At 42.2% G+C, this 121,581-nt stretch overlaps 5 protein-coding genes across 8 annotated transcripts; 4 read left to right on the plus strand and 1 right to left on the minus strand.

Annotated features, from left to right (window-relative positions):
- The first annotated feature begins 335 nt into the window (after positions 1 to 335).
- Positions 336 to 20,539, plus strand: spega (striated muscle enriched protein kinase a). Of its 2 annotated transcripts, none has more exons than XM_029519185.1 (38): positions 336 to 1,329; positions 1,517 to 1,935; positions 2,414 to 2,560; positions 2,786 to 2,968; positions 4,916 to 5,076; positions 5,318 to 5,406; positions 5,535 to 5,710; positions 5,791 to 5,977; positions 6,117 to 6,190; positions 6,315 to 6,473; positions 6,579 to 6,768; positions 6,861 to 7,090; positions 7,183 to 7,302; positions 7,395 to 7,499; positions 7,714 to 7,920; positions 8,014 to 8,137; positions 8,560 to 8,732; positions 9,146 to 9,258; positions 9,357 to 9,525; positions 9,836 to 9,935; positions 10,688 to 10,888; positions 11,256 to 11,313; positions 11,395 to 11,472; positions 11,561 to 11,733; positions 11,876 to 11,902; positions 11,998 to 12,150; positions 12,267 to 12,309; positions 12,410 to 12,475; positions 12,753 to 15,390; positions 15,468 to 15,635; positions 16,799 to 16,921; positions 17,599 to 17,763; positions 17,854 to 18,541; positions 18,686 to 18,925; positions 19,032 to 19,255; positions 19,359 to 19,434; positions 19,574 to 19,723; positions 19,805 to 20,539. In XM_029519185.1, exons 1-38 carry the CDS (start codon positions 635 to 637, stop codon positions 20,040 to 20,042), a joined length of 9,330 nt encoding a protein of 3,109 aa, XP_029375045.1. In that variant the 5' UTR covers positions 336 to 634; the 3' UTR covers positions 20,043 to 20,539. The 2 variants fall into 2 exon arrangements, with proteins under 2 accessions (XP_029375045.1, XP_029375054.1); XM_029519194.1 differs by having other exon boundaries at positions 5,794 to 5,977.
- Positions 20,540 to 21,776: 1,237 nt separating this feature from the next.
- On the plus strand, positions 21,777 to 32,781 carry LOC115054683 (carboxy-terminal domain RNA polymerase II polypeptide A small phosphatase 1). Of its 2 annotated transcripts, none has more exons than XM_029520013.1 (7): positions 21,777 to 22,740; positions 27,054 to 27,202; positions 27,377 to 27,478; positions 27,812 to 27,868; positions 28,430 to 28,522; positions 28,678 to 28,863; positions 29,041 to 32,781. In XM_029520013.1, exons 1-7 carry the CDS (start codon positions 22,662 to 22,664, stop codon positions 29,167 to 29,169), a joined length of 795 nt encoding a protein of 264 aa, XP_029375873.1. In that variant the 5' UTR covers positions 21,777 to 22,661; the 3' UTR covers positions 29,170 to 32,781. The 2 variants fall into 2 exon arrangements, with proteins under 2 accessions (XP_029375873.1, XP_029375865.1); XM_029520005.1 differs by having other exon boundaries at positions 21,777 to 22,734.
- A 6-nt stretch (positions 32,782 to 32,787) lies between these two features.
- Positions 32,788 to 35,052, minus strand: obsl1a (obscurin like cytoskeletal adaptor 1a). The gene is made up of 6 exons (XM_029519997.1): positions 34,829 to 35,052; positions 34,564 to 34,717; positions 34,187 to 34,348; positions 33,779 to 33,883; positions 33,424 to 33,690; positions 32,788 to 33,250 (listed from the first exon to the last, which is right to left on the minus strand). The coding sequence occupies exons 2-6, from the start codon at positions 34,670 to 34,672 to the stop codon at positions 32,973 to 32,975; spliced, it is 921 nt and encodes a 306-aa protein (XP_029375857.1). The 5' UTR covers positions 34,673 to 34,717; positions 34,829 to 35,052; the 3' UTR covers positions 32,788 to 32,972.
- Positions 35,053 to 35,101: 49 nt separating this feature from the next.
- On the plus strand, positions 35,102 to 78,630 carry LOC115054656 (sodium/potassium-transporting ATPase subunit alpha-1-like). The gene is given in 28 exon segments (XM_029519963.1): positions 35,102 to 35,152; positions 41,559 to 41,615; positions 41,865 to 42,107; positions 47,184 to 47,249; positions 51,253 to 51,330; positions 66,284 to 66,394; positions 69,226 to 69,285; positions 70,386 to 70,487; positions 70,591 to 70,692; positions 70,777 to 70,890; positions 71,240 to 71,374; positions 71,620 to 71,737; positions 71,989 to 72,257; positions 72,339 to 72,647; positions 73,340 to 73,474; positions 73,935 to 74,127; positions 74,229 to 74,404; positions 74,551 to 74,687; positions 75,142 to 75,292; positions 75,369 to 75,537; positions 75,643 to 75,797; positions 75,925 to 76,048; positions 76,153 to 76,298; positions 76,395 to 76,525; positions 76,772 to 76,808; positions 76,810 to 76,873; positions 77,471 to 77,562; positions 78,430 to 78,630. Coding segments are annotated over 28 exon segments (3,666 nt in total). The 5' UTR covers positions 35,102 to 35,116; the 3' UTR covers positions 78,586 to 78,630.
- A 3,515-nt stretch (positions 78,631 to 82,145) lies between these two features.
- LOC115054663 (sodium/potassium-transporting ATPase subunit alpha-1-like) lies at positions 82,146 to 103,412 on the plus strand. 2 transcript variants are annotated; one of them, XM_029519985.1, is made up of 23 exons: positions 82,148 to 82,223; positions 92,495 to 92,608; positions 93,144 to 93,203; positions 94,380 to 94,481; positions 94,633 to 94,734; positions 94,945 to 95,058; positions 95,324 to 95,458; positions 95,822 to 95,939; positions 96,055 to 96,323; positions 96,406 to 96,714; positions 97,861 to 97,995; positions 98,116 to 98,311; positions 98,441 to 98,616; positions 98,736 to 98,872; positions 98,994 to 99,144; positions 100,387 to 100,555; positions 100,638 to 100,792; positions 100,945 to 101,068; positions 101,826 to 101,971; positions 102,102 to 102,232; positions 102,457 to 102,558; positions 102,704 to 102,795; positions 103,040 to 103,412. In XM_029519985.1, the coding sequence occupies exons 1-23, from the start codon at positions 82,212 to 82,214 to the stop codon at positions 103,066 to 103,068; spliced, it is 3,078 nt and encodes a 1,025-aa protein (XP_029375845.1). In that variant the 5' UTR covers positions 82,148 to 82,211; the 3' UTR covers positions 103,069 to 103,412. The 2 variants fall into 2 exon arrangements, with proteins under 2 accessions (XP_029375836.1, XP_029375845.1); XM_029519976.1 differs by lacking the exon at positions 103,040 to 103,412 and having other exon boundaries at positions 82,146 to 82,223; positions 102,704 to 102,962.
- Positions 103,413 to 121,581: the final 18,169 nt, after the last annotated feature.

Here is a 121,581-nt window from a genome sequence, read left to right on the forward strand (position 1 = left end):
AAATTAATGATCATGTAATGCACAGGTTCTTTTTGGCATGATATTTTTGAATTTGAAGTTGAAGCAGGGGAATGTATCCTTAGATTTTGGGCAAGTTCGTTTTGTAAATCTGCAGTTGTGTTGCTGGAACATGCCTGAAATTTCCAGCAATAAGTATGTTTGAGTTTCTTTCACTTCAGCATATTTAGATTAAGTTTGTGAGAATTTATGAAGAGATCTTTTCTGTTAGCTGTTATACCTCTTCATTTCAATTTGTTGTTCTCTGAAAATGATACACAAAAGAGCACAGAAGATACACAAGGGACTCACTGGTAAATATCAAAACATAAGACAAAAAGACACAAAGGAACATTCATCAGCTTTCTTATATCTCCTCCAACATCTATGGATACTGCATCAGAGCTCTAACTTCACACCTCCATGTCCCCCTCCATCCAATCCTCATCCCTCCAGGACTCGCACTGCTGAGGAGTCACAGGGGCGCCCCTCCTGTGTCCCCTCGTCTTCTCCCCAGCCACCTCCCACTTCATACAGAAACAGTACAAATGCCCCAAGTCAAGACCTGGATCAAACCAAACCTTCAGATCCCTGCTCCTCTAAAGCAGACCAGCCATCTGGTGTTAACAGTTTAAACATGACACCCAAACTGGCTCGTGCAGGGCCCAAGATCTTTGACAGGGTCCGTGCTTTTGAGGAGCGAAGGGCAAGCGTGGATCTGCCAGGAGTTGGATCAGTTTCGGGATTTGGAGGGGCAGCATCCTTCGACTCAGACGACAGCAGAAAGAAGACAGGAGGCCCCAGAAAAGAGGAGGGCCGAAATCTGGAAGGGGCAGCCCAGAAGCGAGCAGCGTTCAAGCAACGCGCCTCCTCTCTCGAGGACAAGATGAGCTACTCCCAGAAGGTCCAGAACTACCAGAGCAAGTTTGCCGAAGAGCTGCAGAGGATCAAGAAACTTGTGTGCAAACCGAGCTTGAAGAAGGCATATTCCACTGAGCAGCTGTCACAGAAAGAGAGGCTGACCACAGAAAAAGTAGAGCCTATTCCTCCCCAAGTGGTTAAAAAGTTGGAGGCTCTGGAGGAGAGAAAAGTTGGAGAGAGGGAAGAGGACTGCAGAATGCAGAGTTCTCTTCAGCGCCAAGACAAAGGTCTGAAGAATCAGAGTAACAACCCTGGGAAGGATAAGATGACACAGCCAGATCCACTGGGGAGAGCAGCAGACAGCTCATCACAGGCAGGAACAGGGAAAATCTCTGTTACCATGGAGACGGCACCAGTTCACCAGTTACCAGGGCAACCATTGCCAACAGCCACAGGGACAAGTCCCACCAGGTTCGGAGATGATCTCTACCCATGAATTTGTGTGCTTTTAGAAATTGTATGTCTGTTTTCTGCATATTTTCTGTGTTATGTTAATAATTTCATCCCAAACACAATTCAGTCACATGACTTAAATATATTATTTATTCCACACATGTTGTCAGTATTATGTAACAGTCTTCTTGCCTTTTGCACACAGGAATACACTGAAAAGCTCTCCTGCATCTGACAAAGTTGCCACATCCCACAAATCAACATCCTCCCACAGAGACTTGGGGACGGACTCAAAGAGAGACACCAAGATTGACTGCACAACAGACCACAGAGCCCCCAGTCCAACTGGAAAGAGAGCACCGGGGTCCCAGTACCCGCCCAAGCCCCCTCGGCTCACTGTTTCACCTGCTCCTTCCATCAGCCCTCTCCTGAAAAGAAGGAAGGCGGAAGTGGGGCGGACTTCTCCGGCCTTGCAAGTGAACGTCCCCACTCTTCTATTAGAGGACGAGCCCATGGAGACAGAGTGTGTTGGAGACACGAGCAACAAGGAGAGCAAGACCGGGAGGAAAATTGGGAGCGGGAGCAAGAGAGGTCGTTCTGCTCAAGCCACGTCTCCGGGGGAAGGTAGGACATATTTCATGATGAGCAGCGTGTCTGTGAAAGTTTAAATTACCAGCAGCCACCACAGATGAATAATGAAGGCAGAGCAGAAATGCCTGAAGATGCAGCTGCTGGCTGAAAAGACTTCAGATTAACTGAAAAAGTTTTTCAGTAAATCTTACAGACCTAAGTTTATCCTAATATAAATCCAAATAGACTTTTTTATAAAGACGCATCAGACTGGACAAATTGCACAGACTTATAAAGACGAAGAACAGAGACTGATTATGAGCCTGAACAAAAAAGCACAGCATGTTCTTGCTGTGTTGTCCACCCTGGAGAATTAATCAAATATAGTCTAAAGGGTCAGCGATAAAACTCATTTGATGTGAGGACTGGAAAGGGAAACGAGCACATGCAACATTTGGAGTCTGACCTATATATGAATCCAGGTAAGACAGCAGAGGCAGATGTTCAACCAAACCTGACCTGTCATCTCCAGGGGGCTCATCCGATGGCTCCTCCCCATCTGCTGATGAGGACCCAGCTGAGGCCCCGAGGTTTCAGAAGCCTCTTGAGGATACAACGATAACCAGCGGCTCAGAGGTCACACTGACATGCATCATCACTGGGAGCCCACCCCCGACAGGTACAACTCAGAGCATCCTGTTTTGTTTTTTTTTTTTTATGTGTGTGTGTGTGCATGTAATTTTAAATGGGTACAAGACATTCTGTTCCTCTGCTTCAATTTTCTATCGGAACATATCATATCGAAAACAATGAGTCTTATTCATTTCACATCTTTCAAAGGTGGATTGTGCTGTTTTTCCTGTGGGAGGGTTTTACTGGCTCTTTGTCATCTGTGCTTTCTCAGTGACATGGAGGAAGAACAACATGAAGATCCAGGCCAACGCCTTCCATGTGGTGAAGGCTGAGGGTGAGAGGCACAGTCTGTCGATGAAACACATGAGGCCGAGCAACGCCGGGTCATACTGTGTCACAGCTGTCAACACCGCAGGCAGAGCGTCCTGCAGCGCCATGCTCTACATCCAGTCAGGTGAGATCCTGAAATAGGAGACTACCCCAACAGGAAGAGGGATCTGCTGTCAGATTTGGTGTTCCAGTGGCACATTTTAGAGACACAAATTTAAATGAGGACAAAGGCATCGATTCACATTAAAGTGATGCTCTACTTGAAATACATGAACGCGTTGAGTCACACAAACTTGCTTTAATCCACTGCCAGCCCTCCTCCGCCTGACATTCTCTCTTAATGACTACAAAGGCCTGCTGGAGCTCAGCATCCCGGCCACGTCTCCTCGCTGTGATAGTTGCCATAGCAACCCATTAATTCTTAAAAGCACCAAGCTCCCCTTGGTGCAGATTCAAAAACACGGGCCAGGCCCCTTCACACAAAGGTCCCCGGGGTATAAAAAGGGCTTTCAAACTCAGGAGAAACTAAATGAATGTTCCCTCTTTAAAAGGTTTTTATTAAAAACGCAGTTCCAGCTGACGTGCATTTACGTTGTGTGGTGTTTGTAAAAAGTTTGTGCCTCTCTGAGAGTGCGTAAATGCAACCTGCTCTTCCCTGTCCCTGTCTCACCAGCAGCACAGAGCCTGTGTTGCCATATTAGGTGTTCGGAGCCTAAGGAGTATTTTTAGCCGCCCTCTTGTTCTCTTTGGTAATTGCAGTCTGCTTTATGCCCCACTGAAAGATTACCGCTGCAAGTTATGCTTCTTTTTTTTTATTTTAATCAGTCTTGCTTGCAGTTGGAGTTGTCAAAGTGTGGTCGGAGATGATGAGTCATTTTAGCTGGAAACAGTCACTTTCTATTCTGGTGAGAATTTGATTTACAGACCATAAAGTATGTCAGTTCAATATGAAGGCGATTGATACTGCATTATTGTAATTTTTTTTACACAAAATCTAATATTTATGATTTCACCAAATCCTTTAGAAATTACTTTGAGCTTCAGAGTGTCAGCTGTGTTGGGGAATACGGACATGAAAGTGACGGGAAGCAGATGAGAGAGTAGAGGACGAGGCTGAAAGGGAAGGTTACTGGACTGTGCAGCAGTTGTGTAAGAGTTGGCAGGTTTACATAAATATTCCCAGGAGTTATCCCCTGGTGCGTGGACACTGCGCAGAGATGGGACTCTCGGTAGGTTATTTTGTTATTTCCTCCTTTTTCGAAACAGTGCAATGACAGTTCAACTGCACTTTTGGTAAATGTTTTATTGTTGTGCATTGGGACAAGTATGCTTTTTTATTTCTTTCACCTATAGGTCACAGCAGATGGCCCCTTTTTTCCCTGTCAGTCCTTTGGGTTAGTTAATAAGCAGTTTGAATATACTTTATACCATTCACTCTGCTGCTGTCATTTCATAAAGAAGGACACGTCTTAATTCTCTTCTGCTGATGGATTTTATTTATTTTTCATGTCAGTTTCCACACTGATATCTGCTCGTGCCAGATGTGTGAGTCTGAAAGAGAAGCACTGTGGTAGTGTTTTATATTTATCCACCCAGCTGTGAATTCAATCTGAGTCCAGACACAGTGTCTGCTCTGAGACTCCATGGGAATATTGGAATGATTGGGTCAGGGATTAAGGGATTAATTCATTATCTGTTCAGTTACGGTCACTTCAGAGATGTCCCCCTGGGCTCTTTGTGTATGTCAGTGCTTGTGTGTATGCGTGGGTGCATCTGGCCCACTCATCTCTAACTCACCGCTTTCTCTTGCCAACTGCTCATCTTGGCAAAGATGTTCATCTCCAGAAAAGCAAGCAAAGACTGTAAACACCAGAGCTCTGACAGATTGTTCCCATCTAAAGGTTCAACAAGCCATCGCGTCGCTGCAGTGACCATATTTCAAAGGGATTTGCACTTAATTATTCAAATTAAGATGCGTGCAAATCAGAATTGACATTTTCATGAACCCAAGAAAAAGTCAATTAGAAATGGCCGCAGTGTGCTTGAAATGCTGTTCTACCTGTTTTATCAGAGCCGACCCACACACGATGTGGAAAACCAGCCGTTCCAGTCGAAGTCAGTAGTCTGAGGCTATCAGATGAGTATCTGAGGCATCACGACGAGGCAATGGAGCCTGGGGACTCGTCTGCCCCCAGCAAGAGTGTCCACTTCAAAGAGCTTCCCTCATTTCAGGTAGAAAAAGACAAATCTATCACATCTTTTTCAAATACATTTTTCCAAAAGCAACCTTAAACAGCAATGTTCAGGCTAGAGGAAGAGTGAGGGTCAAATCAGAGGAGGATATTTCTGGTGATGGTAAATCTGAGGAGCTCTTACTTGCAAATATTTATCATTTTTGCTGGTAGGAGCAGTGAAGTGAAATGATAAATTGATTGAAGAGAATGTACAGTAACTATGTTGTCATTTTATTCAGGTGGCACCATGTGACCAAGGGATTACTGAGGGTCAAGATGTGATCATCTCAGCGAAGATCAGGGGGCAGCCCAAACCCATGGTTCATTGGTAAGAATCATATTCAGGAAGCTTTCAGGAGTCATTTCAAGTTGTACATTAGCCAAGGTCACACACAGCACCCTCTATTAAACATTGTGAGCATAAAGGCCTGTGACAGCCACTTTGTATTGACCCAGGTTGAAGGACGGAGTCACCGTAAAGACGGCGGGGCGCTTCACTGTGCGAGAGACAGATGATGGCACCAGTGAAATGAGAATCAGCTCAGCACAGAGATCAGACACCGGGCTTTACATCTGCAATATCACCAACAAGTATGGATCGGAGCAGGCGGAGTTCATGGTGGAGGTTGTATGTGAGTACAGAAAGACTGAGTTTCATCCCGCTGCGACCATTAGGCTGTAATGTTTCTGTTGACATTTTATTCCTGGTCAGCAGCTGCAGCACACGCCACGCTGAAGATCACCAGGGAGGTAGAAGACATGGCGGTGAGGGCCGGGGAGTCGGCCATGTTCGAGTGTCTCATTATCGGGCCACCAAATGTGGATGTGGACTGGCTCTCCAATGGGAAACTGATCCAACCAGCTCTGCTCAACTGTAAGATGCACTTTGATGGAAAGAGGTAGGTTAATTAGTGTTGTAAAAAGTATCCTAGCCATGCCCCTGTGTTGGTTTCTGTCTTGAATTCCTGGTTAACTTAAATGAATTGTCTTGTCTTCCATAAATTTTTCTTCACCAAAATTAAAATTGCTTTATCTCAGGTGCCGTCTGCTGTTAAATTCAGTCCATGAGGATGACAGTGGGACGTACACCTGCAAGCTGAGCACTGCCAAAGGTGCAAACTACAAACATTGTTGCTTCTGTTGTTTGAGAGAAGAGGGAGATGCTGATGGTTGTGATGGATCCCTTCAAAAAAGAACTAATTAAGAATAAATAATAATGTGTCATAATTTCTACAGAGGAGCTGACCTCAAGCGCGGAGCTAAGAGTCACTCCATCTAAGGAGCCTCTGTTCACCCGCAAACTGGACATCCTGGAGGTCATTGAAGGTCGCACCGCCCGGTTTGACTGTAAGGTGAGCGGATCACCTGCTCCACGAATCACATGGATGCATTTTGGTAAGGATCTCAGTGTGGTGTTTTTTTTTTTTTTAGATAGCTATCTTTTCAAAGAAAATGCGCTCTTCTCTTGTCATCTTTTGTCATCATCAACACTTCTTTCAGAGACTCGAGTTGAGGAGAGCGATAATGTTCGTATCCTTCAAGAGGGGGGTCGTCACTCACTTGTCATCACCCATGTTAGCAGCGAAACAGAGGGCTTCTTCACAGCAATCGCTGAAAATATTCATGGGAAGTCTGAATGTACTGCTGAGCTGTACATGCAAGAGCCCCGAGCTGCCATCTCTTCCCAATTGTAAGAGAAGTCACTTATATTAACTGCTCCAAAAGTAAATCTAAGCTCTAAAGATGTCATAGCACCCATCATTCTTTCCATTCTTCCTCCAGGGCGAAGCTGGAAAAGATGCCATCCATCCCTGAGGAGCCTGAAGTGCTCGAGAGTGAGGTGGAGAAGAGGACCATGCCAGACTTTGTCAAGCCTCTGGCTGATGTGGAAGTCAATGAAGGGAAAGAGGTGGTGCTGAAGTGCAAAGTGTCGGGGCTGCCCTACCCCACCATCACCTGGTACCACAAGAGCAAGTGCATTGAGAGCAGCGAAGACCGCAAAATGATCCAGCGTAAGCAAACGGCCTGACAAACAAAGCTGAGCTCGCTTTTTTTTTTTTTTGTGGTGAAGAGGGTAAATAAGGAACTCGTGTCTGTTCTTCAGACAGGGATGTCCACAGTCTGGTCATTCACAGCGCTTGTCATGCTCATGGGGGAGTCTACAAGGCCGTCATCTCCAACAAAGTGGGCAAAGCAGCCTGCTATGCACATCTGTATGTCACAGGTGAGGATGGATTCTTAGTGTTTGATGCCACAGGAACCAAAGACAAGAACTGCCAAATTCACATGCTTATTTATCTATTTATTTAAAAACAGACATTGTCCCTGACCCTCCTGATGGTCCTCCAGTGATCGAGGCCATTACAGGGAAAACTATAAGCCTGAGCTGGAAGAGGCCAAAGAGGCTGGACCCTTCATTTGGTACATTCATAATTATTTTATCCTTTGGCCTGAAAATCGTGCCTTTTATTACAGTTTCATTAAAAAGAATACAAACTTAAAAACTTCATTTCTAGCATGCAAATATTGGTGTTTATCTGCTTTCTTTTCATTCTGAAGTGTTGTGTAAATCCATAAGAAGTTAAATATCTCATCAGCACATTGAAAACCCTATATTTTGACCACATTTCTGCAGATGCCAGCAGCTTGCTGTATGTGGTTCAGCAGCAGCCTCTGGGCTCTATACAGTGGTCCGTCGTGGCCTCTAACCTGAAGGAGACCAGCTACACCATCACCTCCCTGTCAAAGGGAGTGCGCTACGCTTTCAGGGTCCTGGCATTCACTGGCAAGACATTGAGCAAACCATCACCCTCCACTGACCTGGTCCAGCTGCTGGACAGAGGTACTAAGACAGGAGAAGGCTTTGAGTCAGCGTCACTCATTTAAAAATGCCCTTTTAAACAGATAATAGATATCTGTGACTTCTCCTCTGTAGGACCCTATTTGAGGAAAGCACCGGTCATTTTGGACAAACCAGACATTGTGTATGTTGTCGAGAACCAATCTGCAAGCATCACAATCACGCTCAACCACGTGCATGCAGTTGTCACCTGGAAAAGGTTTGTTCCCTCCCCAGATGCAAGTTAATTCAATTTGATTTCAAAAAAGAAAACTCCTGCCAGGAGACTTCTCCCCGGCGCCTAGCGCTGCTGGAGTTCTGTTCTCAGCAGGGGCAGGTTTATACATTTGGATAAAACACGCTTATTTAATCTCAGAACACGAAGGAGTGTGGCGCGTGAGGAGCTGGACTGGAAGCACTGCTGTGCTGTGGTTCACATTGCTTTGATTTAATTTACATTCTATTCACATTTTTATTATCCTTTGCCCAAAAAATTGACTTGAACTTGGTATATTTCTAAGATTATGTTTATATCGTTCATTGTTTGTAGCTTTGACATCTTAAGACAAAAAATTATCCCTGCCCCATATTTAGACCTTGATCTGTGGTGTGTATCTGAGACATATTGGCTGTCTTCCTCAGGAGGGGGGTTGTGCTGGTCAACAAGCCCGGGGTGTGTGAAATGAGCATGCCAGACGACGATCAGCACACTCTCAAGCTTCAGCGGCTCAGAAGCACAGACATCGGCCAGTTGGTGGTCACGGCCAGCAATCAGTTTGGCAGTGACCTCTGCATGCTTCAGCTGGCAATGGCAGGTCAGTTTGGTTCATGCAGAGGACCGGTTGATACATTTTGCATCTTAATAAGAATCCAAACAATTTACTGCGTATTCCTGGCAGGAGTAAATTCCAACAAGGGAAAGCGGCTCGTAATTTAAGTTTAGCCAAAGCTGTTTTTAAAATACAGATCATGATTTTTTTGTAAGTAACTTTTTGAAAAATGAATTCCTTTCTTGTGCTTGTTGTTTCAACTCTCGTTTCAAAATATCCTCATAGGATCAAAAGAATTGAGAATATATTTAAGATTAGTTAAATACAGGTATGTAACCTGGATTTTATTATAATGCTACATTAATCATAGTCAATCCATAGTGTTCAATTGATCAGTAAAATTGTGGCAGCCTCCAATTTTTAGAGGTATATAATTTTTTTTTCTTAATCTTCTATAGTGCCTCCTAAGTTTGAAACCATCATGGAGGATGTGGATGTTCATGTTGGGGAGACGTGCCGTTTGGCTGTTGTGGTTGAAGGGAAACCAGACCCAGATATTCTCTGGTATAAGGTACAATTTTTTAGCTATATCTATTTTTGATAGAACAGGAATTCAAAGCATCATAGGGTAATCTAAAACCATTTTATTAATTCATTGGTCTGTTGCAGGATGATGTCCTTTTGGCTGAGAGCAGCCACTTCACATTTGTTTATGACGACCCAGAATACTCCCTCGTTGTCCTCAACGCGCGCCCTGAAGACTCCGGTGTGTACACCTGCACTGCAAAGAATCTGGCCAGCTCCAACTCCTGCAAGGCTGAGCTCACAGTTCACACAGGTGTGCCATGGAGGTGTACACACAAACATCCTTCTCATTCACCAAAAAGGCAAAAAGGGATACTACAATGTGATTTTTAAAATTGGTTTCCTGGTTTAGTTGAGAGAATATCCAGTTGCTCATGCAGTGTGCACCACAGTAACATAGATGTTATTGAAAACTGAAACTCTGAATCTGCACCATATGGGTGGGAAACAAGGTGTTTTGAGTCTATAAGATGAAACCATCTGTCACTTTGCTGGCACACATGCACAGCTCAACAAACACACACAGCCCAAATAAATAATGCCTGGGTCTGTTTTCTCTGCAGAACAAAAGGAAGCTGAGGAGCCAATGGAGGACGAGGGAACCATTCTGAGGAAGATGAGACGTTTGACAGATTATTATGATATCCACAAAGAGATAGGGAGGTAAGTGAGTGCGTGTAACCCCCACATTCATGTTGTCTTACATCCCGTCACACACAGCGAGGACATTAATGGCTGTTTGAGAACTGAGGGTGGGGCTGTGGGGGCGAGGAGTGCGGCAGGGGGTCGACTGCTGACAACCGGAGACGGTAACGACACGAGTCACTAGCCAGAGTGGAGTGAGTGTATCTGCAGACAGATGATTTGTTTTGCTGTGATTTGGCTGAGACAGGCGTTCATTGTGAATTGTGGAGCAATCATAACAACAAAACAGGAGGACAGGGAAATGTGTTTTCCAACATTTAATAAGAGTCAGTCATAAAAGAGAGTGGAAAAGCATTCCATTTATATCCTATCACATTTCATTTTCATTCTGAGTAAATGCTAATAAATTAATAAGAGGGTTGAGGGGTTTTATCTAAAAATTAAAGATTAATTGTTACCAAAATTACAAAATAAACAAAATAAAAATTGGTGAGCAATTATGCCAACACAGTTTAAATTCAGCGTCACTTCGTTGTGTTTCTTTTTCTTATGACCATTCTGGACCACAACCAAAATATGTGCATAAACAATGGATGCTGAAGGCTGGAAGTTCTGAAGCACTTTGAGCTGAAGTTATTATTCCGCGCATGTGACAATATTGAACTTTTGAGCTGCACAGCCAGATGACTCAAACTGGTATAATCATGAAGGCAAGACGAACGAACATGAATCACCAAAACCAATAATGCCATTATTTCGTGACTCCGCAGGGGTGCGTTCTCATATGTGAAAAGAGTCACTCAGAAGAAGGGAAAGGCTGAGTTTGTTGCCAAGTTTATTTCTGCACGAGGAAAGAGGAAATCCCTGGCCCTCAGAGAGATGGAGCTGCTGTCGGAGCTGGACAATGAGAAGATTCTTTATTTCCATGATGCCTTTGAGAAGAAGGACATGGTGGTGCTCATCACAGAGTTGTATCCTTTATTTTCAAATACTCTCACAGGGTATTTATGAGCAACCTGCATCAAGATATTTTTTCAAGGAAAGCTGTAGTTTTCCTGCAATACTGTTTCAACTCTAATTTGCCTCACTATCGGCCAGAACTACACTTGATTGTATCTCAAGGACACTAAAGATCCAAAGCAGCCATCGTAATGTCTTCTGCAGTTCCCCGAGGGCATGAAGGAAGCAAAGTACAGCTTTTTCTCTCCGACTCATTGCCGATGAGCTTGAATTAGCAAGAGACGTGATGTGCGGGAGTTTTACTCATTTATAATTACTTTTCTTGCACCTAAGGCTTGGTCTCTGCAGCCGCCTTTTTTCCTCAACTATTGTGTGAAGGTGTCACGAAGAGTTTCTGGAAAGAATAGCCAAGAAAACAACAGTCATGGAGCTGGAGGTTTGTGTGTTTCTGCAGACTGCACTGCGCCATCATTATGTAAGATGAATTTTAAGTGTGTTCCCTTATGTTTCTCTATAGATTCGCTGTAGCGTTCAGCAGGTTCTGGAGGGTCTTCGTTACCTTCACCAAAAAAACATAGCCCACCTTGATATAAAGGTATTTGTCCCACCACTGCTGTGGCAAGACGGTTTACAAGACTGCTATAAGTCATTAAAACAGCTTTTTCTCCATAACCTTCTTCTAGCCAGAAAATATTTTAATGGCGGCTCCGGGGAGTGACCAGATCCGCATCTGTGACTTTGGAAATGCCATAAAATTGGAGACTTCGGAGGAATATTACTGTAAATACGGCACGCCAGAATATGTTGCACCAGAGATTGTTAATCAAACTCCCATCTCAACGGCAACAGACATATGGTGAGCCACCTGTTCTCTACCATCGAGATGTGACTACACACTGCAGGCACTACATTGTTATCTGCAACTAAATCAAATCAGACAATGCTGTTCACTTGTTTTGTAATTTTTTTTTTTTTTCATCCATCCTGCTTGCACACAGGCCTGTTGGTGTCATCACTTACCTCTGGTATGTTTTACAGATTTGTGAGCAGAATATTTCATTTTTGGTTTCAGCATAATGGAATTTGCGCCAAACTCTTTGCTTTTGTTCGCTCATTACAGCCTGACCGGTGTGTCTCCCTTTGCGGGTGAGAATGACAGAGCCACCGCCTTAAACATCCGTAACTACAATGTGGCGTTTGAGGAGAGCATGTTTTCCGACCTCTGCAAAGAAGCAAAGGGATTTGTCATTAAGCTTTTGGTGGTAGACAGACTGTAAGCATCTTAATGACTTTATCGAATTCAGTTTACATGTATTTGACCAACAATACTCGAGTTCTGTTCAAAAGTTTCTCAACTGTCCCTCATCTGATTATTTTTGTCTGTCCCAGGAGGCCCAGTGCCATTGAGTGCCTTCGTCATCCGTGGTTCAAGGTGAGCTATCGTTCAGAAAATACGACTCCCAGACTTTCGGTATGTTTAATTTTATATCTCCAGTAAGTTTAATGGCGATTCTGGTGTTTATACCTCACAGTCAGCAACAAACAAGAGCATCAGCACGGCCATGCTAAAGCAAGTCTTGGCGAGAAGGCGATGGCAGGTAAAGCCCTGTGGATGAATGGACATGCATTAATCTGTGAAAATGGGGTGTGTTAAGTCTCTAAGGGCTTATTCCCAGACAGGGATGAACCTAGATCTTGATTTTATACACAAATATATACAAATCACCATGGACTTGTTGATAGTCTGACAGTCCTCCTTTCCTCCTTTCACCATTCGCAAGAATTACATCAACAGATTTCCAAAAGTAATAAGGAAAAATCTTTTAATTAATAGGAAAATTAACCTAATTGCTGTTGCCGCTTGTCTCTTTTTAGCGTTCCCTTATCAGCTACAAAGCCAAGATGATAATGCGGTCCATCCCAGAGCTCCTGAATGACTCATCCAGCCACGTCTCTATTGCTGTGGCCCGGAATTTAAAAGAAGGCTCTCCACCTCTTTCCTCTTCCTCTGACTCGGATGCAGATGTTGATGAGCTTCCCTTCATTCCAATGCCACTCTCCATGGTCTTCTCTGGGTCCAGGGTCTCCCTCAATGAGATCCCAGGGGATGAAGATGTCACTGGGTGGCCCGGCATTCCTGCTGATGGGACAAAGACAAATTCAGAGGCCACAAGCACAAGAGAAGGGGCTGGTCAAATGTTGAAAGATAAAGAGGAAAGCCAAAATGGAGAGAAAGTAGAAAAGACAAAGCGAGTTCCACTGAAGAAAGGATCAAGTGTGGAGTCAGACGAATCAGACACAAAAGCGAGGAGGGCTACCATGAGGAGAGGGAGTTCTGCTGATTCAGCTCTGCTTCTCCACATAGACACAGAAGAGGGGAATACCAATGAGGATTCAGAGGCAAGAAACAAAAGTCTGAAAAAGGCTGTTTCTATGGAATTACCCAATCGAAGTCCAAGCCCTGGGGCAGCAAAATTAAACCAGGAGGATTATGCCCTAAAACTGGAACTGATGAGACAGCGGCTGCTCAGGGGAGGAAGCATGGACAAAAAGATGAGCGGGCTGCGAGGGCCTTTATTTGAAACACTGGGCATGGAAAATGGGAGGCAAGCAGGGTCTTTGGATCGAAATTTGAGGAGATCCAGAGCAGGGCCATCAGCAATCACCAGAGCGGCGTCTTCCGATTGTGCTTTAGAGGACACGCCAAAGACCAAAGTATTTTGTAAAAGCTCCTCCTTCACTCATGGGGATTCTGAACCCATGCCGCTCCACCGCAGGTTTGGAGCGCCCCTGGAGATCCCGTCTGTGGGCAGCGATACCACAGAGGGGAAAAAGCTCCAGGAGGCAACATCAATGTCAGCGCTAACAGAACAAACAGCATCGGAGTTGACATCTACCTCCCCCACAAAGAAGACTTCCTTTGTACTCCCAACACCAGGAGTGGACCAACAGCGAAAACAGAACAATGTGAAAGCACACGAGGACATGGATGTTATAACTGAGAAAAGGACCAAAACAGAAGATAAAGCAGAAGCGGAGTCTCGATCACCCTCTGTAATCACTCCTATAATTGTGATTGAGGAGGACGATGATGAAGAAGAAGAGAGGAAAGAAAATGAGCCATTGCCTATTGAGGAAAAGGATGTGAAGGGAGAAATGCCACAACATACAAAACAGGCATCTGCATATGCAGGTTTTATCCAAGCTGCTGCAGTCCCAACATCCGACAAGGCCCGACCCAAAGAGCCTTCAGCTGCAGCCGAGACAAATGGTATAAATACTCCATCATCTGAACATCCAGCAGTGTTTGCCAAAGTAGCAGCTACTGACAGGTCCCTCAGTCCTGTCGCATCATCAAACCCTGATCTTTCCGCCTCCCCACGGCAGCCTGTGCTCAGGACAGACATCAAAGACATAGACTCAGAAGAGGTTTTTGAAGCCAGGTTTAAGAAACGGGAGTCATCTTTGACTCGTGGACTTCGAAAACTGACCAAAAACAAATCAGAGGAGAAATCCCCTGGACTCAGCCCCAAGGCAGTTGAGGAAGGCGAAGAGGTTTACAGACCAGGCCCAAGAGGGGCACCCTTAGAAATGGTGTCCAAAGGACTACAGGAGAAATCCAAGTCTGTTCAAGATTTAAGAGAAGCAAATAAGGAAACAGGCCTTGGCATAATTGGGAGGTTTTCCATGCGAGCAAGGAGGTCAACATCCGTTGATAAGAAGAATGAGAAACAAAAGGAGGAAAAGCACCAGAATGTGCAGGAATCTGCTGTAAGCAAGAGAGTTTCCTGGGCTATTGGTCGCAGCAAGTCCCTGGACGACAAAGAGCAAAGAAAAGCTGAGGAATCATCGGTTTCTGCTATGAGACGTAAGTTTGAGTCCAAAGTGGCAGGAATCTCTGCCAAAATCAGGACGCATTCAGAGGAGAGGAAAGGAGCACAGGGAAGTCAGAAAGAGCTGGCGCAAAAGGATTTAAAGACAGTCACAGATTCTCCTGTCCTCGCAATGCGTCACAAGTTTGAGAGCAAAGTGGCAGAAATATCTACAATCCGCAGTCAGTCCGAAGATAGAAAGGGGGAAACAGAAGGAAAGAGGACACCCCTGTTTACTCGCCATCGTCATTCCCACTCTGAGGGACGTGGCCTCAAAGGAATGGGCATCCCTGAGAATCAACTGGCAAAACAGGCCGGTGCTGGAGCATCCAAAGACTCGCTGGAATCCACATCCAGCATTCATTCTGAAAAAGCGTCAGAAAGTGACAGGCGATCACGGTGGGACAGGTGGGGGCTGACAAGGGGCAAGAGAGACAAAACTCCCTCCCAAACTGATCTGCCGTCATCCGTCCCCAAAGACGAGGGGATGCCAAAAAGCCAGCAATTCATCCGTTCTGCTTCAGATTTCGCTCCAGTGTTCCACATCAAACTGAGAGATCACGTCTTACTGGAGGGGGAGTCCGCCACTCTCAGCTGCCTTCCAGCTGGAAGTCCACACCCACAAATCACATGGATGAAAGGTGTCACACTTCGATCGTCTCTGCGGTTGTATGTAGCAGATGCTGCACAGTTGCTTCATTTCATTTCTGTATTTCAGATCGGAAACCGCTGGAGGTAAATGACAGGTTCAACCTGATCTCCCACCCGGATGGCAGGCAGCTCCTCACCATTATGAAGTCCACCCGGAGGGATGCTGGAATTTACGAATGTGTAGCTGTGAACCCCATAGCTACCATCACCACATCCTGTACATTATCCATAGCTTGTAAGTTTGGTTTATAGTTATTTAAAGAGTGTTGTTTTGCTGTTAGATATTTATTTTCTGAAATGACTTATTCATTAATGCCAATGCTATAGTTACAAGATGGAACGAGTTCTTCTCTTAGTAGAGATACATCTGCTCAATGGACATTCAGTAATTATCTTCATAATGTGATGTATTTTACATAATTGAATTTTAATTGCGGGGAAAATGATATGAATATTAATTCAACCAGAATGAATATTAATGTCAGCAGATTATAGTTCAGGAGATTAATGTTTTTTCTACTTTCCTCCCATTCATTGTGCAAGAGGAACAAATGATACTTTCTGCAAATAGCTGGATTTCGCACATTTAAAATTGGCTCAGTCATGCCTTTGCACAATTAGCATGTAATGAGAAATAACAGGACTCAGACGCTGCCAATGCTGTGACAAAAATATCCAGACTTTTAAGGCCTCAGTAAAAAGTTCTTTTCTTGAATCTCATGTTCGGTTGCAATTGAGCTTTCTTTCCTGTTTGGGCACCTAGTATTTCTTATCTGAACCGCTGATGTTGTTGTCTTCACTCGATTATTTGTTTCCAGGGTGAAAAATGGTCCAGACATTTAATCTCACCAGCAGCGCTGGTTCAGTCGGTCGTCGCATTGCAAAGACCTAATGGGAAATGCATGGTGAAATAAAGCAATGACACCAGTTGTGTCACTTTTGGATTATGTTAACAACAAAACTTCAACCACTGTCTGGCTCCTTTTTCTATCCCGGGTTTGTGAAAATGAACAGCTGTTCAGATTTTCCGGACATTTTCAAATAAACAGACAAGCGTGCTCTCTCGCTGATTGCCATAATAGAGTTTTAATGTAAATTATACATAATTCATGTTATTCTGAAAAGAATATGTTTAAGAAGTCATCAACTTCTGGCAGAAAATGGAGAAGAAATCAACATTAAGCATCAGCTGCTCTTATTAACCAGATGCATTAAGACATTATAATATATTCATCTTTTAAAAACTTCATTCATCCATTGTGGGTGTCTGGGCACAAACACTGGAACTCTTGCACACAAACACCTTGTCTGAGTCTTATCTGCTGGTCACTGAAAAGCGTCACCAGTCACGTCTTTGTACTCTGACATTTTCCACCTCTCTGTATTTCCTGATTAAAGGTGTCCCAAAACGGCCGGGGACCCCTGAAATTCCCCAGACTTACAACAACACAGCCCTGGTGCTCTGGAAGCCAGCAGACACCAAATCCCCCTGCACGTACACACTGGAGAGGAAAACAGAAGGTGAGGGAGTAGTCACATAGGTGACACTGACGTTATATCCCGATTTCATCTCCAAGGAGGTTGTAGTGTTTGGGAAGATTAGCCTATATTTGGCTTTGGCTATGAAAAAAGTTTCCAAATTCATGGTCGCTGCTTAGACGGAGAAAAGGAATCATTCCATCAGGGAATAGTGACTGTACCAGCACTGCTGTCAAAGCTTTCTGTCATTTTGCTCGATGAATCATCGTTATCTCATAATGTGCTGGATGAAAAACAACACAAAGATAGAGCAGCAGACTCGGCGTTTGTGATTATTTCTTTCTTTTTTTTTTTTCTTTTTTTTGGTCTGATAGATTTATTCTGGTGTGTGCACAGTCTGATCAAAGGCAGCACTGATGTAGGTCTGTACCTGATTTACATTACATGACTGCTTCACCCCACCTGCATAATGAGATGCTCTGACAAATCTTTTCTCAGCAGGGAAATTGAGCATTCGCACTTCGACATTGTTTTTTCCAACTGCTGGCAAGAGCACCATCTAGTGTTCATTCACCAGTAAATAAGAAAACAGATAATCAGGGTTTATTTTCAAGCTTCTGCTAACTATTTATTGTGACTCCACTAAGTGGACCTAAATGTATGCATGTGTGTACTGAACTCACCTACCAACAGTTCTTTTTTCCCGTTGTGCTCTTCAGGGAAATCGAACTGGCTGACTGTTGCGACCGGAGTTGTTGATTGCTACTACAATGTCACAGACCTGCCAACAGATGGCACCTTTAGATTCCGTGTGTGCTGTGTCAATAAGGCTGGACAGGGGCCGTACAGCAACTCCTCTGCTCCAGTCCACCTCGACTCAACAGGTGTTTTGCACACTCTTTAACAGTCGATTTTAAATATGTAGGTTGAGCAGTGTTTCCATTTTTGTTTCTCTGAATGTCTGTTTTTAACAGTTGAAGGTGCAGCCCCTCCTGTTGCTGTTGTCAAGACCATCCCAACTCCACCTGAGCCACCGGTCGCCTCAGCAGCTGTTCCTCTGTTCAGAGCAGTCCAGGGCGGCGCTCCGAGGACCACTGCCTCCACCATCACCTCCTCCACCTCTTCAAAAGCCTCAGCCACCGCTGCTGCTTCATCACTTCCAGCCCATTCCAAAACAGCAGTCACACCCACCCCTTCATCCTCTCTGCCTTCCAGCCATTACACAAATCCCCCATCACTGTCTGAAGGCACAGCCCCCGAGGAGGCACAAAAAAGCTCCACTCTTCCCTCTTCACCCGCTGTCAAAGCACCTCCACCCTTTGTCCTCCCCAAACCCCAGAGTCCAGTGAACGTGGTCACCCCTATGACTCAGACACCCTCCATATCACTCTCACCTCCTCTTGTAACGCCACCTTCAGACCCCACAAAGCCAACAGTTGCATCTGTGCCCGTATATGTCCCCACATCAACCGTCACAGCTCGTGTGGCCCCAAATCCTGTTTCCTTTACTCCACAAGTGCTTCAGGTGTCCAGCCTGAGCCCCATTGGTGAAGGGGCCAGTACGCCCGCCAGAGGCACCCCATCAGGACGTAGTGCAGCCTCCACCGTTCTACGACAGGGCGTCCCGCAGAAGCCCTACACTTTCCAAGATGAGAAAGCCAGGTAAGATCCATAATGGCCTTTTAAGTCTTTTTTTTTTTTTTTCTTCTTCTTCTTCTTTTTATTGAAGGCATATAATGTCATATTCATGTACTGATTAATTGCCCAGTGGCCAAAATGTATTTTCAATATTTGTGTTTGTGTCAGGGGCCGTTTTGGTGTAATCCGGGAGTGCAGAGAGAACGCAACAGGCAAAACCTATATGGCAAAGATTATTCCCTACAGTGTGGAGAACAAACAGGAAGTCCTGAAAGAGTACGAGATCCTCAAATCACTTCACAGTGAAAAAGTCATGACTCTTCATGAAGCCTACATCACTCCTCGCTACCTGGTACTGGTGGCGGAGTATTGCACTGGCAAAGAGCTGCTGTACACCCTGGTAGAAAGGTAACATGGTGGATACGTTCAAATCAGCCTCATGTCTGTATAAATGAGCTCGAATTAGCCCTGAAAAGCTGCCAGTGTCAGTTCAAGCCCTATTTTTACTCTGAAGGTTTCGTTACTCTGAGGACGACGTGGTGGGCTACCTGGTTCAGATCCTCCAGGGGGTCGAGTACCTCCACAATCGGCGAGTCCTTCATCTCGACCTCAAACCCGACAACATCATGGTGACCAACCTCAACGCGATCAAGATTGTGGACTTTGGGAGCGCTCAGAGCTTCAATCCTCTCAGCCTCAAACACGGGAATGCAGGAGCAGGAACTCTGGAGTACATGGGTGAGGACCGGGGCTTATTTAAGCAAAGTGTGATGACTCTGATCTTTGCTCTTGTAACTTTTTGATCATTTCACTTTGCTGTATTGCACACACATGATCTCAGCTCCTGAGATGGTGAAGGGTGACGTGCTTGGCCCTCCTGCAGATATTTGGACTGTTGGAATTGTCACCTACATCATGTATGTGAATCAAATACACTTCTTGTGTTTTCTCTCGTTTACTCTCACTTTGAACACAATCATCAGTTTTTTGCTCAGTTTGTGTTCAACTAGGTAGCATAAGTGGAATTGTATTTGTTTTATTTGTCTTTACAACCAGGCTTAGCGGTCGACTACCCTTTGAAGATAAAGATCCTGTAAAAGTGGAATCTAAAATCTTAATGGCGAAGTTTGACCCAACAAAACTGTACCCAAATGTGTCCCAAAGTGCCTCTGCCTTCCTCAAGAAGATGTTGAGCAGTTACCCATGGTCAGTGCCAACAAATATTCATGAGTACAGGATTTCATAAAGAAAGAAAAAGTTCTATGTGTTTGTATGCATGTTTTTCAGGGCTCGCCCAACTACACGAGACTGCTTCACACAAGCCTGGCTGCAGGATTCCTACCTGATGAAGCTGAGGAGACAAACTCTCACCTTCACCTCCAGCCGACTCAAGGAGTTCCTCGTGGAACAACAAAGCTGCCGCACAGAGAGTGCCACAAAGCACAAAGTGCTGCTGCGTACCTACCAGAGCTCAGCCCAGTCCCCAGCATCTGGGACCGCGCCCCACGTTCCCAGCCCAAAGTGAGACAACGGTGGAAATGCCGCGCCAGACATGAGCCTGCAGACTCCGGTCTGCCCACAGCGGAGAACAACACCTTCTCCCATCTCAGCTCCTCTGTGAATTTACAGCTGCATGAAAAGATGTCAGCCTGCCAAGTGAGGCACAGATAAACACACAGGGGACAGGGAGACAGCTGGATATGGCTTAAATATCCACAGAAAGGACAGTCTGCCTGTTACTATGGGAGGATTTCACATTCAGCAGTCATGAGATTGAATACAAAGAGAAGCAGACCGCCTCACGTTTGAAGCGTAGAGGTGCGGAACTGCTCAAAGTTTTAATCCATTGAAAGGACACAGGCTGTTCTTTGTTTGTATTTTTTTTCTTTGAATGCACAATTTTTCAGTCATGTTGTGAATTCTGAAATTGCACATTAATATTTGGTTTAGTTAAACACTGGTCTCCACTCTGCACGATCATCCACTGATGTCACCAAGTTTAGTAGTAAATAACTCATGTGAATGTACCATGATTTAAGCTGCTATTTTTTTCTTTCATTCTTTCTTTTTTTTTTTTGCATTAACTTGCAGGTTTTAAAGGTCAAGTCGAAAATTATTATTTTGTTCCGGAAAATGTTTACTTTTTCATGTTAATTTATTTGCATGTGTGTGCGCGCAGGCAGTTTTGATTCACTTCTAAAATTGGCATTAAGGTAAAAAAAACAAAACAAAACAAAAATAAGGAGTGTCTTTGTGATTATAGTTAGGATTCATGCAGTAAAAAAATGAACTGTTTTAGGGCGAGCTAGGAATTTGTGGTTCAACTTCTTGTTCTGTGATGAAATTTGTAATTCGACTATGAAAAACAGTCTATAATGTAATTAACAGTTTAGTTTGAAAAGTCATGCACACTGGTAAATTCCTGTTGTTCTTCAGTATCGCCCATTGGTTGGTCAGGTTCCTCAAATCATGATCGCACACCCAGTCAGTGCCTGAATTGGATTAACATCCAAAATATTTATCTTCTTCGTGTCTCCAATCGTTCAAATATACAAGGAACAATCTGAACAGACATATGACGACAGTATTTGGACTCTAGATTCTTACACACATGCACACATTTCTACATGTATACATACAATACATGCAGTCCTTGTAATGATAGAGCGTCTTGTGAATTGCTCCATCGCAGTGTTCTTTTTGTATGAATTTGGACGGTTGAAGGTTTGTAAATGTACCAATTTGCGGTGTTTATATGTGGAAAAAAATGAAAATGTTTTTATGAGATAGTATGTAATAAACTATTGATACAACTGGGGAAATAAAGTTGTTTCTTCTTCTGAGTGGGACACTGTTTTTGGTCCTGTGTTGTGTTGGACATCAGTAGTACTAATAATAAAGTTATATTGTAGGCTTCCTTTGTTTATTAACTGCTCTACAATTGAGCAATCAATCTATCTGATTGAATTACATCACTCAAAGCTTCTGGTCATCAGAGTAATACAAATTCAAATGTGACTCTTAATTTGAGACATCGTCATGGTGAGAAGTTACATTTCATCATGATGTGGATATTTTAATCTGAAATATATTTTTTTTAAATGCACCAAACTGTGCAGCTGGTTAACCTGCAAAAAAAAACAAAAACAAAAACAAAACCAAAATTCAAACCAACTTCGGGAGAAAAAGGGAAAGAGGAAGAGAAAGACAGCACTTGTGCGACGGTCTCTGGCTTGCAGGCAGTTTCAAGGGACCCAAACTGGGCGTTTCTTTGCAGCGACTGCTCCGAAAGGTTTTAACTTCGGAGCGACTCTTTCGCCAACATTTCGGAGAAAGATCCGAGTCGAACGTCGCTTCTCAGCTCCAAAAACCAGAGAGAAGTCCTTTTTTAAACTTTCAGAGCAGCTACGGACTAACTTTCACTGTCGGACCTGGAAAAAAAAATCAAAAAACAAAAAAACAAAGCAAAACTGTGTCGTTTCTTCGCAAAACACTGTTTGCATGGTGTTAGCTGGTAAATCTGCACGCTCATCGCGCCGATTGTTGCGGAATGCGCGTGTTCAGGTGAACTCCACGAAATATCAGCTGCCGTGGTGAGCGCGCTAGCGTCACTTAGCTTAGCTTAGCTTAGCTTAGCTTAGCTCAGCTCGGCTAAGTTCGGAGGAACTTTTATTTGAGGCTCCGTTCAGGGACCGTCGTTAAAGTGGCAGTCGCGAGCGGAGCGGTCGTCCGGCGCCGCGCCGCTTTAAGTGAAATGGGAAGCCTTGAAACCTCCGTGTTTGTATCTTGAATTTGGGAGCGGAGTTGAGCACCATATTGAATCAAAGTTGCCAACTCCTTGTCAAACGTTTTAAAAGAAAGAGAAAAGAAAAGTTAAGGACGTCGAGCTCGAGTTGGAGAAACGTGTGTGTGTGTGTAATGGAGGAGCTGTAGGACGATTGTTGCGACAGTTGTTTTTTTTTTTTTTTTTTTTTGTTTGGATCGTTTTGTTTTGCTTTTTGTTTTCTTCTTCTTCTTCTTCTCACTCGGAGCGCTTCACTTCACGTTTCCGTGTGTGTGAAGAAGTTTTAATGCAGCACCGAGTCGGCCGGCAGTCCCCAACTTTAAAGAGTGAGGTCAGCACGGCGGACCAGACCTGGATGTGATGGACAATCCGTCCTCAGTGATCACCCAAGTCAGCCGGGATGAGGAGGGCAGCAGAGCCGCAGGAGAGCGGGGTGAGTGTCTTTTATTCCGCACGACAACAACAACAACAACAACAACAACAACACAAAAAGTTTGCAGCTGCGCGGGCATTACGGCGCCAAAGCTCACGAACCGCACATTTGTCTGCCCTGCAGCAGCAGCAGCAGCAGCAACAACAACAACAACAACAACAACACACAAACGAGGCACAGACACCCGTAAAAAAACAGGTCTGAGCACCAAAACTGTCACTTTGTGTGATCTGAGCAATGTGTGACCGCGGCCTGTGATGAGCGGGCAGGAAGTGACGTAACGACGCTTCAAAACAGCTGGGATATTTTAAGAAAAACAACATAATATAATTCGGTTTAAAGTATTATTCATTTTCCTTCAACATATATTGAAATTATATCTAAACTTCTTCCAACTCCTTTTCGGATTTCTGAATCAAAACAAGATGCTTGTTTTTCAAATTTCATGTTTCCTTTTGAAATCTGGTGTTTATCTCTGTTTACAACTGTATGATTATTTTTGTTTGTTACGGATAGTTGCAATAGCATTTTTCTACTGAGAATGTTAAAAAAAAAAAAAACAACTTGTTTAATCTCATTATATCTCTTCTATCTTTAATTTTCACTTATTAAAATGGCTCCCTGTGAACCAAACAAGCAGCCTGTGAACTTCTGATGTAGCACTAACTTAATCAGTCCTGGCACAAACCTCGGAGTGTAAACGCAGGTTACTGAGTAATCAGGAGCCCCCGTCAGTCATCATCCCCGAGAAAACACTGCCAGACGTCCATTTGAAGGCCGCAGCCCAAACATCATTGAGGTCCAGTGTCACTGGCACGTTGAGCACAAACAACGCTGATATTCAGGAGGAGGCTGCAGTTGAAGCCTTTGTTGGGGCAAACAGATGTGGTAGTTGATTCGACACGAGCAGGTGACCAGTAGCTGAAATGTGACACTGTAGCCTTCGTGTAAATGTGATCTATTACATAACTTTTTCCCCACACTTTGAAAATCTTTATGCACTGCAACGTACACTCGAAAGTGTGAGTCTCAAACAGCCTGTGTGCTCTGTTAAAGAAAGTCTGGCATTAATATCCTAAACTGAATTGAAGCCAAAGCTTTTTATTTCAGTTTCGTTTTGTTGCTGTGCTGGGAGCATCCCTCTGTGAAGGCTTGAAAATTGAATGTTTACTGGAGACTTTTATTTTGACCCATGAGAGTCTGAGAGCTGTTTTTGAGACAGTTAATTAAAACTTTCTTTAACTATTTAAATACTTCAATCCTTGTTCCTGATCAAGACAAATAAGAAAAATATGTTGGCGGCCTAATGAAACCCAGCATCAAAGATGGTGGGGTGAAAGCGTTTGTCTCAATAAAACAGGGATTTTCAACATTTGCAGCAGGGAAGCCTTATTTTTGTTGTGGGTTGGTTGCTTTATGCTTGAAGTAGTAGCAGCTGCTGAAATCAGCCCTAGCAGGAGGCAGACAACAGTTCTGCAGTGAGAGAACTGTAAATTATCGAGGAAAGGAGTGGAAAACACAGATTACAGGAAGCCTTCGACACTGTCAGGCTGTAAAATTGATTGCAAGCTGATAAAGTCACTGATATGATAAAACACAGTCTGAATTATTCATTTTAGGGTCAAGTCACAGGACAGGAGATAACATGTTAAGGGAAGGAATGTGTGGAATTGACAGGTGATGTTTAGGGAACAGATCTTGGTCTATTTGCAGCTAAAATTAATCTTCTGTGATTTGTAGTTTGACATATTTTCAGTTTAATCAGTGAGATGTCATGATTGCCACTTGTTAGTGGTAAATGTTGGGCTAGTCGAGCTGAAGCACAGCACCAGTATGTCCTCACCTCATGTTCAGGGATGATTTAAGGCAAAAAATTTGCTATTAGCTCAAGAAATGCCTAATTTTCCCATTTTAAATCTTCATCCCAGTCTCTCAAATGAAAAGCTCTTGTTCAATTGATTTGTCAATCAAATTAAAATTATAGAGCAAACAATAAACCCTGCAGACATAATCACTCCTCAAATGAGTAAACTTTGGAAGTCTGATTTTTCTGTGGGACTCCTCAGTCCGTCTGTCATCTGCATCAGACACCTATTTCAGGAAAAATGACACAATAGTCTGAACATTTTTTGCCTACGTACTTTCTTCGTATTTGGTATATGAGGAAAGTACCGACTTGATGTTTGGGGGGGTGAATGCAACATGAGCTTTTTAAAATCAAAACAGTCCTCCTGTCTCAGAACACTTTTGTGGAGACATTCAGCTGGTTAGTTGTTCTATTAGCTGAATGCCTGCAGTATGTTCCCTCCTTGTTGTCCTCATAATGCCCCTTTTTATGTCCAAAGCAGCACCCACTCCACACTTTGTTTTGGTGAAAGGCGTGTGATTAAAGGCACAAATATTTACACAAATAGACACAGAGGGAGCAATTAAGGACACAAGGGAATTATAAGGACTTATGAAAGTGAACGAGTAAAAGACATTATGAATGAAATAGGGTATCATAGGAAACCTGCTAAAATGCTCTTTATTTGGGTTTTATTTATGTTACTTTTTGTTTTAGCATATGCTGTCTGTCACAACAATGGATTATTTAAGATTTGAAATTATTCACATATTGGTACATTAAAAGTCTATTTAAAGTGGCCAAAAAAGGCCAGCACCTGATTTGACATGAATTCACCTCAGTTTAAAGAAGTTGCCACATAATACTATCAAAAGTTTACTCCACCTACACAACAGCATGATGGCAAGCAGCTTCCTCCAGTGATACCCGTCTGTTTCCTCTTCCTGTTTTGGCCTGAGCGTGCAAGAGGCCAACAGAGGGTCAGACGGGGTTTGAATCCACAAACGGAGTAGGAGGGAATGGCAGAGAGGGAATGAAAGAGGCGTGAGAGATGGACAACAGAAGTTTGTGTGTTGGTAAAACGGTCACGTCTGGACAGACAGAGAGGGAGGGAGTATGGTGGATAAAGAGACCTAAACGAAAAGCACAATGAGTGACAGAACAGAGATGTGTGGGACGTGTACAGGAGCTGATAGGTTGATTTAACCAGAAAAATATTTGAGAGAGCAGAAATAATCGGTGACCGAGATAAAACTTTGGCTGAAAGTTATGAAGAGGTCCTGCCCACTCAGAAGCTCTGAGGTCAGCCCTTCACCCTGCTGCCCTTTACGATGACATCATGAGTGGATAACTGCATATTTAATATGAGAGAAACCAAAACTTCTGTTTTTGTCCTTTACTTTTTTCCTAACTTTAGTGAATTTAATTGAAATGTGCATATATTATTATTATTATTTTTTTTGTTAGTTTTTTCCTAAAATGGTTCAAAGCAAACATTTAAATAGTTGACATCAGTTTTTTGGTGATCGACTCATCATTGTAGTTTCATATCAATAGTGTTGACTGGTTTTTCTTCTGACCGGCACTAAAGAATGAGGTTACCTGGCTGAGCTGTACAGGTGCTCACTTCCTCTTCCATCACATGGAGATGAAGCCTTCATTCACCGTTTGCCAAGTTTGCCTGGTTAATCATGGGTTTAGCAGCTGGAGCTTCATTTTTGTTGTAAAAGTGAACAGAGCCCCAAGGTAAAAAAAAAAAAAAAAAAAAAAAAAGCTGAGGTATGCTGCTTTGAATTCATTATGTTTTTAATGCAGCTGCTTTTAAATGTGACATCGAGGCTTGATGAAGCTGAAGGAAAAGCCAAGATCAAGTAATCGCAGTTCATTCAGAATTAAATCTGAATAAATTTATTACACTATAAAAAAAAAAAAAATTCAACTATTTGAATTTTGATTGCTTGTTATTATCAGACTTTGACAGATTTAAAACTTCAACAGTCAAAATATATATAGGATGCCTGCATTCCTCCTGTGTGATCGCATCAGAAAGCTTAGAGTACAAGACTGGCCCTGCGATATCTCCCCATCTACGCTGCATAATAAACTTAAGGGGTTGAGTTTATTACTCCTGTTCTGCCTGCACTGTTGCTTAATCGTCGTGTTAAAGAGCTGATTATTCATTGGTGGCGGTTTGGTGCTGACATCGGAGGGAGAGAGGCGATTGTGCAAGAGCTCCTGGCAGGCACATGTGTCTGCAGGCTGGTTTGTGCACATGCAGAAAGTATGAGGAAAACTGCTGGATCTACTATTTTTTTTTTTTACTAGCTTTAGACAATCATTGAAAACATGGAGTTATCTGTTAGATGGCACTGTGCCTTAACTATCGTATTCCAGCCTCAATTTTCTGTTGTGATTTGAAAAGCTTTGCTCCTGCGTCCAACTGCTTGCTGACCTTTCTATTCTTCCCCTGCAGGCTCTTCTCCCTCTCTATCCTCCAAGAAGCCCAGGAGCGGAGGCCTCTTCTCCAGCCTCTTCTGCTGCCTGTGTCGGGACCAGCCTGAACCCCCACCGGTCAACAACAACGCCCCTCTGCTTGTCGAGGAGAACGGAACCGTCTCCAAGGTGCGTTTGCCTTCGCCTCGCTCATTTCGGCATTTCATTCTCTTTGCTTTGACAGAGGGGAAAAAAAAAAACTTTTCAACTGACATTCAAGCTAATTCATTTATTTTTGATCGTGCTCAAAGCTTTCTTTTCTGCATGAATGTTGAGGTGAATTTCACTTTGCGGTCTTTTTAGATCCAAGTGAAGCCCCTGCTTCCTCCAGCGAAGTCAAAAGACTCTGGAAAGATTTGTGTGGTTATAGATCTGGATGAGACGTTAGTTCACAGCTCATTTAAGGTAAGATGGGTTACAAAACAATGTTGCTACATTAAATACAAGCAACTGTGTACAACTCCACTTTTTTTTTAAAGAATGGGTTAGTCCTCTGTGATCACATTGCATCATGAAATAGTTACGTGTAACAGTAAGACGCGCTGTAAGCTGGACTTTATCGGATTTGACAGTGACATCTCCATTAAATCTAAAACAGCCGGTTCTTAATTCAGGCTAGTTGCTCCTCCATGTGTAAACACACACACTTTACACAATGTCTCTAATAACCCTGCAGTGTTTTGTGTATGGCATGTGTTTCTTCTTGTTAAAATAATCTTTTCTGTGCGCTTCCGACAGCCTGTGAACAATGCAGATTTCATCATTCCTGTGGAAATAGACGGAACAGTTCACCAGGTAACGTCAACATGTTGTGTTCTGCCACCCCTGACATGGTAACATCTCACTGCGCGCTTGGCTGTGTGATGGCTGTGCACGCCGGTTCAAACTGCTGAGTGTAGAAGGTGCCGTCGGGGTTAAAAGGATTTGAAGATAAGGCTGTTTGGAGATGGATGACATACAAATGGTCTGGGCCTGATTCAAGTAATCCAGGATAGGTTTGTTCAGACAAGCACAGCCTATTCCGGATGACTTGGTTCAGGAACACTGCCCTCAGCCACCGACGCCACAGAACTTTAAAACCCGTATTTTGCTTTTGAAGCCCTACGTTTGTTTGTGTATCTCTCAGTTGCCAGAGATTGCCTGATTTTTGTATTGTATGGAAGTTTACTAAGTGTGTTTTGACCCATATTTAAAGACTGTCAACTAGATCCATATGGCACAGAAAAACATATGTTACATTGAATACTCAAAGAAAATGTCATATTTCCTCAGGCAGGAAAGATGTGTAGAAACTTGTATTTTGTAGCGTAGGCAGCGGAGAAACCTGGTTTTTCTTAAGGTTGCTGCATGTTCCAGGTGTATGTCCTGAAGCGGCCCCATGTTGATGAGTTCCTGAAGAGGATGGGAGAACTGTTTGAGTGCATCCTATTCACTGCCAGTTTAGCCAAGGTAAGAATTATTTACAGTTTATGACAATGGTGGCCCAAATATACCGCTCCACTGAAGATGTTGGATGTGGCAGTAAGCATAATTGTTATGGTTTCTCCATTAACTTTGAGGTGCATCAGGTACAATTCTTTTTTGTCTGTTTATTTTTTCTTCAGTATGCAGACCCAGTCTCTGACCTCCTGGACAAGTGGGGAGCTTTCCGCTGTCGCCTATTCCGGGAGTCCTGCGTCTTCCACCGAGGAAATTATGTCAAAGACCTGAGTCGCCTGGGTCGTGACCTCAACAAGGTCATCATCTTGGACAACTCCCCAGCCTCCTACATCTTCCACCCTGACAATGCAGTGAGTGTCACAATAATATCTCCTGAGGGTGAATTGTACGTAATTGCCGAAATATGACTCGGTTGCAACAAGGAAAACTCATGATCGCATGAGTGAAAAAAGTCCTGTGGAATGAGCTCAGTAAAAGACAGATGGAGTGTCATGATTTCTGTTTTGGTTTTTTTTTTTTCGTCCCAGGTGCCTGTGGCCTCATGGTTCGACGACATGTCTGACACCGAGTTGCTGGACCTCATCCCATTCTTCGAAAGGCTGAGCAACGTGGACAACGTCTACTCGGTCCTCAAGCAGCAAGGGGCCGCAAGCTAACAGCATTTTCACTTTTCATCTCAGCACCAAACAAAATGGCGTGCAAAACGTAAAGAAACACACCAGCCAGGCTCCATCACCAGCTCCAGCCGTCACTGCCCAACAGAACACAGACTGCTTCATAGCTGACAGAACCTTCACCTTCCCTTTATCAAACACAAGATGGTTTTTGGGAGTTTTTATTGGACTCTGACGTCTTCACTGCCACCCTCTGGTCAAACAGAAAACGCCTCAAATGATCCCGCAACTCTTCTCCCACCTTGAACCAGCTCATGTGAGTGAGTGAATGAAAGAATTGATGAATTTTTCAGGACTTTTCTGCTATGTCACTGAACTTGCAGTGGATTTGACAGAGAAGAGTCTGCAGCCATGAATCCAACAGCCACAGACTGGGTACTGTACACAGACTTCGCACATGGACTTGGCAGTCTGATCCTGTAAACCGAAGCAGGATTTGGTAAGCAGGAATCAAGCGGAGAGGAATTTTTTTGGAAAGGTTTACAAGTAAATAAACTTGATCGCCTTGTCAGTGAAAGATCAGATAGTGGAAATGTACTGTAGATGTCAATGAAACATTTTTTATACACCTTAATCTTGTTAATTATCACACTATTTGTCTGCAGTTGAAAGCATGTTTTTTTTTTTTTTTTTTTATAAAGGTTGAGAACAATGTGATCAGGTATTATTGAGTAATTGTCACAGTGTTATGGATGAATGTGATTTAAAAAAAAAAAAACAACAAAAAAACAAATCCCAGATGAGATTGACAAGTCAAATATAATCAGTTGTTAAATCTATGAATAACAAAATGATTGGACAGCACTTTAAATTATAGTCTATATTACAGTCATTGGTCTCACTGCATATTTGACATTGGTTGAACAGAATTTGGAAATTAAACCCATTATTTATGTTGGGGTTTTTTTTGGGGTTTTTTTGTATTTTTTTGGATAAAAAAAATAGATGGAGGTAACAACAATGTGGAAATGGCAGAAGGAAGCAGCACAATGTTTTTGATGTATAGGAAAAACATTCTAAACTAAATGTTTCGATACTGAACCAACGTGCTTGCAGTATTTATTTTACTTTCCCCCAAAATCCTGACACTAATATTAATATGAAACCAACAACGCACGAGGAGCGGCTGATAGGCTTGCTGTTTGTGGATTTCTCAATGTGGTGTGGAGCTTGATTGACAGCCAAAAAAAAGCATTGTACATCTGTACATCTGTGTGTCAAAAAGATGACGTGAATAGTCAATTCCAGAGATGAGAGGACTGAGATTGACCTCAAAAACCTTTTCTCTTTAATGCTGCAGCTGAGCAGAAGCACCGATTGGTCCTGTTACCTGTTTTAAAGCCACACTCAAAACTTGAATTTCTCAGAATATTTTCAGATTATTTTAATGGATTTTTGCTGACATGCAAAAAAAAAAAAAGAAGTTGGTTGATAAGCTTCAAAGTACAAATGATGATCTTTCTTTTTTTTAGATAAGCGGTACATATATACGCTGTAAACAGTTTCTGGATTTCATCATAAAAGGGGTGGGAGCTGCCATGTGGAGTGTGTGAGGTGTTGTACCGGGTGATCTGGCACAACTTTGCAAACAAAGCGGTTAAATTCAGTCCAGGTTTAAAGGAAAAAGCCACCTTAAAACGCCTCAACGCCGTATAATAATAAGGTGGTCACACTCTGTGCTCTGAACAGCCATGACGTAATGTTGATGGATTTAAAAGATGATGTGACGTAGTGTCATTTAAGGGTGGCGACATCCTTTTTAAAATCTCTATTCTAACAGATGTGGAGTTATACATCCAGTCTGTGCTGCTTCTTTTTCTTTCTTAGTTTCTGTTTTGTTTTTTTTCCTTTTTAAAGCTCCATGTGGCGATGATGGTTGGTCAGTTTTAAGAAGCAGCCTGATCTCCAGCAGGAGTCTCAGACTCTTATGTGCCTCATATGCGTTGACAATACCATGTGTTGACACTGTTGAATGAAAATGGTGGATTTGACTTTGGGCCTCAAAAGCAGCGAGGATGCTTTGACATGGCTTTAATTAAGTCCACCAGATTAAGAGCTTACCTTATTTTTCTATTTTTAACTAATTCTTGTCAATCAAATTAGCCTGTTTTTCTTTTCTATACGATTAATGATTTAAAATTTTCTCTCTTTGCCCAGCAGTGGTCTTATGATGCAATATATGCCGGTTGTTTTCCCAAGGGGAAACGATGTTGTTGCTGTTTTTTAATGCAAGACCTGTTTGGTTACCTCATATAGTAATAGATAAGGTATGTATCAGACACACCAGCAATTTACAAAAAGAAGAGTATCTCACTGTTGTAGGCACATAACAGGATGGTTTGTGTATTTCATGTAAGCTATCGTCAAATGTTTCAATTAGATTTAATGCTGATACTGTTGTTTTTGTTGGAATTCATTTGCAACGAGTATTTATAGAGACATTAAATCATTTGATTACATACAAAGCAAGTAGTGTGTCACTACGGGGCCCTTCGCTGATACTGTACTTCTTACACATTCAGTAGATATGTATATTTTGTTTTGCACAGTAATAAAGCAAACAAATATCATTAATATATGGAATATTCATGTTACTGTACTCATGATTCAATAGATGTAACCTAATTTTTGACCTTTTGTTGTTTTGTCACACCAAATTATATATGAACTATGTAATAATGCCGCCACCCCCCATAAATGCTAAATGAACGACAGTGCATGTACTGTTTTGTTGACAGTTTCATTTCTAAAACAAAATGATCAGATTGGCAAATATTTGGACATGGGAGTTGGATTTCTGTTAATAATTTAAAAATTGAGAAATATTAACTGAAACAAAGATAATTAGACTATATTTTGGTAACTGATAAATAGTTTGGAAAAAATTTAACATTATGTAAAAAAACATGTAACACTATTAGGTTAAAAAAGGTATATTTTTTTTTTTAAATAAATTATTTTTTATTAATTAATTTGAACCCTATCATCAATAGGCTGTTTTTATGTCTCAGCAACAAAATAATTTTTACTAACTACTTTTTTTTTTTTTATTTCCTTGAAGTAATCACATCAATATTAACAGTAATCGACACCGTGACGCGTCGTTAGCAAAGAGCAGACAGCTCGGAGTCGTTTTTGGCCTCCTGAAGGATGTAAGTCCACAGTTTCCTCTCATTTCAGCTGATTTTATTCAACGAGCACCACTTCTTTCTTAAAAGTTGTACTTTTATCTTTATATATGTTGTATCATTATAGTATCCTCTATTGGAAGCAATGAAGATGTGGGAGAATGGAAGAATGTGAGAAATTGACATAATTCGACAGGGTCCATCTTGAATTATTTATGTCTATTTATAATCTGATCAGCAATGCAAGATATTTAGTTTATAATGATAAAAAGAATGCATTTGTATGGACAAGAGTTTTGTGTGCCAGTGCTTTTCCATGGAATTACAAAACTTTTTAATAAATGTTTGTCGACAGAATTCATGCGCATTTATACTTTAATTTGGAGCACAAGAATGTTCAAGTAACTAGATAAATAAATATAATCCCTTCTGTTTAAAAAAAAAAAAAAAAAAAAAAAAAAAAAAAGGGGGAACAATTGAAGTGAATAAATTGAATAAAGACCCTTTAGTCCAGCTTTGCTGAATACCCACAAATATATCTGGATTTTCAGGACTTCTATAGGACAATGATCAAGAATAAAATTTTTCTTTCAGTTCCTTCACGTACTGTCTCTTTCTTAGTCACTTTTTATCTCTGCTTTTATCCCTTTTGTTCTTCTACTCTGCCAGAACAGTGAGCATTGCGCTGCTCTTTGCCTTGCCAATGGTAAATCTGACCATTCCGCTCATGTCCATGCTTGTGTTTTTCAGGGTGAGTTTGTAGACTGTCCCGTGGTTTTCCAGACGAACAGAGGGGCCCGGTTGAAGGGTCTCTCCATTCAAAGTCCAAATTGCAGGCTTACTTATGGCGACAGAAACCTCACACTGGAAAGTTGCTGGCTCAGGCTCCGTCACCTCCACGTCCTCAAGCTCTTTGACCATCATGAGAGCCTGGGCTGCACCAGGACAAAGGGAACACCAAACACATTGGAATAGCATTTGTTAAAGCTAATCACACCTAACCACAAATGGAAGGTTTTATGTTGGAGCAGTGAGATTGGTTAAAAATAAAATTAGTTTTGGCTCCTCTAAGGCACAAATTTCTCAAAAGTCATTCCATCCACCTTACCTTCCACCATCAGTTTAGCTTTGGATGTGTGCTCCCCAACCTCGATGCTGTAGGTGCCTTCATCCTCCACGCAGACCTGCTGGATCACCAGTTTATGAGAACACCCGTCGACCGAAATGTCCACTCGGTCTGAGGAAACCAGCTCCTCCCTTCCCTTGTACCAGGTGGCGCCGCATCGAGGTGAGGAGACGGTGCACTCGAGGATCACGCGGTGTTTCTCCAGGGCTGTTCGGTCTCGCAGAGGTTTAACGATAGAAACCGGAAGCTCTGAAGTGAAGGTGCATTTTTCAAATGTGAGAAACATTTCTAAGATGCCGGTAAGTCAAAGATGTTTTAGATGCAACGATTCCCTTACCTTCTACCTCAAGGTCAGCTGTTGATTCAACATCTCTGGCTACGAAGCGAATTTCTCCAGCATCTTCAGCTTGGACATTGCACATTAGCAGGAAGTGTTTGGTCCCTGAGGAGGGGGCACATTGAAGTTATCCTGCTCCTCAACATCTTCCAGGCACACTCCTTCATTTTAATAATAATTTAACAGCAACTTTTTTGATCACTTCACAGTTACTTTGCTCTCTAACCCACTCTACATAGAAGAGTTTATCACCGCTGGTTTGTTGTGTTACAGTCCTTGCATTGCACACACACCTATATGGTAAATGCCCTGATCCAGAAATATTAGTGGTATTTTCTGGTATTGGTATTTTCAGTCTTCTCAAAGTCATACAGTGTCATTGATAATTAACCCGTGTCCCTTTCTGACCTTCAGTGCGGATCTTGATGGTGCTGGTGGGCCGGATCTTTTGGCCGTCCTTGTACCACTCTCCGGCCACATCCTCAAGAGAAACCTCGCACATAAAGACAGCATTCTGGTCCTCCTGAATGTATAGATCCTCCAGATCCTGCACTATCTCCAGCTCATGTTCTGAGAGGTTCGTAAGGAGATATAGGGAGAGGATGTCAGATTGATGTTTGCCGTTTCTCCTTACAACCACTAGATGGAGACATAATACAAGCTAAACAGCAGTGAATTCAATATAAAACCTAGATGAGCTTTGAAATATCCTGAAATGTAGTCAAGCATATTTTTATTGTTCATGGATGTGTATGTAGATGTGATGGGAATATCTCTTCAGTTACCATACACCTCCAGTGAACAGGAAGTGTTAATGTCTCCTGTGTCACACGTGTAGGTCCCAGAATCAGCCCGGGAGCACTGCAGGATCTGGCAGAACCGCTTCCGACCCATGGAGTATATCCGGTAGTTCTTCCCTGGCTTCAGCTCCTTCCCGTTCTGATTTGAAACGAGAGGTAAAGACTTGCTGCCATGAAATCATAAACATTTTTTTTTTCCCACAAGCCATAACATCGACAAGCTCAATGACATCCATTTCTATTCTCTTACCTTGAGCCACCTGACTTCAACATTTTGCCTGGAGAACTCACACTCAAGAGTAGCTGGAAATTCCTCCTCCACGCGGACATCAGCCAACGCTCTCAAGATAGACACTGGTGTTTCTGTTGGTTCAGGGAAGTAACTCTCACTTTTTTTACAATTTACAACTGAAAGTCGAGAATGGGGACATGATTCTTCACCTAAATAAGCATCAGCTAATCCGCTGATCTTCACAGACGGTATTTACCTTTGATTGTGAGCCTGGCAGTGGTGCGCACCCCCTCAGCAGAGAAGACAATGGTACCTGTGTCCTCCAGGGTGAGGTTGGACAAGGTGAGGCTGTGAACATGCCCATTGGTGCTCACACGCCACTGGTTGTTTGGTTTCACTCGAATGCCGTCCTTCTGCCAAATTCCCTCCACGTCTGTGTGGGAAAGCTCCACCTCGAAAGAAGCGGTCTCTCGCTCATAGGTTTCTTGGTCAATTAGGCCTTTACGGATGGAGATCTTCCGGGCTGGATTGGAATAAATAAAGGAGAGAAAAGGCATCAGGATTTGGTATATTTTGGAGGGATGTAGCTGTTTTTTTTTTTTTGTTTTTTTTTTTTTTTAGATATACTCATGCAGCTTCAAAGTAGAGCTAACCCTTTTACTATTGTAGAGTCAAATAACATTGTGTTTCAAGGACGAGCAAAGGTGGTTCAAATATAGACTGAGCTCATTTTATCCCTTTACAACAGCAACACCTACAGGAGCTCCGTGGTCCATTGTATGACAGCATGGCTTTGTTTCAAAAATCAGTTCACAGTCCTGCTCTTCTTTGAATCGTTCGCACATGACATACTGTGAAAAACACCAACAATAGATACTGAACTTGTGTCAGATGAGATGTCAGTAGCGAAGTGGCCCCACTTAATTCCACTTTATGAGAGTGAAACATTTCGATTTGGATTGAGCTGTGTTGCTGTTGTTTGTTGGGTTGCATGCCTTCAGACATTTAATTGACAATGATTGATTCCACCTCACACAACTTACGTTCTACGTTGACCTTGACTTGTGTTCTGTCATGCAGCGTCTCGCAGCGGTACGTTCCCCGGTCAGACAGAGTGAGGTTGTGGATGACCAGACTGCGTTTACAGCCATCCTGAGCCAGCGTATATCGGGGGCCGGGCTGGATGACCACCCCCTGCCTCATCCACTGCACCTCACCTGTCTCCAGGCTGATCTCAGTTTCCAAGGTGGCGTCGCCAAATTCCTCTGCCATGATAGGCTCCATTTTCTTCGTGAACATGACCTGAGCCTCTGAACATCATACAGAGATGATGAAATGAAGGTTATCCTGGGGTTTTTGGTACGACAACCATTTCCTCTTGTCATTGATTCGCCTTACCCTGAACCTTGAGGCTGGCTTTGCTCAATTTTCCCTCCGCTTCTGCTGTTATCCTTGAACAGTCCAACATCTGGCACTTTTTAATTACCAAGGTGTGGCACAGGCCATTCTGAGTTGCTTGGAAACGATCGCCCAGCATGATGGCCTCATTGTCCATGAGCCAGACCAACCGGACATCCTCAGGAGAAACCACACACTTGAAAGTAGCATCTTCTCCTTCAAGCACAGTGGTGTTGTGCAGCTCTGTGAGGAACTCCACCACTCGAGGCACTGAAAAGATGAAAGGAATTTCATGAGGTTGCTGCCTTATGTATGAAAAGCAGAGAAAAAGAAAAAGTGTTTTGCTATACTTACTTTCTACCCTCAGAAAAGCCACAGTCTGGTCATCTCTCGACTCACAGGTGTACTCCCCAGCATCGTCTCTAGTCAAGCGATGGATGGTCAAACTTCGCTCCACTCCATCTGCCCGTATGGAGAACCTCCTGCTCGGAACCACCTCTACACCATTTTTTAGCCACTGGACGTCTGCTTTTGGCTTACACACCTCACAGTGAAGGGTCACCATACCGTCAGCATGTGCCACAGTGTCCTGGAGGGGCCTCACAAACTTGATTCTCATTTCTATGATAAAAAATAATAATAATAATAATTGTGCCTTTTTAGCACACACTGAAGTAGTCTATCATGTTTTTTGGAAAAATGGATTTGAAATTTTAACCTTTGACCAGCAGGCTGAAGTGGATCTGGTCTGTGCTGACATCACAGGTATACTCCCCAGCATCAGAGCGCCTCAAAGGCTCAATGGTGAGAGTGCGCTTATGGCCCTCCATGAGTGGTTGGAAGCGTTCGCCTTCAACAGATGTCCAGTCTTTCATCCAACGCACTATAGCACTTTCCTTGGACACATAACTGGTCAGGGAAACACTCTCGGCCTCGTAGCCAATCACAACAATGTCCTCCTCCTTGTTCACAAACGTGACCGGAGGTTCTTTGATTTAAAGGAAAAAAAGGAGCGAATATTAGGCACCTGCTTTATAAGCTTTTGGTCCCTGGAAACCTAAAAGTTGGGTCTTTACCTTGAATCCGTACAACAGTGATCATCTTATCATCCACAGCATTGCACATGTACTTCCCAGAATCTGAGGCCTGGACATTAGAGATGATAATTTTCCTCAGTGTACCGTAGCTCTCAATGTGGATGCGGGAGTCACTGGTGAGCAGCTTGTCATTGCAGTACCACTGGACTGGCGCATTGGCACGGGATACCTCACAGGCCAAGATTAGTTCGTCACCTGCCACCATCTCCTGGTAGTCAGGGTCGATTGAGTTTCCAACGATGGCCACTGGAGGCTCTAAAATAAACAGAACGCTAAAGTAAGAATCTTTGAAGAATTTGCTTTTGCAGAATTTGCAGTCAATTCAAGTAAATTGATTTTACCTTCCACTGTAACCTTGAAGCTGATATTGTCATCTACAACATCGAGGAAGTACTCTGCTGAGTCTGTGAGCTCAGCATTGAGGATGACCAGCGAGCGGAAAGTTCCTTCCTCCTCTTCACAGAACCTTTCATTTCCCTCAATACGGCAACCATCCTTGTACCACTTGGCGACGGCGTTGGCTCGGGAGAGCTCACACTCCAGCACAATGTCATCAGAGATGAGGGATTTGAGATTTGTCTTCACCTCTGACTTTCTTAAGATCTTCACTGGAGGCTCTGAGAATTTAGTATTGCACGGGGACAGTCACTACACTTTGTTGTTTGGTGAGGCGGAAATCATCCAGAAAACAAATATTCAGCATATTACCTGTAACTTTGACCTGGAAATCAATTTTCTCATCAACAGCATCACAGGTGTATTTTCCAGAATCTTCCGGGGTGGGAACGTGGATGGTCAGGCGACGGATGAGCCCATCTTCTGCGATGGTCATGTTACTGTTGTCCTCTATTTCTTTGCCATTCAAGCGCCACTTGACTTTTGCGCTTGATCGGGACACCTCAATCTCCATTACAATTGGCTCGCCAGCAAAGCTCTCAAGTTTGTCTGGTGTGTTCTTAGAATGAGTAAGTGTCACTGGTGGCTCTGAATTAAAGTCACGAAAGAGGAAAGTCAGATATTGTCGGCATGCCCATCTATCAGAATGCTGAATAATTATCCTTCTGTCCTCTTACCTATGATGGTAACCAGGAATGCCACAGAGTCATCTTCAGTGTCACATATATACTCCCCTGTGTCGTCCACAATAGCCATGGGTATAACAAGCCGGCGTTGGGCACCATCCGCCTCAAGGATCAAGTTCGGGCCCTCCTCGACCTTCAGTCCATCTCTGTACCATTGCACTGGGGCATCTGACCGGGAGATCTCACAGCTGAGCACCAGACTCTCAGAAGCCAAATGAGTCAGTTCCATCTCTGATTCACTGGGGGAAACAAAAAGGACCGGTGGCTCTGGAGTGGGAAGGGGGAAAAAAAAAAAAAAGTTTCATGAAAGCATTTTGATAATTTTCCACCTTTCTGATCAGAAAACAGCTGACTCAGACGTGAGTACAAACCTGTGACACTAAGCTGGAAGAAGACAGAGTCTCCGTCTGTTTTGCAGACGTACTCTCCACCGTCCTCCTCCGATCCACAGAGGATAGTCAGCCTCCTGTAAGGACCTTCAGATATCAGCTGGACTTTGTCGCTCTCCTCCACCTCCTGGCCATCCTTGAACCACTGCACTTTCCCGCTGGAGCGAGACAATTCACACTGCAGGTGGATCTCCTGTGAGATGTGGCTTTCCATCACCACGTCATCTTTAGGATCCACAATCATGACTGGAGGCTCTGTGGTTGTAGTTAGAGGTAGTCGATTGAGGTCAGTTGAGATTTCTGACGTCGATCATTTGTGAGTATAAATGCGCTTATTTCTGTCTCTACCTCTGATATTGACGGTGAACTCCATGCTGTTCTTCCCTGCCTGGCAGGTGTAGCTGCCAGCATCTGACGTTTCTGCAGAGTGGATTATTAACCTCCTCACAGTCCCATCAGCCTGCAGAGTGATGTTGTCACTGGGCTTGAGCTCAACGCCATCCTTACACCTGAGACCCAAATTTTATAAAGACATTTGTAGGGCGTTTATTTATTTGCATTCATCCTTTTTGCCAAATTACAAATAGGATAAACGCATGTGTTAGAAAATTGCCACAGCACGGTCTGTACTTCTTACCACTTGACTTCAGCATCCTTATCGGAGACGTGGCAGAGCAACACCACGGGGTCCAGCTCCATGCTGCTCTTGTGGAGCTCCTCCTCTGGGATCTCAGTGAACTCCACAGGAGGACCTAAAAAAAAATAGGAACAAAACCATGTCAACAGCCGGAATGCATGTGCCGGCAGATACGTTAGCCATCACCAATATGTTTTACCTGTGACTTCCACATTGAATTTGATGCCATCCCCTGACGTTGCACATGTATAAACTCCAGAATGGCTTGCATCAGCTGACTGGATCACAATCCTCCTCATATTCCCATCGGATTGGATGTTGAGGCCATCGGTCATCTGGAGCGCCTCGCCATCTTTGAACCAGGATACTTTCGCAAAGGGATGGGAGACTTCACAGTACAGAACAATAGCATCTCCAGTTTCCACCGTTTTGTTTGAATCTAATTCTGACAGGGGGGTGAATTTTAAAACAGCAGCTGCGAAGAAAAGGACATACAAATGAAACAAACTTCTTTAATATGACAGATAACAAAACAATATCACCTTCACGAAGGAGAAAGGTGAATATAATTTAACCTACGTCTAACTTTGAGCACTGCTGAATCTCGGACTCCGTTGGCTATGAATGTAACCTCTGCTGTGTCCTCTGTAGGGCGAATGTCGTGAATAACCAATGAGTGCTTGGTTTGGGACTGTTGGATCAAATATCGTCCGCCATGTTGCAGTTGAGCGCTGTTCAAGAACCAGGTTCCAACCATTGAGGCAGACAGTTCGATGGAGAAACAAGCGTCTTCCCCTTCCACAGCCTCACAGCTTTGGAGGCGACTGCGAATTTTGGGCCCTGGAACTAAGAAGAAAAAAAAAAAAAAAATACTGGATTTTTTTCCAAGAAAATGGGAATGTGGTTTGTCTTGGATTTAATTAAAGACAACACTAAATTCAATTTAATGATTCATTTTGATGATAAGGAAGAAAAATATAAAGAATTGCTCCCTGTTATAATTGCTGCATTTGATCAGGCTCTTTCCTGCTACATTTGGAGAGAGTTAGGACAAATTAAAATCTAATACACACTGTAACACAAGCACAGTTTGACCTGACTTCTCCTCACCGAGATGGACGACTTTGGGAAACTCCACATGACCACTTCGTCCATACTTGTTGATGCAGCAGACACGGAAGCGGTAATTGCCTTCACATGGCACGCTGTCACCTGAGACCTCAGCTGAAGTGGCTGTCTCTGAGGTGAAACACTTCTGCCACTCCTGGGACCCCACCTCTTGTCTCTCCAGGACGAAGATGGAGCGGGTGGATGTCTGGCTGTTCGGGGCAGGAACCCAGCTGAGAAGGACGCCGTTGTTTCGACCAACGTCCATCTTTACCCCCACGGGGCAAATAGGGGGACAGTGTCTTGAGGCTGAGTCAAGAAGGACGGAGAATGTGGTCGTGAGTCTTCACAGCAAAGTTTGGCTATGAGAGAGGCCAGCCGCAATTAAATCTGCATCCTTTCAGGTTTAAATCAAACAGAACATTATTTTTTTTCCAGAAGAGAGGCACATTCCTATGATGCTGGCTTCTAATAATACAGCTTAGAGGAGGAAGAAGAGTTGATAAGTTCACCAACTCACACCAGGAGATCAACGGTGCTACAACCAAAATCAGCGTCAATAGAAATACAGCCTTTCACTACAATCTTATTTTAGCTTTCAAGGGATTCTAGCCCCCTAGTATTTCTATCTACACCACAGGATGAACACAATACAAAACAAAATGCATTTTATATCATAAAAACGCTTTCTGATAACAGGAACTGGTAACCAAAGTACCTTTGACCTTGAGGCGTGATGAGGTCTTGGATCTTCCTGTGACAAAGGTCACTACCCCTGAATCTTGATAGGCCACGTTGACAAATACCAGGATGTGAGTTTTGCCAAAGGATTTGAGTATGGTCTGGTGTGTCTCATGTAACTCCAGACCATCTTTAAACCAGCAGATCTCCATGTCATCGTCGTCCACCTCCACACAAAACGCTGCGTTCTCGCCTTCGAGGACCTCCAGCTTCCGGGGAAGTTTACGAACAATAGTACCTGTATGTCGGAAAAATATTTCATGTGTCTGAATTTGCATTGTTTCATTTCCTTTACAGTGTAGGAGGAGCTTCGAACGAGAAACCAAGGTACCCACGGAGATCGTCTCCTCACTGGTAAGACATTGAATTAAGCAGTTTCACAGTCAAATTCAAGTGAGTCAAGTTGTCATTTCGGCCATAACTAACAGTTTGAGGGGGGAAACTGGGAGAGACACTGAATAAAAACTGTTTTACTTTAAAAATCTGTGATTCGCTGTCACATTTGATCAAACAGGATATCGGGGGGGGGGTGGGTGTGCTATTTCTGCATTCAGCATCTCATACCTTTAACTGATAGCTCTGCAATGCTCTTTGCTCCATCAGGCATTTCGCAGAGATACACTCCATCATCATCTGTCCCCACATCATGGATGGTCAGTCTTCGTTTGGTTCCCTTCTGCTCCATCCCGTATTTACTGCTGGGCATCAGCCTCTGGTCCTCCAGGTACCAGGCAGCTGGGACCGACTCATCGGGCACCTCGCACTCCAGCACAGCTACATCCCTCTCCCTCACCTCTATGTCTTTCAACGGCTGTACGAACCGCACAGCTGAGCCTGAACAACAAGGTAAATGTGCATTTAGTCTTGATATTGAAATTGAACAAAGATTGCAATTGTACATTTTGTATGTAGGTCTGTAGCAATGATAAAATAGTTTCAGTATAATTGCATGTATTACATTCGTATTAAATTAAGTGATTGAATGAATACTTGAATTAATTCAAGCCTTTGTAGTATGATAAGTCTTGCAAGTTACCCCAAAACAGTAGAGGTAGTGGTTTGGAATAAATTTCACTTAGATACTTTATAAAATGTATTTTATTCAAAACAACAAAATTTACACCAAACAGAATTTCTCGGGTCATTGATAAAGTTCAAGCAGTGCCCAGCAGTTGTAATCCCACTCGGTGTTTTCTGTATATTAAGGACTGACCCCAGTTGACCCCAGGACTATGCTGACAGAGGCAGCTGGCACGGTGCAGGATAATGATTATGAAATCTGAGAATAATCTGCCCATTATGACGGGCTTAGGCGCCAATAATCAGCTTCTAAGAGGTGATGCCATGCATTTTAGCAACATACACAAACTATGTCGTGCTTCTGACCTGATGTTCTTTCAATATGGTTGGAGACGTCCATTAGGCCCTCAATGGCCAGCCATGAGCTCTTTCTTTCAAATTTTCGCTTTTGGTGTGGAGTGAAATTTGTGTTTGGCAAAGTGAAGAAGCATTTTAGATGATTCTGCTCAGCAAAACAATAATGATTTGTTTTTCGCCTAATTATATATCTGTTGGAAATGCCAGTTAGATGTGCTGTAAAAACAGGAAGCTTTCTCCTACCTTTGACGGACAGATGAACGGCACTGAGGGTGTTTCCAAGAGCGTTCGATGCTGCACACACGTACAGCCCTGTATCCTGTTCTTTGCAATACAGAACCTTCAGCGTGTAGTATCCCTCTCTGTCCTCAAATATCAGGTGACGCCTGCCGGGATCAAGGGGAACGCCGTTTTTCTTCCAGATGATCTCAGGTTTTGGCTTTCCTGTCACAAGACATCGAAACTTTGCGTGTTTTCCCTCTGCCACTGCAAACTTCTTGACTGTTGAAGGGTTGACAGGCTCTTCTGTGACTCGGGACAGACCGAGCCGCCCGGCTCGATGCTTTGGTGACCACTGGCTGTTGGTGTGACCTCCGGAGGTCATTTTGCTCTCCTCTCGCTCTGGAATGGGCTCAACAAGAAGGACGGCCCCGGCCAAGGCCTCGCCGTGGCAGTTTACGGCTTTGCAGGTGTAGACTCCTTTGTCTGGCATGCGTGTTCTGTAGATCTTAAGTTGGAACCAGCCACCGTCTTGATTGCTCACGCTGAAGTGTGAACTTTCAAAGATGTCGTTCAGCTTCTTCCCATCTTTTTCCCATATCACCTCTGGCAAAGGAGTGCTCCAGATTTTGCAGGAGAAGGCAGCATCTTCTCCCCTGTCGACACGTAGAGAAAGGGGTTTGATGAGGAATCTTGGTTTTTCATCAGATGTTAAATCCACCTCTTCTCTTTTTTCACCAATCTTGCTGTTCCATTTTGTGTCTCCATTTATCGCTGTATGTTCTTTCCTGTATTCACCATTTTGCACTTTGCAGAAGCCATTCAGTTGTCCTTCAAGTTCTCCGTTTTCATCAGTTGGTTGTTTTATACCATTGACCTGTAACTGCTTATTCTTCTCTTCCTGTTGTCGGGCCTCTCCCTCCACTTTGAGGGAAGCTGCTGCATATGTTTCACCTATGCTATTTCTAGCCTTGCATATGTACTGGCCAGCATCCTCTGGAGTCACTCCAGTAATGGTCAGCAGGTAAGCTTTTCCCTCCTCTGAGAGCCGATAACGTCCCTCAGATAAGATCTGGACATTTTTGCGTTCCCAGATCACATCGGGGCGGGGATCCCCACCGATTTGACACTTTAGGGTGGCATCTGCGCCGCACTGCGCCACCACAGGCCGCGGGTACCCCAAAACTCGAGGCGCACCTCCGAATATATCCATTATAATGTCTGTCTTTGGCTTCAGTGAGGAATTTTCTTTCGTTGTGGGATTGCCTGGTAAATATCTTCTTTTTCTGTGGTGAAGCTATGAGACAAAGAAAATTTACCTTTCAAAGAGCAAACAAGTTAAAGGGACTAAAATCTGTATGGTACAAGTATGCCTGCTGACCAAAATCAGATGATCGCTTTTAAATGAGATATATTTCATTGATGATCTGAAACCAGACGGAGATGATTTGAACTCAGTGTTGGAATGAAATAAAAGCTTAGTAAAATGTTAACATGTTTAGTAAAGTGTTGATCACAGGTTTAGTGGTTTAGTTGAGTGCGTTTTGAATTGAAACCACTCTCAGTTCTCTCACAGCTGGTGCTGTAACTCACTGAAGAGTATATTTATAAAGTAGTCTGTCCAAAAAAAGACACTGAAGCGTGTGTGTCATATCGCACACAAACTGTGCACTGACACACCTGAATTCACAAACTAAGATGAAACTGACCCATAAACCCACATGTGTGTCAGCTGGATCCTTCCTGATTGTTCGTCATTGTTTCTGAACTTTTATCTTGTTGCCAACATCTTGAAGCAACGAGAAAATCGTTCCTTCAGCCATTGAAACACCTTTTGGTTTGATCTTGTGGCAGTCAGTGGAAAATGTGAGCATTTCATTTGCCCCTTGTTGGTGTCACCATCTTTCTTTCAGCAGAATTACAGCAATCTCTGTCGACACCATGTGGTTTAATCTGACGCACAACCTTTCAACAGCTGGGATCACATAGTGTAGTTTCATGCTGAAATATACTTGTTTGTGGCTCATGTCAGATATTTTTGAAGTTGTGTGATCAGTAAATACAAGAAACACTCTCAGCTACTCTTTGAGTTGAATTGGACTGAAATGATTTTTTCTTAGAAGAATTATTGAGAGAAACAATTAGATTCAGACAAAATGTATGAAAGCATAACTGAAGGATAAACTTACCACTCCGTGTAGTTGAATTTAAAGCATTCTGCTGTTGCTGTGATGATCTGCTCTAATTATATGACCCTTGGTCCTTCCTGTAATTGCTGTTTGACTCATAGGAGCTGCTGATATTCGTTCTGTTGCCCTGGAGATCAGTCCTGCAGACGGCGCGAGACGTTTTAGCTCTTGGTCCTCGTTCGTGGATTCTGGCACAACTGTCGCAGCACGTGGCCACGGAAAGTCAAAGCAAATTAGAAAGAGGTGTCATGTCTTGGCTGTGTCCGGCCGTAGTTTGCAGGTGGCAGAGAGGAAAATGACTACAGGCTCGGTTCATGCGTCAGCTCTGACACCGTCATTGTCCAACAGCGATAGAGTGAGTGAAAGAGAGGGAGTTGGGATGGAGGGTGGGCAGCATTAAATGCTTTCACAGCTGCTGCCACTGCAAGCCACCACCTAAAAATACCAGCAGCTTTGATGACGCTGTGCCAGATAAAGTTAGGCTCTCCATTCACAGAGCGTGGCTCACTAAAGATAGAGGGGAGGCAGAGGTCTGCAATGGATCACAGATCTCAATAGATATCCTGAGTTAAACCTAACAAGAGACACTACACCCCACCTGTTGGAGCTCCTTCAGTCATGAGTCATGCAGGCTCCTAAATGAGGTCAAGCTAGAGTAACGTCAATATTAGAAAATGATTTATATGAAGAAGGATAAACAGAAAAAAGTTCCAGTCCCAGTTAACTCCCAGCCAAGTACTGACGTATCTGATACATCGGTTTTCTGTTCTCTACAGTTTTCCATTTTCAAAATAAGGTCAAACATGAGAGATGATTTGACAGGATTTCTATACATTTTCAGACAATATCATTGCAAGATGGCTAGTTAATATCACTAGCTTCAGCCACTCCTAAGCTGCTGTCACCAGTCGATTTTTATTTCTTCTTTTTAAGGAGCCACGAACCAAAAAGCCACGACTCTTTTTATAAACCTCTTTCAGTGAACATTGACGATCTGTCAATTTGTCACTAGTTCAATCAGAACTTTCACTCTTTCTTAACCTTGAAAATCTTGTCCTATTAGTTGCGTATAGCGATGGTACAAAAGCAGAGATTGTCTTCTTGGTGATGTATGGGACACTGATAAGGAAATGATCGCCCAAGTGTTTGGAACATTTGAGCCTATGATGAGCTGGCAAATTAAATCCTCATATCAGTGTTTCAGGAAACAATTTTAATGTCTTATCTGCAATTACATGCCAGAAGAAAACACTTTAACTGCTCAGTGTAAAAGCTAAAAACGTTAAAATGATTATAAATGATTGGTTAATTTTTAATTTTTTTTTCTTTCATGCGTAGTATCCCGAGCAATCCTCACCTCCCTCCAATGACAGATTTGAATCTGGTCCTCAGAATTGTTGCTTGCATTCTCAGACAACGGCTCTCTAGGCTATCTCTTCAAGTGGAGTGTTTCAGACAGCCAAAGTCCCTGACACATGCTGCTAACTATCATCATAGATATTTGACCTTCAGCGCAGGCCACATAACTGTGACCCCTTTGTGACGGTTGCTTACTTCATTTGCTTGGCACTAATTCTCAAACATAGATGAACTTTAAAACTTCTAGATATCAGAGGTTTAAACAGGGGGAAAAGATTGATGAGTTAGAAATGCATAACAGAGTCATTTGGAGGACTCGCAGCACAGTGGGGACTCCATTTAAGGCTGCTGGTAGCGCTGACATTCTCATCCATGCGGTCATCCCTGCAGCTGTTTGGTTGGATGACTGCACCAGGTCTCAGTGCTGCCCTTTGTCCTGTGATTTGGTTTCAATATCAAAAGCTGATTGGCAGAGACCACAAGCCCCTTCTAGTTTTCAAATCAAATAATGCTTTTTGTAAATCTCAAACCTTTGTGCGGTGAAAGATTTTATGAGGTGAACCATTCCAGTTAACTAAATCAGAGAGGTAATTCAGAGTCACGCTGACGGTGTTTGGTATCCTGGACTGATCAAGGGTTCAAAGGACAAAAAAACACAGCTGGATTAATATCTCACATTCTTTTGTTAAGCTTATGAAAATGTGCTGCCTGTAGCTTTCAAGGCATTCAGGTGTTTTGCTGACTCAGAAAGGTTTGATGTCTCATCTCTATCTCACAGGTCAAAGCTGTGGTCGCGGGGGGCAACGTCTCTAAAAATGAGAGAACTGCTCCTTTAAAATTGCTGGTAAATATTTCATTTGTTCATGTTAATGTTAACCTGTGCAATCCGTGTTAATGATGACTCCACGTGCTCTTATTTTTTCTCAGAAGGGTGGATGATTAGCAAATTAAATGTGGTTTTATTTTGAAAATTTTGAATCGTGAAAATTAAATTTAAAAAAGCCTCTGAAGTGCCCACATTTCCACAGCAAATTCAGTGCAGGTGCATTGGTGTCATGCTCAGTATTGTCCAATAGATGGAGCTAGAGATTAATTTTATTTTTATTTTACTACCAGGAGTCATTGGAACTGACGCTAAAACATATTACCAGAGAATTTAGAAGACATAGATCAACCAGACTTTACTCTTTGAGCCAAATGACCTTTTGAGGAGGATGGCATCACATATCAGTCATAAAAAGGCATGAAAAAAAAATAGTCCCTTGATAGAAAGGAAAGCTTCAGACTTTGTTTCATTGTGATCTTATGAAGAGGGAAAGTTTGTCCATTTTATTGGCCTCCAGATGAAACTTCTCTGACCCCGGAGACCAGCAGAAGCGTGTCCAAGCTCACGTACACACTTCATGGCTCGGCCCGATCCCTCCATCTTACGCTGCGTCGTGCAGTGGTACACGAGAGAGAATCTTGGCGATGAAGAAAAATAAAGATCAAACATTTCTGGCAGTTAACCTCTGACATTTTAGCTCCTCCCACTTCTCCCTGCATGCTGGAAGCATGCTGGGTGCAATAACAAGGGATTCTGGGAAAGACAGGAGGAGGCCTTTAAAAAAAAAAAAAAAAAAACATATATAAACAACATCTGTGTGCATGTGTGCATAATAGAGGAGTTTTTTTTCCAAGTTTTCTTTTCTACTGAGAGTTATTTTAATGCCGATTCACCATTTTATCCCAGATTTATTCAAAGCAAATTTAAAGCAGCTTTTGTGAAATTGATTGGCCTTGTTTTGGCCTTTTTGGGCCTGACATTTTCCAGCCGAGGAGAGAGTGATCCATGGGATATAATGTCCACATATAACTATTACAGTTGCTTGTCTTTGAAGTCTGAATGAGTATGGGCTCAGTCTTCTCATCTAAGTCTCAGCAACCTTTTGTCCCAACGTGTCAAGCCTTTAAACGAGCCTTTAAAGATCCCGTCAATGGGCTTTATCGCTACAGTTTTTTTTTTCATTGGTATACTACGTTTGTATTACTCTGCAGCTGAAAATAGTCCCCAACAGATACGCTGTACTTGTATCTGAAGCTCATTTGCATCACTATGTATAGAATAAGGCCAGCAGCTGTTATTTTCTGTCCTTGGATGCTTTGTACATATATCTGTCAGTGGGTTTAAAATATGGCCCCTCAGATAACAAGACAGTCCCTCTAATGTTCTGATCTCAGTCTGCATCTCGGGTCGACAAAAAAATCCTCGGTTGTTCTCAATCTCTCTGTATTTTCCTGTTAAACCCTCGTGCATTTGTAAGAGCATTTTTCTTTCAGGAACAGATTTACTCTCTTCCCATTTAATGAAAAGTTGCTCATGATAATTTAGCTCACAGCAGCAGGGTTATGATTTGGGACATGTACCAACGTTCCCTCTGACGCTTCGAAACAGTCCATGTGTGTATTGTGTGAACACTCTGACCTCCATTTTGTTTTCTGCTCTGTTTCAATCCTGGATTTGGCATTTAATTTGCTTCCATATTGTATCTTGTTTCAATAATGAGAGACAGATGTTTTATTGGATAAATGTTGCATTACTTGTCATGATTGGAAGCAGATGGTGGAGTAAGGTGGAAAAGACAGCTGACAGAGGGCAGAGGACTATTTCTTTGTTTTCTTGTATGTTGTGCGACCAGCAGTTTCAAGAAACCAACATTGTCAAAGGTGGCCTTTTATTGATTAAATTGCATTCCTTAAATTTACAAGCCACATCTTCAATGTCATGGACTACTTGTACTAGGACTATTTTAAACATGAAAAGCTGGCTAGAAAGCAATGTTGTAAGCAAGCAAAGATCTGGCAAGCAGTTAGAGAAATTGAGTCAGTAGGTACTTGGAAGCCAGTTTTTGAAAATCGAAGGGATTTGGACTGGTTGGGAAATCCAAGGCTTTCTGGTGGACTGGTGAAGCACAGCAGGTCAGACGCAGACACCATGAATCTCTGGAATGAAACATCTCCTGTCATACAGGAATCATCTCTTAATATGGCAGTGCATCGACAGAGTATTTGCTTTATTTAGCCTCTATGACCTTTGATTACATCACTAATCTGAATATGATTAAATCGGACACCAATCCTCCTAATCTATACTTCCTGTTTCAAACACTGTTATTGAAAATGTAGTTCCACAATAAATCTCATTGTCTTAATCTTTTACATCCAGATTTCACAGTACGATGTGATGCTGCTATGACTGATAACGCCACACTGATGACAGTTTATGCCAGTTCTTGGAATAATGTGCTGTCAGTGAAATTCAGCTGCCCTGAATCCACCGGCCATGCAGCCTGACCCTGAGAGCGATCCACAGCATACTGCCTTCTGCACTAAAGCAGTCACGCGATATACAAAAGCCTTTCGCGGCAGATGTAGATGTAAATTACATACACTCATCCACGCTCAGATGGACGGCATGACAGATGTGAGGAGAGCTGTAGATGTCGTCACATCTATGTGCCGCTGCTGGCAACCATCTGGCGCACATGCTGACTCTTTACTTGAGCTGATCGGACTCTTCGCCACCTTCACTTCCTATCTGCTGCTTCTGCTTTGAGAAGGAGCTCGAGAACAAGTTGCTGTAGATTCCAAAGTAAGACCTTTTTCATGTACACATGATGTGTGGAGATAAGGATGTGGGCACACAACTGTGCTCCCACAACATGTCACATCACGTGATCACAAACACACAGCTGCTCATTTTGAAACTTTGTTGACCTTAATTAACCATTGTCTCTAATTAGTGGGAGATGATATAAGGAGTGTGCGCTGCTTAACCGTTAGCTAAATTATAAATTGAAATGCACTGGGAATTTCTATCCGTCCATATGCTCAATAATTTGTCCAACTCTGTAAAATAACATCAGTCGTACTGCATAATTCATCACTTCGCCTACTGACAGTCAAAACCTTTTACTGAAGCTATCAGTCATTATCTTTTCAGCTTTGTGGTCGCGGCCGAATTAAAAATTGAATTATTGATAAGATTAGAACAATGTGCATTAATATCAATCCCATATTCTACTGCTGTGACAAATACCATGAATAATGTATGACCCCAGCTCAGTTCATCTTTAACTGAGGTCAAACGAATATGATGTGGTTCTTATGGCTGAAATGCTCAATGAAATGCACACAAACCGAAGCAAAAGGAAAATCTACAGCTCCAGCCAGCGTTACGGTTTCAGAGAAGATGTACTGATGTGCAGGAATGTGAGCGCTGCTGTACTTCCGCCCCATCTTACCCTGTCTCTAAAATATCATCTGAAAAATTTTCTTATGAAATTTGGTGAACAAATGGGCACGATGCCAAGGAACAATTGATTTGGTTCTGGTGGTGATCCAGATCCAGAAGTCAGGTTTTAGCTATGATCAGCAGAATAAAAGTCCCGCATTCAGGAAGTTTCACATTTTCCGTTACTGGAAGGAATCATGCCTGTGGATGTAAACGCAAAGTACACCACATACCCTCTCGTTTCAGAGAGTGAAAATTGATTTTGATGAATGAATGAATCATCCTTTGGCCAATACTTGTCGTGAGGGAGATGTGGACTGAATGACTGGAAAGGAAGCTCAAACATTTTGGAGTTGAAAAAACAAAACAAAGCAAACAATCACATTTTCGTCCCGGAGAAAACACACAGCAGCAGCTGAACATTACGGATGTGTCAGATCTCATTCTACCAGAGTGCTGTTATTTGACGGGATCTCACACATTCATTCCATTTTCCCCTCCTCTCATTTGATTTCAAATTTTCTTTTGACATTCACTTTGTTTACACTGCTTGTCCCCCTCTCTTTCATTAAAGATGAAGTTAGCCCACTTCTCAGAAACTTGCAGCCCGACGAGGAGAGATGATGACAGCGTGGAGCTCTGGCTTCCCAAGGTGACTGTGCACACGCGTACACAACATACACATTGTGTGTTTTAACTATACATGGCACACATTGCAGTGCCATCATTACTGCTCTCAGCAAAATTATTGATAGAGGACACACTGAGACAGTCTCGCAGACAGAGAGAGAAAGGAAGTTTCATCTGCCAGAGGAGAGAGAATGGGCTGAAAGCTAAAGATGAGACTCCAGCCAATTCTTCCCTTCCTCCACAGACAAGTCAGAAAACATCCTTTCCTACTTTTGTCAGGTTGTTATGGTTACCTCATACTTCCTGGGACACTCAATTTAAAATGAGAAACTCTCCAACTGTGGTCTGGTGGAGGAATTCTTCCTGATTATGAAATGTGCTCATGATAAATCGAAAGTTTGAGAACTTGCTCACCAAACAGACACAGTGCCTTTCTGATATGTAAAACGTGTGTGAGAACTGTGTGCTCTTTTGAACTAAATCGCTTTACAAAACAAAGAAACACTTCGTCAGATGCATGTTGGTATAGATTTCTCTATGTTTACATAAGAACTGAATTCATGTTGTTTTGTGGTTTTGAGACAGAACAATGTGGTCTCTTAGTTTAAATAGTTTTCTTTGACCAGAAATAAAAGTGGCAGTAATCATTATTTGTCTTTGTATTACCATGTGAGTGAGAGGTGAGGTCGCTCTGGATTTGCTTGATCAAATGGAACGAACCAGGAAGTTTTCTCAGACTGCAGATGATGAATGGAGAACAGCAAAGAGGTGTGGCTCACAGGGAGTTATGAATGAAGGCAAGAGGGAGACTGAATGAAGTACTTTACCTGATTGAACTTTCACTAAGCCCCGTTAGATATCTTAAGCCCACATTACGAGCAGAGGAAGATTAAATAACAGCAAGCACAAAATCCCTGTTTCACCATAAAGATAAAACATATGGGATTACATTTATATTGCAGTTTCTTCCCATTTGTTCCTTTTAAATGCATCATGACTTTAAAGCTGAGTAAATCAAGGCTCACCAAGGGTCAGTCAGTGATACCATCCTTTACTTCATGACAGGACTACAGTGAAACCGCATTGTTGATGGATACATTTCCAGTGGATCTTCAAATGGAAGATACATTGGAATTGATATGAAGTTCTCATCAATATATGTTAAATAATGGCATTTTTAGAGTCAAACCCCTGATATGATCAGTTTGTGTGGTTTAAATTCAAGGTGGGTAAATTTGAATAAAACATAAATGTTCATGCTAATCCATCAATTGTGCTTTTCCTCCATTGAAGATAATGGTGGTGGATACAAAATGAAGAGGCCAACACATCCAAACAGCAAAATTATTTCTGTTTTTTAAGAATGAATTTTGAGCATGTTGTAGTGTGTGTGTGTGTGCGCCATGTTAGTGCTGTCGCCATCCCTTTGGCTCCCAGACTCACGAGGTGCTTTGTGCTGACAGAAAATAACAGCAGCTATTAATTACATGATGATTGGATCCTTACATAAGCGGTTGCACGTGCGTGCGATAATGAACCGAGGAGGCTCAGCGATTCACTGCACACATGGATAACAAAATGGCAGAATGTCCGAGTAGGGAACGAAGTGTTATATAATGTGAATCCAGTGCACATGTGTGCATGATTGAGTAAACCAGACCAGGAAAAAAAAAATCATTCACTGACAACGTAGTACATGTATGAGTGTGTGATTATGTGCGCTTGCGTGAGTGCAGCACTGACTGGCAGATTCTTGCAATAAAAGGCCAGATGCCCACAGCACACTTGCTGCTGTGCAGCCATTATGTTTGTAGATGTGTGTGTGTGTGTGTTTCATTCACAAGAGTGTTGAAAAGCGTGGAGGGCAGATAGAGACAGCAGGGAGCGGAAGAATTATGACATAATGCTTCAAGACATTCATTTCTCAACACATTTAGCCTTGATACTACAACAATGTGTAAATGATGTTCGAAAGATCTAAAACATCAACAATCAGGGTGGTTGTTCCTCTGAAGCAACGAAATAAAAAAATAAATCAAGCCTCAGAATCTGATAGACTTTTTTGAGCCGAACTACAGGCTGAGATAAGAATAGCAGAAAGATGATGAAATGAAAGGTTGACAGAGTCAGAGCTGGATGCTTGACATCTTGCTCCTTTTTTTTTTTCCCCCTCCTCACATTGTCTGGCTGCCTCCTTATCCCAAGCATTGTTTGCACACTGTATTATGTGTGCACGCACATTTATGTGCTACTGGATTTGCTGAAGGAATGGTTATCTTGGTAAATGGGGTGTGGATCGTTGTCATGGCAACTAAGTAATGGGATGAAGAAGACGAGCATGTGCGTTTGTGTTATAGGAGTGTGTCTTTGGGAGTGTGTTACAGTGTAACCAGTAAAAAAATAATGTGTGTGTGTATTTTTTGTGTTTTTGTTGAGAGTAGAACAGCAGAATGAGGGAGGAACAGAACTATGCTCCAGGAAGACTGTCATTGATTTATTTATTTATTTTTTTATTTTTTTATGCTGACAGTGTATTTTGCCGATCTGTGTGTGTGTGTGTGTGTGTGCGCTGAGTGAAAATTTCCATCAGGGCTTTGCTTTTGTTTGAGCGTATGTGTCCATGCATCATGAGTATTTTTTTTTTTTTCTTTTCTTACATCATCATTCAAATCCAGGCTCATGCTGCTTCATGCGTCACCAGAAAAGAATCACTCTTTGTTGAAAAGAGCCAACAAAGAGTTGAAATCTGAATTCAGGCTGTTTTGTAGGAGCTCAGAGGGGATCTAGAAATATTTTCGTGCACATCCAATGTCATATTGGGCCCCCAGAGGCCCCCAGTGCAAATCCATCCCCATTCTGTGTATGCTTGAAAAAATCCATCTGCTCTTTCCTTGTTAAGATCAGCCCCTGAGGTCCCCTTAAGCTCAAATCCTCTCTTTGCTCCCTTTCAGCAGACACCAGGAGAGGAAGAAACAGCTTCGGTGTGTGTGGTGGTGCCGTATCTGGTATAGAGTGTTTACATTTAGATTCATTTGATTAAAATTACTTTTAATACGAATTTTTTTTTAATTCAATTTAGTAAAATAGCCAGTTGTAGTTATATCAAGTTCAAGTGATTTCACGTTTTTTGTGAGAACGTCTGGGGCCCGCTGCTTTAGCCTTGTTCATCGTCATTGCTGCAGTTTTTGCCCTCATCTGAATCAGGTTTAAGATCCATTTATAATTAAGTGTTTTTAGTGTCTCTAGGCATGGAAAAAAAACATTCACCTTTATCTGATTTATTTATTTATTTATTTTTATGACTGGATCTTCCTTCTCTGTGCTCCGTGCTGTGATGCTTTTGAATAGTTGCCCGCTGTAGTGACCAGTGGCCAGAGGGTTATTTCACACACACACACATGCAGTCACACTTGCAGACAACACGGTCCTATGTCAAAAGTGTAAAGGGGACATGAGATTTTTTTTCTTCAATCACATTTAAAACTTTGCAAGAACAGAACCAAAGTGGTAATCAGTGTTTTCTGGTGTTGTGATATTTCTTTTTGACCCTGTCTTGGCTGATTATTAGTTAGTTCGACTGTGACTCATAAATAATCATAAATAAAATGCTTCATATTTCACTGAGAGCTTTGCCAGAAGAAATATCTGCACTTACACACACACACACACACACACACACACACACACACACACACACACTCTGATCCATGAACACTGAGATAATTATCAGAGGTTGTCTTCCAGGAAACTGAAATCCTTCCATTGCAGTCATTGTTTCCACTCCATTCCTAATTCTTTTATTGTGCGCTGTGCACATTTGAACATTGGAATTCACTGTAATTAGATTATTTTGTTTGGTTATTGCTGATTAGGAATTCTGAAAATAAAAACAAGCAAAAACGATTGAGTCAGCATGTAGATAGTGAAGGAGGACAGCCAATATACCGAAAACAATGCACCATTTCACTCACCTTTGATAACTTCAGAGCCAACAAAAGCTTGCATTTGTTTTTCATCATCTCTCTCTCTCTCTCTCTCTCTCTCTCTCTCTCTCTCTCTCTCTCTCTCTCTCTCTCTCTCTCTCTCTCTCTCTCATTCCTTTAATTGCAGCTGTAATCCTGAGCCAGATTAAAGGGATGTGCTGTGTCTCTGTTGAGGTTTGTGTGTAAGTGTTTGTACATGAATGATGCGTACATTTCTCTGAGATTTCTCGATCCCGGTTATCAGCACATGAGTTGAAAGTATCAAAATCCAATCTACTCTGTCCTGACAACTCTGACTAATGTGACTCTATTCACTCATAATGATCTCTCTCTTTATCTCTCCTTCAAAACCTGAAACGATTGGCACTGTCCTTGACTCGTGTGTATTTATGAACATTTCACCCCCTCCAGTCAGAAAGAAGCATCTCAATACTTTCAGTACACAAGTTCATGCATACAGTTGTCCACCCTGCTTTTTTTTTGTTGTTGTTGTTGTTGTTGTACTGACCTTTCAACCTTCTAAGTGTTTATTTCAAGTATTACAAAAGCATTTAGAAAACTCTAAACATGTTGGGATGTTTGACAGAAGAGGAAATGAGCAGTTTGCAGCTCCATCTGAAAGACATGATTTAGTATTCCTGTGATTATCTAGTGCCTGAAGCATAGCCACAAAGTTTAACCCAGATATTAAGCAGCACCAAAATTGTCGACGTAATGACAAAGATATTTTCACTTATACCACGCTGAACCTTCTCTGCTGTTGAGATGAAGGTTTCACCTTCTTTATTAATTCATTAATGAGAAATTAGGGGCAGGCATATGAAAGCACTGTGTTTGTTTCTTTGTATTTATGTATGTGTGTGTGTGTGTGTGTGTGTGTGTGTGTGTGTGTGTTTCCGACATTGTTTTGCTGATCGCTGATGCAAAGAGGCCCTAGTAAAAGATGAACTGAGGCCACTCTAGAGCTATCTGCCTGAATTTACCTTGATCATTATGAATCCCTGCTTTTTTTGTGTGTGTGTGTCTGGACAGTATCCCATCATACCAACCTCATTCTAGTTTGACACACACTTCATAGATGACTTTTAATGTTGGAGGGAGCTAGTCTAAGACAGCAGTAAAAGAAGGTGGGGGAGAGCTATATAATAATATTCACTCATATCCAGAAGTTCTACATATATTCAATAATTCATGCAGCTGAACTTCCAATTAAGTATGACATAGTGACTGAGATAATTTTCTGCTCTGCTGCGATTAAAAACCAGTTCTGCTGTGTGTTTACCTGTTCAGTGAAAGTGTACTCTCTCCAGGTGATCTGTCATATCGTCTTTTTACGCTGTCAGAGCTGATTGTTCTGCATTTTTCTTTGCTGCTTTCTTTGTATTTAATCTGACGAACGATCATACTGACAGCAGTTGAGTTGAGATTAATGGAGCAGACAGTGATTAAACGGTCAAGGCACGTTTTCTTCTTTGCACTGTGAATATAAAAAAAAAAAAAAAAAACTGAAGCAGGGATGGCCCAAAGAATGTCTGTGTTTTTGTGAGACTTAAAAAAAGAACTTTTTGCCAAAGTACGGCTGATATATTTTTTTTTTTTAGCATATAAGACACACTAACCTTTATTTGACATCATACAGTGTAAAAGGAAATGGTTGTAAATGGCTACTGAATGTAGTGAGGCTGCCATTGTCCGTCAGTGGAGCTTTAGTCCATCAGGAGGTGGTGTTGCTGTGGGAGAGACTGCGTCTCTTGCCCTCTCTGTCTCACTGCAGCTTGGACAATGACAGCGGAGGGTCTTTGTCCTGTGTGTCCCCAGCTGTTTAAGCCTGTTGGAAGTGTATATTTCTAGTTTTGTCACCGGTGTGTTGGCAGAAGAGTTGGTGAGACTGACAACTGAATAGTTTTCATCAGATTTTCTGCAAGCCATCACTTTTTCATCACACGTCTGATTCACTAACTCGTACAATGACAGGCACACATGCTGCTTCGCTCCTATCATGACTCTGCTGCTCACGGTTAGCGAGGAAGTTTCTGTGTGTGTGCTGGTAGTTTTCCATGAGGGAAGGCAGTGAGGGCCCCAGGGGAAAGTCTTCATGGGGGGAGGAGCCAACAAAGACATTGTGAGTGGATGTGTTGGGAGCGTAGGTGTGTGTCTGGATGGCTATGATAATGAGAAGGAAGAGCGAATGTTGGGGGAGGGTACAGGTATCTGTGAATGAACTCACCTGAGGCAGTAACTGCTGTAACATGCAACACTGAAAACTCCAAAGCAAGACAGGGTTTGTGTGTGTGTGTGTGTGTCTGTGTGTGTGTGTACACTGTCAGTGGACTTGCAAATTAGGGAAGTCTCTCCAAAGTGAAACGCAGAGAAGTGGAAAGATACTACTGTCACATGAGTTGACCATTTTCCGACTAAAAGTTTGAAAAGAGACCCCTGTGGAGAGAAGGGAAAATGGCAAGAAAGACTGGTATGCAGGAAGGAGAGTGGGAGAGGAGCAGCCGGATAAAAGACAAGTCGTTTGTTTTGAAATGCCAGTGTCCTTTCCAAGGACAAGCAGACATGCCATTACTGTCATGTGACAAGACTCCTCTTCCTCCTCGCCCACTCTGTTAAACTCCTCCCTCTCCCGCTTTCACTAGCCTGTCATCTGTTTCCCCTCATCTACTCTTAACTTGTTCACCTTCATCTTTTCTAGAGGTGAACGAGAAGGTGAGAAAGCTGCTGTCCGCTGTGTCTGGACAAATTTTAAACAGCTAGCAAAAGCACAATATTTGCAAAGACTCACACAACTTTCCCTCACGCCTGTATATTTGTAGTTGTGTAGTCTGGGGTTACAAGTATTTTTGGAGTTCTCTCTCAGTTCAACCCTTAAAAATAATGCCAAGGAATCCTTGAAAAGTTGGAATCTCCACTAGAGTTTAAAATAATTGCTGGACAATGTGTTTGAACAAAGTCATGGCTCCAGTTAGTAATGACTAAACCATCTCTGCTCACTGATGGGTAAGTCATTCTGCTCTCTCTAAACATTTCTCCTTCATCTGTACAGTCTAATCATGGGTTATTTACCACAAACTCAGTGACCTTTGACCCAGTTTATGAGTCGGGGCCGTGCTGCTTCTCTTCAGGAAGTGAGAAAGCTTTGCTTTGTATTGGCTGTTACCAGCAGGACATTTATTCTGAAAGTCTGCCTTAATACATGCAATGTAGCACATCTCTGACTCCAACACACACTGCACTCCCACTGACACAGCTAAAGAGACATAATCACAAGTCACAAACTCCTAGCTGCACTTCACGTTTCTTTGACCAACTTGGTGGAACAGACAAGTTGTGTCGTATTGCTCTTTGGGTTTTGTGTCGCTCAATTAGAATCTTTTTCTTTAAATTTGTTGTTGTTTTTTTAGCACTAAACTTTGGATACACACATTTGAAGGCATTTTCAGCTTTAGGCAGAACCCTCTTCATCACACAGCTGGCATAAACATAATTTTGGTTTAAGATCACAATTATATGTTGTTTTGTTTTGGTAGGTACACCCAGAAATGAATGAGTAGTTGAATGTTTACAATTATGGCAAGGCATAATGATAGCTTACTGTATAAAGTAATCCGTAGCTGAAAGCCTGAGCTGTGGATCTTTTTTCCTTTTTTTGGAGGGGAGGATGCTTGAGTGTAGATTTCGAAGCAACGCTGTCAGTTTATCAGAAGACGGAGGTCATGACTCCTCCGGAGATTACAAAATTTGGTCATCTTTTCACCGCATTCACTCACATGCACCTCTTGACCTTTTGACCCCAAACTCACTCCCTCACAGAAAGATGGAGGAGTGAGTAATTGATTTGTGCATCACTGACTCTTGAGTACTTGGACATGACAGCCACTCCACCTGACAGTGTTAGTTTCTACAGTTTTTTTTTTTTTTTTTTTAATTAAATGAACACACCATTCTTTTGATCATATAAGATCTTTATTCCGCAGTTCTGTAAGTATTCAGTCATTCACTAAATGCTGTATTTGGTTTCTATAGCAGGTCGAAAGTTGCCGCGTTACCTTTCTTAGTTTAGTGTGAACCTAGTTTAGTGTGTTTATTATTTTTGACGACAAAGGAGGAGAGATCAGTGTCGTAATGTAACTTAAAGGTGGTGTAAATGTGAGTGGATTTCGTAAGCTGAAGAAGAAGAAGAAGATGTTCTCGCACACAAATGATTCATTTTTGGTGGTCATTCTGGTGTGTGTATGTCAGCAGACCCAATCACATCTATGCTCAGGTTTACACAGTGGAGTATGCATGCATGAGTGAGACAGAGACAGTGGCTCTTTGTTGCTGTTGCCAGGATTGTGGGCCAGTCAGGCTGAATGTGCTTACAGTGACTCTTTCTTTCTTTATCCTTCCATTCATTCTTTCAATAGTTTTCTGTTTCGCTGTATTTGCCTTAATTATTCTGGGGAATATCAAACAATAAAGTCTCAATGTGATCCCTCACTCTCGCCATTCACTCATTAATGCAACATATTTTTAGAGTTACAGGGTTATATGCATGGTTTTCAAGGACAGGTGTATTATACCTCTTTGTGGGTTAGAGACTTATATTCCAGAGTTATAAATAACACTGGCAGACAAAGCTGTTTGTTTCCTCAACAGGAACCGCTCGACTATCAAGATCAAAACACACAAGAACCTAGTGAAGCCTGTGGACCGTCCATGGAATCATTCTTTAAGAATAATGAAGACTTGTGGACTGTTTAATTACCACGCAATTTCATGTGAAGGCAGATAATATATGGATTTGACCATGTTGAGGGTTAGGGTTAGTGAACTGCCATCACGTTTTCAGAGGGGGACTTCTCAAATGGCAATACGGAGGTTACAGGGATATGAGGGAATGAGATTTATTTGTTTGACAGTAACCTAACAAGAACAACAAATACTGTACAAATACCTCTCTCACCTGCTCTTTCGCTCTCATTCCTCTAATTGCAGCGATAATCCTGTGGCAGATTTTCAAAGATGTGCACAGAGTGTGTGTTGACATGACACCTGTCATTATCAAAGGGGTTGAAACTGAAGAAGCCAAATCTGCTTCACTCTGTGCTGATCTCTACTTCCACCAGCCCTCATCAGAAACGGGCCAGTGAAAGAGCTAACTAAGCTTTGGAGCAGATGTAGGACGTTTGTGATGAATTTGGATAGGATTGTTTTTCTTTTTTGGAGTATGCTTTTTGACTTGGCCTTGCCTTGCCAGACTGTAGTTCCAGTTAAAACAAAAAATGTGATCCAACAGCTTGTGAAGCATCCAACCCAGACCGCTGAGAATTCCCTCTGTGACAGAAATGCTTTGTTGTTGTAACCTACAATAATACACCTTCATTCATCAGTCACAGCTTGTGTAGATGCTGGTTGGTTCCACTTTATTCATATGCAGCATTCCTGCAACCCTACGTGTTCCCTCTGTAATGCAGTTTGGCCTGGTAGGAACAAGGTTTCAAGCAAGTGTTTGCGCTTTCTCTTTCTTTTCTGTCCCTCCCTTCGCCTCTGCTGTAAACATCTGACCTGAATGTCATGCAGCTTAATTACTCGCCACGTGTGCATGTTTGTCTTTTTCTAGCGCTCCAAATTCACAAAAATCATTCACAAGCAATCAGAAATACAAGACTACCCAATTCAATTTCAAGCTTAAAGGGACAAAGAGAGCTTTGCGCTCATCTTCCACTTAGCCTGAGGAACTGGTGTCATGTGACTCTGCAAATTAAAAAATTTCCATATAATTGGGCTGTGGAAAATGTTATTAGGCTTTATTAGACTGAGCAGTTCATGGGTGTAAAAAGGCTCCCCTCTGAGTGACAGTTGTCATTTCATGATGAAATAAAGAAAGCTCTCTTTTTCACATTTTGTCTGCACTTTTGTCTTGTTTCCATAAATGCAGCCTTATCATCAGTAGTTATAAGATAGTTATCAGCGATAGAAGGTTTTGTGCCAGGATGGATGTCAGAAAGACTTAATGGGACAGGACATCAAGTTCCCTTATCTGACGAATAAAGTATAAAGTGAGCTCAAGATGAGGGAGTGATTTTTGTCTTTATCAGTACCAGCATGGGCTGGAGTGTACTGTTTTCTCTTTCTTGTATCTTTGTTAATGCGAGAAAGGATGTTGGACCTTGACACGAATATCCCCACTAGCAGATTAGTGAGGACGCTGCGGTAGATGGAGTGACAAATCTGGTACCGATAACGACTTTTTCTCCTTCATCTGTGATTTTTCTCTGCGGGATTTGAATATTTTAGACCCGAGAGCCAGCCCACCTTGACTGTTCTGCTACCAGTCATCTGGACCATAAATAAGCTAAAATGTCAGTGAGGATTAGGTTTTAGACTGCTGGTGGTGAATAGATTTATGTCCTGGTTCTGGGCTCAAAGAGAAAAATTCCACTTCTTTTCCTTTTTTTCCAGCCTTGAGACAAACACCTAAGTTGGGAATTTAAAGCAGACGTGTGAAGTCCCTTTCAGTAGTTTTGAGTTCCTACTGGAGAAAAAATACAGGCAGAGTCACTGACGATAATGCTCAGTGGATTTCATGTTTTTATCAGTGTGCTCTTAAAGGCTCTTGAACCAAAACAACTGTTCCTGGTATGATGGTTTGCTCTCTACTGAAACAGAAGTACTGGTGATGGCATTAGCGCTGCCAGCATTGACCATGTGTCTGGCAATAACAGCAGCGTGCGTCACAGAGACACTCATGGGAGTTAGAGGTGTGCAGCCAATGTTTCGAAATTTGGGGCAGCAATAGCGTGAAGTTGATATTTCATAACCTTCAGTTTCAATTTTATTTCCTGCTTGGTTGAATGCAAGAGTAAAACATGAGAGTGTTGTCTGTGTTTTCCTCCTTATGTAAGACAGGTCATGCTTTCAGCCTTTTAAAAAGTTGGTTTCAGGAGAAGATTCTGCCCCCCCCCCCCCCCCCCCCCCCCCCCCCCCCCCCCCCTCGTTAATTAAGATACATACAAGTCACAGGGCTGTCACAGCTGCAGAGGAAAGACAATCACTGTAAAGACGTGACCGTGTGTGATTGTTTTCCGCGGCCAAAGGCACGGTTTTCAAATCATACCCAACCCCCAATCCACAGCAATCCACAATTTTCCACCACATTAAGTCAAGATTTCTTTGTCCCATCAACAGCTAAATGTCTGAGATAACTGTACTTGTGTTTTGCATTAAGTCTACCACATATGTAACATTTCATGATTCATTTGTGTCACATGGCAGATCCAGCAACAACGGAGAGAGCAATGTAGCTCCACAGACTCGCCACTCTATGCTTTAGAAGACATCAATCTTGTTTTGAGGACATTATCTGTCTGGATCTTTTAAGACGATAATCCATGAAGCCTGAAGAAGTTGTGGTACCACTCATTTTTGAAATGTTATAGTCCATAGCTGATGTGAATGCAAATCCAGATTTAGGTTCTGTTTTCGGACTTTGTAACACTTGAAGAGTGCACTCTTTCAAGGCCAGTTGTGAGTCTTGAGTTCAGTTCAGTTTTTCGGCTGTGTTTCTGTTTATAATGTATTTTTATAATGTAATTTCAGTCCTGTTGAAATCATTATTTCGGTATTTGCATTGATTCAGACATATCTTTTGCCTCCCTGTGGCTCTCTCCTCTCCTGTCAATCTGTCCCAGACTTCCATCAAGTAGGAACAGTTTCAACACACGGGTACTTCGGATTGATTATTAAACATTTTGAAATGCCTCTGCGTCACACTAAGTCCAAAGTTCATGACAGTCAGAGCACTACAAGGGCAAATTGCGGGGAAGTGAAACATTTACACCGCACCTTTTATATAGATATGTTTGCACTGGCTAAAGAAAATCTTATACTGTTCACCACAGTCATCTCATCTGGAAAATGTTTCAGTTTTGTAGTGAAACATTTGATTTAATGATCCTAATTGTGATAAATATGAATGGCCATATTGTCCAGCCTCAGTTCACAAAAGCCAAACTATTTGCATGCCCATGTCATTTTCTCGTACTTTTATGGATGTTCAATGTTATTTTACTATGTGACTTGTTACTAATATGTTTCCCCTAATAATATTACTATTACTCCCTGTACTCACTGTTACAGTGGCATGCCAAAGGCCATGTTTTTGTTTTTTTTTTCTCCAGCCTGTACGCTGTTTATGTATGGCAGAGCATTGTTTGGTGTCAAACAAGAACCTATACGACATCGATTATGGAGCTGAAACCTCCATCTGCCACATGAAAAACTCTGAGGGAGCCACTTAGGCTCAATCACAGTTTGCTGTTCTGGTTTTATTGATGCAAGAGCGAGACCACTGCCGAGTGGGAGGTCGATTTCCCAAAGAGGAAAGCATGCTAAAGTACAATTACTGCGAATGAGAGCACAGATAGAAAATTCTCAATGTGTGTCTTCGCATTGTGTTTGAATGGAGGATGTGGTCATGCATTGCCGTGAAGCCGAGGAGACAGGCACTGGAATTGGATGGACAAATAAATAGCAGCTGAGATACTGTTTGGCAAAGCACATGTTGTTGGTTAGAGAGCCCGGGAGTCTCATCAGATGATCACGAGTTACTGCGCCACAGATTCATTTCTTTTGTGTCCTATTATGTTGTGGCAAACAAGAACAGCAGTCTAGATAAGAGGAAAAATAGTTTTTAATTCCTTCTGGCCTGAACGCTCCCTCTGAAGGCTTTCTCTGTGTCTTGCATCACCATTGTATTTCTGCTGGTTCCGTTTCATTTTCCTGAATAAAACAAGAACAAAGTGGAGTCGGTGTACTCCCAGCCCGACTGACCAAGCGGTCCAAGGCCGATCCAGCAGCAGTGACTCTTTCATTTTTACTTTTTTCTTCCCCTCCTGTTTCACTACCTCAGCTTCCTTCAGCTACTCCTCTCTTCATCTTTGCATCAATGCCCCTCCCTCCTTCCTGCATGGTCTAGTAACTATAAACAGTTTAAAGTTTACTACAAACACATCCAACAACCCCCAGTGGCCTGCCAACAAGGACACCGCCCCCCACCCACCCACCCATTTCCCTCCTCCCCCATGCACGTGTCAGCGAACAGGAAGAGAACTCCCTGGTTTCATGAGGGACAAGGGACTGCAGGGTCACAAGTGTCCTTTGGCGCAGCTAAGGTGGCCGCCATAGTCGTGAGATGACATTGTGATTCATGTAGCTGCAGTTTTTTTTACCCCACAATTATTCTGTTCCTCTCCAAGAAATCACATTGTGTCGTAAAGGAAGTTGGGCATTTCTGGGCCATTGTCTGATTCAGCCAGTCATCAAAACCTTCTCACTTGACCTTTGTAGCTGTGAATTAGATTTCTGCTCCCAGTTGTCTCTGCAAAACCTTTTGTTCTCTTGTTCCTGTCTATCAGCAGGACCAATTAAATACGTATTTGTATCCATTTCTGGATTTAGCAGCAACTGAACTTTGACCAAGTGTGGACCTGAGACCTGAATCTCACCTAGTGCTTAGAGCAGTCGGAACAAATTGGGTCTCACATGGGACTTTAGTGTTTTCTCAGGCTGATTAACGTATATTAATCCTTTACCAACTGTATGAGAGGTGCAGGCAGTTGGCCAAATACCGCTTTACGCTACAAATCTATTGGAAATACAATGGTGTTGTATTGTGAAAGACATTCCAGTGCTGCTCTCTTGACTTTTCCTCAGGTGAAAGGACTTCAAAATCAAAATCAGTGGTGTTTTTTTTTTTTTTTTTTTTTAACAGGGCACACTGACCTGAGATACTGAACGGGAGGCTAAAGACTCTCTGGATTCCCCTCTCACTGTCTTTGCATACCACATGTTATCTGTGTCCAACCTTCTTTCCCTGAATCCTCATGGGAAAAAGCCAGTTTTAATCAGTTTCTCACCTTTTTCTCCCTCAGTCTTTGTTATTCAAATGGCTCGTTCAGCTTTGAGCAATAGCTCACCTGCAGAACTGGACTTTCACCTCTCTAGTTCTGGTTTTATCTCTGTCTCTCTCTCTCTCTCTCGTTCACTTCTCCACTTCATTGCCCCCTTTTTTTTTTTTTTCTTGTCCGTCTGTGTTTGGACTGTAAATGAAGTGCATGCAGATAGAAAATATTCAGAGGGACAGAGAATCCCGAGCTGTATCTGGTCTAAACCACCTACCTGTTGCAAGGTAAAGTTAAAAATAATATTCATGGGAAAGAAAATGGACGCAGACGGTAAATGAGTAAAGAGTGAAAGAAGAAGGGAAGCGGTGAGAACAAAACTGGGAAGTTGAGCAAGATTCACCCCTCCCCGTTCTCCCATAATCCACCAACATTACCCTTCCCTCCCCCCCCAGTGCACCCCTTTCCCTCTCTTTCCCACTATAACTCACCTGTTGAGTTTCACTCCACCCTGCTTCCCCTTCTCCAAACTCCTCCTCCTCAAGGCAGGTAAGCCGGTTGTAGATATATAGGTATGGAAGTGAGAAACAACCTATCTTCTCTGCTCTGGAGAGTGCGGAAGACACAGGGCTCAGAGAGAGAGAGAGTGAGAGAGAGAGAGAGAGAGGGAGAGAGCAAGAGGCGGAGTAGGAAAGTTACAATTTAAAAAGACAATTGGATTGACTGTGCGCACACTTGCTTTGCAACCATGGGGCTGGGAGTAAGTAATGGAGGCTTGTCACTTGTCTCTGCTGGGTAGTAAATTCTCCAGATTTCAGTTAAGATTAGGCTGAAGGTGATTTTCCTGTTTTGAGCTGAGACCAAGTTTCACTCAGACGATTTTGAGTAAACTTGGCAGTACTTTGTACCTTACTTTCACTATCTATTTCACGGGTTCAATAATTTAAGCAGGAATTTTTCACTCTGTCAGATAGGAGATTTATTGCGATTATAGTTGGCTACAACTGTACTTGTGCAACAAAAGAGGAAACTCCAGGGCAATTTTTCCCATGTGTCTGAGTTTGAATCAACTTCTGATTTTGCCTCCCTTTCTTTAATTCAGAGAGGGAAAGATGATTACAAACTGGCATCAACCTCAGATGGCACGGAAAAGAAAAACAAGAAAGGTAAAGCACAGAAGGATATGGACGATCTGAAGAAAGAAGTTGACTTGGTGAGTACAAAAGCAAAAAAATAAAACCTGTCTGCAATGTAAAAATTCACAACTCGAACTGAAACAGTTTGCTCCCAACTTTGGTGAAAGGAGCAGGCGTTAAGTGATAAGACGTTCTACTTTAAAAACGAAAACATGCTGCTTGCTTCATGCTTTTTAACCACCCTACTCAGGCTATGTTAATAGCTTTGAATGCTTAAAGTCACTGCCATTGGTCACAGCAATGACACAGTGGCAGCTGAGGCAGACTGCTTTTACCTCGCTGTTAGTCACATGAGGTGTAACTGTTAGCCCTGTATTTCATAGAGATTGCTACTTATACCACTCTATGTGCCATCACATGTTATTAAGAGATCATTGCAGTGCTTAACTTCGAAGTCATGCTAATCCAGGTTGATTTTCACAGCGTTCAGAGGTTCTGTTGTCATTACAGAGTTAAGATTCTCAAAACATATGAGCTAGTTCCCTTCCTGCAGCCCGTAAACATCTATCATTCTGCCTGTGCTTGACTTTCAGACTCACGTTGTGGTTAGTTTAATTGGCAAGGCATTTTATCTAGCAACAATCTGCACATGAGCTGCTCTGGATGCACAGACGCTTGCGGTTGTAAAATGCATTGATAGAGGTTTATGTCACATGTAGATTAGTAGTTGACAAATTTCCACTAGTGTCAGCTTTTTCTCAGTCTGAATCTGTCGTCGACTGAGATCATTTCCCAAGGTCACCAGGGCGCTTGCTTTAGGTTCATCCCCACTTCAGGGAAAAGGGCTGATGGACAATTTCACACCACAAACTCTGTTTATATGCACACCAGTGGCAATTAAGGGGATGAAATGTACTTATTAAGTGTTGCTAAGGTTTAATCTGTAATTCAAGCCCTTCCTTGTGAGTGAAGTTTGCTGTAACCACGCTCATGTCATCTTTATTTGTCCAGACGCTGTCTTTAAAATGGCCATCTGGAAGACAGAGCATTGTTAAGCCTTGGTTTTACTGTGTCCTTGACAAGGTCAGGTCACAAGGAGGCAGGTTCAGGTCTTATGTTCACCTCAGTACGAATATGATATTAAAAATGGCATTAATCCAAATTTTAAGTCAATAATGTTGAAATAACGATAAAAAAATTTTATGTTTTTTTTTTTTTTTTCCCCCCTGTGGGCAAAAGACTTTTACAAGGTCATTAGGTATATAAATGGATCCTGGTTGGTTAATTTTTCTGGAATGACTTTTTAAAGAGCTGCAACCACAACAGAATATGAAGTCCTGTCTGGATGTCAGTTTTTTTAGAATTATTCATTTAATTAGTGCAGAAATCTTTGCCCAATGTCATGCAATAGGTCACAGAGCGCTGCGGGTTATTTGGTAAAGCCCCCATTTAGGTGACATATTAATGATTATTGCCCTCCATGGGACTTAACAAGATCTCAAAGTCCTGTTGCCACTAAAGGATATATCAAAGGCATAGCAACAGTATCAGCCATCGACCATATCCTCAGTAATATAGCATATAATTACCTGCTATTAACAGCAGTTTCTGCCTCTATCACGTCCCCCTGCTGTTCTAAGCACATTGTACGTTTTGAGAAAGGCTTTTAGCTGAAGCTAAATGTTTGACTCGGGGAGCACGAGAAGGGCAACATCATGTATTGATGAGTCACAGGTTTGAGATTTGAACCACAGTGAAAGCATAATGGCAGCATAGAGCAGTAGCAAGAGCACAGAGCCCATGAAGTTGACATGTTAATGATTATTGCACCGGCAAACTTGTATCATGCAATTAACTGAGGCGTCAAAGTCCAGTTTAACACCAAAGAGACTATTTCCATGCCAACAAGAAGCAGATTGTGATAAAGTCCAACATAAAATACTCCCCCTTCTGTTCTGTGTAATAACACTGAATACAAGGAGATAACATGGCATGGGTCAATATATATATATATATAGCTGCACACCTTTTTCTTGCACAAAATAGTAATCCTTTATTTAGTGCTATTTCAGTCAGGATCAGTCACATGTTTGAGAAGAATTTGTCTCCACGGAAACCAGTGTGGGCATTTTACTTGGGATGTTTCACTCAAGATCACAATACTTTGTTGTCCTACAGAGTGAAAAATGGAAAGTGGGAGTCAGATATTATTGCAGACCATCCAAATCATGCTGAAAGAATCTGTATTCATTCACTCACTGTAGGCGGTCTAAAAAAAAAAAAACAAACAAAAAAACACACATCGGTTTGGTAGCTCCTCTTGTTCACTGTCAGGTTATTTACTTTTTGGTTCTTTTCCTTTTTGAAAATATCCAAATCTGACCAAAATTGGCCGGGAAATAACACTTGACCAGATAAACATAATGGAATTCATTATTTTGACGCTGATGTTGATGCGTCCAAAAGAGCACACTTGACCAAACCGTGAAACACATGAGCAATACAGTTGGGAGCAAACATCACTATATCAGTTGGGTGACATAGATTCGGCTGGATGGTCTGTTTGCTCACAGCAAACTGGCTGTGTGGATGAGTCCATGCGTAGCTGAGCTCGTGTTGTCTCAGCTCTCATGTTTGGCTGCGAGGCCTGTCATCAGTAGACTAGTTTCACTCAAAAGCTGCTTTGACTAATATTAAACTCACTCTGTATGGACAAGTGTGCCTCCATAATCCTGATCAGTTGGCCTATTTCACCTTGTCATCTTTTTTCCCCCAGCATCCCTCTGGAGGACATGAAAGAGCAATTTTTTAATCCTCAACGGGGATCATTTCTGTGCTTTTAAAACAACAGGGATTTTGGCTGTGCTTTATGAAATGTCTCAATCTCTTTCTCTCTCTCTCTCCATAGGATGATCACAAGTTAACCTTGGACGAACTTCACAGGAAATATGGCACTGATCTAAGCAGGGTGAGCACCGAGTGTGTGTGCGTGTGCGTGTGTGCGCCTGTCACAGTGAGAGTAACTCACTGCATACGTACAAGCTACTGGTGATAATTTCACAGCGGCCGAAGAGCAACAAGCTGGGGATGATGGTGCAGCATGAAGCAAGGGCACAAGCACAAAACTGCACAGACACGCTGTGTTCACATTTTTTCTTGTATTTACCTCACAGTTTATTGTCGTATTTTAAACCACATTGTCAGTTTATCATTTCTCTGTTTCAGTGGTAACAGAAATTCGACAGATATTTCCAAATTTGTGTCAAAGTGTCTGGGATGCAGGAAACTCAGCTGGTCTTTCTTGACCGTGGTCTCTATCAAGTGAAGGACACACACAGAGTCTCCTTTACGCAACACAATACAAGCTCACAGTGGGTGCATGCTTGACTGATACTGATTATCTGCTGAAACCTGATCCATCTAAGTTTGGCCCAAAACAATGACTTCATTCATGAAGCAGCACCGGCTTTATTGGCTCCACCAACAAGTAAAAAAATCCTCCTCTTAACTTGTATCTGCCCAAAGAGTCTTTCAATCACACTTCACTCTTAATTTACTTTTTTCACCATGTCCAAAGAGCTGACCTTGACCCCGTTCAAGTGCACATTGTTCACTGATAACCTGATAGTCCTGCCTTCTTATCAAAAACTGTGGTTTACCTCAAAGCTGTATTTTTACTGTCTAATTAAAGAGAAAAGGGAAAGAGGAGGCTGTAATTGCACAGTTACTTTTTTTATGGATGCGGGATTCTTTTGCTTCTCTTTCAGTCGGATTTGATTTCAGCCAAACGTGTCACAGTGTTGTGATTGGGCACATGGTCAAAGATACAGTTGTTTCTCATACGTGCATGTGCTTCATCATGTTTCCCTCCAGCAGCTTTTAAAAGTGTCTTTACAGAAACCAGGCCAAAAAAAAAAACAAAAAAGAACTGGACTGACAGGTTTTTCTCCAATGGTTTACACAGACGGACCATCAGGCCTTAGCCCTCACTTTTTATATATCTGTGATTTTTCAACAAAAACATACAGTGAAGCCTTTTTCATTTTTTTTCTGTGTTTCCTGTTTTAGGGTCTTTCGTCCTCCAGAGCAAAAGAGATCCTGGCCCGAGATGGCCCGAATTCCCTCACCCCTCCTCCCACCACCCCTGAATGGGTCAAGTTCTGCAGACAGGTAGGAACCAGTTCCTGTTTGACATTCACATTTTAACAAGTTCATTTCAGCCGCTCTATCCAGGAACATCTCAGCATTAAAATGTTATTTTTCTTGCTTCCAGCTGTTCGGCGGTTTCTCCATGCTGCTGTGGATTGGTGCCATTCTCTGCTTCCTTGCTTACGGTATCCAAGCCGCCTCAGAAGACGAACCTGCCAATGATAACGTAAGGGAGTTTTAGTTTGTGAATGATATGTGCATTTTGGGGACATCTCTGCAGGCTGACACACACTCTTCTTCCTTCCTCTAGTTGTACCTGGGTGTCGTGCTTTCTGCTGTCGTCATCATCACAGGTTGTTTCTCCTACTACCAAGAAGCTAAAAGCTCCAAGATCATGGACTCCTTCAAGAACCTGGTCCCACAGGTGATTTTTCCATTTATTCATCCATTCCTATCTGTTAGTCGGTGAGGGCGGGGTACACTCTGGACAGGTCACCAGTCCATCACAGGGCCAACACACAGAGACAGACAGAGACCAACAACCACTCAGTCTCACAATTTAGAGTCACCAGTTAACCAAAACATGCATGTCTTTGGATGGTGGGAGGAAACCGGAGGATCCGGAGGAAACCCACGCAAGGAGGAACCTACAACCTTCTTGTTGTGGGACAACAGAGCTAGCTGCTATGCCATGCTGCCTGAAGTTTTCATGTTGTGTTAAGTGTTAATAAACTATCTTGAAAAGTAAATATATTTTGTGTTTGTTTTTGCAGCAAGCCCTGGTCCTCCGTGACGGTGAGAAGAAGAGCATCAATGCTGAGGAGGTGGTGGTTGGCGATTTAGTGGAGGTGAAAGGTGGAGACAGGATCCCTGCTGATCTGCGAATCATTTCCGCCCACGGCTGCAAGGTCCACGTCACATTCAATTTCACCTGACAGACTGTGTGATGTGAACTGTACTTTCTGAACTATACTAATGGGAGATACCGCATGTTGATCGTTGATCTCTTTCCAACTAGATTTTCTTTGAAAACTCAAATATAGACACATTTTTTTTCTCAACATCTTGACATTTTTTCTTTTGTCCTTGAAGGATAATTTTCTATTATATCTCACATTCTTGGTTGTTTTTTTGTTTGTTTGTTTGTCTAAAGGTGGATAACTCCTCTCTGACTGGTGAATCAGAGCCCCAGACTCGTACTCCAGACTTCTCCAATGATAACCCACTGGAAACCAGAAACATTGCATTCTTCTCTACCAACTGTGTTGAAGGTAAACAACTTGGGGTTTGTACTGTATTGATTGTATTGTGATTTTGTAGCCCCATCATGTGCATGCTTGTGTTGTGGGTATGACAATAAATCCTTGAATTAATACACAATTTTTTATTAATTAGATGAGGGGTTTATTTGGGTTTTGTTTTGTTTTGTTTTTTTTTACTACAGGGAAGGGTTAGGGTTAGAGTAGAGTTAGAGTTATAGTAGATCAACTCATCTAACTTTTAAAATGTCTTCCCTCTCCAGGTACTGCCAGAGGAGTTGTTATCAACACTGGAGACCGCACTGTCATGGGTCGTATCGCCACCCTGGCTTCCAGTCTGGAGGGTGGGAAAACTCCCATTGCCATTGAGATTGAACACTTTATCCACATTATCACCGGTGTAGCCGTCTTCCTTGGTGTTTCCTTCTTCATCCTCTCTCTCATCTTGGGGTATGGATGGCTGGAGGCTGTCATCTTCCTCATCGGTATCATTGTCGCCAATGTGCCAGAAGGTCTCCTGGCTACTGTCACTGTGAGTGTTGATGTGTCATGTGTCTTAAATGTTTAATTGTGGATCCAAACAACAAACTAACCCAAAGCCACCCACCTCCAGGTGTGTCTGACTCTGACTGCGAAGCGTATGGCCAAGAAGAACTGCCTGGTGAAGAACCTGGAAGCTGTGGAGACCCTGGGCTCCACCTCCACCATCTGCTCAGACAAGACTGGTACCCTGACCCAGAACAGGATGACTGTGGCCCACATGTGGTTTGACAACCAGATCCACGAGGCCGACACTACTGAGAACCAGAGCGGCACCTCCTTTGACAGGAGCTCGCATACCTGGGCTGGCCTGGCCAGAATTGCTGGACTTTGCAATCGCGCTGTCTTCCTGGCTGAGCAGAGCAATGTTCCCATCCTGAAGGTGAAAAACTTACTGCATACCTTTAACCTCCTGCAGCTACCAAACACAAATTTAACACAAACTGTATAACACCTGCGTGTCTTGTCTTCATTCCAAACAAACACAGCTCTAATTCATTGTTTCCTCGTGGATTATTCTCCTTATTTCCAACATTATGTTGAACTGGAAACTGTAGCCTGTCGGAACGTGAAATGCAACTGTGTGGGAGGTGTCTTGGCGAGGACCATTTTCAATCGAGCAAAAGGAACATGTGGCCCAACTGCCCTACAAATCTTTATAAAAAGCACTTAACATAATTAAAGGCTGCTTCAGTAAAATATAGCTAGTGCTAAAGCAAGAGGTTGCCAGGCAGACCCATTGAATTATTTTTTAATGAGTACTGGCAAGTAGATTTCTTTCTCAGACTGCACAAAGGGGAAAGAAATAAACTTGGCAACCTCAATTTTTTATTGTAAATTAGCTTCCTATATATGTATTTGGAAATTCTTTTATGAAGTAGCCATTGTTGGTCAAAAACCCCATAGAGTCTGTTCAGGCCACATCAAAGGTAATAAATTTTGGTTATTGTTGTCTATTGTAGCTCTCACTGGAGTCTTTAACTGTCCAATATTGTCACTTCCATTGGTAACATAAAAATTGGTGGGATGTCAGTGGCATCTTTTGTAAAATGCACTCCTGCTCTAACTCCACAGAGAGATGTAGCTGGTGATGCCTCAGAAGCTGCCTTGCTGAAGTGTATTGAGCTGTGCTGTGGATCCGTTACGGGCATGAGGGAAAAGTACCCCAAGGTTGCTGAGATCCCCTTCAACTCCACCAACAAATACCAGGTAATGCAATCCACCTTCTCAGCCCAGCTCACGGGGAGGACATAGAGGAGCGGACAACATGGGACTTTAACCAAAGATTTAGTTAACAAAACAGCAATCAACTAAGAGCAATACAAAGTATGTAAATAAATGACATCAGTAGTGTTTTGACTGTTAAATGACCGGACACTGACAAGTAGAAAACAGAGGAAATAACCACACAAACCTAATACCCAGGTAGAGAGAAAGAGCCAGATTAGATCCACCAGCTTTTGTAGCTGACGAGCCACATCACAGGCAATAATCAATAATGCACTTCCTGCTTCCCTGCTGTGAGAGGGGTGAAAATTATGACTATCTCCCTCTAGTGGTTGTTATTGTTGTCCCAATATCCACTCATGAATAGAAGCTCTACATAAATTGCTCATAGTGACAGTAAATTCGTCATTCACTCGTATCACAATCGTCTTCTTGTCCGCAGCTTTCCATTCACAAAAATAGCACTCCCGGAGAGACCAAACACCTGCTGGTTATGAAAGGAGCCCCAGAGAGGATTTTGGACCGCTGCTCCACCATCATGATCCAGGGCAAAGAGCAGCCTCTGGATGAGGAGATGAAAGACGCTTTCCAGAATGCCTACGTTGAGCTGGGAGGACTTGGAGAGAGAGTCTTGGGTACGATATAGCTCCACACTAAAGCTATATCCTTCAATCTTTACTGAGTTGCAAGAGAAAGAGGACCTGGTGATGCATTATTTTCTTCCTGGCTTATTCAGGTTTCTGCCATTTCCACCTGCCTGATGACCAGTTCCCAGAAGGTTTTGCTTTTGACACTGAGGAGGTGAACTTCCCCACCGAGAAGCTGTGCTTCATTGGCCTTATGTCCATGATTGACCCCCCTCGTGCTGCTGTGCCCGATGCTGTTGGTAAATGCAGGAGCGCCGGAATCAAGGTGGGAAACTTTTGCAACTTTTTCAGTCCATTCACAAGAAGCCTGTGATAGTATGTCATAACCAAAAATCTGCATGTGTATTTGTAAAGCTCAAAACAAAGATCAATAGATAAGATAAGTCAGTCGTCAAATTTGTCCCCCCTCAGGTTATCATGGTTACAGGTGACCATCCAATCACAGCCAAGGCCATTGCTAAGGGTGTGGGCATCATCTCTGAAGGCAACGAGACTGTTGAGGACATTGCTGCTCGCTTGAATGTTCCAATTTCTGAGGTCAACCCCAGGTTTGTTCACTTACCTTCAGTTTTTGAACTAGTTTGTAGCATCCTCTTCAAGTTGCATATGATCTTCCATTTCCCTTGGAATTGTTTGCCTAATGCCAAGACTAAGCGATGCAAAATTAAATCAGAGCTAGCCCCGCGATTTCTCCTGCCAAAAAAGCTTTAACCATTAATTCATTCCCTGACAATCTTTCCAGACAAATAAATCTTAAAGTGAGGCTGAGCTGATGACTTTACAATTCCTTCATCAGCAAATTTATTGTTTGTTTGGAGTCCACAGTCAGAGTGTAAAAACACATGGAGGAAAAACACTGTCATCCCGCTTAGACGCCTGATACAAGACATTCAATTTGTCACCTGTCATTAGAACAGCCGTGTGAATGTGTGTGTCATTTATTGTTGGAAATGGATATAGGATTACAACTGTTGTCCAATTATGCTATGATTTCCTCTCCAGGGACGCCAAGGCATGTGTTGTCCACGGTGGTGAGCTGAAAGAAATGACCTCAGAGCAACTCGACGATGTGCTGAAAAACCACACCGAAATCGTCTTTGCCAGAACTTCCCCTCAGCAGAAATTGATTATTGTAGAGGGTTGCCAGAGACAAGTATGTCAGACACACACCTTTCAGTAATGTCTCTTGTCTGAGATTTTTGTTTTCAATTATTTTCTTTTCTGCGCAGGGTGCCATTGTGGCTGTGACAGGTGACGGTGTGAATGACTCTCCTGCTCTGAAGAAGGCAGACATTGGCGTTGCCATGGGGATCGCTGGATCTGACGTCTCCAAGCAGGCTGCTGACATGATTCTACTGGATGACAACTTTGCCTCCATTGTTACCGGTGTGGAAGAAGGTAGGAGCGACATCAAGACACATGCCTGAAGACAAGTCTCCAAATCCGTAACTTGCTTGGCTTTATCTCTTTCTCATAAATTCTTTTTCTAAATAACTCCGTCAGGTCGTCTGATCTTTGACAACTTGAAGAAGTCCATCGCTTACACTTTGACCAGTAATATCCCTGAGATCTCACCCTTCCTCCTCTTCATCATCGCCAACATCCCTCTGCCCCTGGGAACAGTCACCATCCTCTGTATTGACCTGGGAACTGACATGGTGAGCTCTTTAACTCGGGTCATGACCCTGTGTCCTGACAAAAAGAGGGGATCAAGGCAGCCCATCAAAATGAAAGGAAAATTAGCAAACAGAAGTTTCTTCATTTACTTATATTTTTTTTTCCCAGGTCCCTGCCATCTCCCTGGCTTATGAAGCAGCTGAGAGCGACATCATGAAGAGGCAGCCCAGAAATCCCAAAACAGACAAACTGGTGAACGAGAGGCTCATCAGCATAGCCTACGGACAGATCGGTAAGTGCACGTTCAGGTTCTTCATCAATTAATTTGTACACCTGCAGCATCTTGTGTAGACATATATCCTATGAAAATAATTCTCATCCTATCCCTCCTCTTAGGCATGATGCAGGCCACAGCTGGGTTCTTCACATACTTTGTGATTCTGGCTGAAAATGGTTTTCTCCCGATGGACCTGCTGGGAATCAGAGTCCACTGGGATGACAAATATGTAAATGACCTAGAAGACAGCTATGGACAGCAGTGGGTCAGTAAAAGCAATGATCGAATATCAAAGCTGTGGCTCTTGTGGAGGACGGTAAAGCTCCTTTGAATTCCATTCATTCATTTTCTCATCTCCCAGACATACGAGCGGAGAAAGATTGTAGAGTTCACCTGCCACACAGCTTTCTTTGCCAGTATTGTGATCGTTCAGTGGGCCGATCTCATCATCTGCAAGACCAGGAGGAACTCCATCATTCAGCAAGGAATGAAGTACGTGCACTTGGTGACAGTGACTTCTCCCACAATGTATTCAGACAAAGTGGTTTTATTTAAGTGCATTTGTTTGATAATTTGTGCATAATATGTAGAAGCAAACAGGAAAAACATGTGAGAGGCATATTTTTAAAGTCTAATTATGATTCTTTGGGTTGCTATTACAGCTTTTATCACAGAGAAGAGAACATTTTGAGGCCAAAAAAAAAAAAAAGTAACAGACTAAATTGTTCATTTCCACAGGAACCGCATCCTCATCTTTGGTCTATTTGAGGAGACAGCTCTGGCTGCCTTCCTTTCATACTGCCCTGGCATGGATGTTGCCCTCAGAATGTATCCCCTCAAGTGAGTATCCACTTGTGGTTTCACGTTCATGAATTGGCAGATATGGTGTAGTTTGCATGTTGCTGTTTGTAATATTATGAATAAAGCTGGAGATCATCCTCGGTCACTGACCTCAGAGACAGAACGAAGCACAAGCGTTCCAGAACTAATGAGACTCTTTTCCCAGCAGATGAAGAGAGAAGGCAGTAAAAGCACTCTCGGCTCATTAGCACAGAAGTTTCACACGTCTTCGCCCTCCCCTTCCCTCTAACTTTTCATCTAGTTCCTTTGCTTTAGTCTCCCCTCCTTTTATTTCTCTCCTTCTTCACCCACCCACTCACCTGTTTCTTAGGTGACTGCAGATGTCTGAGGAACCAAAGCTTCTCTTTCTCTCTGACTGAATGTGTGTATCCAACCAATACACACTTCCTGTCCCTGTCTCGTTTGCTTTTTGATTGTGCTGTTCAATGTCCACTTTTATCTTAGCCTGTGAGATTCTCTCTCTAAATGTCGAATCAGATTTTTTTGATTATTGCACTCACTGACCCAAGAGTACTCGATAACTCAGCGTCTCACACGAATGTTTGTAACACATCTCTCTGTCTGTCCATACCTTAGGCCATGTTGGTGGTTCTGTGCCTTCCCATACTCCCTGCTCATCTTCCTGTATGATGAAGCCAGGAGATATATCCTCAGACGCAACCCAGGCGGTAAGACGTCCACTTTTTACTCTCTCTTCACAGAGAGACTGAAGATGTGGATAAATATTAAAGTAATGATGAGATACTCACAGCTGTGAAGGGAGATTTTGAATATTATACTGAAAGAAAAAAGAAAAAGATGCACAGTGTCAGAATGAATCATAGGTGCATATGTATTAGGCATGTAAGTTCCCCGTGTCTATTTTTGTGTGTGCATTTGCACACACACACACACACACACACACACCATTGAACCATGGCAGAACACGAGGGCCAGTGGGATTTGAACCCTCAGACTTGGTCATTGTTAATGCCTCGTTCCACCCACAGAGCTGAGCACAACCTGCATGCAGCGCTGGCTCGAATACAGCTGTGTTTGTGTATGTGTGTGTGACACAGTGTGTGTCTGCTTCATCTGAGCCCCACAGCACAGATCAGTGAACATCTCATTGCTCATCTGTGGTGAATAATGTGTTACAATTAGACGCAAAAAAACAAGTCAAACTGGCAGAGCTTTAAACAACTGGAAGAAATAAAGCAGATGAATAAAAAAAATATGTTTTTAGTTCTAACGAAATCTATGAAAAGCGTTTTGTTTTTTTCACTGTGTGTGTGGCCCAAACTTATTTTCACCTCTGGGTCTCAAAAGTGGAAACCCCGATTCCAGCCCAGTGATTTTTTTTTTTTTTTTGCCTTCTGTAAAGCACAGATATCTGTGTGGAAGACCTGAAAATAAAATGCAACGGGATGGGCTCATCCTTCCACTTCCAGTTTTCCGCTTTTCATACGTATCTTCTTCACTTTTAAAATTTTGACCCCACAAAGGTGGCTAAACATCCCAAAAACTCTCCTAATTCTGTCTCTTTTGGTTTCCAGGTTGGGTCGAACAGGAAACATACTACTGAGTCAACACGACACATTCACAGAGGGAGCGGTCAGTGTTTCATTGTTGTTTTTGCCATGTTACATATTTGTCCTGACATAGTCAGACCCCCAAAAACACAAAACATGGATAAATTAAGAATATCTTGATGTTTATCATTCACAATAAAACATTTCTGTGCCATTGTATGCCGAGGCTGCTTGGATGTTTGTTTCTTTTGTGCACACTTCTTGATTTCTCTGACACATGGGGCTGCAGTTTGATGTTTCAAGGTTCATTAGACATGTACCAGTGAGTCAGGCCCAGTGACCCATACCGCAGGATTATCTACCTCAGCCGTTCCTAAACATCAACCCTGCAGTCAGACAGAGAGAGTTCAGTTGGAGACTATTTTAAAATTAACCTTAGAATGACTTCTTGTATAAAATATTGAAAAGACGTCACATACTAAAGTAACAAAGCCTTTCAAATATCCACCAATCCTGTTCCACTTCTTATTTGCCTAAAACAGAAAATGAAATCAAATTTAAATGTTGGATTTTCAGAATGTGATTGAAGTAAATAAACGAGAGTGAAAATGTCAGGTTTTTTGTTGATTGGCAAATCAGTCAATACAGTAATCATGTAAACGTTATTGATTGTATTTGGCTGTTAGTTTATTATAGGATATTATCTTTACCCACCAGCTAATCAGGACAAGCATGTTGGATCTGTGTGTGTGTGTGTGTGTGTGTGTGTGTGTGTGTGTGTGTGTGTGTGTGTGCGCCTGCCTTCATTATCTCAAGAGTCAGTTTGTTACAATGGTGTTTGCGATGGATTGCTCTGCTGACCACTAATGCAAAGAGGCCCTGAGTGAAAATTAACTGAGACCACTCTAGTGCTATCTGCCTGGTGTTTACCCTCCTCATTAAGAATGCCCCCTTTTCCCTCCACTGCTCTCATATGTGTGTGTCTACACAGTTATCCATCATCATCCAACCCAGTCCCAGATGGCCAGCTTCAGACACACTTTGGAAACGCTTGAAAGTCAGAATATTAGCAGAAAGTGTGACGTTTTTATTTTGAGAAAACGCTGCATGCTGCTGGCCAAATCAGGCTGCACAAATGAACGCTTGAGCGAACCAATCAGAGCTTTCTCCTTCCGTCTACACAGCAGAGGGAGCCAGTGTAGGGAGTGAGTCTGAAAACAAAAGGATGGAGGGATGTAGACTGAATAGGAGGAAAGAAAGAGGGAGGGAGCTGGAGAATAAGGAGGATGGATGCTCAGAAAAGTGTATTGATGTGGCAAAGAAGGAAGCAGAGTCAGAGCACACAATGTTTTTGTTACGTAGTGTGGATTTTCAACATGTAATTAATCATATTGTTATGGACTGGATGTTTAAACAGTTATTTCTTTGCTGGTTCAGTTATATTTTTCTGAATAGCTGTCATGTTGATTAAGCAAGTGAGATGAGACAACTTGAGAGGAGCAATAGAGAGAGGAGGCAGACAGACCAACATTATCATGCCTTCATCCTTCGTTCACAAGAAGGGCCCCTGAACGTGCCTGTTGCTATGGCAACTCATTTCAGAGCCCTCTCTCGTTCTCTTTCCTCTCTCTCTCTCTCTCTCTCTCTCTCTCCCTTCAACATCTAAATAAAATCTAGGCTATTTATAGACAAACTCAAGCAACACGCGAGCTGCATTGATTCGCATACAGCGATGTGGAAGCAAACATCAAAACAAAAATACAGTAAACTGACTGTATGTGTGTGTTTCTGCACATACACACATATATGTCTGAGAGTATGCACACATACTGTTCCACAAATACAGGGCTCGCTGCTGTGTGTCCATCTGTGAACGAAGTCCACCTGTGGTTTTGTTTGCCCACTCCTAATTTTGCCTGTCCTGTGCTATTTCAGAAGTAGGGAGAAATAGATATGAAAAAGGAAGGCCAGATAGCAGACTGAGGAGCATGGGTTTGTATATGTAACTCTTTGTTGAAGTCTTGTGGTGAAAATCTTCCTGTCTCTGTTTGATCAGTTGCTGCTCTCCTGGCCAAATGATTTATTGTGTATTGTATTGCAATACACAAGCCAGAAAGTGACTAGACTACCTTTCAGGGGGCAATCGTACTCCAATGGCAGACTAAAAGTTTACTTCATGGTTGAAGAGGTCACCGCCTGCTGATAGAGCTGGGTAAAGCTGCAGACCGGAGTGCAATGCAGGGAATTTTCTACTGCGGCCTGAAACTTGGCTTTTCTTGCCACTGGTTTGGCTTGAAACCCTTTTAAGGGTGAAGCTTTGGGTGGGTTTGCATGATGCATGAAAGGCTGAAACTCATTTTATTCTGTATGTACATATAATGGAATGGTTCTGATATCAGGCTTAGATCCAGGGATGAAAGACTAAATATCTCATTTGTATTGGGGGATGAAAGGGTTTAAGAGCTCTTGGAACATCTGCAAACAACCGTGAGTGTGCTGCTGCTATTCACACAACCGTTATAAACTTGGTAAAAAAAAAAAACAAAACAGCTCAGCAGCTACAATGCGATAATCAACAAGGTTCTTTCATGGGAACCCATCCCTCTGTGACTTCCATCTCTGCATGGGGCCTCAGGGGTCAGGGTGTATCCTTGTGCCAGCAGGGATCCAGAGTAGTGACATAAATAATAGCCTCTGAGGTTTTGTTGGTTATTCCAAAACGGCTGACATGGTAACGCACGGATGCTGAGCATCTAAACCCCTGTGTATCTGTAGTGCTGCCACGGCAGAGAGTTCAGAAGTTGGCTGTCCGCTGTCAGCACAAAACAACCTTGTCACACAGGCAGGGGAGAAGAGGTGTCGGCGAACCCAGCTGTTAAGCTGGGTGAGATGTGGATGAATCAGGAGTGTGTGTGTCTGTGTGTTACAGCGTAGGGTGTAGTGAGGTGTTTTGTTGTTGTTGTGTTTTTTTTTTTTTTTTTTTTTTTTTTTTTACAAAGGAGCAGTAAAGCTGAAGTTTAAAAGGACAGCAAATAGCAGTCAGAAATTAGAGCTTCTGTTCAACTTTGCAAGATTTTCACGCATGTCCAGTATGTGTGCAAAATTCAGCCAAACTGAACCTCCAAAAAAGAAAAGAAATGCACATGGCATCAATTCAGCTCTTATATTAACAAGTGGTCTGAAAATTTTAAAGAAAATGCATGTGTGTGTGGTGGTGGTGGGGTGGGGGGGTTGATTTTATTGATTTAACATTTTTTTTAAAATTTCAGCATCATTTCCTTTTTTCCCATTTCTACATTATAAACACTGTAACAGTTTTTGTGATATTTTAAAGATCATGTTATATTTTGTTCGTGAGTGTGTGAGTTGTACGGCATGCAGCAAAAATAATAATAATAAATAAATAAATAAATAAATAAAATCAATAAATAAATAAATAAAAATAAATAAATAAAAAAATAGCGAAAGAAAAACGCCCAGTAATGGCGGAGGCCCCGCCTCCATCCGTGGGGTTACCATGGCAAACGGCGTCGACGTCACAATGGAAGGAACGCCGTCTATAAGTATTGGAGGGTCTGCCGCGGCGTCTCGGAGCTCGGATGAGTGTGCTGGAGGAGTGACACGTGCTGAAGAAAAAAAAAATAAAAAACAAAAAAAAATATAAGGGTGGCATCCAAGAGTTATCTTTTATTTTAATTTTATTTTTTACATTTTTTTAAACGACGTTTGTTTCTGATTTTTTTTTTTTTTTTTTTTTTTTTTTTTTTACTTGAACTGGGAAGAATTAAGTTCACATCTGAGCAACCATGGGAAGAGGAGTGAGTACACACGTTTTCTCTGTTTCTCTCCGTAACTGCTGTTCATGTTGATGCGCTGTGTGTGTCTGTGTCGGGGGGCAAAAATGGTGGATTTCATGTTCAAAAGTTTTCCAATTGAAAGCAGTGAGACTTTAAATCGCTGTTGTCACCGCGGGGGGAGGTGGAGGGTCACGTGTTGAAATAAGATTCATTTTCTTCTCACGTCTGCTCTCATGACTTCCGTGTTTTCGACAGCGAGAACACAAAGACCCCGTTTCTTTTCACTTTAGTTAGCATTTTGTTTATACAGCTACGAAGGCAGGAAGGTTTTTTTTTTTTGGGGGGGGGGGGGGGGAGCTGAGCTGATGAAGTAAGTTTCCACAGCTCACAAAGATGCTTCTCAGACAGCCTCGGTTTCCGGTTACATAAGGGGATGTTCTCCGACGGCTGGCTGTCAAAGTTTTCTCTGTATTAGCTTGAAGTTTTGAGCTTGGCGGAGAAATGACGGCTGAATGGCAGCGGAGGAGGGCAACATCAGTCTAATGTGTCGAACAAAGTGCAACATGTGCAGTCCTGCAGCTGCTCCTCAACAGATACCTGCCAGTTTGAGACGTTTGGTTGTTTTGTTGTTTTTTTTTTTTTTTTGTCGCCCCTCAGTGGGAGAGATGTGTTAAAGGTCCAGCCCATCTCTTTTTCTGTCCCGGGAGATTTTGCAGCCCTGCGACCAATTAACCTCAACTCATCTGAAGTCACATCTCCACACCTTTTCAGGGGCAGTGTCATGGGAGTGTGGCTGCAAAGCAACAATGCGCTGGGTGGCACGAATGTGGCTGCAAGTTGCAGAGCGATTTGCACGCTGCCTTTCCAAGATGTCATGAAAATATAATGTGCCCAACTGCATGCAAGAATCCATCACTGGGGATTTATTGATCTTGCATTGAAAGGGGCTTATATTGCACGTGACTAGTCAGAAAGTTGCTGTTAAACATTGTGGCTGTAATCTTTCAAGGAAGGTTCATCAGTCTGTCCTGCATCAGACGATTTTCTCATCTCAACTGGGAGTATGAGATTCAGACCATCTCCTTATAAGGTGGACGTGTCCAAAGAATACACAGCCTCTGTCAGTAGCACATGTTGTTCTTCTTTGAGTTAAGATTAGGCACCACACAGCAGTTGGTTTTCACAAACCTTAATCGTGATTTGTGAAATTAATTCCCATTGTATGAAATATCAGCCATTGCCACACCCTGCCATGCAGTGTAAGAGGGACACTCATTACAGATTCAGCCTGCAAGGGATGGAGAGGTAGTTGGAGCGAGTGAGACGGAGAGAAAGATGGTACGAAATGATCTGGCGGGAGATGTGAAGCAGAATAGCTCGTTCAGTTTCACTTCTTTTTTCCACGCCACTCTTTTAAGAGCCTGAAAATTTAGCACTCTCCCGGCTTCTTGGCTTTTGTCACAGTTTTTTTTTTTTTTTTTTTTTTTTTTTTATCATCCCATATGTGATGAAAGCCATGCCCTGCCCCCCATCCAACCTCCTTCCATTTCCCCACTGTGTCTCCCCTCCTTTCCTGCCCCCTCGAGCCCTCCCTTATCCTCTCCTCTCCTCCAATGCATTCAGTAAAAGCACTGTCAAATAGCTCGACTTGGGAGAGATTATCACAGCGCTTCCTTGGTCTGAGGATAGATAGATGGAGGGGGAGAAAAGAGAGGAAGAGAAGTTGTAATGGAGAAGAATCAGGGCAGTGAGAGCGCACACACAGGTATGAGAAGAGCCACGGTGATGATTCCCCTCCTCCCCCTTGTTTTGGACATGCACCTCCCAATCATTTCTCATATGAGATGACTCTTTTTGCTGCTCTTTTCATGCTCCCCACTGTTTCTCATCAGATATACAACACATTGCAATAAACAGACAAAAAGCAAGATAGCAAAGAGGAGCAAGGGGAGGGGCTGATTGCTTGAAGGAGGCAATAGTGTGGAAGGGGGGAGGCGGGGGGGGGTTTATATTAAGAGGAGCCAGGAGGCACCAGTTGCCGCATTGCCACTGTTGAGCAACTTGGCTCCCAGACATGATAGAGAGGAGGCAGGGAAGAGGCTGGGGTGGGGCTGATTGGAGCAAAAAATTTCTGTATTTTAATAAAAATTATTTACTGTCATTTAGGTTTTTGCTTGCACCTTGTGACTTCAGCTGTAACTTGTTATTTTAAACCCCAATTTCCCTTTTTTTGGGATGTTAAAATGTTTGATTATAGGTCTCTTCAACACGAAATGGAGAAGGAGCTGAGCTCTGTCAAGCCTCATCTCTCTCCCCTGATTGATTCTAACTGGCAGAGAGCTTTCAAACTCAAAGGAGACAATACATCTATTTATTTCATAATCTTATATTATCTCTCTGATCCCCAAGGTGAATAATAAAGATAGAAGCAATTAAAAAAGCATACTCTCTCTCTCAAAAAAGACTGTTGAGCAAAATTTGGTTCAGCAGGTATTTGGATATGAACCTTTTAGAATATGGATTTATGTGTATTTGATGAACATGTGCATAAATAGTTTTTCACAGTAGAAGGATCCATATTATGCTTTCATGTTTTAAAAAAGAAATTCCCAACTGCAGAACCTCAAGTCAACATTTTGAAGATGTTGGCTGATTGAATTCAGTTGTTTTTAAGCATTAGAGTTCAAATTTAGTGTCTTCATTCATTTTTCAATATATTTTAATGTATAACTGGACTCCAAATATATAATTGCTGATGCTTTTGCAAATGATCATTAGCTTGTAAAATTTATAAATGATATCCCAGTTTCGCTCGGTAGAGTAACTGTAAAGGCGTCAAGTGCATTGATTTGGCAACCATGAATCGCTATTCCTCATTCTTTCCCACTTGGCGAAGACATGAAAAGGCATCTGTAACTCTGGGTGAGGGGTACGCAGGAGAAATGATATTCCCCCATGCAGAATTATCTCTGTCGGCAGAGATGGCAATCCTCAACCAAATCCGCGTTGAAGAGTGACTGTTTACTCCTGAAAACTGAGCTAGCAGGGCGGCCACGTTGAATCTCGGCGATGGGGCACCCCGACTGCACGTTCACATCCATTCTTTACAGTCTGTTTCCCCCTTGTTCTCTCTGTTTGTACCTGCTTTGCTTCTCTCTGTCCCGTTCTCTATTTCTCTGAGGATTTAAAATTCTTTCCGCTCGGCAGTCATTGTGTATTAGCCGGGGCTTTTGTCACACGCCACCCCTTGGCTGTGACAGAACACAGTGTACTGCCTCTCTCTTTTCTACTCCCCTTTTTCCATCTCCCATTGAGCCCTGTTTCATTTCTTTTTTGCTCTCTTTACTTCTTTTGTCTTCTCTTTCCTTGATTGCTTTCCTCTCAAGTCCTCTCTCTCTTTCTATTTCCTTCTGCATTTCTTTCACATGCCAGCTCGCTCTGTCTTTGCATGTTTGGCTAAGCAGCTTGAGCCATGCGATTTGTTTTCTGTGGCAGCTCTTTGAACTTTCACTGTGAGCCTGTTGCTCACTAAACGTGGGACATTCACATTACAAATAGCAAACTCCTGAGTGCACCCCTCTGATGTTGTCCATGCATTTCCCCAGATAAACAAGTATGTTGTAACCTTCCAAAATATAGACTTGTCAGAAGCGCAGTTCTTCCCCTCTGCAGCCAGACGCGTCGGGAAGTTACTCACATGAATATGAGAAGGTATGAACATTTTAGGCAAGTACCAGGAACCCACTCAGCTTTCCCCCTTGTGAGGAAATGATGCAACTTGTCTGTCGTGTCTCTGGAGGTGTGGCTACAGTCTGACAGTACAACAAAAAACAGCCATTGATTTACTGGTCCATTCATCCGTGTCCAGAGCAGCCCCAGGTTGTCCATTCGGCTCTTGAGATAATAGTTCAGTCCAGCTTTATTTATAAAGCACTTTAAACAGTGCTTTATAATGGACAGTTTTTTTTCCCACAATGAGAACAATTTCTTAAGAATGAGCCTTTAAATAAATGAAATATGTGTGAAATGACTGCAGATCTTTGAATGCACCTTATTTAAATTACCACAATGAATAGAGAATAAGCAGCACCCTGCTTACAGATGACATCAAAATTGATGATTTTTTACTTTGTGGCTCAACAAATGTTTATATTTCTGCTTGTTTTTATACGTGTGCGTTTAACTAGCTTAAAATATGCAAAATGATGCAATATTTACCAAGGAAACCATTAGCTAAGTGGCAAAGATGTGCAGTGCAAGCCATTACAAAGCCTCAGGGAAGGTATTTCTTTGTGTATAGTTCTCTTCAGAGGGGAGTTCAAGATGAGCCTCTTGGTGAAGCTGAACTTCACAGATGAAAGAAAACAAGATGAAGTGGAAACTTAAGATGGAGTTTTAAGAATTCAGACAGCATCAGCTTGTGAATTAGGCATTTCCGTGATATTTTGCGTCACTTTGCACAGAGCAGAGGTGCCTGCAAAGTTCCTAACAAGAAGAACCATTGATTCGTTCCTCACTTTTGTTCTGTTTGGAAAAAGCTTGAAAGTTGCATGGGACGTGAAGGGAGTGTTAAACACAATCCTGTGTAAATTAACACACTTTCTTTTCACTGTTGAGATTAAAAAAAAAAAGGGGAGAGTTGGAGGAAATGAAAGAATAAAGGGGGGGGGGGCATGGGAAGAAGGAAGGAGAGCGAGACGATAGGAGGGCCTACAACATGTGACTGTCCATTCACATTTCTCAAGAGGTGTGGTAATAGTCGTCGGTAGCAACCGGGCAAAGTCCTAGGGCAGTGTGTGTGTGTGTGTGTGTTGGCACAGTTGAATGAGCAGCTTGTGTATCTGGCACAAGACTCTGGCACTTGGAAGGACTGTTTGTAGGAATTCAAATCTGAAAAAGTTTGTTCTTTGAGTAATGTGGCTGCTTGACCGAATGCTCTCCTCTGACATGTGTGTTAGGATGCTGTCCTCTGCGGGAAGATATAAAAGGTGACAGGGCTCAGAAATTCTTGGTGAAGTTGGGTTTTTTTTTTGTGTTTCATTGCTCTTCATTCAGCTACTCCATTCCTGTTGTTCACATCACAAGTCCTTCCCTTTTCCTTGAATGTTTCCGCTCATTCTCAGCTTACTCATTCACTTTCCTGACCCATCTATGAAAGTTTGTAACATTTGACTGTCTCCTGACACTCTGCCCCTCAGTTAATATCAGTGTTGGGCATCATTTACTGGGTTAAACAACACTGGGACCAGTGTAACTTGGCAGGACGTGACTGACGAAGGGATTTCACTCAAATTTGGACCAATAAAGTGCCTCAATTTGGCTGCAGCCTGTTTTGACAGCCTAAAGATAATGTTTTCCAAATGTTAATTGCAATTTCCTAGACTGGGATAAATAAAGTATCTATAAGTATTTTTGCATGAAGAATGACGACGATGTGGTGTATGGTCAGCGTCACTGGCAGATAAAGTTTCCCACAAGCCTGTGGTCTTAGTTTTCACATGACAAGATTAGAGGGTTTTTTGTTTTTTGATAGAGATTTCATGGGTGACGTACAAAGAGCCATTGTTCCGTGTGCAGTAGCCTTCTGTGTGCGTGTTTGACATAGTGAGTATGGGAGAGAATCAACACTTATTCACAACAGTTTACGTTGTTTTTCATCTGTGAAAATTTCCACTGTCATCTTCTGTCATTTCACTGACAGAGAGCATCCATTTCTGTTTGCCTCTCCCTCCTATCATCTCTTCTTCCTTTGTCTGCCATGACAGTTGTTCTGCTTTTTCTATCTGTATATCTGTCTCACGCTGTCTCCAGTCCCTTTCCTAACATCCCCATTGCTGGTTGGAGGCTGTCGATGACCTTGAATTCTCTACTCAAAGTTAGCATTTGTTTTCCCCACATCCAGAAGAAGAATTCAGCTTACTGTAACTTTGTTTGCAGGAAGCAAGTCAAATTCAGACAATACTGAGCGTGAATTCCCCACAGACACTGACACAGACAATATAATGAAGGTATATGCACTTAAGATTTCAATCATTGTCTGCCACTCTCCCCATAGCAAAGCGATACACAGTGTCTCCAATGATGTCATTGAATTGAAGATTTAGTCCAAGTGCAGCACCACAGCCTCTCATTTCTATTCAGTCAAATGGTAAGTCCAGTTCAGTGCTGTCAGCAGGAAGTGGTTTCAACAGGCTGCCTGAAAACATTCTCGCTATTGGTGGCAAGACCACAACAGGTTGAATTGTTGTCTTGATGGGTTAAGAGAAAATGCATTCTGCTCAAGGGAATGTCCCTCAAAGACACACACACACACACAAGCGTTTCGAGTTTCACCGCTCCACATACTAATAAGAGCACTGAAGGTGCAGAGACAGGGTGAGGGAAGTGTCAGTAGTAGTTGGTTTCATTCTGTAAGTTTCTCAACTAAATCAAAGTCACAAGCTGTAACTGGAAAGGCAGCAGACGTGTGTGTTGGACTTCTACTGCAGACAAATATGTATCGTGAGCTCATTAGTGCTTTTTCTGTTTGTTTTAGATAAATGAATACCCATAAGTTATTTGCTATAGCAGCAGAAACATTCTCTTCTTTCAGAGAGACAAAACTCTGAGGTGCAAAGGGAGAAATCAGCTATCCACATGTTGAGACGGATCAGGCAGGTCAATCGGATTTTCAGTTCACCGTGCCCTGTAAAGGAAATGTCAGGAGCAGACACTGTCCCCTGTAAACAACTGCTGGGCTCCCCAGAGCAGAAAATGGCAGTTTGAGGTTGAACGTTTTAATATCAGGGATGATCTGTTATGAAATGGCTCAGCATTTCTGTTCCAGCATTTCCTCTCCCTCCATTCATTCACTTGAAGTGGTCTACTTGAAATATCAGGCGATAGGATCATGGACATACGGAGGTATTATTGGTTGCGAGACAAGCTCTTCAGGTAATCAAAGAGCGAGTAAGTGAGCGCTCAAGAAGGTACCATTCATAGAGAAAAATCCACTTTGTGGGACATACTCATACGTTTTCTCAATGAAATATCTCAATCTCTAAAGAAGCGAGAAAATGTTATAATAAAGCCCAATTTGAAAAAGAATAAATCCAGTTTTATTAATACAGCACTGACTCATATCAGACTGAGTACTGGTCAGGTCTAGGCCACTCTCTTGATAATATTAGGCCACATCCGTTAGTGAGCATGTGGAGACAGTGGAAACCTTAAAGACAAGCAGCTCGTGGTGGATGGCTGTCTGCCCCGACCAGCAGTTTAATCATCGAGGACAAATAAAAATGGCAAATATTTACATTTCAGGAGCTGGAGCTGGATTTTGTGCAGTTTTTTATTGACACTTTGAGCAGTCATTTGTTGCAGATTAATTACATCTTTGTAACTCTGTCCAGTCGATATGCATTGACACACTACATGCACAGTATATTCAGGATTGTACATCATTTCTTTTTTCTTGCTTTTCGAGCAGGCTGAAATAAACCCTAAACTCTAGTACTCTGCTCACTCTGTTGTAAACAACTCCAGCTTCACGCTCTGGATTGCTGTGTATTGTAATTTTTATTTGCCTAAAGCCAGATGGCCACTGGGAGCCCTTAGGGGTCCAGAGGCTAAGATCTGGCCGCAGTGATCCAGACCTAGACTCAGTGTTTTCCCAGCTTAGCCAACCAGGGGGGCTGGAGCAATAATAACATGTGCTGGAATCACACATTCTGCTCTGGTTGCTCCCTGGGACACTTTAAAAGGCGAATGCAGTTTAAAAGCAATATTGGTTAGCATGTTTCCATGACTGGGACCAAGTCCAGGATGACCATATTTGGTCACATCAGTGTGGGGGAGCCTTGCTTGGGTCATTCTGTGTCTAAAATATGGCATCGAAAGAATTTTCAAAACGGCAGCTATGGACTATGGTGTTGCATGCAGAAAAATGGCCCTTTTAGTCCTCTCTTATTGTTTCAGCAGCCTCCTTCTATCATGGTAACACCTCTGATCCTTGTACAGTGCTGAATTATAGATGAGCCTTAACCGCTAATCAATGTTGGCCTCTAGTGTTGCGATCTGTTACCTCTGTGCAGCACGCTTCGGCTTCACTTTCCCTCTGCAGGTCCCACACACGCGTTAAGAAGCCTGTATGTTCGCCTGTGATGGTGCGAGCCACAAATGCACGTAAACCACAGCTGGATGTTAAATGTGGATTGGATGTTGTTTGTTGGCAGAGGGAGAGTGCAGTTTGTGCATCATGCCAGCTATGCAGCCTGATTTTTCGCTGGAGAACAGTGGTGTCATGGTGCCAGATAGAGCAGGGTAGCGCTGAAGTGGGTCGGATTCATCCTCACAGGGACATGAATGGCTTCCCCAAATATTAAAAGAATAATATTTCATAACTTTTGAGATATTCTGTTGCATGATGGAGTAACATGGATACAGAGTGGATGAGATAAGACATCTTCTGGGTTTTAGCTGTGTGGTTTAATTGGATTTTTTTTTTTTTTTTTTTTTAACTTTTTACTGTTTCACTCTCACATTCAGTGACTTTTCACCCACTTCTGTTGAATCACTACTCGTTTTTTGGAAATTTCCCTTCAGCACCTCCATTTCCTCCCCCTCCCTCATTTGCCCTTCCCCCTCCTTCTACCTATTACACATTCTCTTCTTCTCCTGCCGCCGTTTCACACCCCCTCTGGGATGAGGCCGTCTAATAAGACTCAAGAAGACAATCTTTGCCCAAGCCGTTCAGCTGCAGTGACCGCTGATAATGAGAGGGGATGGCTGTGGTGGAGATGCTGCACAGAAAGGGGACAGGGTGGGCTAAAGTGCTCGAACTAATGGTGTGACAGTGGACGGCAGGTCCAACAAATGATGTTGATTTTGGTATTTCAAGTGCGTTTCTTGTGTGAATATGATGTATAAGTTTCCGTAAGATCCAGATATGAACTACAACCAGAGACATGTTCCCAATGAATGACTCTAGTTTGGTTTATTGCTCTGCTCTGGGCTTTGGGTGAGGTTGAGGTGTTTAACTAGTGAGGTTATGTTTCAGAAAACTGCTGGTGCATGAATCAACCCCTGTGTGTCCAAGCTTTTGTCAACAACACCCTCTTCTTGCCAAGTAGGTGTTTAAACAAGTGAAATTTGTTTCACCCAGCAGCCTAATCTGTCTCATCATGTGACAGAGGCTCCTATCTTCCAACTGACCAAAAACCACATTGGAACCACTCCCCCAGTAGGTTTTCAATTTTATGTGAACTGTCTGTGTCTCCTTTGAGTATTTTTAAGCTTATATAATTTCCCACTAATTGGAAAAAATAAAAGAAGAGAAGAAAAACCTGTAGTGACGATCGCAGAGGAGCAGAATGTTAAAATCCTGATTGCACCCAGGTTCATTACTTGATGATATACAAACCTCCATAGGAGGGATACTATTTAAAGCAACACTGTCAAACAATGAATTAAAGTTGAGCTGAAACAGATGGAAGATGGGTTTCTAAAAGGAGACTTTCACGACAGAAAGTTTTTTTTTTTTAAATCCCCATGGAAGTCTTTTTGCAGTGACAGATGGCCATGGTAAAGACAAAGTCTGTGTACAAGACTGTATTCACTCTGCTCGTCTGACAGAGCTCTTCTACTTCAGCCTAAACTCTGTGACAAGTTAAGAGGTGACTGTTTTTTCTTCTACTGGCCTAGATAGTGGTGACAAACTGCCACAAACTTCAGCACAGTTTCCTCAGCTTTACACTGAGCTGTCTCCTGCTCTGTTCTCTTTTTTTTTTTTTTTTAAATATCTGGTTCGAAGCACATTGACTCACATGGACGTTTAAAAAGATGCAACATGACAAAATGTCTTCTGGCATTTTGTGTCATCAGATGTAAGAAGTGGTCACATTGCATCAGACACACCTCAGCAGTTTGGCGTGTTCGTCTTTTTTTGTCATTTTGTTATCATGTATGATAACAGGAGTTTTATCTTGAAAGGCACATATTGCCATATTTTTATAATCTTATTACAATACAGAGCTTATTTTTCTGTGCCCAAAAAGAAAAGAATGGCAAGAAATAAATAATATTTTATAATAATTAATTTATTTCATCAATTACAGTTTGTTTGCAGGGTTGTGCAATGAATGATGAGGAGTCGTAAGTAAACTTGGTGTTAATATCGATTCTATCGAAACTGGATATTGTTGCTCTGATGAAATATTTCCTTGGTGCTATGTGGTGGCTCTGTGTTGTTGCTCCTGCCACAGTGTTTCTCAGTTTTATATTTTGCCCATTTTTCCCTTTCACTGTGTATCCAGGAAGGACGTGAGCAGTATGAGCTGGCTGCCACCTCAGAGCAGGGTGGCAAGAAGAAGGGGAAAGGGAAGAAGAAAGACAAAGATATGGACGAGCTGAAGAAGGAAGTGGATATGGTGAGAGTCCAGTTTTGTCCCCTGATTGTCCACCGTCTCCTGTTTTATGTCTTCTACCCCTCCTCTCTCTCAAAATGACAAACAACAACTCAGCATTCCCAGATTTGATATCTTCAACCTGGCTTCTTAAAATGATACATGAACATGTGTTTTATTTTTTCCTCTTTCCTTTTCCTATGCAGCTCCATTACTCGTTTTTTTTATCATAATTTTCTTCCCCTTACCTATATATATTTTTTTTTTTTATCCTTCTCCTTTGCTCTTCTTTCCTTGTCTCCTCTTCCTCTTTCCCTCCCCTGTGTCATGCGTCTTTTGTTGGCTTCTCATACATTCATCCTCTCCATGAAACTGTAAATCATTTTCTCGTGTTGTAGCTCTATCCTGTGAGAGGTAGTCATTTCAAAATGAAAGGTCTGCAGACAAAGCGCTTCAAATACCACTGGACCTTTCCTGGCACACTGAACACACACACTCTCGTACAGTAGATAACAACACACAGGACTGATGACTCTGCCTTGATGCTTTCTCCTTCCAGGATGATCACAAGCTGACCCTGGATGAGCTCAATCGCAAATATGGAACAGACCTCAGTAATGTGAGTGACATTTATTTCATACGTCTGCATATTTTACCTGAAATACATTTCACCTGCAGCTTTAAAAAAATCAAACCCTGATTTAACTTTGTCAGCCACTCTTCTCTACTGTTCTCCTAGCCCTGTCAAAATGTGGACACACTTTCTTGTGTCCACATTTTTTAAATCAAAGTGGAAGAGATCTTCACCACTGATGATGTGATCAGCCACTACAGGCTCAGTCCCCTACTGCAGGATTTATGAAACAAAGAGCACCAGTGTAAAGGGAGGAGCGGGGGGGCTACAGGGAGAAGGATATGGACCAAGACAAAGGGAGGAAAGACATGGATGGAAAATTTTTCTTAAGTCTTGAAAAGAGACTCTCTCATCATTATAGCTGATATTGGCATCGCTGTGTTTGAATGTGTGTCTAAATAATGGAAACATTAGCAGGTGGTCAAACAGATGACTGCACAGAATTTTATTTTTACTCTGAATGTTTCTGCTACCCTTAAAGGGAAATTTCCTTGTCAACAATGAGATAAGAAGATTGATAATTCTTTTTTTTCTGGTCCACCACAGATGGATATATTTACAGTGATATAATGGAGTCTCTTAGCTGTGTGTTAGAAGCATGCAAAATCCCCTGCTGTCTTCAATGCAGCCTGACAACCCCCCACACATTTATTACACACTCCAACTAGCCCACACTCCTCATGCAAATGCACTCTTGGTCATGCAGGAAAGATCAAGAAGAATAGTTAATCAGTGTCTCTAAACTGGGGTCTCCAAGCTGCATGTGCGTGCATGCAGCAGTAGTGAATTATTTATCAGCTGGAGAAGCCCATCTGCCCTGATTTCATTGGTCCACATCTTTTTTTCCTTTCCTGGCCTCCTTTACCTTCCTCCTTCTTCTTACCTGCTTGCTTCCTCCTACTTGCTAATGAAGGAGGTGGCACTCTGTGTCTGTCTGATGCCGTGTTGCTTGACAACTAGTAGCACCCACAGCTCCTTTTAGACTTAAATGTGTCAGTATGTCTGCATGTGTTTTGGCTGGGGGGAAAAAAAAAAACTAAGATGTGCTTGAAATATATTTATAATTAGAAATTACCTGACCATCACATCAAGTATCAGTGACTGGACACATTGTGAAACATCTGGCTGAAATGCAGAATCGGTATCTTCTCCTCATATTAGGGTTTGACTGGTGCAAAAGCTGCTGAGATTCTGGCCCGTGATGGGCCCAACGCCCTCACTCCTCCTCCCACCACCCCAGAGTGGGTCAAATTCTGCAAGCAGGTAACATCAGCCTTGTTTTAAGGATTATGACTCGCATACAAACATCAGCCACACTTACTTTCTCATACTATCAATGCTATCAATGCATTTATATCTTACTTGACAAATTACTTCAGATTTAAAAGTTAACGTCTCCTCTGTCTTCATCCAGATGTTTGGCGGTTTCTCCATGCTTCTGTGGACCGGTGCCATCCTCTGTTTCCTGGCCTATGGTATCCAGGCTGCAATGGAGGATGAGCCTGCAAATGATAATGTAAGAAAAAGACCTATTTACAGATCAGCACATAGGTAAACCACAGCTCTGCAAGACAGTTCCACCAAATGTAGATTTTTGTTTTGTTTTTTTTTTAAATAACAAAACATAAAATTCATAAAATTGACTTCTGAATTATATTAAATATATATATATATATATATATATATATATATATATATATATATATATATGATATTTTATTCACAGTTGTACCTGGGTGTCGTGCTTTCTGCTGTCGTCATCATCACTGGTTGCTTCTCCTACTACCAAGAGGCCAAGAGCTCCAAAATTATGGATTCCTTCAAGAACCTGGTCCCACAGGTACCGTCATCCCAATTTAAATCTTTATTCATGAATCTATTTATCAGACTTTCTTGCGCATACATAAATATTGTCAGAATCCAAAAAGGATGCAATAAGCTCTGACGAATAATTTACAGCCTATTAGTGGTTGTTAGTACAAATGCATTGAGCTTTACATGCATAGATGTGAAAGTGGAGGCAGCTCAAACAGCTACAAAAGCAAAGTTTTGTTGTGTCCTATGTCTGACTGAAGTGTCTTTCTCCATCACCTCTTGACTTGCAGCAAGCCCTGGTCGTCCGTGACGGTGAAAAGAAAAGCATCAATGCTGAGGAGGTGGTGGTTGGTGATTTAGTGGAGGTGAAAGGTGGAGACAGGATCCCTGCTGATCTGCGAATCATCTCTGCCCACGGCTGCAAGGTTGGCACTGATATTTTCTCCTGCCTGGCACCCAACATTTCTCCTTCATGGTGTCAAAGTGCCACATTTGAACATAAAAATTTCTGACCGCGGCATTTGACTGTGAAGAACTGAATTCCCCCCTAAACCTTATTTTAAAGTCACTGTTTTGTAGACTTACTATGGTTATAAGACTTTGACCCATTTATGCCCCATTTTCCATTAACCTTCAGAGTCTTGAGTGTTTAATCCTTTCACCTGCCTATAAATCACATCACAGCTCCATCATGGAGCTATAGAGTCACATTTGACCTGAATCTGCCTGCTTCTCCCACCTTGTTTTCCTTCCTTCTTCCATCAATTACCATGTGTCTTGTTTTTCAGGTGGATAACTCCTCTCTGACTGGTGAATCAGAGCCACAGACTCGTACACCAGACTTCTCCAACGAGAACCCACTGGAGACGAGGAACATTGCTTTCTTCTCCACCAACTGTGTTGAAGGTGTGATGACAGTCTCTGAGTGTGACATTTTATCTGGGTTTCAGAGGCTGTAGTAAATCAAAGTGTGAGTCAGTGTTTGCTGATTTTAAAAACTATTTGATTGGCCTTGCTTTAGGAACTGCTCGTGGTATTGTGATAAGCACCGGAGATCGCACCGTTATGGGTCGTATTGCTACGTTGGCCTCTGGACTTGAAGTTGGACGCACTCCCATCTCCATTGAGATTGAGCACTTCATCCACATTATCACCGGTGTAGCTGTATTCCTTGGCGTGTCCTTCTTCGTCCTGTCTCTCATACTTGGATACACCTGGCTGGAGGCTGTCATCTTCCTCATCGGTATCATTGTCGCCAATGTGCCAGAAGGTCTCCTGGCTACTGTCACTGTGAGTGTTGATGTCTCATGTGTCTTAAATGTTTAATTGTGGATCCAAACAACAAAGTAACCCAAAACCATCCCATCTCCAGGTGTGTCTGACTCTGACTGCGAAGCGTATGGCCAAGAAGAACTGCCTGGTGAAGAACCTGGAAGCTGTGGAGACCCTGGGCTCCACCTCCACCATCTGCTCAGACAAGACTGGTACCCTGACCCAGAACAGGATGACTGTGGCCCACATGTGGTTTGACAACCAGATCCACGAGGCCGACACTACTGAGAACCAGAGCGGTGCCACCTTTGACAGGAGCTCGCATACCTGGGCTGCCCTGGCCAGAATTGCTGGACTTTGCAATCGTGCCGTCTTCCTGGCTGAGCAGAGCAACCTTCCCATCCTGAAGGTGCATCTATGGTCCTGATTTCCATTTCCTCCACAGCTCTGTTGTTTCCTAGAATAAATAATACCAAAATATTAATCCTACTCTGAGACAACACATGAGCTGTGTCATGCTTGTTAACATAAAATTAGCTCTTAGAACTAAAATTCTTAAGTCAGACTTATCTTCCATCCTTTGTTCAACAGAAGAAAGCTTTTTCAGTTGTTCCAGGCGTTTGGTTTGTTTGCTTATTATTTGGGGAGAATTTAGAAGTCTTGTATCCCTCACTGAATGTGCCCAATATAACTAAACAGCTGTCACATACTTTTTTTTTCTCCACCATATTTTTACTTTACAGAGTGCTCATTTTTCAGTGAAATATAAACTAAATAGGGGTGCTGTATGTGTTATCTTTAATTATATAACTTTAACTATAATACATCTGACGAAGAAAGCTTTTCTATCATCATCTAATAATATTTGCACATCATATGACCTCTGCTCAGATGTTTGCCAGTCAAGCCAACAGGCTTGTTCTTCATGTCACTATCCCTGGAGTGTGCACACGTGTGATAAGCAAATAATTATTATTCAACCAGCCCTGAAAAACGCTCTGACAAATGCACGCCCAACACTCCTGTCCTATCCTTGGAGCCCAGTCATTGTTTTCTGCCTCAAGTTAATAACCTCTTTATCAGCTTGTGTGCGTTTAAGTGTGTCAATGTAGATGTGTGTGTTAATCACATGTGAACATCTGGCTGGTATCTTGGCTCTAATTAACAGTCATTGACTGTTCATAAGTTCAATCAGTCACTTAAACAGTAAAAGGAGTGTAAATTTGGTACCTGTGTTTATCCAAGCTGGTGATTATGATGGAAAAAAGCCTACCCCAAACCCTAACCACTACGACGTTCTCATGAGGATCTAAATTACTTATGTTTTTGCATTATAATATCATAATATTGCATAATATCAAAAAAGTAGAGATGGACATGGATTAAGATTGAAATCTTGTATTAAAAGGACCAATCATTAATCTTTTGAGTGTCTTCAGGATATTCGTTATTTGCACTTAAATTCAATGCAGAACAATATTTTGGAAAACTAACTGGAAAGTTGACTTAATTGTGCCCATGATTATATTATATTGTTGTTGTTTTCCTACACTAGAGAGATGTGGCCGGTGACGCCTCTGAGTCTGCTCTGCTGAAATGTATTGAACTGTGCTGCGGATCGGTCCAGGAGATGAGAGAGAAAAGCCCCAAAATTGCAGAGATTCCATTCAACTCCACCAACAAGTATCAGGTGTGAAAACTGTTGAGGTTGAATTACTTAAAATCTTCCCTCAAATCAATTCCTTCTTCTTTTCCTTTTTATAAAAGTAAAAAAAATTAAGGATTTAATAACTGTCGTGTTTGTCCTCAGCTTTCCATTCACAAGATTGCAGCAGCTGAGGGAGAATCCAAACACCTGCTGGTTATGAAAGGAGCCCCAGAGAGGATTTTGGACCGCTGCTCCACCATCATGATCCAGGGCAAAGAGCAGCCTCTGGATGAGGAGATGAAAGACGCTTTCCAGAATGCCTACCTGGAACTGGGAGGTTTGGGAGAGAGAGTCCTGGGTAAGGATACATGGATGGATGAGCCAAATAAAGACACAAGTCTTTATTAAATCAGCCAAAAAGCTCAACATCCCCAAAGAGGACTTGTGCTTCCCTGATCCCACCTTCTTTCTGTCATGTTCCACTCAGGTTTCTGCCATTTCTACCTGCCTGATGACCAGTTCCCAGTGGGCTTTGCTTTCGACACCGATGAGGTGAACTTCCCCACCGAGAAGCTGTGCTTCATTGGCCTTATGTCCATGATTGACCCCCCTCGTGCTGCTGTGCCCGATGCTGTTGGTAAATGCAGGAGCGCCGGAATCAAGGTGTGATCTTAAAACCCATATGAGAATTGACATTCTTCTTCTTCTGCTCATGTGTTTTTGTTTTGACAGCATAAATTCCACAAAAATGAACTGAGTAGCATGTGTGCCCTCTCCCCTAGGTTATCATGGTTACAGGTGATCATCCAATCACAGCTAAGGCCATTGCTAAGGGTGTGGGCATCATCTCTGAAGGCAACGAGACTGTCGAGGACATTGCTGCTCGTCTAAACATCCCAATCAACGAAGTCAACCCAAGGTACTGTCGACACAGAGGAACCTTGTTTGCCTGGGGCGGTAAACAACATGCAGTTTCCTGTGGAACACATCTATTTGTTCAAAGGAGTGACAGTGATCTAACAGCTGTACGTTTCCTCCAGAGATGCCAAGGCCTGCGTCGTCCACGGCGGAGACCTGAAGGATCTGAGCCCAGAGCAGTTAGACGACATCCTGAAGTATCACACTGAGATTGTTTTTGCCAGAACCTCCCCACAGCAGAAACTGATCATTGTGGAGGGCTGCCAGAGACAGGTGGGAACACAACAAACCAGGAGATGTGTGTCTGTGTTTTTCATGCTCACTTTACTGTTTAACACAGCATGTGCCTTAACCTTATCCTGTACATGCATGAACAGATTTTTGATATCCCAACCCCCTAATGCTAATGATTATTATGATTTTCATCTTAACCGTTTATTTCATCGTTCTTCTTCATAACTTTCTGGAAAAGCTCCAGTGTAAACACATTCATCTGATGTTTTACATATCAGAAAGTATTCTTTGTTGCTTTGCACAGTGCATTTCTGCATAAATAGCTGAAAATTACTCAGTTGAATACAGATTAGATTCAGGAGTTGAGTGTTGATGGTTGTTCTTATCAAATTCATAAGTCATCAGAGACGTGCTGTCACCAGTGAGACAAGTGTAGCTCAGTGTCTGCCAGAAAGCTGCAGAAGTCATTAACATAATGTATTTCACTTCATCCCACATGCTTCCTGGAGTGGGAGGGGTATTATTGATGACTTGGTTTTGCCATTTGAGCCGATGAGCCCAGTAACTTTAATTCAACTCCTCAGTTACTCAGCCATGCAGTCTTGTAAAAGCTATTTGCAAGGCAGCACTAGCTGACAGGTGAGGTTAAATTTCAAATGTGTCTCCATTCACTCAGAGGAGAATCTGTGTTTAAAAGAGGAATAAACAATCATCCTTGCTGTAGGCAGCTATATTCCTGCCAACTCGTTCAAATGTTCACATAATGTGGGAAAGTAATATTTTCAAAGTCACTTTTTTGTCTTTCATGGAAGTTTCAGTCGATTTATATCTGTAGTTACTTTGAGATCGAAACATTTTTACCCAGAATACCTCTGTAAAATTACCACTTAGCACTGCTGTCAGGTAAATTGATTGAAACCATTTAAAACTCAGCAGTTTTCTGTCACAACAGAAATTAACGTGTGTGTGTGCAGTGTTGTTTAAGGAAAGAGAATGGAGATGTTTCTGTTTCAGTCATATATTCACGAGGTAGTTTGACTTCCTTTTATTTCTTAAGCTGAGAAATCACGTGACTTTTTGCGCTTCTGTAATGACGTCGTACCATTTGAGAGAAATCACCATTCAAAAGATCGAAATACTTCTGGCAGCTGAAAAAATTAAATCTTAATCCTGATTATACAACGTGTAATACAACAAAACAGCGTGAAGCGTTCCTTCTTATCTTTACCAGTCGAATTTACGCACTTGCTCTGAACACTTCCCTCTTCTTCCTGTCTGTAGGGTGCCATTGTGGCTGTGACAGGTGACGGTGTGAATGACTCTCCTGCTCTGAAGAAGGCAGACATTGGCGTTGCCATGGGGATCGCTGGATCTGACGTCTCCAAGCAGGCTGCTGACATGATCCTGCTGGATGACAACTTTGCCTCCATTGTTACCGGTGTGGAAGAAGGTAGGAGATTGTGCCAAACAGCGAAACACTTACACACTATGCAGTACACGATGGCTCTATTTATGTCTCATATTCACATCAGGTCGTCTGATCTTTGACAACTTGAAGAAGTCCATCGCTTACACTCTGACCAGTAACATCCCTGAGATCACACCCTTCCTCCTCTTCATCATCGCCAACATCCCTCTGCCCCTGGGAACAGTCACCATCCTCTGTATTGACCTGGGAACTGACATGGTGAGAGCTGATTGAGTGAATTTTGACAAATAACAGCCCTAGTATTGGCGTCATTAAAAATAGAAAGATATTGCAGGAAAGAGTTCCTTTTTTTTTCTTTTTTTAAGTAAGTGTATTGTGTTCATTAATTAGTGCCATGTCCTGTCTCCCAGGTCCCTGCCATCTCCCTGGCTTATGAAGCAGCTGAGAGCGACATCATGAAGAGGCAGCCCAGAAATCCCAAAACAGACAAACTGGTGAACGAGAGGCTCATCAGCATAGCCTACGGACAGATCGGTAAGCTTGATTTCAAATCCAGTTTTACCAGTTGACCAAGCACCATGCTTATGGTTTAACTATAGGCAGGAGTCTGCTCGCTATGGTTCCTTGGTAGAATTTTATGGAAAGGCAGCTCTGTATCTGGGTGGTCCATGATAAGCTGAAGATTGGCATGCACCAGAAATAGGCTCGTGCTGATAGAGGAGGTGTGTGTGTGTGTGTGTGTGTGTGTGTGTGTGTGTGTGTGTGTGTGTGTGTGTGTGTGTGTGTGTGTGTGTGTGTGTGTGTGTGTGTGTGTGTGTGTGTGTGTGTGTGTGTGTGTGTGTGTGTGTGTGTGTGTGTGTGTGTGTGTGTGTGTGATGACAGAGCTGTGCGTCTGGCCTTTGATTTCTCCCTCTTGGGTAATAAAGCCAAGAATAGGCAGGAAACCCCCGAACTTCCTGAAATACCTTATAAGAGCAAAATACAAAGAAATAATTTGTTTACACTCATCTTAAGTTCATATGCAATTAAAAAAAAACATGTATATATGAGTAATCCTAACTTGCCTGTACTTTTGGTTTTAACATTTTTAGAGACTGTGTGTGTTTTCACGATTACAATTAAACTTCTGATTCCTTTGGGGACAATCTAATTGCATTCTTATTGCAATATTGCTTTCTAAAGTTTTAGATTCTAAATAGACATATTTTATATTTATTCAGACTGCTCAAAAGACGAGCTAATTTCACTCATAAAACATTTTATTTTCTTTACTCACTTCTCTTTCATGCAGGAATGATCCAGGCCCTGGCAGGCTTCTTCACCTACTTTGTGATTCTAGCTGAAAATGGCTTCCTGCCTAAAACCCTACTGGGCATCAGAGTGGACTGGGATAATAAATATGTCAATGATCTGGAGGACAGCTATGGACAGCAGTGGGTTAGTCACATTTGTTGCATCAACCCCAAGTAGAGATTAGGCAAACAGATTAGCCACCAACACTCAATGTATTTTTGCTTAATGTTTTCTTTTTCGTTTTGTTTATTTGTTTTGTTTTGTTTTTTTGCAGACTTACGAGCAGAGGAAGATTGTGGAATTCACCTGCCATACGGCTTTCTTCGCCAGCATCGTCATCGTGCAGTGGGCTGATCTGATCATCTGTAAGACCAGGAGGAACTCTGTATTCCAACAGGGAATGAAGTGAGTCGAGGAACAGCCACTGTTTGTGAAAACCCACTTTTCCCATCCCTCAACTGTCTCGAAAAGTCTCAGCTGTAGATTAAAGAGCTCGAGTTACCCTCTGTTATGTTGGGCTTTAAAGAGGATGTATTGATCTTCAAAAGGCTGTATTTGCTTCTGCTCTGTGACTTATTGAATTAGTGTCTTGTTTGGGAAAATCTTCAGTGCTCCCCTGTGTATTTCAGGAACAAGATCCTGATCTTTGGGCTTTTTGAAGAGACTGCCCTGGCTGCCTTCCTCTCTTACTGCCCAGGCATGGACGTCGCCCTCAGAATGTACCCTCTCAAGTGAGTAAACGCACCTCATAAGCCACTTGTAAACCATGGCATTGCGAGATTAGACCTTGATTGTGTTTTCTCCACCCAACACATGTTGCCCATCCAGGCTTGGGCCTCTGGATTAGTTTTTCATTTCATTTTGTGTGTTTTCCAGGCCCAACTGGTGGTTCTGCGCCTTCCCCTACTCCCTGCTCATCTTCATCTATGATGAAATCCGTAAACTGATCCTCAGACGCAGCCCAGGAGGTGAGACCAGAATTCATGCACTTGCTACCTTTCCTCCTCTCTCCCTCTGCACTTTTGTGCCTCTTCCTCTCTTTCTTCTGCACTTTTCCGTTATGGTTTCCTCTCCACCTCTCACTGCCTTGTTGATCTTTAAGTGTGCTGTGGGTGAATAAAATCTGATAATCAGTATTAAAATTTAAACCTACCAAGAAGTTGCCTCTAAATCTTTTGTGTTTGTGTTTGCTTTTCCTCCTTGTGTGTCCAGGTTGGGTAGAACGGGAGACTTACTATTAAAGATCCATCAGCCTTTCAATCCAGTCAGCTCGCATCTTCTACTCCACTCCCGTCTTTGCATGAATATTGTCTTGCTGCTCGGAATAAAATTTTAACCTCTGTGGAAAAAAATTTGGAACGTGTTGTTATATTAGGGAATGCTTGATACTACTATTAGACAAATACTGAGATGGAACATGCTGATGATGCTGATGATGATGATGTTGATAAATGATAATGCTAATAATGAAATGAACACTGAACATTGACATGACTATGCGTGCCTTGTTTCTGAAACAGGACCAATTTTATACATGTTTTTAACAGTTATAAACGTTCAATAAAAATGCGCTTGAGTCAGGTCCCACAAATGCTTCCTGTGCTCATTTGTCGTGTGTTCCGTTTTGACTTGGGAAGGTGAATTGAGATGATTGCACTCCTTTCCTGTATAATAGTACAGGAAGGCCACTGAGGTGCCAGTACATTTGTAATTTAGTTATGTTTCATCGTATTTTTGCGACAAACACTTCAATCTGACTTGTTTCAGATTAAACTGTTCATATTTAATAATTTATCTATTAATAGTCCACAGACTAATCAGTTTTAGCCAATCACGCAGTATCCTCTGTTACATTTGAGTTTTTAATAAGTCTAACCTGGAACTGTTTACAATGAGACCATTGCAGCAGCTGTTGTCAAGGTTGAGCCAAGGTTTTTTTTTTTTTTTTTTAAATCACTGGAACAAGAGAAAGGGTTATCAGGTAGCTGCTTTCAGATAAGTGCTGCCACTTGATAAAATTCATGTACAGTGTATTTACTGTACTGTTACATAAACAGGTTTGATATGATGTATGCAGACTATTGTGTTCGTATTGCCAATACTAATCAATGTACTGTGTTTAGTGCCCGGTCTAAGGGAAGAAATGGAGATTTAACATAAATTGATGTTTTCTAAGATGACCAGAAATATGCAGAGGCAGCCCTTTTCTCAGTTGCATAAGGCCACGGTGCATTGTGGGTGTTTTAGCAAGCCAAGAGAGACTGGGAGGCCTGATCAAATATCCATTATATTTACAGCTGGGGGTCTCAGACAAGCTACCATATGAGCTTCGTCCTCCCACTGAAAGCCAGCTGAGTCTTCATAAACACACACAAGAGCAGACTTTAAAGACTTCTACAAAATGAAGGCAAACACTTGGCAGCCCAGCATGAGCCTTTAAAAAAAAAAAAAAAAAACTTAAGTCATTTCAAATTATTTCCATCTTCTTCTTCGTTGTCTATTATAAGTAACACAACACTGACGGGCTTCTTAGCCACCTGTAAATTTAATTACACTTTCAATGTATAAGCAGACTTACCATGATCTTTTAACTACAGACTGCTAATGTCAGCAGCTTATTTAAAAAAAAAAAAAAAAAGATTTATTGAATTATTTTGTGCCCAGTCAAACACACATGGTTTGTTCCGCCCTCCCACCGCCACCAAAAGGAGCGAATGGTTCAGTCCAGCGGTCTTCAGGTGTCCAGCAGGTTCAAGTCACCTGGAAGAAAAAAAAAAAAAAAAAATCAGAAAACGGTGTTTCCGGCTGACCTGCAGCTAAAAATGGAGGAAAAGTCCAAACAAAACAAGAAAACTGAAGGAAGGACCAGAAATGTGAGTTCCAGACCGGTGTGAACTGGACTGTGAGACAGCTGGGGAGCCCAAAAACGCAGATTAGCAGCTAATTGGCATCTTAATTGTACTTTTGTGAGGGACGAACCTCAACTCCGCATGTTTACTTTAATGTTGTCAGTTTGCAGTAACAGAAACGGTTGTTTTCCATAAACCTCCTGGCCTCGACAGTCCTGCGACTGTGTCTCTTGAGTCAGAATCTCTCCATTGTCATCGCAGCAAGCAGAACCCAGGCTGAGTTTTTGCCACAGCTGTTGGTGATTAAGGACGGCGTTTGCTGTCGTACGCAGCAGGAGGTGGAACTGAGCAACGCCTGTGTTTGACACATGTGCAGAAACTGTCTGCACTGGAGTGGACAGGGGAGGTAAACAGCAGGTTAAGTGGAAAAATAAACGTTTGGACCAAATGATGCAATAATGATGCATCCTTTGTGACACAATGTGTGTGTTTCGTGCTTCTATTACAGTGTGAAGCAGCAGGTTCCTAAGAGGTGGTGATGACACTGAGGACTCGTCACAAGGTGAGCACAGATGAGGCACTTTTGTAATTTTGGGCATTATGCTAATTTGGGAAATTAGTTTCTCTGTGTTTTGTACACACACTTACACTTACACTTACCTAACATGCCCAGAGCAATATGGCAGAAAACAATTAGATGGGTTTTTAGAAGCTAACAGTAGAGGATGCATTCAAATGTGTTTCTCTAAGTTTGTGGATATTTTTGACCTTGTTAAATAGAAAACAACCAAATATGGACATCTGTCTCTCTCTGGTCAAATGGCTTCATATAGCAGCAGTGTGTGTGTCCTGGGAGCTCATTAAAGGGAGAGACATCTGGAGCTGTTGATGTTGGCCCAAGTGGAAGGCAGACATGTCTTTATGTAGAAAGAACACATGGATCTTTAACGTGTACGTGTACACGCACTCGTGGTCACATGAAAGGACAGGGACAGACTGTGAGGCTCCGCCGTGTGTTGTGTGCGTTTCTGTGTCAGCGCACACTTTAGCTCTGTCAAGATATCGCACGTCTCCCAACTGACCTCTGTGACAGCTCTGGTGCTCTGATCTCTATTGTGTGTGTGTGTGTGTGTGTGTGCGCGTCCGTCCGTCCGTCCCATGGAGCACGCACTGACAATGCGCCGGTGACTGGGCTCACATCGCTCCTCTGCATCTCTGAGGATATGCTGTGTTCAGAGGGGATTAGTTTGTGGTGACAGATGTCATCCTATCTGGGAAGGAAGCTTTGCACGGTGGGTGGGTGGTGGGGGGGGTGACAGGGACAGGAAAGGGTATAGCCTTCAAGCTAATAGAACTCATCCACTGGTGAAGCAGTTGTGCCAATGCTCTGGCCCAGGCGATGCAATGTTATCCATCATAGTGGTGGTTTGGCCTGTCTAATGCATCTTAGCGGACATTCCTGATTAATTAGAAGTGAATGCAATATTTGTGTTTACTCTGCAGTCACCGGGGTAAAAGATCCAATAATTACTTCAAGTATTCTCAAGGACCAGCCTGCATTTGACTCTTCATTGACCTTGTCAACCAAAATGAGGTCATTTATAATTGCACTACCAGTCAAACGTTTGGACACAAACTTAGTAGCACAGTAACAAATGTAGCATACATCACCCAGATCTTTCAGAAACTTTAAGAAAATGGGGACTGATGTGGTAGTCTGCCATGCCTGTGTAAGCTGGCAAAAACAGATTGTTGATGCAATCACAAATCTTATTCTCTATGGACGCTTTTTAATTGAGGCCATGTTTCAGTTAATTTGTGTTATTTTGCTATTTTTTTTTTTTTTTGTGTGTGTGTGTTTTTTCTTCTCTCTACTTTTAGACACAGGCACAGCTGCTATGTTTGTTTCTGTGGACGTTCACATTGAGGATTGGTAGCTGTCTGGATCTATATTTGGTTGGTTAATGCCTTCCTGTCAATCCTTTCGTGAAATAATGATTTTAGCTGTGACATGTTTTGGTTCTGACATGTTTAATGAGTCTGAATTGTGGGTTAGAGTCTTCCTCCTGTGATGGATATCAGTCAGCCTGTCTCTCCATTGTTTGATATCTTTAGTAATGCTGTAAACATAATCATATGAAGAGGAAACTTACCAGCTGAGCTCTGAGATTTTGCATGATTGAACATTCACATCCATCACCACTAAGGTCCCCAGATGGTGACAGTTGTAGGATGAGGTTAGCTTTGTGCTGATAAAATGTTGAACTGTCCTTTTCTTGCTTGACGTGTTCCTCTAATAGGAAACTGAATATCTATTCTTATCATTGAAGTGCCATGTTCCTAGCAGTTTTTAATAACTGCACAGAACAAATTATGACTTTTCATGTCAACAGAAAGTCACAAGCGTCCTCTCCTGTCCTGCAAGGTAATGGTGCTGTGTCATTTAACAGCTTCCTTCCTGAGTTTTTTTTTTTTTTTTTTAATAATAACTGTGTTTTGAAAACTATATTGTTATTGAATAATTGCAGGATTTTCCTGTAATCCATTACTAACCTGTAGCCTAATCCTCTGAGTGGCATTATTGTTGTTCTGGCAACAGGCAGATCTTTATAGCTGCTTCTGCCTGTCATTTCTAAAAAGACATTATGAGCTACAAAATTTGTCCAAGAGAAAAGAAGGGGCAACTTTTGCCTGTTGCTTGATTTAGCCTTGGAGGGCTAAACCAAGTTACAGAAATGTTTTGCCACTTCCCATCCTCTTGCGCGCCTTCTTCTCTTTCTCTAGTGCTCTCAAAATCCGCTAGTAAGAGGCAGCAGGCAGCCTTCAGGCAGAAGTTATTTCTCAGGCAACTGCAGCTGCCTACTCTCAGCAAACAAACAGACACACATTAAGATTTACAGATGAAGAAACCATGTCATTGTTAATTACCTGACCCAGTATAGATGTGTGTATGTGTTTGTGCTGCTGCAGGCCTAAGTTACTGAGTCCTGAGTTGGGGGAGCATCTGGTTTGACAAGAATGGGCGATTATAGCAGCATGTAGTTGATAAGCATGTGCGCGGTGTATGCATATGTGTAACTGCATATTTATGTTTCCTCGTAGCATTAGCAGGGTAGTAAGACAGCTCAAAGTGGGAAAATGGGGCCTAGGCTGCCTCAGTGCCTAATTTATTGTTTATTATAAAATACCTTGGCATGTCTTTAAGCAGGAATCCATTAGGGTCTGTCTTTTTTCTGGAAGGACTATTACCAAATCTGTTAATGGCAGAAAAGCCAGTGAATACTGTATAAAAGGATTACCTTCTGGTCATATGTATAATTCAGTCGTAAATGGCATGTAATAAAACCCAAATGGAGGAGAAATAGAGATAGTAAATTGAATGGAGCCATTCTATACATTGAAGCAAAATGGATACGACTTTTATGCAATATTATGCTTTATGTCAAAACGGATTGAGGTTTGTATAACATGGTAATAAGAAAAAAGTGATACTTTAGCCTGCCATGCAAACCACATTTAGTTTAAAACAGAAAGTTTCAGCTGGAACCAATGTAAGACAGAGAGGAGACAGAGAGGCTGTTGGACAGAGTGTGTTTTCAAAGTGTTGAATAGGTTTTCAGGAAGTAGTTTGTTCTTCTCCACTGTGCGGGCCAACGTCATCGTCTCTGGCCCACACTTTTTCCACTGCCTTGGCCAAGTAACTCTCTCTCTTCCTCTCACACATGTGCTCACTAGCTCACACAGATAAAATGAATGAGGCACAGATAGACAGCAGACACACTGGCTTCTTGAAACTAGTTTTAGAAAACTGCAACACTGTCCTTGATTTTAACACACGGACACCCACAAAGTAACAAGCCTGCTCCCAGCTACGAATGAAGTTTCTGGAGACCTTTGTGTGTTTGTGTTCGTGTGCGTGCGCGCGCGTGTGTGTGAGTAGGTTGAGCATTTAGCCACCAGTGATGCTGGTGGCACCACAACAATGTGGTCATTATTGGACTCAATACAAAGCCAGAAGGAGAAGAAGAGTAGGAGGAGCAGAAATAGATGTCACAGAATATACACAGTAGATGTATTTGTGGTGTTCAAGCCTCTTACAGGGGACTAAATGGGTTTTGGTTGCTTTTTTTAATATGAATTTTCACCCACATCGGCCCACACTGCTGGTGTACATCCTTGATCTCTGAAGAGAATATGTAAAGTCCATGTGAGCTATGGCTTAAAGATGTTTTGCTATGTTTTACTTATTTGCAGTTTGCTGTTACGTTTACTGAATTATAGAGGTAATGTGTTCTATGTGGCATATTTCTATGAAGGTGAGGGGGTTCAGTAGGAACAGGAAACACTTTGTCATCCTGGCTACACTCTTTTGCTCTCTCTCTCTCTCATGCTCTGTGGTCTTTGTACTTTGGGGTTCCCTCACTAATTAGTATGCTGAGCGGCCCCAACAACAACAACAACCCACTGTGGCTTCATTTCAAGGCAGCAAACTAACTTTTCTGCTGAGTGACAGGCAGAGACAAAGACAGCTCTGTTCAATCAATTTTTGTTCATGTTAACTCAGTCAAATCTGTAAAAAACACTGATGCAGGAGAACATTTACATCCTTAAACCACTACCCTTAAGTAACACAATCTCACAGCTATCAAGCAGAAAGCAGGATCATTTGAAACAACTAAATCTTATTTGACATTTAAATATGGCTGAGGGGGCAAGATCGACTGTGTCAGTCAGTGGCACATGTTACATCAAGGAATCAGGCTCGAGAGAGAGACAGAGTGAGGGTGAGCAAGAAGGGGGGGTGGGGGTGGAGAGGGATGGAGGAAAAGCAGGAGCAGAGAAGATGCCATGGAAAATACAAACAAAACATACAGTGATTGTAACCCGGTAGTTCTACAGGCGAACTCGTAAATATTAGGGGTGAAGAAGAGGCTATAATGGGAAGTGAGGAGCAGTGTGTCATGATAATTAAAGGTAACTTTTGCAGCAGCAGGTATTGAGCAGAAAAGATTCAGCACCTGTAGGATGGGGACAGGAATGACGAAGAAACAAAGTTAGAGACATGTAATGTACATCCATTGGGGGGAGAGCGCTACAGAGACAGAGCGAGGGAGGTGCTCAGTGCAGCCCTCAGCAGTTTAGGCCTATTGCAGCATAACTAAAAGAAAAATAGTCATGAAAGCTTAAGTTTTTTCATGTAGGGTTATACACAAAGGAAGGTACTGAGGAGAGACTTCTATATTTATTTGACAGAGCCACATAAATGACAAAGCATCCCATTTAGCAACAATACACGATGCCATAGAATTAAAGACCCCCAAATAAAGCAAAGTGTTATTGCAGATGGCAGATGATGTACATATTTATGTACTTTCCACTTTGTTTTCTGAATTCTGTTTGCAGCTGTTTTGAAATGGGCTTTAGGGGTTAAGGTTTTGGAAAACCCCTGCTGTTCCTGGTAGTAGCCTGTTAAACTAGGTTAGACGCCAACAGGGAAAGGGAAAATAAGATTTAGTGGCTATTTTAGCCAGGGTGAGCCCAGATGAAATAAGATTTGAATGTCATTTCTTGATATCAACCCTTAGGCCAAAGCAGATAACAGATTAGAGATCACAAATAACAGGAAACATAAATACATGAAGAAAGACATAGAGGGGCGAGAGGGCTGGATGTACTTGATGTGAGTGGAGCATGGATAGCAATGGATGCTCAAAAGGGATAGCTGAAGCTGTTGGAGAAAGTCTTCACACAATTTGAACTAGTTTTTCTTATCTGTTTCAGATTGAATTTTGGACTCAATCTTTACTTTTGCAGAAAAGCAAATGAATTGTACTATCTAAGAAACTCAACCTAACTGAGCACATAAATGTGAGACATATCTCACAGTAAATTGTATGATGAAAACATCAAATGGCACTAAAAATAAAGCTTTTGATTTATCATCTCATGAAAAGCGAGGAGAATATTCTGTGCAGAAAAAAGGTTGATATTAATACTTGAAGATTAACTGAAATAGTAGTAATAGATGGTTTCCTTGTGTGTGTGCGTTGGTTGGTTGTGTCACACGATCCCAATCATTAGGTGCGACAGTGTACATGGTATATGTGTGTTTTTTAATAGAAAGAAATATTGCAGTGGATTAAGAGGCCAGGCAGCCCTTGGCAAAACAAGCACCCAAGGATCTCACACACCCCACCTATGGCCAATTCTCCTGTGTACTAAAAGATGTGTGTTTATAGGATGGGTGGGGGGGTTGATCTCACCTCGGGGCTACCACATCAAAGAATAATTATTTTTGCTGTAATTATGAAATGTTGCCATGCAGCCTGGGGAGAGGATGCGGGGGGATGGAGAAGAGAAAAACTGGGGCAGTGACAAAATGTAGAGAGGAAGCAAGGATGCTAAGAGCTCAGAAGAAAAAGAATAAATGAAGATTAAGAAGACAGGTAAAGCCCCACCCAGAGGCAGAGATTTTTTATTTTATGTGCCCTTTTGGCTTCATATGCATTTATTTCGATAATAAGTGGTAGAAAGGCCAACCGCAATCAGGGAGCGAGAGGTGTCATTAATTATTAGAAGAGGAAGAAAGAATGGGAACACAGAAGCATCAGATGACGAAATGGAAAGCCTCAGAAGATGTTAGAAAATGTTTGAGATCTTAGAAGAAGAAAAGAGGGAGGCAGAAAGAGGAGCAGGTGTGAATAATAATTTTGGTGGCAGATTCACACCTATAAACTTATGGGAGCTATTATTTATGCTCCAATGATGACGTGGAGCATCTCCAATGTTAAAGGTTGTTTTATATTTAACGCCCCCTCGATTTTTCTCTGTAGTAGCTCTGGAGTTTTGCACACTGAAAATGACCAAGTACTATAATGTGACTGGTTAATCAAGGTGGCTACCCAGGCTTCCTCCTTCCTGCAAAGACCTGCATATTGGGCCATTGGCACTAAAAAGGGAAGTATCCATAGGTTGTTTTCTATATGTCATTCCTGTGATAGACCGGGTTTCAAGGCTTTCCAACCCTGCGAGGGTAAGGAGGCAACAGATGGAAGGACGTTATTTATTTTGGGCTGTTTTACGCCTTTGTTTGGCAGGGATGATGGAGAAGGACAGGGAATGGTTAAAGAGAGTGAAGAATTAGCATTCAATAAATGGTCTGTTTGGTCAAAAGTCAAACTGTAACCTCCTGCTCAGGGCAAAGCACTCCATACTTTGTCTCAGTGTTTGTTTAAGGTTCATGCCAGCAATTTTCATCCATTATACCTCTATTCCTCAACTCTTAGATGTGTTGCCATAAATAGAGTGTTGGTCACAGAGGCGAACAGGAGCGAATGAGGAGGGAGAAAAAATGGCATTTGTTTAACTGCAAAAACTGCATTTTGAGCTGGATTTGTCCTTATGAAGGAATTAATAAAAAAATTTGGGGTCTATAATTGGTTTGGGCCCTTCAGGCAAAACAGCAGCTGTTGCCCTGTGATTATGGTGCAGCTGTAGCATATCTGTCATTTTAATCTATTAGTGTGTATGAATTTACACCAGCGTCTCCATTACGCTAACCCTGCCGAAGATGATCTATGCAGAAATCTTGGATGGCATCTCACCTCGGGGACGGCAGTAGCTCAGTGGGTTGGGAACTGAGTTGGAAGCCGGAGGGTTGCTAGTTCACGTCCCAGCCCGGGCCAAAGAAAAATAAAGTGTGGCTAGAGAGATGCTAGTTCACCCAAAATTGCTCCAAGGTGCACTGAGTGATAGCAGTGCCTTCATTTCACTCTGTCTATTTCAGAGTGTAAATTGAGAAAAAATTTCATTGTGATTCTCTCAGTGTGTGTAACAACGACAATAAAAGCATTCTTTTTCTTTTCTCCCGGAGAGTGTTTGGGGTGGTAAAAGCAAATACTGTAAAATTACTGTGGGAGAAAGTGAGTGACACAGAGGGGCTCAGTGAAGATTTAAAATTTGCTTTCTGTTTAGCCCGTTTAATAATGATCATGTCCACCATCTGTCACAGAGCATATGATAAGAAGAAAGAGGAAGGATGCCAAGAGGGGGAGAGGGAAACGAGGTAGCACGACGGAGAGAAGGGGAAGGGAGAAATTTATTTGTAGAGAAGAGAGGAAAGCTTCAGTGTGGTAGCTTGTGTGTTCCTATGTTTGTTTATGTATGAGAGAGGCTGGATGCATGTGTTCCTGCATAATTTATGCATGAATGTGTATGTTCGGTTGTGTGTTTGTGTGCACACAGCATGGTGGGGGGTGTGTAGTGCGTACAGCAAGAGATATTTTTAGAAGCTGGCTTACCTGGCTGTGAGCACTGTGTTTACGAGGAGCCGTGAGGTATCATGGGAGTCCCTGAGCCGGGGAGTAAGGGATCTGCCTGACAACGTTATGTCACAATTCACCCCACCTCTCTCCTGCTGTTTTCCTGTTTTCCTCCCTCCCTCTCCTCTGTCTCAGCATGAAAAGGCCACCAAACATCTCCACTCAAGTGGTGACTGCTACTGTTTGAAAAAGCAGACTGTCAGACATTTATCGACCGGCTTGTTAGGATGAATCTTGGAAGGGGAGATGTGCATTTTTCATCAAACAAATAATAATATGGTCCTGTACACAAGGTGGAGACAGAGGATACTGACGAGACATCAGGCAAAATCAGTTGTGTGTTTCTGTATGTGTGTGAATTACCAAAGTTCTCGTCCAGAAAAGAGGCTTTTATGAAAATGATTTGACTTAACTGAGTCTTTGCTGAATTTTCTTTTTTACGACTTATATTGGACCTGGATATGTCAACAAAAATGGGGCAAGCCAAGCATTTGGCCAGCTACCCAGAAAATTACTGAAACAACTTCTTGACCTCCCTGGTGGAGTGAATATAGACCAAGGTTTGGGAACAATAAAAACTGAACTCAAAGTGCCATACAAAATGAGCAGGCCTACCTTCTCCACTGCAACCATCTGTTTATTCATTGGTGTTTCCATCAGGACAGAAGGCAAACTTGGCAGTCATCAACCACATTGTGATTCACACCTGAAATGGCTCAAAATTAGGACAGAGTTGGCACCAAAAAGCATAACAGTTATTGATCAGATGCAGCGGCAGGGGATTTTGAGTCCATGGTGCAAAGTATCAAGAGTGTTTTCAGATTTTACTTTAAACCAAAATTGCAGCATTGCACAGGAAATGCAGAGCAGATTTTCAGATTATTGGACTGATTACTTGTGTTTCTGTTAATAATTAAGCTTAGTAAACAAGCTACTCTGTATTACCTTGAGTGGCTTCAGTTTTTTCAGTGTTATGTGGGTGAAATGAAAATGAGATTGTATTCACTTATCTCAAAGGTTTGTTCATGCCCTAAGTGACACTCATTCAGAATGAGGGCTTTTTTTAGCCACTGAAAAGCAGTTTCATGTAGCACTCTGAATGGATTGAATTCATAGTGACTGGAGTCCCTTTGAAGCTGCTTCAAACAGCCTCAAGAGTGGACACAATACTTGCAAGGTATGATAAAGAGGCTGTTTTATCAGGACAGGATGAACATGCTGACAGAGGCACAGCTGGACAAACTCATCTAAATGAGCAAAATTAATTTATTCAAATTAAAACTAGACTAACCCCAAAATGGCCTGAAAGGACTTTAGTCATTGTTGCTGATGTAGGCAAGAAAGCCTCCTGCCAGGCAATTCCAGATTCACACCCCAAGATCTGCTCAGTCAGCAGACTTGGGATTCTCAATCATATTGATTAAATGGATCTCTCGATGCAAAACATTTCGGCAAACGGTTGCAACTTGTTGAATGAGCTGGACTTGTGTGTTATTTTGGGCCTATTACTCTGATTGCAGTAAGTTGCAGAGAATATGACGGGACAGAGAAGGGGGAATGACATGCAGCATAGGTTGGAAACGGCCCAGGATGCTGCGGTAACGTGGCATGCATGCTCACCACTTAGCTACCCATGCTGCTGACTTGTGTGATGCTGTGCGAGTGTGTTGGTGGGTGTCAGTTTGCATCAGAGGGGGCGAGAGCAGCCTTGGGCACAGCATGATGTCAGCATGGTTACAGAGCAATGTTTATATATAGTCTTGTTTTTTTGTTTTTTTTTCCTTTACTTTTATGAAGGATGTTGAAGTTTCTTGCTTCTTAATAACATTTCTGTAATAATATACTGTTTAAATTTAAATGCTGGATATCTGCTCAAATTGGAGTATGTTTAAATGAAACTATAGTTCCTTTTGTCTCAGGATATGATCTGATTGCATATGTGGAGGTGCCGATCATTTTTGTAATACTTCTGAACTGTCATGATGTGGGACAGGTGCACGATCACGTTAAAAGTTCAATTTACATTATTAAAATGTTCTTGCAGATTTCCAAATAATTCTGCCCTAGAACTGGAGCATCTGAGCATTTTCATCACATTCATGCTGTATATTTTGTTCAAACATTCAAATGTCCTGAAGCTGTCTTAATTAGCTTAGCTTGGAGCAGTAGCCAGACATACAAATACATACACTGACAAAGCCATCCTCTTCAACGTGCAGATGCATCTTTATTTTTTTCCTCTCTCTGAACCAGATTCATCAATAATAAATAACGGATGGAGAAATAGATGGATAGACCATATGTGAGCAGGAGGGAGATGGGATGAAAGACAGGGATCAGAGAGTTCGAAGGAAAAACATGGGGAGTGGCATTAAGACTTTCAGCGACACCATGGAAAACTGACCTCTGGGGACAGAGGAGATGGTACGAATTAGGTGGAGATGGAGGTGAGGAAAAAGCAGCCAAGCGTGAAAACAAGAGCAAGACAAGCAATATGCCCAAGGGAGGAAGAGTGTATATCAGAGTAAAAGAAATGAAAGTGCAGGGGATAGGATAATGGCGACAGGAAAGCTGAGAGATATTAGGGGAAAGACGAGGACAGGAACAGAGAAGATGATGAATCAGTGAGAGATGAGCTCCATTTCTAAGCATGAATAAAATGATCAAAAATGAAGAAAACGGTTTAACTGATTCGTATTCTGCTTTTCCCCTCCAAAATATAATTTAATTATGTAATTTTTTTTTTTAATTGAGAAAGAATCAGCTTAAATATTCATATCCTTTATCTAATTTTTCTGTAGACACCTTTTTTTGCGGCACCTCCTTAAATAATGTCTCTGCCACTGTTCTCTTTTGCTCCATTATTACCTCATCTGCTGTAAAACAGAAGAGGAGGCAGAAACATTAAGTGCTATATTGCATCTCACTCACTCAAATGGTTGCTAATGGGATCTCTCTCTTTTTCACACACTCTTGCACACTTAAGTAGTATTTTCCCTGCTTCATTATAGACAATGAAATCTGAATGGAAGATTATCATTAAGGTTTTATAGACATACAGTTAAGAGAAGAGTAGGGAACTGGACTCTGAAGAATGGAGGGGGCTAGTTAGGAAGAAGTGAAGAAAGGCTGCAGTAGGATGGAGGAAAGGGGAAGGACTTTACCTTCAGGCCCAACAGTGGGCCTGCCATTGTTTTGTCACAATGCTGCTGCGTGTTGTTGCCATCATTAACATTGTGTTTTCACAGAGATGCCCTTGAGCTAGAAATCATACTCTCGAGAATTAAGAAAGCATGATGATTTGGGCCGATTATAAAAACTTAATAATTTCAACTCAAATTGCAACACGACTTTCGTATATTAATCAGTCCGACTCCGGTCTTTGGATTGTTTTTCAGTTTGCCAGGAAGTGTAAAGCAAGGGCACAGTTCATAGTAGCAAATAAGAAAATTTAAGCGAAATTGATCATTGATCAATTTATAATTCCATTTCACAATTAACATATTTCTGCCTAACATTAAGCTGCATTTAATGTTTAATATCAAATCTAATCTGTTGTTTATATATATCATCATACAACATATGGAAGACTGAATCTGCCTTTCAGCATGCTTCAAACAAACACAATAAAAGATCATATCAGCACACCTATATTCTGAACTCACAACTACCAACATGATGATATGCGTTCCTGGTCACTGGTAAAAATGGGGAAGTGCCGTGTATTATTATTTGAGAGAGAAAGAGAGCGAGACCATCTGCAGTCTTTCACATTTTCATTATATTGGAAGTATCTAGATCTGTGAGATGAACCAAATTTTCTTTCTCATCCCATTTATAATGTCAATCCTTCCTCATCAAATTCAACCTCAGACTTTGATTGCATTTATTTTCTCTGTCATTGTACAAATTGTAGGTGCTGCAGCTTGTTAGGAGGTAGTTGCCTCCTGGATCTGCAGTTTCCCATCAGATTCTCCATTTTATGTCAGCCCATGAGATTTGGAATTTGTTAATGATGTATTATTGATTCGATTGATGATTTACAGATGAGTAGGACTGACAGTGTCCCCCTTCAAAGTGATGGTATGAGAGATGGATGCCTTGTTGTTGTACAACCTAGTAGACTCTTTCTCTATTGCATATCTACACTTAAATCCCTATATGCTTCCATGTTCGTCCATATTCCTGCTGCTTTATTGGTGATGCTGAATGAACATGTGGGAAAGTGTGTTCCTTTCCCCAGCAGAGGCGTTATCTGGATGCAAGTGGGCTGCATTATAGATGCATGAGAAATGTAATGGAAAGTGAAGGATGCAGCTGAGTCACAACAAAACACACATGTACACAGGCATACGTGGTAACAGAAACTGGCATATGTTTAACTCAAATGCATGCACACAGAACTGAAATTAGTACACAGTTGGGCTCCTGCATTTACTGTGAGTTTGTGTGTATGTGTATTGTGACTGTTAATGTTGACACATGATTTGCAGATAGAGCACATATTAGCAGCATAAGCCCAGAAATGTTTTCCAGAGAGACCTGTGCCTGTGTGTTATAATGCATGATGGCATTTTATAGAGCTGATCAATATCCTGCTGATTGAATCTGTGACAGATAAATCACTTTGACTACCTGCAGCCGTAGCTGCAAACAGTTATTGATTGTAATCCACACAACGCAGAATGCACAAAAAAAAAAAAAATTCAGCAATATTCATGCAGCAATGCAAACAAGTCACAATTGCACACAGCCTGTTACATCTGATCACAAGCCTTTGCATAGTGATTGGGTCTGATTTGGGCGCTGATTATTTTTGCAGAGTTCGTGTGCTGGTGAAAGGGAGAGGTCATATGTTGTTGTTGTTGTTGTTGTTGTTTTTGGTTCGAAATCGCAGTAAGTGGCTGACCGCTGATGAGATGGCAGGATCATGAGCTCACACAGAGGTGCCACAGCATACTCTGCTACAGGGACCTTTGTGTTGACAAATGCCTGACTTGCCAAAGAGATGTAATATTGAAAGTACAGCTTTCAGTGAAGGAAGATTCAGAACCCCAGAATTGTGCACGCTCACTCAGGGGCAGCTTTCCTTACGGTGTCAATCAAAGGGGCACATATGCGGTTGTTTGGTTAGTATTTCTGAGCATGTGGAGTCAGTATTATCTGTGATTTAAGAGAGCCGTTTTCAAAAGCCTGCAGTCATGGTCCTGATGATCCCATCACAGTGTTTATAACTCAGTACAGATTTCAATATTAAGGAGAGGTGTATCTTTATCCAAACAGGATATCGCCTGCTATATTCATGTCGACCATTTTCTTTTTAATCTGCCTCTTGTGAACCTTTTATGTAATTGCTCTACAATTGTCACTCTGTGTTTAATGAGGCAAAATGTAAACTTTATGATAGGTTTGCCGCTTTACAGTGGGCTCTGTGATACCATAAATGGGTCCACAGCTCGGTCATTAATGCTTGATTATGCAGCTTCATCGACAGCAAGCGTATCACCAAATAGCTCCAAACAGCAGTACTTTTTTACCAGCTGAACTGTTTTATTGATATGTTCTTTGGGCGGTGCACATCAAAAGTACTCCAGCAATGAGAACACCAAACACCAAGTTGATGCCAAAATACAAATACAAACCTAGCTTTCTGATAATGCCGCAACAACCTATAGCTTACGTTTGCCCAAAGTGAACTTTCTGTTATGGTCTTTAAGAGCGGCTGAGGCAATAAAACTACAACATCCATCAAGGTGTGGGCTGCTAAACGGCAGCATTCAGCAGTTTGGGTCGGAGAATTGATGGCCTCTGTTTACATAAAAGGCATTCAGTGATGGAGTAAGCAAGCAGTTGATGGTGAAATTGTGTTCATTTTTTGTTGTGGACACACACTCATGCACATTCAGAGACTCAAACCCACCCAAATCTGCAGCCTGGGCATTTTTCTGTTGAAAACAATCCATGCAACCTCAGCAATCCTTCATCTTTGTCAACATCTCCTCCTCTTCACTGTCTCTGCAGCAGCTCATAATTTTCTGTTATTTGCCATGCCACACTCGCTTTCACTTGTTCAGTTGCTCACATGCAGACCCTGCCTCACTCTTACTGCAGGGTCTTTTTTTATATTGTATGGGTGTGTCCTTCCACTGCATTTGTCTGCAGTGAAGACAATATCCTACAAGGCTCACAGATGCAGAGACAGGCTGCGGTGCAGACTGGCAGTGTAGTGGTTAGTGTTGTTGCCCCGCAATAAGAAGGTTGTGGGTTCGGTTCCCACTCTGAGCCTTTTCTGTGTGGAGTTGGCATGTTCTTCCCATGTCTGCGTGGGTTTCCTCCCACTGTCCAAAGACATCATTTAGGTTAACTGGTGACTCTTAATCGACCGTAGGTGTGAATGCCAGCGTTGTTGTCTCCGTGTGTTGGCCCTGCGATGGACTGGCGACCTGTCCAGGGTGTACCCCACTCCTTGCCCAATGTGAGCTGTGATTGGCTCCAGCAGCCCCGTGACCTGGAAACAGAAAAAGCGGTAGATTATGGATGGATGGACTTTCTTTTGAATTTTGTTTCCGTACTTGGTGTCTCTTTGCTTCCCAGAGATCCCCTTCAGTAAATATATATAGTGTGATGCTACTGTGATGTTTGTGATGTAGCAGCCATTAGACTGGGTTACAGCTCCTGGAGACTAATCTTAACTTTATTTTGTTTTCTGTGATTAGTTTTTTTTTTTTGCTTCCTGGATAATGAATTGCCAATTTTTTGCATTTGTCATGGCTAATTACATTTCTGTGTTGTGCAGACAGAAAGAGATGTTATGGCTGTGCCAAAACTTCAGTTCTCACATCAATAAGATCCAATATTATGTGGCCATAATAATAACTCACCATCTGGGTATTATCTTCCCTGTGATGTGAAGAAGAGGACCTTAAAGAAGTTACATAACTAGGCTTATTTTAAATCCAATTTTTATGGTTTGCTGTTCGATTTGTCTTGGTGAGAAGAAATATTGATGAATACCAAAACAGCTGGTGCTTGGATTGGATTAGACAAAATTGCAATATTTAGATGAGTACATTGAACCCAGCAGTCCCATCCAGTGTTTGCAAAGCTTCATGTAACTCAACGAATGTACAATTACGCCTGCTTAAAAAGTTGAGGCTGTGGATATTGAGTTGTTCTCTTCATAAGATGAGCCCTGAAAGCTGTTAATGTTGAAACTAGAAAAAATTATACTTATTTCACCAAGCTGTTTATCAGGCCACATGCAAATTACTAGCAGGAGTTAAAACCTATAGTTTCTATCAACTAACTGATAACATGCAAGAGGATCTTTCAATGTCAGGACAGGAGGTGTCTGATGGACTTCATGGTTTTCTTCTCAGTAATGACATGGAAATTTCCAGTTTTCAAAATAATCTAAGAACATCCATACAGCAAATGACAGAATAAGAGGGAAGCTGTAAAATATTTAATGGAGGAGTTGTCTATATGTTTGGGATGTCTTGCTAAGGTCAGAAAATTAATATCAGCAGAGGGGAGGGACAATGAACAGCAGAGAGATTGAGTAGAGTGGTTGATTAGAAGAAGAAGCCCATCATCAACAGGAAAACTCCCAGACATTTGACTCCTGAACTGTCAAGCTATCTGGTCGGGGAAGCTGTCTCCCAAATGTAATCCATTTACCGGTGGCTAATGTTCTGCTGTAAATGGAAGAGTTTCCTTCCAAAACAAGTTATCCAACCATTAGAGTAGGACACGCACTCTGACTGAATGGTGGCTTGCGGGAAAGCAAGTGTCCTGACAGGGTCCTACCTAAGTTAGGAGACGTTCCTGTAGTTAAGATTATATTAACAGACAAATGTCTCCATTATTATTATTATTATTGAAAAAAGCTGAATAAGCGTGTGTGTATGAATTATTTTCAGGTCACACTTTGGAATCCAAACTTGGACAGACTCTACTGCTCTTAGACAGCCTCTTTCATTGATATAAGAAACCACACAAACTCCTCTCTGCAAGGAGCCATTACAGTTGACAATATGGCTGCTGTTGTTTGTCAGCTTGTTAGCTTTCTGCTGCTTTTCTTTTTGTCCCACTGTGGTCCCTTCTATAACAGGCAGATTTGTGAAGCTCAATGAAAGCAAAGATATTTAGAAGATAGTGCTGCTTTACTGCTAGTGATGTGTTAGTCTCTCAGGCTGTTCTAGCTGGAGCAGATTGATGAAATCATAAATTAGAGCCCTGTCTCACCCTGTCTGGATTTATAGCTGCAGTAAAACACAGCAGCTACTGTTGGGGAGCAGAGAAAACGCTGCAAATCCCCATGAAACAAAACCTTAGCCAGCTGAACTGAGTGAGACATAGTTTCTCCATCTTCCGGTGCTTAAACACAACAAATATTAAAACGCAAATGAACCACAGATATAGATATTAACTGGCTTTTGTGCATCACTTTATTTGTACAGAAGAAATTATATTGCAGCTTGCTTGGTCTTCATGCTTCATAGATGTTCTCTTTAATGCAACTGTTATCAGTGATCATCATTTAGTTATATTCATATTCTACCAGAAATGAACATTTTGACTC

This window comes from Echeneis naucrates, chromosome 2 (genome assembly GCF_900963305.1).
Source record: "Echeneis naucrates chromosome 2, fEcheNa1.1, whole genome shotgun sequence".
NCBI classification, from domain to species: Eukaryota; Metazoa; Chordata; class Actinopteri; order Carangiformes; family Echeneidae; genus Echeneis; species Echeneis naucrates.

Coding starts and splice junctions, on each gene's coding strand:
- spega (XM_029519185.1), top strand. CDS start 635: ATGACACCCAAACTGGCTCGTGCAGGGCCCAAGATCTTTGACAGGGTC. Junction 5,407..5,534: donor CCCAAACCCATGGTTCATTG/GTAAGAATCATA, acceptor GTATTGACCCAG/GTTGAAGGACGGAGTCACCG. Junction 11,473..11,560: donor TAGCCCACCTTGATATAAAG/GTATTTGTCCCA, acceptor ACCTTCTTCTAG/CCAGAAAATATTTTAATGGC.
- LOC115054683 (XM_029520013.1), top strand. CDS start 22,662: ATGGACAATCCGTCCTCAGTGATCACCCAAGTCAGCCGGGATGAGGAG. Junction 27,479..27,811: donor TAGTTCACAGCTCATTTAAG/GTAAGATGGGTT, acceptor CGCTTCCGACAG/CCTGTGAACAATGCAGATTT. Junction 28,523..28,677: donor TCACTGCCAGTTTAGCCAAG/GTAAGAATTATT, acceptor TTTTTTCTTCAG/TATGCAGACCCAGTCTCTGA.
- obsl1a (XM_029519997.1), bottom strand. CDS start 34,672: ATGGGTCGGAAGCGGTTCTGCCAGATCCTGCAGTGCTCCCGGGCTGAT. Junction 33,884..34,186: donor CATCAAGATCCGCACTGAAG/GTCAGAAAGGGA, acceptor CCCCCTCCTCAG/GGACCAAACACTTCCTGCTA. Junction 33,691..33,778: donor AGCTGACCTTGAGGTAGAAG/GTAAGGGAATCG, acceptor CCTTCACTTCAG/AGCTTCCGGTTTCTATCGTT.
- LOC115054663 (XM_029519976.1), top strand. Junction 92,609..93,143: donor TGAAGAAGGAAGTGGATATG/GTGAGAGTCCAG, acceptor TTCTCCTTCCAG/GATGATCACAAGCTGACCCT. Junction 95,940..96,054: donor CTCCACCAACTGTGTTGAAG/GTGTGATGACAG, acceptor GCCTTGCTTTAG/GAACTGCTCGTGGTATTGTG.